The 111,957-nt window shown below is 41.3% G+C and overlaps 5 protein-coding genes across 13 annotated transcripts; 4 read left to right on the forward strand and 1 right to left on the reverse strand.

Moving 5' to 3' along the window:
- Window positions 1–11,613: 11,613 nt before the first annotated feature.
- On the forward strand, window positions 11,614–15,462 carry r3hdml (R3H domain containing-like). 2 transcript variants are annotated; one of them, XM_020459746.2, is made up of 6 exons: window positions 11,818–12,091; window positions 12,791–13,132; window positions 13,491–13,609; window positions 13,770–13,872; window positions 14,097–14,212; window positions 14,450–15,462. In XM_020459746.2, the coding sequence occupies exons 2-6, from the start codon at window positions 12,806–12,808 to the stop codon at window positions 14,589–14,591; spliced, it is 807 nt and encodes a 268-aa protein (XP_020315335.1). In that variant the 5' UTR covers window positions 11,818–12,091; window positions 12,791–12,805; the 3' UTR covers window positions 14,592–15,462. The 2 variants fall into 2 exon arrangements, with proteins under 2 accessions (XP_020315334.1, XP_020315335.1); XM_020459745.2 differs by having other exon boundaries at window positions 11,614–13,132.
- Window positions 15,463–16,842: 1,380 nt separating this feature from the next.
- Window positions 16,843–44,177, forward strand: LOC109869478 (hepatocyte nuclear factor 4-alpha-like). Of its 5 annotated transcripts, none has more exons than XM_031803935.1 (10): window positions 16,843–17,017; window positions 38,338–38,512; window positions 38,757–38,851; window positions 39,528–39,634; window positions 39,959–40,114; window positions 41,485–41,572; window positions 41,756–41,908; window positions 42,106–42,342; window positions 42,582–42,704; window positions 43,195–44,177. In XM_031803935.1, the coding sequence occupies exons 1-10, from the start codon at window positions 16,963–16,965 to the stop codon at window positions 43,335–43,337; spliced, it is 1,332 nt and encodes a 443-aa protein (XP_031659795.1). In that variant the 5' UTR covers window positions 16,843–16,962; the 3' UTR covers window positions 43,338–44,177. The 5 variants fall into 5 exon arrangements, with proteins under 5 accessions (XP_031659795.1, XP_031659793.1, XP_031659791.1 ...); XM_031803933.1 differs by having other exon boundaries at window positions 16,897–17,017; window positions 38,757–38,881; XM_031803931.1 differs by lacking the exon at window positions 16,843–17,017 and adding an exon at window positions 36,540–36,863 and having other exon boundaries at window positions 38,757–38,881.
- Window positions 44,178–45,630: 1,453 nt separating this feature from the next.
- LOC109869751 (alpha-tocopherol transfer protein-like) lies at window positions 45,631–49,818 on the forward strand. 3 transcript variants are annotated; one of them, XM_020460014.2, is made up of 6 exons: window positions 45,631–45,716; window positions 46,262–46,550; window positions 46,823–47,004; window positions 47,619–47,812; window positions 47,994–48,104; window positions 48,553–49,818. In XM_020460014.2, the coding sequence occupies exons 2-6, from the start codon at window positions 46,270–46,272 to the stop codon at window positions 48,835–48,837; spliced, it is 1,053 nt and encodes a 350-aa protein (XP_020315603.1). In that variant the 5' UTR covers window positions 45,631–45,716; window positions 46,262–46,269; the 3' UTR covers window positions 48,838–49,818. The 3 variants fall into 3 exon arrangements, with proteins under 3 accessions (XP_020315603.1, XP_020315602.1, XP_020315601.1); XM_020460013.2 differs by lacking the exon at window positions 45,631–45,716 and adding an exon at window positions 45,797–45,929; XM_020460012.2 differs by lacking the exon at window positions 45,631–45,716 and having other exon boundaries at window positions 45,806–46,550.
- Window positions 49,819–56,874: 7,056 nt separating this feature from the next.
- On the forward strand, window positions 56,875–76,056 carry pkig (protein kinase (cAMP-dependent, catalytic) inhibitor gamma). 2 transcript variants are annotated; one of them, XM_020459807.2, is made up of 4 exons: window positions 56,875–57,154; window positions 73,307–73,370; window positions 74,797–74,981; window positions 75,402–76,056. In XM_020459807.2, the coding sequence occupies exons 3-4, from the start codon at window positions 74,825–74,827 to the stop codon at window positions 75,482–75,484; spliced, it is 240 nt and encodes a 79-aa protein (XP_020315396.1). In that variant the 5' UTR covers window positions 56,875–57,154; window positions 73,307–73,370; window positions 74,797–74,824; the 3' UTR covers window positions 75,485–76,056. The 2 variants fall into 2 exon arrangements, with proteins under 2 accessions (XP_020315396.1, XP_020315395.1); XM_020459806.2 differs by lacking the exons at window positions 56,875–57,154; window positions 73,307–73,370 and adding an exon at window positions 74,056–74,165.
- A 3,368-nt stretch (window positions 76,057–79,424) lies between these two features.
- On the reverse strand, window positions 79,425–111,663 carry LOC109869233 (adenosine deaminase). Its single transcript, XM_020459224.2, has 11 exons — window positions 111,259–111,663; window positions 93,803–93,864; window positions 93,351–93,473; window positions 89,049–89,192; window positions 88,654–88,769; window positions 87,515–87,639; window positions 86,071–86,142; window positions 81,900–82,001; window positions 80,908–80,975; window positions 80,601–80,730; window positions 79,425–80,442 (listed from the first exon to the last, which is right to left on the reverse strand). Exons 1-11 carry the CDS (start codon window positions 111,403–111,405, stop codon window positions 80,335–80,337), a joined length of 1,197 nt encoding a protein of 398 aa, XP_020314813.1. The 5' UTR covers window positions 111,406–111,663; the 3' UTR covers window positions 79,425–80,334.
- Window positions 111,664–111,957: the final 294 nt, after the last annotated feature.

Genomic DNA, 111,957 nt, shown 5'->3' on the forward strand with positions numbered 1-111,957 from the left:
TGCCACCTAGAACCGATGATAAATTAATTTCACACTCTTTGAACTTTTGGGACTATTCTGTTGGTTCCATTGTACGAGGCCAACTAAATCAAGCACAGCTCAATTATTTGATGTATTTTACATAATGTATTTGACCCAGGTCTGGTACACATTATAGCCTAAAATTATGCTGATTATTTCAAGTCCATTAACATAGTTTACTCTCTACAATGTTTGTAACATCCATTTACATTTTTGTGGCCAGTTTTAACATACACACGACCACACTGTTTTCTACTTGCGGTGTTGGGAATAACAGTGTCTTGTCTTTCTAAAGGTTACTGACGTAGGTAAAACGTAGACAAACGTTCCAGAGGGAGGCCTCATTGTGTGCAATGTTCTATAACATTGTCATTTTTGGACCTTCTTAACACCTGTTAAACCATTCATTGTGGCTAAATGCCTGGCTGAAAGTTTATGTTAGAAAGCAGAGTTTTCAATTCCTTCAATTCCTGTAAATTCCGTCAGGAATGATGTTCCAATTGTCACTGTCTCCCTCAGTCCCTCTATGTATCACCGGTCGGTCCGGGAAAAGCTCACTGCTACATCACTGGGTAAATTTGTTTTCTGGCTGCCAAAACAAAGTTTGGACAAAGTTTGCTGACATGAAAAACCAAACGGCTCATTACATGGCAGCAGCAGGAGTAGCGAGAGCAGGCCTATCTTGTATTTATGCTAAATGACGAGCTTCAAGTAGAGACTGCTCATATGTACTGACTGAGGGAATAAGTTTATTGTCTGAGAAGGACTTTTTTCCATAAGCTTGTAGCCTACATTATACACAAACACACCAATAACACCATCCCCCAACATTTCTACTTCCATAGGCTACTACTGCGCAGGTTTGAAGGATCCACTTTATATTGCTTCTCAACATTTTTCCTCTCCTTTGATGTGTGATGAGAGAACTGGTAACTAAACTCAGCAAAAAAAAATAAGCGTCCCTTTTTCAGGACCCTGTCCTTCAAAGATAATTCTTAAAAATCCAAATAACTTCACAGATCTTCATTGTAAAGGGTTTAAACTCTGTTTTCCATGCTTGTTCAATGAACCATAAACAATTAATGAACATGCACCTGTGGAATGGTCGTTAGACACTAACAGCTTACAGACAGTAGGCAATTAAGGTCAGTTATGAAAACTTAGGACACTAAAGAGGCCTTTCTACTGACTCTGAAAAACACCAAAGAATAGATGCACAGGGTCCCTGCTCATCTGCGTGAACGTGCCTTAGGCATGCTGCAAGGAGGCATGAGGACTGCAGATGTGGCCACGGCAATAAATTGCAATGTCCGTACTGTCAGACGCCTAAGACAGAGCTACAGGGAGACAGGACGGACAGCTGATCTTCCTCGCAGTGGCAGACCATGTGTAACAACACCTGCACAGGATCGGTACATCCGAACATCACACCTGCGGGACAGGTACAGGATGGAAACAATAACTGCTCGAGTTACACCAGGAACGCACAATCCCTCCATCAGTGCTCAGACTGTCCGCAATAGCATGAGAGAGGCAGGATTGAGGGCTTGTAGGCCTGTTGTAATGGGCACAAACCCACCGTCGCTGGACCACAGGACTGGCAAAAAGTGCTCTTCACTGAGGAGTTGCGGTTTTGTCTCAACAGGGGTGATGGTCAGATTTGCGTTTATCGTCAAAGGAATGAGCATTACACTGAGGCCTGTACTCTGGAGCGGGGTCAATTTGGAGGTGGAGGGTTCGTCATGGTCTGGGGCTGTGTCACAGCATCATCGGACTGAGCTTGTTGTCATTTCAGGCGATCTCAATGCTGTGCCTTACAGGGAAGACATCCTCCTTCCTCATGTGGTACCTTCCTACAGGCTCATCCTGACATGACCCTCCAGCATGACAACGCCACCAGCCATACTGCTCGTTCTGTGCGTGATTTCCTGCAAGACAGGAATGTCCGTGTTCTGCCATGGCCAGCGAAGAGCCCGGATCTCAATCCCATTGAGCACGCCTGGGATTTCCCAGAAATGTCCGGGAACTTGCAGGTGCCTTGGTGGAAGAGTAGGGTAACATCTCACAGCAAGAACTGGCAAATCTGGAGCAGTCCATGAGGAGGAGATGCACTGCAGTACTTAATGCAGCTGGTGGCCACACCAGATACTGACTGTTACTTTGACCCCCCTTTGTTCAGGGACACATTATTCAATTTCTGTTAGTCACATGTCTGTGGAACTTGTTCAGTTTATGTCTTATTTGTTGAATCTTGTTAGGTTCATACAAATATTTACACATACTTACACATGAAAATAAATGCAGTTGGCAGGGAGAGGACGTTTCTTTTTCTGCTGAGTTTATGTGGTAGAACTAACATGGGTGTGCTTGTTGCTATATATAAATGCTGTCAATTGTAGACCTGGCACTCCTGTGTACTCATGGTCATCCATCATTCTACCATAACCAACACCAAAAAAGACCATTGATGGAACTCTAAAGAGTTGTGCTGTGTAAATGGAAAAAGACAATAGTGTAAAAATGGTGTGCAGCAGTAACTGTATCTTTGTTACACAGCACTGAGGTCCCTGTCTGTTATTTAATTATGCTGCTGTTTGGAACTAAATTAAATTTAGTTTTTCATTGCAAGCCATTCAAATAAGCAAGGACGTTTTGTAACCACAAAACCACAAAAAAATGTCAATTGAAAAAAGGTAAAACAAAGTGCAGCTAGCTTGCAGTCTTTCCGGCTTCAGTTTGAAGTGATTATGTTAGCTGTGTTGTTTGCTAGCTCCTCTGAACAACTGTCCTGAGGAGAGAGCACATTTATATGCCAGGAGTAATCATGCATCATTAGCTCATTGTTAAGGATGTATCCAAATAAATGTCACTAGAAAACAGATTAAACTAGTTTTCAGGAGAAGACCCAGATGCAGACAGTGTCATTGTAACAAAAGTGTATTACTAGAACAGGGGGCAGGCAAAATGACTGGTCAAGGGCAAGCAGAGGTCAGTAATCCAGATCAGAGTCCATAAGGTACAGAACAGCAGGCAGGGGTCAATAATCCAAGGTGATGTGACAAGGTACAGAATGGCAGGCAGGCTCAGGGCAGGCAGAATGGTCAACACCGGGAAAACAGGAACTAGAAAAAATACAGGCGCACTGGTAGGCTTGATGAACAAAACGAACTGGCAACAGACAAACAGAGTACACAGATATAAATACACTGGGAATAATGGAGAAGATGGGCGACACCTGGAGGGGGGTGGAGACAAGCGCAAAGACAGGTGAAACAGATCAGGGTGAGACATAAACAAATGCAAATACAGCTACTTTGCTGTTATTCTGGCAGGACTTTTTGACGTGACTGTAAGTTATCCGTAGTCTAGCTAGCAAGCATGGGATAAGCACAGTTGCCAGCCAGTATTGCAATGGGACATTTAGAACGAACGATTGGGTCGCGTCCATAGATACAAAACCAAAAGACTGAATGACGGGGTCGGGTCTCTAGCAAACGGACCGATCAGCCAGCTTGGGTAGCAACTCTAGATTTGTGTCAGGACTATATCTTGTGGAAGGATGAAATATGTATGAATAAATTCATCAATATAACATTTTTAAAGAAAAATATGTCAATCATTTGAACATGTTCGTAACCAATTGGTAACCCAGGATGTTGAACACATTTCTCCCTGTAAATTAAAACATTTCATAGCGGCAAACGTGTTAAATTATAGCCATGGTATTTAAGTGGTAATGCCGGTGTTGTGCCAGAATCCCCCGCTTTCTTCATTGCTGCGACTTGCTTGCTAGTTGAGATTGCTGCTCTTCGCTCAATTGTCAGTTTAGCCTACATTTCACTGATTTTAGTAGCAGAAAGCATTTTTTGTCAGCAGTTTTCGGTTTGGCTATTTGTTTCAAGTGTATGTGGCGGTTCTAACTTGTAAGGCGTCCCCCTTCAGCGCCCGCGCCCGCACCCGGGGCGGCAAGATACCCATACCTAAATCCGCTATTGATTTTTGTATGTCTATAAATAATAATCTCTCCCATGTCTTATTCTACTAGTATTTTTGAAAGTGTAAGGATAATAATTCTGCCATAGTTGTTCTGAAATGTTTATTTGCTTGCCAACATTTTACTCCCTCCTTTATGTTTAATATAACACACACACATTAATTATTAATTTTGGTTGCCTATCCTGACGTGAAGTTTGTTCTATAGAAAGTATTTGACTCTGATGTGTGTCACAGAAAGTATTTGACTCTAGCCACAAAATTAAGGAAATTAGAGGGGGAGGGGGGAGATTTTCAGCACAATTCCTGTTCTCCACTTCATCTCGGGCCTAACAACACCGTGCCAATAGATCCTCCAAACACTGGCTTCTCGGGCATTATCACTTAAATACCATGGATATAATTTAACACGTTTGCAACTATGAAATGTGTTAATTTACAGGGAGAAATGTGTCGTCTTCCTTTCCTTCTCTTCACCTTTCCACCTCACTCTTCTACACCCTCCTTGCTTCACTCTTTTTGCTCCCTTAATTTTCCCTTCTCCTTCCTCCTCAATCTGTATTAATAAATAGCATACGATTAGATAAAATACTTTGGTTAACAGCTTCCCATCGCTTGCTAATTTCTGTATTTTATCTCAAAAACATTGTTTGGAAAAATAAATTGGCAGGCTCTGTAATCATATCTTTACCTTTCCTCCTCTGTCTCCTTCACTCTTCTTCCTATCCAGTCTTCCTCCTCTCCTTCCTCTCCACTGCTAAATGTTATCCATGAACATTTCTAACTATTTTTCACACTACTTATTATCATGCCAAACCATTAAAATGTTAATCTACAAAAATATTCTCAGAATGAATTGTTCATTCATTTAATACAATCATATTTTCAAAATAGCCCGTCCACTGCATGTTTACATGGAAACGTTTTTTAACCTAGCTATAACAGTAGCTAGCTAACTTAGTCTACATAGCTAACGTTCGCTAGCATAACATATTTAAAACCTTATAGAGCAGATCATCTATCTATATAATAAATTGTGACATTATAACATCACTAGCTAGTATCTCAAACGATTGTAACTTACCTGGCTTGAAAAGACGTTTGTGGTGATGTTGTGGATTCACCTGACAAATGCTAGCTTCTGGCCGAGTTTTCCACAGCAGTTTTCTCTAAAACTATCGCGAGCAAGTAATTAGTAGAAGAAGAAGAGTGAATGAAGCTATAGCGAGCAGCCTCCTCTGCTGGACAAAACAAGCACAACGCGATTGAGACGTCAACAGGTAGGCTCTTCTGCCCGGTCTTGCCAAGTAAAATATTCCACTTTGCGGTCTGTTTTTAACGCACAGCCGGGGACAGGCCACCAAAAACGGGGACGCCTGGTCACCCTACTCCATATAGCTCCACATTGACATGAGTGGGTTGACGGTAGAGGGTCCTGTATAAATACAAACTCACTTGACAACTTCCTTCATAACAGTGCTGCTCAACAGCTATGCGCTGCTATGCAAAGCGCAAGACGTATGAATGCCCTGCCTTCTGCAGAGGCCGTATTGCAGTAAATGCTGTATTCTGTAGGTCACTACAGACGTCAGACTGACCATGCAAAACCTTTTACTTGACTCACAAGTAGTTCATATATTGGCCACTAGGGGCTGGCACAATAGCAACACATAAATCACATGTTTTATAAGAAAAAAAGAGAGTAGAAAATAAACGATTTACAATGCTTACACAGGACAAATAGATTTTAACGTAGGAAAATGGAATAGTGGAAATTCTCATTAAACAACCTATCTATTATGAAACATACGGACAATATACTAAACATTTCTTCACACGCATTATCCAAAATTAGAGACATCTATATAGTGCTTCAAAAGGAGAAACAACTATTTTGGGACTAGGGTTTGAGGTGAACCTTGACCCAGATGTGGGCTAATAGCTCTTTGGTGAACTCCTATGCCTTCTTGAGTTTACACTGACTCTTCGAAGGAGCGCACTGAATAAGAGTCTGACAACACTTTACTAGACCGTGATGAGGTATTTCTGAAGGCTTTGAAATTGGGACGTAGGTTATATCTGAGTAATCCGGTTCTAAACACATGAAATGTTTTGCATGTATTTGACCATGGCTGGGGAAAAAAAGAGGAGGAAAATGTAATGAATCAACAGGCAGGGAAATGAATGCACCTTGCTTTTCATAACCTACATACAAACATAAAGGTAAATACAAAAATAAAGGAATCAGCAACATAAAGGGTCTTAATAGGGCCGACACCATTCTTCCAGTGGAAATTCCATAATTTGGTGTTTTGTTGATGGTGGTGGAAAATGTTGTCTCAGGAGCTGCTCCAGAGTCTCCCATAAGTGTTCAATTAGGGTGAGATCTGGTGACTGTGAGACACACACACACACACACACACACACACACACACACACACACACACACACACACACACACACACACACACACACACACACACACACACTTTAAACCCCTCTTTCAAAGTCACTGAGATCTCTTCTAGCCATGGTAACCAAAGTAATGGGCAACTGGGCATTTTTATACATGACCCTCAGCATGATGGTATGTTAAGTAATTGCTTAATTAACTCAGGAATCACACCTGTTCGGAAGCACCTACTTTCAGTATACTTTGTATCCCTCATTTGCTCAAGTGTTTCCTTTATTTTGGCAGTTACAGTACCTGCAGATCACAAAAGCATGTAAGATGTAACTCAAAAGAGCAAAAATGCTTGTGTTTCCACTCAGGTGCGCACAGAGCAGAGTTCTGGAAATCTCTGCAACCTTATCCAGAACCTAATCAGTCACCATGCTGATCCAACTGGTCTAAATCAACCTGGAGTTAAGTCTTGATTTACAGAATAAAACATGTAAAAACCTCTGAAGTCAATCGGACTCACAACAAGTCAATGTGTGATGAGAACACTGAATCCAGAATGCTGATTCTGCTTCATACCCTGTGTTTTCATCATCTCACATCTACTACTAACGCCAAAGTTAACAGACATTTAAACTGTCACTTAATTATATAAGCTTTTCATGAGTGACGGCTGTACAATTTAGTGTTTAGATAGTGACCTCAAGTATCTGAAACTTCACCTGGCAGGTTCCAAACATCTTTTGCACATCTGAGGTAGAGAGGTCACAGATGTTCCACAACAGCTTTTCTAAACACCAAAGCTTTGTTTAATAGAAAGGAATTACATGCATACAGTGAATTTGGAAAGTATTCAGACACATTCACTTTTTCCACACTTTGTTACCTTACAGCCTTATTCTAAAATTGATGAAATAAAAAATAATTGTGATATTTCAGTTTACATTTTTTTAAATAAAATTGCAAACATTTCTAAAAACCTGTTTTTGCTTTGTCATTATGGGTTATTGTGTGTAGATGGATGAGGGGGGGGGGAAACGATTTAATGCATTTTAGAATAAGGCTGTAATGTAACAGAATCTGGAAAAAGTGAAGGGGTCTGAATGCTTTCTGAATGCACTGTATATTCGCAGTCTGTGCTGTCGTGCTCCTGTGCAGACGGAGTACCTATTTTTATAATACCAAGAATCTTCTTTCTCAAGCTTGCTTTATTGAATTTGACGTCCCATGGACACACACTACTCTCACACTGTCTGGCCTATTCTTTTTGCCAGGTCATTATTTGGGTATATATCTTCTCACTGACTCTGGGGCCGACGAGAGTTTTTGGATGCTACCCTGGCGTCTGAGCTGAACGTCCCCACTCAGCCCCTCTCCATTCTCATGGACGTTAGAGCCCTGGACTGGAGCTCTACATGCCGAGTCACTCACAACACCACTCCCATTCACTTACGGATGTCAGGGAAACCCTTCGAGACGATCCAGTTCCTGCTCATCAAGTCCCCTCTGATTCCCGTGGTATTGGGATTCTCCTGGCTCCAACGACACAATCCCCTCATTAACTGGTCTATTGGTGTCATCATGGGCTCTCCTCTCCGCCATTCCCGCGGAGTACCATAACATCCGGGAGGTGTTTAACAAGGCCTGGGCCACATCGTTTCCGCTGCACCGACCCTATGACTGCGGGATTGACTTTCTCCCTAGCACCACACCGCACCGGGGACGTCTGTACTCTCTGTCGGGACCGGAGACCAAGGCTATGGTACCTACATTGGGAACTCCCTAGCTGCTGGATTTATCCGTCCCTCTTCCTCTCCCGCCGGAGCAGGCATCTTCTTCGTGGAGAAAAAGGACAAAACCCTGTGCCCATGCATTGACAATTTTTTATTTATTTTTTTATTTCACCTTTATTTAACCAGGTAGGCTAGTTGAGAACAAGTTCTCATTTGCAACTGCGACCTGGCCAAGATAAAGCATAGCAGTGTGAGCATACAACAAAGAGTTACACATGGAGTAAACAATTAACAAGTCAATAACACAGTAGAAAACGAAGGGGGGGTCTATATACAATGTGTGCAAAAGGCATGAGGAGGTAGGCAAATAATTACAATTTTGCAGATTAACACTGGAGTGATAAAAGATCAGATGGTCATGTACAGGTAGAGATATTGGTGTGCAGAAGAGCAGAAAAGTAAATAAATAAAAACAGTACGGGGATGAGGTAGGTGAAAAGGGTGGGCTATTTACCAATAGACTATGTACAGCTGCAGCGATCGGTTAGCTGCTCAGATAGCTGATGTTTGAAGTTGGTGAGGGAGATGAAAGTCTCCAACTTCAGCGATTTTTGCAATTCTGGGGACTCAATGACATTACGGTTAAAAACCGTTACCCTCTACCACTCATCTCCGGCCCTGATAACCGGATGTTCGTTCCCGACACTGTCCATTCCGCAGTCCTGGAGTGGGCCAACTCCTCCAGGCTGGCCTGCCACCCAGGCGCCCGTCAGATCTTGGCCTTTGTGCAACAGCGCTTTTGGTGGCCTACCAAGGTCCCTGACATGTCCACATTTGTCACAGCTTGCACAGTTGTGCACAGAATAAGACTCCTCGGCAAACTCCGGCTGGTCTCCTCTAACCTCTGCCTGTCCCCCACCGTCTCTGATCTCACAACTCCCTTGACTTTGTCACAGGTCTTCCCCCATCTGATGGCACCACCGCCATCCTGACTGGTGGATTGGTTCTCCAAAGCCGCTCACTTCATTCCTCTCCCCAAACTACCCTCTGCCAAAGAGACGGTCCAGCTCATGGTGCAGCACGTCTTCCAGATCCATGGACTGCCCATGGACATGGTCTCCGACCGGGGTCCTCAGTTCTCATCCCAGTTATGGAAGGCGTTCTGCACCCTCATTTGGTCATCGGCCAGCCTGTCCTCCGGGTTCCACCCCCAGTCCAACAGCCTGTCGGAGTGAGCCAACCAGGACCTTGAGACCACCCTGTGCTGCCTGGTCTCTGCCAACCCCACCACCTGGAGCCAGCTGTTTGTGTGGGTCGAATATGCTTGCAACACCCTTCCCTGCTCTGCCACGGGCCTATCTCCCTTCGAGTGTTCCCTGGGATATCAGCCCCTGATCTTCCCTGAGCAGGAAGAGGAGGTCGGCATACCTTCTGTCCAGATGTTTGTCCGCCTACTGGCCCGGTCGGCCCTCCTCAAGACCACCTCCATGTATCAATGACAAGCGGATCGCCATCGGACCCCGGCTACCCGGTATCATCTCGGACAGAAGGTATGGTTCTCCACCCGGGATCTGCCTGTCCGGATGGAGTTTCGCAAACTGTCCCCCCGGTTTATCAGCCCTTTCCCCATCTCCAAGGTCATTAGCCCCTCTACTGTTCGTCTTCTGTTGCCCCTTACCCTTCGTATATACCCCACCTTTCATGTGTCCCGTATCAAGTCCGTGTCTCACAGTCCCTTGTCTTCCATTTCCAGGCCCACCCCTCCTCCCCAGGTCGTCAATGGCCGTCCGGCGTACACGGTACTGTCACACCCTGATCTGTTTCAGCTGTTTCTCCACCCCACCCCAGCTGTCGTCCATCTTCCCCATTATCCTGTGTACTTGTACCTCTGTTTTCTGTTTGTCTGTTGCCAATTAGTCTTGTTTGTCAAGCTTACCAGTGGTTGTCCGGCCAGCTCCTGTCTTTTCTCAGCCTCTCTTTTTCTCGCCCTCCTGGTTTTTGAACCTTGCCTGTCCTGACCTTGAACCCGTCCGCCTGACCACTCTGCCTGACCCTGAACCTGCCTGCTGTCCGGTACCATTTCCTCTGTTGCTGTTGCTGTAATAAACATTGTTACTTCGACACAGTCTGCTTCTGGGTCTTACCTTATCCTGATAAATATGATGTCAAGATGAGCCAATGCGGCCAAAGTTTAGGGAGAGTCAATAATGTCACCACACAGTTCACTGGAATATGTCTGGTTATAGTACCTATAGCAGGCATCAGTATGGTTGTACCTGAATGATTTTGTCGAAAGGGGATGTTTATGATACTATAGTGAGTATATAAGCTTTTCAGGAAGTACATTATATTTCCTTGAGATAATTGGGTGACTGACAAAATGATGGGGTTTTATTTGGATTAAAAATCTAAACCTATTTCAGTTTGCATTTAGGCCAATTTGACCGAAATCCTGTGCTTTCCCCATCCACTCAAAGTGAGAGAAAGACTCAATGGAATGCCTTAGTTAAAGAGTGCGGGTCATTCTGTACACAGAACATCTTTTTCGTTGGGCATGGCATGGGGGTAGAGGGTGGATGAATCTTCACCAAAGTAAAGACTTTTCCATACGATTCCATGGCATACATCCAAGGTATTTCCCAACTGTGACATTCATTATTCATCGCATACATTCAGAGGTTTGGGTGGTTAATGGTTAGACTGTGATGGTGTTTGAAACTGAAGTATTGAAACTAAAGTTATTGAAACGAAAGTACAGTATAGTGATTCTTGTAAGCAAGCAATTCCATCACACACAATATAATACTTCATGTACTATATGTGTCTCATAGAAAGAAATGTAATATGCAAGTGTAACCATTTGACATGCCAACTGTATGTGTAACTATATATGGTATGAAAACCTTTTGATTTAATGCCTAAATACCCCTGATTTAATCAGAGTGCTCCCACTGGACAGTTACTGTACCTCTCTTTTGACCTTATATATTTGCTCCACTGAGGAGGCAAGTGTCTTGGCGATCTCTTTGACCCCACACTGCTGGTAGAGTTTTGACAGTTGGTGCTGTGTACCTTGGCAGTGCCATGGTAGTCGAGAGGTACAGTATATTACAAATGGCAGAGGTTCTAGGAACCTTCATGCCTGGAATCCACTGGGACAGCTGGAGATGAATGCTGACTCCACAGTGTCAGGCACTTTCAAAATAGGACCTTTTAATGCTTAATATGCATTCTTCTTCTCCTTTCATTCCCTGGAAGCATGCTTCTTATTTATTGAAATGTTTTATTGTGTTTTATTAAAACAACTTGGGGATAACTGTGGAGATAGAGGGGCAGCCAAAGCATGTGCTCTACGATTACAAACAGTTCTTTAGGCAGACCTAAGCACTCAAATGAAATATCACTCAAATGTCCCAACCCACAAATTATTTTGATGGAAAACTCTCATTGTATAGTTGATTTAAAGAAAAATCTTTATTATTCAGGGATTTAAAAAAATCCAAGTAATATTAGCCATCAAGAAAATACAAGAGAAGAAGAGAAATTCATGTGCAATGAATTCTATAGAAACAGAATATATAAATACATATACAGTATTTCAATGATTACTAGAAAATTTTTCTTGTGTTTTTTTTACAGGGCTTGGAAGCCAGTGAAGTGAGTTTTCATAATGAGCGTATTAACATATATCAAATTGTTTTCTGGCCCCTGGGTAGAAACCCTCTGTGAGAGAAAAAAAAGGAAGAGGGAGAAAAGACAGGAGGGCTTGTGAGTGCGTCAGATACCCTGTGAGAGAGTTGGCCCAGTTAAAGTTCCCTGCCACATATGTCAAACGGTCTTGTTTGCAAAGGCTAGTGTTTAAGTGTGGATCTGCTGAGCTTCTCATCTCCTAGCTGGCTGCTTTACTCTGCTCTACTCTGCTGGGCTTGAATAACTGATAAAGGTATGTACTGTCTGGGTCAGGGGCATTGCTGCTTTGTGTGCATGGCATTTGTATTTATTAAATATAGTAGAGACTGTGATGAATGTGAGATTAATTAAGCAATAAGAATGGTAATTCTACATTTTCATTGATGCTAGTAGAGAATATTACATTTATAACTTTCCATTGTGAATTAGAATGTCAAATTAAATAATTATATTGATAACAGATACTTGTGTAAAAACATTGTTTCAGCTATAGGCTTCCTATAATTTTTCACAGTTTAGGTATGACTATGTGTGTTAAAATGAACAAGTTTCATGACAACATTCTGACTGTACAATTTACATATTAATTAAATATTGATAGTGATTTGCATATATTATATTGTCACTGTATAAGGTTCTTGCTATCAGTATCTACTGTATATTTTTTGCCCAACTACAAACAAACTACAGTTAAGAATGTAGCATTTGTATTCTCTTGACCTCCTCTGTAAACTTGATTCTGACTTATAATCATGAATTAATTCATTATACATTGATAAGTATGTTCATAGAGTTCAGACAACACTTTGCACGGGAATTAGAAAGATTACTTAATAGAAGCTTTCTCCCCAATAATTGTTGCTCTTTTGACTCCTAATATTGTAGCTTATGATAGTTTCTAAAAACATATATATTTATTCATCATGTTTTCCCTCCTTTCCCCACTCAACAGAAGTATACTAGAACCATGTGCTATCAAAACCCCATCCAGAGGGTAGAGATGGGTGCTGCTTGTGCTCAGCTCCTCTTCGCTGCCATCTTCTGGTCAATGCCTTACACTGGAGCTGCTGCTGTGCTGTCTCTGTCCAAATCCAACCAGACAGACCTTCTCCAACTAACTAGGTCTGCCTTCGAGGCAGAGTCTGACTGGAGTAATCGGAATCTTACTAGCATCGACATGCCTCGTAGCCGAAGGAGGAGAGCCATCTCCTCCAGAGAAATGAATGCCTTGTTGGATTATCACAACCGTGTCCGCTCCCAGGTCTTCCCTCAAGCTGCCAACATGGAGATCATGGTGAGGCCCCGACATCTACTGTACCGGGGCAGGAAAACAAGGGACTGACGCATGACTGACCGACAAATTAGAAAAAAATCTGGAAAAAAATCTGAAACATAACTTTGGAGTTTTTGCTCTACACTAGAGTTAGATTTGACATTTTAGAAATATATTTTGTCGATGTTTAATCACGTATATTTATTGAGTAAGTCAAGTGTCGCGTAGGTATGTACACACAAGTAAAACAATGTGGCGAGGAGACGCTAGATAGATAGGACCAGCGGACATCTGTAAAGCCTTCCTCATGCTAGGGGCAGGGTTAATGAGTTTTTATCTTTGAGAGGTGTTGAACTGCTGGTCTCTCTCCATGCTTTAGGTGTGGGATGGGAAACTGGCAAAATCAGCAGATTCCTGGGCTTCCCGCTGCATATGGGATCATGGACCCTCACAGACCATGAGATATATGGGCCAAAACCTGTCCATCAACTCTGGCAGGTACTTTTGAACTGAACTGTCCCTCTTCTTTCCATGTTGCTTATGTGAATGTTTGGTTCAACAATGGCTGCCTAAAGAACACTGTCTTATTGTATATATGGTCAAATATGAAGTAGGTTGGTATTTTTTGAAAATCCAAAATGTGTCTTTCTTCTCCTAGATACCGATCAGTCATTGAGCTGGTGAGGTCCTGGCAGGATGAGAAAAACTCATTCTCCTACCCCAACACATGCAGTGGACCAGTTTGTTCCCACTATACACAGGTGTGTGGCTTAGATATTGCACTAAATGGGAATGTATTGACTGGGATGTGTTCTATCCATAGTCTTCTATTTACAGAAGATAAGTACTGTACTGGTATAGTTGATATTTGTATTGGTAAGAAATTGGGTGACTGTGTGTGAGAACTTGTCTGCAATTAATCATGTTGACTATGAGAACTACACATTGCATCAACAAATTGATACATTGCATCTTTCTGTTTCAGATGGTATGGGCCAATACCAATAGGATGGGATGTGCCATCAACAAGTGCTCAAACATGAACGTGTATGGGAGCTCTTGGAGAACAGCAGTGTTCCTGGTTTGCAACTACTCTATCAAGTAAGTAATGTACACACAAATCCTTCTCTGTTCATAGAAAAAGTAAGCTGTCTTGTTATGATGAACACAAAAAAAGCCAATCTATAGAATATACCCACTAGAGATTAATAAGTCTCTTTTTCAATGTATAAGCTGTCTTCATCAGAACCTTACATTGAAGTGAATATGCTCTAATCATAAAAGGAAACAAACAAACACACAAGATCAGTAGTTAACCACGTTGTATTGCTCTTCCAGAGGGAACTGGGTTGGAGAGGCTCCCTACAAGAGTGGCAAACCATGCTCTGCTTGTCCATCAAAATATGGAGGTTCGTGTAACAGAAACCAGTGTTCCTCCGCTGGTTCAAAAGTCAAAGCCAAGAAACGAAAAAGATATTAAAACAAGTTGGACGTCAGTCACATTTTCCCTGTTTTAATGGAAGACTTTAAATGATTAACTGTTTCCTGTTGAACCATTCCATTGATCTCATAAAAAAAAAAAAATGCCAGAGAAGATGTGTGAGATGCGAAGAATTTCTAAATAATCATAGTAATTTAAAAAAACAATAACTGGTTTTGCAAAGTTGGAAGTAACTAAAAATGACAAAAAAAGTTTCTGTGATTAAATTACAGTACCACTATTTTTGTGTTTATTATTAACAAGTTGTTTGATGCACCACCCACCACCCACTGGATGTTTAGGCAAGCCCCCCCCCCCCCCCCGGTCATGATGATGTCAATTCTCTCCTCTGCATGGAAATAAGCCTAATTATAAGCCTAAGGAACTTAAACTCTTGGGTTGCAAAGCTCCATTTGGGGCCAGGACATACAGAACCCAGCTACCTAAAACCACAAGGGAATTATGTTGCATTCATCTGATTATGTCCTCTATTGAAAATGTTGAGAAGATGAGTTCAATATATTTGTAGGTCTATGCCAACGTGTTTGATAAGTCCACAAACTGTTTGCACTGTTTTTGGTTGATTATTCGGATTATTCGAGTGACATTTTGCGAAGCTATATGTATTGAAAATGAAGCACTTTTATAGTTCACTGTTTTCTATTTGTTTTTTTAGTTTTTTTATTGTATAATACATATGTTTACTGTAAATTTAGAGACATAGATCATTTTTATGAATTGTTCTGTTGTAGACCAATTATCTTTTATAACATTGTAATTCACTTATTAGAGGTCATGATTGGCCTGAAAATGACAACACTGTCAAGCATTCTTTGAATAAAAAAAAAGGAGTAGTGGGTGTTTTAATGAACCTTACAGTTCCAGGGTGCTTTTTTTCACCTCTGTCTGTCTTAAAAGGAGGACTTCAAGAGACTTTTAATAGATTTTCTTCTAATTATCTTTGCATGGCCGTTTGTTACTAGCAACAGCCAATCAATCCCATTTTACATTTACAGTTGTATGATGTCAATTCATGTAGTCTATTCATGTACGCATGAGAATGTAGATATTATCAAATGGACACAGTGACAGGCTTTTATTGTGCATATTCTCTCAAATGGCTCCCGGCCTGCATCTGTGCTTATTTAACTAGGAGGCCAAGGGAGGCTAGGGGATCTGCTCTGCTGTCATGTTTTTCCACCTCATTGATTCTCCATATTCATCCGGAGAGAGTGTCCGTCTCTGCTATAAAACTGGACTAATGAGGCTTTTATGGTCAGAATCATTGGGATATCTGTGCAATGGACACACCGGAACTATACAATTCAATTGGTTCATATCCATTAACAATGAGAGACTGGGAGTCAAATATAAAGTGATTTGTCTCTTTTATTTCATGGCCACAATGGTTCGTATTAATACTAAATATTCTACCTTGTAGTATGTGTCACAAATGTAAGTTTGATGAATCTGCACTGCATGCGTCATTCCTCTTTACATGTTCATGCTCGTAAAATATTTTGGAGTGAAACTTTATGACACCTAATCAATCAATAAATATTTCGATGTTTTCAGAGGACATCTGATTCCGTGGGAAAACTCCTTTTCAGGAAAAGCAATATGGGAAACTCCTTTTCGGGACAGCAACTGACCCATACATGCGACCAAAAGTGAAAGTCCCCACAAGGAAAACAAATGTGCTATTTTGTAATGATATCAGTGTGAGACCTGTATATGTGGTCACCTTGCTGCCACCCACAGGGATATTTGTATCAAACTGTATTTGTCCAGTGTTTGTCTGTGCATTGCATAACCTGGACGGACTATATGTTTTTTCAACCAAAACGTTAACTTCATTCACACTCAGCGTCTGAAGGTGGGGAGGTATCACCCTCTGTCCATGCTCCAATCCAGCTTTCTCTTTCATGTCCCTCTCTCCGCCTTCCCCCTTTCTCGCCGTGGTTGAACAAATGCAGCCTCCCATTCGTCCTTCCTTCCTTTTTACTCAATGCACACTAATAAAATGTTTGGATATTGAATATAGAAAGAAATACATGACTTGTCTACAGACCGTATTTGAGCTTCTATCATCTAGTTGCTATAGCGACAGCTGCCTGTCATATAGATCTGGTCTCTATACGAGCCTGGTTACTGTTTAACCTCTCCACCCACATTTGCCCAGATTAGGAAAATCAATAAGATAACAGCTAGGAGTACCTACCTACCTACGGCTGGGGCCTTACCTTGCATCAACACTACCTTTCTCACTATAACGCAGGCGGGCGCTAACTTCCATATTTGAAACCCTAGAACTTTAGGAATACAGGAGAAAAAGAAAGACACATTTGAAAGAAACAGGGGGAGGAGAGAGATGGTCAATGTAAACTCACAAGTCAGTACAAGCATGGAGATTCCATTCGCTGATGGTGAGTACACAGTTTAGTTTATCATCTCACGGTTTCGGTGCGTTATGGTGGAGCTCACACCAGCTGTTGACTTTGTTTAAACTGTGGTTGGCAAATACACACTGCAGAGGGCTTCTCTTCTGGCAGGCAGGTCCATTCAATGTAGAAAATATCGTTGTCATTTTTGTCTGTGTTTTTGACACGACCGCAATCAAGGAGGTGTGGAGACGATGGGAAGGTTGTTAAAAAGGGCCCCACAATAAGCTGAGACTGACGGATGAGACTCCATTCAGACTGATATGAACCTGGGAAGTCAAAGCTTTGAAGAGTAGAATAATACGATTTAAGGTCCAATATAGACAGTGGGTAGTATTTGATGAATGGAAAAGACCGAGTCAGAGTGAATCAGGATGGAATCATAGCCAGGATAGTAGAAAGGTGTGACGAAGTGAGGCCTGAAACGCTGGGCTTTTTCACCTGAAAAACACATGGGAACCACCTGGGTAAAACTGGAAAAGCATCCAACCACATCAGCAACCTCTGATCCAATTACACTAAAGTTGCCAAAACATGCCTTTTCAGGAGTGTACTGTGTAAATAGCTTGGGGTTGGTTTTCATTATGTCATTCACCACACATGGTATGATTTACATATGTGTCTGGGAGATGTAAAACTCCCCAACCAAACTAGGGATATTAGTCGTCCTAAGAAGGGCACACTAGAGTAGCGTCATTGTTTATTCAAAACTGTTGGGTTCTTTCTGGTTTTATTATACTGTTATATATATTATATCTTTATACTATGTTTCTTTGTGCAGACATACAAATGCTGCAAATCACAATGTCACAAGGCCACTCCTCCTAATTTGAGGTAGTGCTGTCTCATGCATCAGGAGACTTAATAATACTGACATTAGTACGTCACAGCCATGACCTGCAGTTATGAGTTCTTGTCCCTGGTGGACATTACCTGGGCTGCACCTTATTCCCTTACAGTAGTGTCTTAAACTCCCATCATGTTTGCAAAACATGTTGTTTAAAAAAAATATTGTCTTATCATCCGATGAATTATAATGGCAAGGACAAGTAAATCAACATTTCAAAATGAATAGATTTGGTAGATAGTTTTTCATGGTTTTGACCTCCCCACATTCTAATTGGAAGAAGTGTAAACTCTAAGATCGCCTATACTAGAAAGGTAACGTGAAACTAGGGCTGTGACAATAATGGAATTTGGGGTAATGATGAATTGTCATGCAAATGAACAGTTTTTTTTGGCATAATTGTCTTCTTTTTAAAAATATTTTGAGCTTGTAATGCATCATAATGCATATTTGAAAGACATACCTACTGAATACAACAACGACATACAGTACTTAATTAATACAACACAGCTTTGGTTACACCCGTCTCAAAAAAGAATAGTTTTGACCACTTAGAACTTTTGGAAAGGAGGCTTCTCCTCCCAACCGTGCCATTCTGCTCGTAAAATGATTACCAACTTCATGTAAAAATGAAAAACTGCTATTGGTTAAACTATAAATACTTTAATATAAAGTTTAAACCCCCCCCTTCTCCTAAAATGAATGTATTAAGACGATTACGATGACTATTATACAATAATTGCGCCAGCCCTACTACAAACACGTTCGCATATAGCAGCTGTTTAGCTGGTTAAACAATGGTTAGCAATATGTTGGCAAAAATGTATGTCCAAGTCAAGAGGTACTGCATCATGAAGGGGCCTCGGCCTACAGTCTGGATTCAGACCTACAGTACCAGTCACAAGTTTGGACACACTTTCTCATTCAAGGGTTTTTCTTTATTTTTACTATTTTCTACATTGTAGAATATTAGTGACGACATCAAAACTATGACATAACACATATGGAATCAAGTAGTAACCAAAAAAAGTGTACAACGTATGAAAATACACTACCGTTCAAAAGTTCGGGGCCACTTGTCCTTGTTTTTGAAAGAAAAGCACATTTTTTGTCCATTAAAATAAAATCAAACTGATCCGGAATACAGTGTAGACATTGTTAAAGTTGTAAATGACTATTAATGACTACTAATAAATCACTGACAGTGTCACCAGCAAAGCACCCCCACACCATCACACCTCCTCATCCATGCTTCATGGTGGGAAACACACATGCAGAGATCATCTGTTCACCTACTCTGTATCTCACAAAGACAAGGCGGTTGGAATCAAACACTTCAAATTTGGACTCATCAGACCAAAGGACAGATTCCCACTGGCCTAATGTCCATTGCTCATGTTTACTGGCCCAAGCAAGTCTCTTCTTCTTATTGGTGTCCTTTAATAGTGGTTTCTTTGCAGCAATTCAACCTGATTCACAGTCTCCTCTGAATAGTTGATGTTGAGATGCATCTGTTACTTGAACTCCACAAATAAGTTATTTGGGCTTCAATTTCTGAGGCTGGAACTTCTAATGAACTTATCCTCCTTTAGTTAACTAAGGAAGTCAGTTAAGAACAAATTTCTATTTACAATGACGGCCTACCCCGGCCAAACCCAGATGATGCTGGGCCAATGGTGCGCCGCCCTATGGGATACCCAATCATGGACAGATATGATTACGCCTGGATTCAAACCAGGGACTGTAGTGATGCCTTTTGCACTGAGATGCAGTGCCTTAGACTGCTGCGCCACTCGGGAGTCCAGTTGTTATGACTGCACTTGAAGAGCGCACTTGAAGAAACGTTTAAATGTCTTGAACTGTTTCACATTGACTGAACTTCATGTCTTAAGGTAATGATGAACTGTCGTTTCTCTTTGCTTATTTGGTCTTTTACCAAATACGGCTATCTTCTGTATACCACCCGTACCATGTCACAACACAACTGATTGGCTCAAATGCATTAAGAAGGAAATTACACAAATTCACTTTTATCAAGGCACACCTGTTAATTGAAATGGACTCAAGGTGACTACCTCATGAAGCTGGTTGAGAGAATGCCAAGAGTGTGCAAAGGTGTCGTCAAGGCAAAGAGTGGCTACTTTGAATAATTTTGTTTGAACACTTTTGGTTACTACATGATTCCATGTGTGTTATTTCATAGTTTTGATGTCTTCACTATTATTTTACAATGTAGAAAATAGTAAAAATAAAAACCCTTCAATGAGTAGGTGTGTCCAAACCTTTGACTGGTACTGTATATATACATTGTCGTCTGAAAGTATTCATACCCCTTGACTTATTTCACATTTTGTTGTGCTACAGCCTGAATTCAAAATGAATTCAATATATTTATTTTGTGACCTATCAACACACAATAAAATTACAAATTAAATCTTATTTAACTAGGCAAGCCAGTTAAGAACAAATTATTATTTACAATGACAGGCTACCGGGGAACAGTGAATTAACTGCCTTGCTCAGGGGCAGAAGGACAGATTTTTACCTTGTCAGCTTGGCGATTCAATCCAGCAACCTTTTGGTTACTGGCCCAACACTCTAACCGCTAGGTCAACTGCCACCCTGACATGTTTATAGAAACGTTAGCACATTTTTTGCAAATGAAATACCAAAATATCTCAATAACATAAGTATTCAAACCCCTGAGTCAATACATGTGAGAATAACCTTTGGCAGCGATTATAGCTTTGAGTCTTTCTGGATGAATCTCTAAAATCTTTACATACCTGGACTGTAAAATATTTAGCAACATTCAATGTCATCTTGGTAAGCAACTCCAGTATATATTTGGTGTTGTCTTTAAGGTTATTCTCCTGCTGAAATGTTCATTTGTCTTCCAGTGTCTGTTGGAAAGCAGACTGAACCAGGTTTCCTCTAGAATTTTGCCTGTGCTTAGCTCTATTCCGTTTCTTTTTATCCTAAAAAAAAACTCTGTAGTCCTTGCCAATGACAAGTATACTCATAACATGATGCAACCACCACCATGCTTGAAACTATGAAGAGTAGTACTCAGTGATGTGTTGGGTTGGATTTGCCCCAAACATAATGCTTTGTATTCAGGACATAAAGTATATTTCTTTGCCAAATGTTTTGCATTTTTACTTTAGTGCCTTATTGTAAACAGGATGCGTGTTTTGGAATATTTTTATTCTGCGCAGACTTCCTTCTTTTCACTCTGTCATTTATGTTAGTATTATTGAGTACCTACAATGTTGTTGATCCATCCTCAGTTTTCTCCTATCACAGCCATTAAACTCTGTAACTGTTTTAAAGTCACCAATGGCCTCATGGTGAAATCCCTGAGTGGTGACTCCTGTGGCAGGCGGGGTGCGGTTGCCAGGTGTACAGTGTTTCCTCCAACACATTGGTGCAGCTGGTTTTCAGGTTAAGCGGGCATCATGTCAAGAAGCTGTGCAGCTTGGCTGGGTTGTGTTTTGGAGAACTACGTCTCTCGACCTTCACCTCTCCTGAGTCTGTACGGGAGTTGCAGCAATGAGACAAGACTTTAACTACCAATGAACCGTGAAATTGGGGCAAAAAAAATGTTTCAATAAAAAAATAAAAATAAAGCGTTAAATCCTATTATGGCACAGAGTGAGTCCATGCAACTTATTATGTGACTTGTTAAGCAAATGTTTCATGCAGCACGATACATCTCCATCGCATAGAGTTAATCAAACTGTTGATTGTGGCCTGTGGAATGTTGTTCCTCTCCTCTGCAATGGCTGTACGAAGTTACTGGATATTGGCAGGAACTGGAACACACTGTCCTAAACGTCAACCCAGAGCATCCCAAACATGCTCAATGGGTGACATGTCTGGTGAGAATGCAAGCCATGGAAGAACTAGGACATTTTTAGCTTCCATGAATTGTGTACATATCCTTGCGACATGGGGTTGTGCATGATCACGCTGAAACATGAGTTGATGGAGGTGGATGAATGGCACAACAAATTGCCATCGACAAAAATTTAATTTTGTTCATTGTCCGTAACTTATGCCTGCCCATACCATAACCCCACTTCCACAATGGGGCACTCTGTTCACAACGTTGACATCAGCAAAACGCTCACCCATACGCCTGTCTGATACAGATGAAACCGGTTCATCTGTGAAGAGCACCATTCTCTAGCGTGACAGTGGCCATCGAAGGTGAGCATTTGCCCACTGAAGTCGGTTGCGACGCCAAACTGCAGTCAGCTCAAGACCCTGGTCAGAATGATGAGCACGCAGATGAGCTTCCCTGAGACAGTTTCAGACAGTTTGTGCAGAAATGTTTCAGTTGTGCAAACCCACAGTTTCATCAGCTGCCCGGCTGGCTGGTCTCAGACGATCCCACAGGTGAAGAAGCCAGATGTGGAGGTCCTGGGCTGGCATGGTTACACGTGGTCTGCGGTTGTGAGGCCGATTGGACGTACTGTCAAATGATCTAAAATGACAATGACTGCTTATGGTAGAGAAATTAACATTCAATTATCTGGAAAGAGCTCTGGTGGACATTCCTGCAATCAGCATGCCAATTGCACACCTCAAAACTTGAGACATCTGTGGCATTATGTTGTGTGACAAAACTGCACATTTATAGTGGCCTTTTATTTTCCCCAGCACAAGGCTCATCTGTGTAATGAGCATGCTGTTTAATCAACTTCTTGATATGCCACACCTGTCAGGTGGAAGGGTTACCTTGGCAATGAAGAAATGCTCACTAACAAGGATATAAACTAATTTGTGCACCACATTTGAGAGGATTAAGCTTTTTGTGCATATGGAACAATTCTGGGATCTTTTATTTCAGCACATGAAACACGGGACCAACACTTTACATGTTGCATTTATATTTTTATTCAGTATATTTAGGCTTGCCATAACAAAGGGGTTGAATTCTTTTTGACTCAAGACATTTCAGCTTTTCATTTTTAATGAATTTGTAAAAATGTCAACAAACAATTCTACTTTGACATTATGGGGTATTGTGTGAAGGCCAATGATACAAAATCTACATTTAATCCATTTTAAATTCAGGCTGTAACAAAATGTGGAAAAAGTCAATAATAATATATACTGTATAGATTCACGGACCCCCACCAGTACCTCGACCCCTGGTTGAATACCCCTACCTTACAGTATACAGTTCATTACTTTTGACCAGAGTTAGTGCACTATATAGGGAATAGGGTGCCAAATCAGAAGCACTATCAGCAATCCTGGGATGTGACTTTTGACAATAAATCCGTTTTTCTGGACTTGGACAGGAGAGATCTGCCATTTGAGATGGAAGGCTATGCCATTATTTATTAACAGTTTATTACACACATAGAGTAAATACAACAATGCTAAAACCAGTGCAATGATCAAACCAAGAAGTGAATCTACATAGATGTTCCTGTTATCGAACTGAGTTAAGGAGATATGTCTGTAATATCTGCGATATGTCTGCATCTCTATGGGGTTGGACAGAGCTAGTCCCTCCTCAACAGTAATATCAACACTATAAACAATTATCAACAGCCACATAACAATAATAAACAGCTAAGATGGAGGGTTTGTACTGATTGTACTGCTGCCTGAGGCAACAAGCCACCATACGTTCAGTGTAAAATTCAAATGTATATTTCACTTAGCTTCAGGTCATATATTGAGATGAATTGCTCAACCGTCATAACTTGGACAAACTACTACTGGCGCTCTGATGCTTGCAGAATCAGTTGGCAAATGTAAACACAACAAAAGCCATAGAACAGCCCTTCAGCGAACAGATCTGTTTACCCAAAATGCTGAATGACTTTGTGTTTGGCTCTGATTGGCTGAACCAGTCAACTTCCTGCCCTATCAGTGACAGGACAAGAATGAACTAAAGCAACTCAAGTAACCCCAAACAGGCCAGCCCTCTCATTTGTTAACATATAATTAAAGTTAGTGGAATGCAATTTAATTCAACTTTCTATTGCTTAGGACTGGGTGCAATCGGCAATTTCTGTATGTTTACTGTCAGTCAGAATGTAATTTTAAAAAATATACGTATTTAACCTTTATTTAATAAGGTTTGGTGTACGGGCCATATATACAGTACGACCCATATACACCTTGTTGTCTGCTAGGAGGCAGTGCTTGTGAATGCTGATAGTGTCAATCACTTCAGTTTACAGTAGTACATACTGTCATCAATCAAAATGAAAACAAATCCTTCTAACGAGAATGACAGGATGTGAATGAAGGGTTTTTGGAAAGAGACACTGGGCACAACACAGTTCTAAAGTGGAGAGAGTTTTCTCATCTGGAGCAGTAGACCTATGCTTTAGGTCACAGACAGACACATCCTGTTTCTCTCTATTCATCATCTCAAAACCATCTCATTCGTCATTCTTCAGCTATTTCATGACAGCTCTCTATGCTTGGACAGGCTACATGCTTGAACTTTTCCTCGTCATATACACTACCGTTCAAAAGTTCGGGGTCACTTTGAAATGTCCTTGTTTTTGAAAGAAAAGCACATTTCTTGTCCATTAAAATAACATCAAATTGATCAGAAATACAGTGTAGATATTGTTAATGTTGTAAACGACTATTGTAGCTGGAAACGGCAGATTTTTTTATGGAATATCTACATTGGCCTATAGACCATTATCAGCAACCATCACTCCTGTGTTCTAATGGCACGTTGTGTTAGTTAATCCAATTTTCTAATTTCAAAAGGCTAATTGACCATTAGGAAACTATTTTGCAATTAAGTTAGCACAGCTGTAAACTGTTGTGCTGTTAAAGAAGCAATAAAACTGGCCTTCTTTAGACTATTTGAGTCTAAAGCATCAGCATTTGTGGGTTCGATTACAGGCTCAAAATGGCCAGAAGCAAATAACTTTCTTCTGAAACTCACCAGTCTATTTTTGTTCTGAGAAATGAAGGCTATTATGAGAGAAGTTGCCAAGAAACTGAAGATCTCATACAATGCTGTGTACTACTCCCTTCACAGAACAGCGCAAACTGGCTCTAATCAGAATAGAAAGAGGAGTGGGAGGCCCTGGTGCACAACTGAGCAAGAGGACAAGTACATTAGAGTGTCTAGTTTGAGAAACAGATGCCTCACAAGTTCTCAACTGGCAGATTCATTAAATAGTACCCGCAAAACACCAGTCTCAACGTCAACAGTGAAGAAGCGACTCCAGGATGCTGGCCTTCGAGACAGAGTTGCAAAGAAAAAGTCATATCTCAGACTGGCCAATAAATATAAAAGATTAAGATGGACAAAAGAACACAGACACTGGTGTCAAGTGTCAGTTGTGCAGGTGTGAGGACGGAGTCAGGAGCAGGACACAGAACTGAGTAAAATAACGTACTTTACTTTAAAATAATCAGCCAATAAATCCACGCAGGGATAACAAACCCTAACACAAAAGACTAACACAAAACCAGGAACAATCACGCACAAAACATAATGAGAACCAGAGGGTTAAATAGGGAAATAATAATAATGTAATGAGAACCAGGTAAGTACAATCAAGACATAACAAATGGAAAAAGAAACGTGGATCGGTGGCAGCTAGAAAGCCGGTGACGACGACAGCCGAACGCCGCCTAAACAAGGAGAGGCACCAACTTCGGCGGAAGTCGTGACAACTGGACAGAGGAACTCTGACTAGAAGGCCAGCATCCCAGTCGCCTCTTCACTGTTGACGTTGAGACTGATGTTATTTCAAAGGACAAAAAAAAGGACATTTCTAAGTGACCCCAAACTTTTGAACAGTGGTGCGTGCATTAGTTTTATTTATCTTTTATTTTTAACCATAGAAGTCAAATTGAGACTGGCATTTCTTTTTCAAGATCTGGGCTCAACTCATATACTAAGTTAACATGGTCTAGATGTTTTTATTTCTTTCTGTTATTTTACCTTGATTTTATGAGTCTCATTGAGATTAACAATCTCTTTCACAAGAGAGACCTAGCCAAAATAGCAGCACACAAAATCACAGACACATCTACATTTAGATGTGTGTGTGTGTTAGTGTTAAAGCCAGGTAAGCAGATCTCCCCATTAGCAGTGTGCATGGATGGGGGTATTACACTCCAATCAAATCTCATTGTGCCAGGCATTATAAGATTACCCCCCCCCCTCCCCACACACACACACACACCCACACACACACACACACACACACACAGACTTTTTAAAAAAGTTTTAAAAAAAAGTTTATTTCCTTGTCAGGACATTTGGGTGAATTGTTAGGACACTGGGGTCCTGATATGGTAGAAAAACAAGTACACACACACGCACGCGCACACACACACACACGCACACACACACACACACACACACACACTGGGTAAGTGGCTTAGCTTATGGCCCTACATCCCCACCGGCTACAGTCCCATAGCTTCCGTCCCTCACAAACAAACTCCCCCACACACTCTTTCACCCTCACTCTGCTCGTGTAGGGCCGGGCAGGGCCTGGGTGAGCACTGTAGTGTGCTCCCAGTGAGAGGGGAGAGAGAGGCTGATTGGTCTACGGTCTCGTCACTGGGCCTGGTCACTGTCAGGGCTCAGCTATCCACAGTCAGGAGGATGTATGGAGAGAAGCATGGAACACTACATGGTCACCTCACCACTCCAGGTACAGTCAGGAACACATGTAACAGACAAGTATTCTGTAGTTCTAGAACTGTTGTGCTATGACTGTAGTACTGTAGCACTATAACTGTCTGACTACAACCGCTCAACAGATATTGACCATATGACCTGTTACACATACTTTTACATAGCTGATGGCTACAGAGAGAGGAATTTAATTAGTGTGTACGGTAGATTAACTCCACCACACAACAAGCAACTAGGCTGTTTGTTTACGTTTCAAACCATGGGACTGTGTTCCAAGAGCAGTCGAAGTAAAGCTGCGGATGGATTGCTCACAGAACGAAGATTCGTGTCGTTCGTTAAGTTGAATTAACACATTCTGACTTGATCATTTTTGCTGTGTATGAAAATGGACACATTATTATAGGTCAGTAGTTATTGATGTGGTGATACCATATTGGTCATGTAAAAGGTAAAGTTATACAGTGTATTGTTGTTTTTGTGTATCATTTTACCTTCTATGTTGAGATTATTCATAAAAAAATTGGGAAAACTGCCGATTAACTAATTTGCTCTAAAAGCTGAACGTCCCCCGCAAAGTTGTCTTCTTGGGCAACTTATCACCTACAAAAATAATGGGTTACTGAATCCTTTGTCCACAAGGTGGCACTGCAACCCAGTGATTCCATTCTCTATTATACAGGTCAGTCTGTGACATCTACCTCATCATTAGGCCTACATTAGGCCTTCTCATCATTAGGCCTCCTCTTTCAACTCCCAATAGAGTTGAACTGTTCATCAAGCTCAGTCAGTAGAATATAGGTGAAAGGGTGATGAACTGTCATAATGGAGCCAATTAGTTTGTTTGAATGTTGAGTTTCTGAAAGAGGCACCAATGTCAGTTGCTGTCTAGCTTCTGATGCTACTTAGGTATTTGTTCATTTTAAAACAATTCTTGTGAAGATGAAGGATAAGGTTGAAATCCTTCTCTTATAGTATCTTGTGTTTTCTTCCTGATCATGAGGTCAAATGACTATTGATTGGTTGATGACAGAAGAAAGAACCTATTACAGCAGACAGAGATAACCGGTCATGGCAGCCGTGTGCTGACAGATAGGATTGGGCTAGGAAGAGGCAAAATGAATTCTCAGCAAAACAGTGGTTAATGATTAAAGGGCTTTATCAAGACACTGCAATTGATTTACGTGGAGCATCGCGCTAAATGTTTATTGATGCAATTGTTTACTTATTTAGTGTACAGACATGGGGCTACTTGAGTTTTCCTCTCGCATGGTGGAAAAAACAACTAGTGGTGGATGTGTAAGAATATATTCCAATGGTGGTCTGTTTTAGTTTCGAATGTTTTGCATTTAGACGGTACATTTTACATGTCAAATCCTTGACTGTTGAAAGTTATCTACAAACAGAGTGAAGAAGTTTCATAACTTCACCTTTAATGTTTTATTTTGTAGAGAATCTTGCTTTAACAAATGATTTATGATTATCTAGTGGAAGTCTAAACCTTACTTTTACAATAATATGAGTCTCTTGTATTGTTTAGAGATTTCCAGTGACAAACAAATAGGATTTCTCTGTGGGAAATTGGAGTGTGGGACTGTGAGCAAGGAATAATCTTCCTCAATTTCTAGCTCTATTTGCAAATGTGTTTATTGCCCAATACTATTGGGGTTATGGGGGCTGAGCAAAATTAGATCCTAGTAGTTTATCATTACCCTAAGAACAAACAGTCATGGGTCAGGACTATGACAACTTTTCAGTTGTTTCAGATAACTATTTGAACAATCTCAGTTGTTTCAGATAACTATTTGAACAATCTCAGTTGTTTTTCGTATGAAGATGTATGCATTTTCATTTTCCTTGCTGTTTCCTCCTCTGTACTTGAATCAATGATAAAGCTCTGAGCCAAATTATACACGTTCAAATCTCTGAAGTTGACCATTGGTGCCACAATCCTAACACCGTGGTTCTCTGCTCCAACCTGAGGTGGCAGACTAAAAATAAAGGCACATTGAAAAGAGTAACATGTTCCTACTGTGTAGGCCTCTGGGAGTCTACTACCACTGCAAGTTTGAGCTTCAGTGTTGCTCAAGGCATTTGCACAAAATGGTTTTGAGTCAAAAACAAATGTATTTCACCTCAGCATATCTGGAAAAATGAAATGTTACTTTTCTGATGTACGTTTTAACAAACAAGTCACAAGAGGTATAAGTGTTGGTCAGTGCTAGCTAAAACAGAGGGGAGGAGAATCAAGTCAACAATGTCACCTTCACTTGTAAACACAACATTTCAATTGTATCATCAACACTAAAGCAACCACTAAAACACCAAATATAAGAATAATTTCAACCCATGTCAATATGAAGACATGCAATCAACTATGTTCCAACAGTACAGACACAGTGATAATCCCACTGGTCAGCCGATGGGGCTTGTAGTTGCACAAGATGTGTGATTTGCAGATAGTTATCATCTGTTGACAAGGTCTTCGCCTGCCATGACACTACTACTACTCACATGGTATCTCCTACATCTAACAGACAGACAGACAGAGGCAGCGCAGGCTCAACACTGGCCTAAAATATGCTGCAACGAGCACATTGCCTCCTTGTTCTCGCTTCCACTCTTCTTATCAATATCTACAGCACTGTATCGTACACACATCAAAAACACTTACATTTTCCCTGCGCTTGAAGCTCTCCTAAAAATAATATGTTCCCATATAGAGTATATTCCAAATATCATTGACTCTTGGTTTCCCCCCGGCTGTTACCTCCAGTTATTTGTTTTTTATCCTCACTAGCTCTTTCCATTGGGATCGGACGTGTGGAATGAAAAAGAGTCATTCAGTGGAAGGTACAAATAGGCAGTGGTTAACAAATGGAGTTTGGTCAGTGGTCGGACTATTCAGATTCCTATTCAGAAGACAGACAGGACTTTGTTCACAAACTGGAGTTTGAAGTTAGTTTCAAAGGGGAGAATTACACTGGTGTTACATCAGGTCTCTCCGGCAGTCAGTCCTTTGACTTTTAGCCCCCGGGCTGTTTGGGCGACTGATTATAAGACTGAGCGACTGATTATAAGACTGACAGGACAGGACTTCCATACACACGTCATAGACATATGAACATGGCTACTTCATATGCGTGTGACGAGGACTGCCTGTGTCAAAAGGGAGCGTGCGGGAACACGTTATGTCATGTTAACCCTTCATAACATTAAAAAAAAAAATGGAATAACCTCATTGAAAAAAAATGCCTGTGTGTTTCACAGGAATAAATGACTTGTCTAGAAGAAATTTCACTTTGAGCGTTTATATGGACTGCATGTTACTGCTAAAGATCTAGTCTCCTGACTTTTGTGTTAGGGTCGTTGCCGGTGCAGGTTAAAACAGGTTAAAGTGAACTGGTTAAATCAGCAGGCTTCTCTGATTACTCTGTGATAAGATACTCACAGGAGGCTCCTTCGGCTGCTCTATGATAACCTCTGCCCATCCCATCGTTGCCGTTTCTGTGCCGTGGGAATGTACGACATACAGGTTAACAGGAACTAATGTTAAACATACGACCTCATATAATAGCACTCTCCATATTTGAAAAAGCATGACAGATCATATAGTTACTAAGATGATAAATTATATTTAGCGTACTATGACATGGAATCGTGTTAGTAGCATGTGAATGACATGAAAATGACATTTCCAGAACTCCCAACATTTAGTTAAAAATCTCCCATTTGCACAACATGAGATAAATGATCATTAGTAAAATACTGAAAGTTACTAAAACGTCAGTTTAAGGTGAGGATCCAAAAAGTAGCTATCAGTATCTTTCTATACCCGAAGAGTCTGTCACTGCCTGAGTGTGAATAAGAAAACCTTAACCTTGCAGATTACACTTTATAGAGCAGTATATGACTGTTCTTGGACGAGTTCACAGAAAATTAAGATGGGAGCTGGTGATAATAAAGACATTTAATGGCTAAGGAGATAAGATTTCTTCTAAGTGACTCATTCCCCTCATTCCGTCACACAGATTTCCCTCTCGCTACCTTCTGGTTCTTCACGATCATTACTGCCGTGGTGATTGAGCAAATATGGCCACTTGAGGGGCGTTCTAACAGTCTTTTGTATGTGGCCCAAATGGCACCCTATTCCCTTGTGCACTACTTTTGACTAGAGCTCTATGGGCCTTGGCCAAGAGTAGTGCACTGTATAGGGAATAGAGTGCTGCTTGGGAACACTGCCGAAGTGCTTCATGATCATTACTGCCGTGGTACTCAAGCAAACATGAACAAATATGGGCACTTGAGGGGTGTTCCACTAGAGTCTGTGTCTACCAAAGATGTGGGGATGTAATCAATTGTAATGACCTCTGTTCAGACTTACTTGTATGATATACACCTAGCAGCTCTGGCGAGGCCCTAGATTAGTCGCATGTTCTATTTGACCACCTCGTGTCATCCGTTGATAAAACAATTTGTGGCAGGCTACACATCTTCCTATCTCAAGCTCGAAGAAGTGTGAAGATTCTTCAGTGACATTTTCTTTGTGATTCTAAATCGGTGTTCATCCATCTGACCGGTTGTAGTGGACAATCAAATTCTAACATTTTCACTTGATCTTCTCTACACTCTCAGGCGAATCACTGTGACCGACTTAACCACAGGAATGTTTTGATTCGGGAGGAGATTTTATTTGCTGAATCCTATATATGCTCTGGGTGGGTAGTTATCAACTTCACCAGCCTGCGTTTTACTGCTCTGAGGTCTCGGCGAACCCAAGATCATTGACCTATCGCTTTGTCCTGGCACCTTCCTTCTTCAAATACAACACTGCTGTTTACCATGTCACATTTACTTACACAGTGGGGCCAGCTTATTTGCGTATTCTGCAACATTTCATTTTTCTAAAATCAGTTGCTTTATATAATTGTCGACTGTATTAGACCTTTAAAGATGATGTCTTATGAACTTATGATACACTTTCTAGTATTATAATACTTTTCTCGCAGCGCATTCTGTTCTCAAATTCTTGTTAAGCCACTTTAGTTTGGTAAATCCTGCTGAAAGCTTTCTAATACGGTGCTTGCTTTCCCCAAAATGAACCCGTTATGGCTTGAGACTCGTATCCCAATCCCAATGTGGTCCTAAAAACATAGGCTCCTACCAAATCAAATCAAATGTTATTGGTCACATACACATGTTCAGCAGATGTTATTGCGGGTGTAGCGAAATGCTTGTGTTGCAAGCTCCAAAAGTGCAGTAATATCTAACAATACACACAACTCTAAAAGGTAAAATAGTGGAATTAAGAAATATTGAAATATTAGGAGTCCAGAGTATAATATCCACGTATTCTTCAGATATACTATATATTCTATCCACATACTGTCCATAATTTCAATACATCCCATCACACACATACAGTGCATTCAGAAAGTATTCAGACCCTTTGACTTTTTCCACATTTTGTTATGCTACAGCCTGATTCAAAAATGTATTAAATAACCATTTTTCCTCATCAATCTACACACAATAACCCATAATGACAAAGCAAAAACAGGTTTTCTGGAAATGTTTGCAAATGTATTAAATAGAAAAACAAAAATACATTATTTACGTACAATACCAGTCAAAGGTTTGGGCACACCTATTCATTCCAGGGTTTTTCTTTAGTTTGACTATTTTCTACATTGTAGAATAATAGTGAAGACATCAAAACAATGAAATAACACATATGGAATCATGTAGTAACCAAAAAAGTATTAAACAAATCAAAATTGAGATTCTTCAAAGTAGCCACCCTTTGCCTTGATGACAGCTTTTCACACTCTTGGGATTCTCTCAACCTACTCAAAATGAGTAGGTGTGTCCAAACGTTTGACTGATACTGTGAGTATTCAGACCCTTTGCTATGAGCCTAGAAATTGAGCTCAGGTGCATCCTGTTTCCATTGACCATTCTTGAGATGTTTCCACAACTTGATTGGAGTCCACCTGTGGTAAATTTAGTTGATTGGACATGATTTGGAAAGGCACACACCTGTCCATATACGTTCTCACAGTTGATAGTGCATGTCAGAGCAAAAAGCAAGCCATGAGTTCGAAGGAATTGTCCGTAGAGCTCCGAGACAGGATTGTGTCGAGGCACAGATCTGGGGAAGGGTACCAAAAAATGTCTGCTGCATTGAAGGTCCCCAAGAACACAGTGGCTTCCATAATTTTTAAATGGAAGAAGTTTGGAAACACCAAGACTCTTCCTAGAGCTGGTCACCCTGCCAAACTCAGCAATCGGGGGAGAAGGGCCTTTGTCAGGGAGGTGATCAAGAACCCATGATCACTCTGACAGAACTCCAGAGCTCCCCTGTGGCAATGGGAGAACCTTCCAGAAGGACAACCATCTCTGCAGCACTTCACAAATCAGGCCTTTATGGTAGAGTGGCCAGACCAAAGCCACTCCTCAGTAAAAGGCACATGACAGCCCGCTTGGAGTTTGCCAAGAGGCATCTAAAGGACTCTCAGACCATGAGAAACAAGATTCTCTGGCCTGATGAAACCAAGACTGAACTCTTTGGCCTGAATGCCAAGTGTTACGTCTGGAGGAAACCTGGCACCATCCCTACGGTGAAGCATGGTGGTGGTAGCATCATGTTGTGGTGATGTTTTTCAGCGGCAGGGACGGGGAGACTAGTCAGGATCGAGGGAAAGATGAACGGAGCAAAATACAGAGAGATCCTTGATGAAAACTTGCTCCAGAGTGCTCAGGACCTCAGACTGGGGTGACGATTCACCTTCCAACAGGACAACGACCCTAAGCACACAGCCAAGACAACGCAGGCGTGGCTTCGGGACAAGTCTCTGAATGTCCTTGAGTGGCCCAGCTAGAGGCCAGAGTTGAACCCGATCGAACATCTCTGAAGAGACCTGAAAATAGCGGTGCAGCGACACTCCCCGTCCAACCTGACAGAGCTTGAGAGGATCCGCAGAGAAGAATTGGAGAAACTCACCAAATACAGGTGTGCCAAGCTTGTAGCGTCATACCCAAGAAGACTCGAGGCTGTAATCGCTTCCAAAGGTGCTTCAACAATGTACTGAGTAAAGGGTCTGAATACTTATGTAAATGTGTTATTTCAGTTTCTTATTTAGAATACATTTGACATTTTTATAAAAACCTGTTTTTGCTTTTTCATTATGGGGTTATTGTGTGTAGATTGATGAGCGGAAAAAATCATTTCATCTATTTTAGAATTAGGCTGTAACATAACAAAATGTGGAAAAAGTCAAGGGGTATGAATACTTTCCGAATGCACTGTATATATATGTATGTGTGTGTGTGTGTGTGTGTGTGTGTGTGTGTGTGTGTGTGTGTGTGTGTGTGTGTGTGTGTGTGTGTGTGTGTGTGTGATGGGATGTGTAGACATGATGGACAATATGTGGATAGAATATGTAGTATATCTGAAGAATACGTGGATAGAATACTATATGTACAGCAATAGTTGAATAGGATGGCCTTGACTAGAATACAGTATATACAAATGAAATGGGTACAACAGTATGTAAACATTATTGAAAGTGACCAGTGTTCTATTATTAAAGTGACCAGAGTTCCATGTCTATGTACATAGGCAGCAGCCTCTAAGGTGCAGGGTTGAGTAACCGGGTGGTAGCCGGCTAGTGACCATGACTGAAGTTCAGGGCAGGGTACTGGGCGGATGCCGGATAGTGGTGACAAACCAATGACATTAGTGACCAAACAGCGCTCTAAAAAGCATTACATTTGACCATTAGTTTCTTTGAACAAAAAAAGTTTCGGAAGAGTTGGGTCACACTACTTTGTTATGTGCGTACAGAATTTTGTGAAACAATTAACTCTTTTACATAAAGGCAACAAAATAAATTCCAGCAATAGTTATTTATCTGGTTTAATATGCAAGAATGAAGTGAGATTTACCAGAGACATATTACATGTGGACGTACAGTGCCAGTCAAAAGTTTGGACACACCAACTCATTCAAGGGGTTTTCTTTATTTTTTACAATTTTCTACATTGTTGAATAAAAAAAAGTGATAAACAAATCAAAATATATTTCATATTTGAGATTCTTCAAAGTAGACACACTTTTCCTTGATGACAGCTTGGCACACTCTTGGCATTCTCTCATTCAGCTTCATGAGGCACCTGGAATGCATTTCAATTAACAGGTGTGAATGTTAAAAATTAATTTGTGAAATTTCTTTCCTTCTTAATGCGTTTGAGCCAATCAGTTGTGTTGTGACAGGGTAGGGGTGGTATACAGAAGAAGGTATTTGGTAAAAGACCAAGTTCATATCATGGAAAGAACAGCTCAAATAAGCTAATAGAAACAACAGTCCATCATTACTTTAAGACATGAAGGTCAGTCAATACGGAAAATTTCAAGAACTTTGAACGTTTCTTCAAGTGCAGTTGCAAAAACCATCAAGCGCTATGATGAAAATGTCTCTCATGAGGAATGACACAGGAAAGGAAAAATCAGAGTTACCTCTGATGCAGAGGATAAGTTCATTAGAGTTACCAGCCTCCGAAATAAGCCAGCCCAAATAAATGCTTCACAGAGTTCAAGTAACAGACACATCTCAACATCAACTGTTCAGAGGACACTGCGTGAATCAGGCCTTCATGGTCAAATTGCTACAAAGAAACTTCTACTAAAGGACACCAATTATAATAAGACACTTGCTTGGGCCAAGAAACACGAGCAATGGACATTAGACCGGTGGAAATCTGTCCTTTGGTCTGATGAGTCCAAATTTGAGATTTTTGGTTCCAACCGCTGTGTCTTTGTGAGACGCAGAGTTGGTGAACGGATGATCTCTGCATGTGTGGTCCCAACGTGAAGCATGGAGGAGGTGTGATGGTGTTGGGGTTCTTGGCTGGTGACACTGTTAGTGATTTATTTAGAATTCAAGGCACACTTAACCAACATGGCTACCACAGCATTCTGCAGTGATATGCCATCCCATCTGGTTTGCGCTTAGTGGGACTATCATTTGTTTTTTCAACAGGACAATGACCCAACACACCCAACACTCCAAGCTGTGTAAGGACTATTTGACCAAGAAGGAGAGTGATGGAGTGCTGCATCAGATGACCTGGCCTCCACAATCCACTGACCTCTACCCAATTGAGATGGTTTGGGATGAGTTGGACTGCAGAGTGAAGGAAATGCAGGCAACAAGTACTCAGCATATATGGGAACTGCTTCAAGACTGTTGGAAAAATATTTCAGGTGAAGCTGGTTGAGAGAATGCCAAGAGTGTGAAACGCTGTCATCAAGGCAAAGGGTGGCTACTTTCAAGAATTGAAAATATAAAATATATTTTGATTTGTTTAACACTTTTTTTTAGTTACTACATGATTGCATATGTGTTATTTCATAGTTTTGATTTCTTCTACAATGTAGGAAATAGGTCTGTAGGTCTGAATCCAGACTGTAGGCCGAGTCCTCCTCATGATGCAGTACTTCCAGTTGAGCTGCACTTCTCTTCACTTTGAGTATAGATTTGATTAAAACATCTAGCTAAAAGGCAAAATAATCTGTATGCTCTCAGATTGCAATAAGAATTCATATGAAAATATGCTCTTTGGTGCCCTGATGAAGGAGTTGGCTAAAAGGGCTTTGGCCTACAATTTGAGCTTCCAATTCTTTATCTGATGGTTTTAAATGGCAGGAAACAACAAGAGGTGATTTCAAGCAAGTAAAGCACAATGATTTGGCTGAGATTCAACATTCATTTTATGTCTCTCATGATATAATTGTTGATCCATTACTGACAGCAACGTGGAAAGAGAAAGAGGGAAAGAGAGATAGAGCGAGAGAAAGAGAGAGAGATGTGGAAAAGAGTGAGAGATCCAATTTATGTTTGAGAGAAAAACAACCATGATTCTCCAATAGAGAAGGAGTCTAGTTAAACATCAACCAGACTTCCACCCCACCCCTCCTGGGAGCCTGGGAGGAAGCTCCTCCTGTCAGTCTGACCCAGGCTTCTCATGGCCTCCTCCTCCAGAGCTCTGGAGGAGAGACTGTCCCCATAGCATAGGGGTATCTCTTTTTACTTTTAGGAGGAGGAGCCTGGCCAAATAATCGGGGGGGGGGGGGGGGGAGGGGTGGGGGGGGAGTGAGGAGGGAAGGCACTTAGCTTCATGGACAAGTCTTTTTGATCAACTGTCAGGTAGCTGAGAGGGAATTTGTTTGTCCAAAGCACTGGTAGACATGGACATGGCAGACTATAGTGACGCCCTGGACCCAGCCTACACCACATTGGAATTTGAAAACATGCAAGTGCTCTCCATGGGCACAGGTGAGTCAGAGTCATATGTTGCCTGGTGGAACTTTGAGACTTTTGGCTACTAAACATTTGAACAGAGGGTTTAAGTTGATGTCATCAAAAGTAACGGTCATTTGTCCAATCTTGTATTGGATGCAAAAGGATGAGAATGTGCTTTTCTGATAATATGATCACCTTTTGTTGCAATAGTAAAACATTCAGGGGTTTTGCACAATACACCCAATGCATCTGGATGATTTGGTGGTGAAACAACTGTTTGGTAGAGAATGGCCTTATCCTGTTGTAACTTGTAGACTGTATATTTGACCTAAAATATAGTTACAACGAATAGATATTCATTATATGATTTATGTTCCCACGCATTTCAAGGTCCATACAATAAGAAAAAGCATTTCTCAGAGTTCTTTGACAGCATGATAGCTTTTTTGAAAGTGAAACATTGGCCTTTCTAGTCTCCCATGACATTCGGCTGTGAACTTGATTCTGAAATGAAACAATTTCGTCTGAGGAAAAGGCAATGACACTTGAAAGACAATCGAATTGCATGGCCAATATCATCTTTGTTATTCCTTACTCATTGTACTGGCTTATACACATAAATATTCCGATTTTTAATGATACGTAAACAGCATACAGTACATGGTATTTAGTTTATTTCAACAATAAATGTTTTTACTAGTATAATTACAGCTTTACTACACAGGTATAACTGTGAGTAACTCAATGTAAAGTGTTGGCAGAAACCTTCCATACTGTATGATTGATTGAACCAGTCATCTCATTGATGACTTTGAGGGAGGGTGAGACTGCCTGTCTCCACTGATTGCCTTTCCAGAGGTAATCAAGCCTGGATCAGTTACTGTTTACCTTGACTGGGATTTCAGCTATTACTCAGATAGATAGTAAATACTACTGTAATAGACCGTAGCTTGATGATAGTCGTATTAGCCCATTTGATCAACAAGCAATGACACTGACCGTAATGCAATCACTTGATGCCGGTTGTTCTCACCTTTTAAATTAAACTAATCAAAGTATCTGTTTGCTTTGAAAATATGTTAAGTTAATGACTGAATATAATATTCTGTCATTATATTGACCAATTACTGAGAGAGAGCTAAGAGTCGAAACATGACTTTTTCACATTTAGGGCAAACATTCTGCTAAAAGTAACAAATATTTCAGCATCACATAACATTTCCTTTCTAACTCTTTTCAACTAGTCACTCCACACCATCCATCCCTATACTCACAGGCTAACTTCCAAAAAGTTCCAAGCTGCGAATGATTTCATTCAGTCATCAAAAATGTCTAGTAACTACTTATCCCACTGCACACATACATATCCTCTTCCCTAAGTCAAACATTGATGACCCAAAGACCTCCTGACCCGAAGAGGAAGACTGGATTGATATAGCACTTTTCCACAGCTCAAAATGCTTTACATAGTCTAGCACCCACAATATCGCTCTGTCTGTTGTTTCAGACTCCTCACCGGCTGAGAGTGCCAACATGAACACAGCCAACCACCTCGGTGTGGTCGCCCTGTGTGCCATATGTGGGGACAGGGCCACGGGAAAGCACTACGGGGCCTCCAGCTGTGACGGCTGCAAAGGTTTTTTCCGCCGGAGTGTTCGCAAAAACCACATGTACTCATGCAGGTGAGGATCAGGCTTATAGTACATTATACGCAAGGGCAAACAACAGAACCACCGTACTCCGGTCCATTTGGCAAGAATAATGACAATGTTGCAATTGCTGATTTATGCCTCTAGAGCCCGAGATAACAACGAAAGAATGACTAAAAAAGACGGTTGCAATAATGATGCTGGCATATTCAACAACAGCGCTCTCTCTACTGCAACACAATCAATCTAAAGCGTACTTTCTAACTTCCTTCTCTAGGTTCAACAGACAGTGCATTGTGGACAAAGACAAAAGGAATCAATGCAGATACTGTCGATTGAAGAAATGCTTTCGAGCTGGCATGAAAAAAGAAGGTATACAATTCATTCAACTTCATTCAAATGGTAATTTACAAGAGTGAAAGAGTGAAAAAATGATTGAGATGATTGAGGCCTATGTGGTCATATTGTGGTAGTACATATTATGCTCAGTCTCTACTTTTTGTACAAGAACGTGATGAAACTAGCAGTTATTATTTCAAAATCTCTGGTAAAGGATATCCTAGAACTAGAACGTCCCATTTTTATCAGCCAGTCCCTATCGTAGCATTGTAGAGCCAAGCAGAGCCATTGGGACTGAGGTATGAGGTATGTTGCAAGAGCCAGGAGACCAGCACTTTGTTAATGTTGACTCCATGATGCACTAAAGTCTATGACCAGCTTATGCTGAGCAAACAGTTCTGTGGGGGAATTATAGCCACACATACTGATAAACATGTCAACCTTGGGAGACTTTTGTCTCCCTCGAAAGTCAATGCTAATATGAGTCAATGATAATATCCCCAAAAGAATTGTTAATGAGTGTCAGATAATATTGTATGCACCGTTTATTATGAAAAGAATGGCATATTTGAGTTGTATGACTTTGAAGGTTTGTCAAGTTGAGTCAGAATGACAGTATGGGGAGTGCTTTGACTGAACAGTTTCTGGTGAATAATAGACAATCAAGGATCTATTCTCTCCTGATAGCTACGGTTTGTTTGTTTCTCAGCTGTACAGAACGAAAGAGACAGAATCAGCACCAGAAGATCTAGCTATGAAGACAGCAGTTTACCATCTATCAATGCACTCATCCAGGCAGATGTACTCTCAAGACAGGTAAGGCCCATGGATATGGCTATTTCAATCGAAATCATTGTAAGCATTTTAAAGTCATTTTAAATTGCCCCAGAATGGGTAAAAAAAAAAATAGTGTTGAAAGGAATGGAATTGAATTTATTTTGGTTAAATAAGTGGTGTTGATAACTTGTCTATGAATAGGTGCACACATGTATTTATTATTGTTTGTGTGTTTGTGTGTGTGTGTGTGTGTGTGTGTGTGTGTGTGTGTGTGTGTGTGTGTGTGTGTGTGTGTGTGTGTGTGTGTGTGTGTGTGTGTGTGTGTGTGTGTGTGTGTGTGTGTGTGTGTGTGTGTGTGTGTAGATATCCTCACCTGGGCCCATACTGAATGGTGACATCAGGACGAAAAAGATAGCGACCATCACAGATGTGTGTGAATCAATGAAACAGCAGCTGCTGGTGCTGGTAGAATGGGCCAAGTACATCCCTGCCTTCTGTGATCTTCCTCTGGATGACCAGGTAAGACATTGCACTAGACTTTACAGTGTCTGGTGGACTGGACTAAACTAGGTTGGACTAAACCATACTACTCTTATTCTGGGGTTTTGCATTTTATGGGCCATTTTGTCTTGGACTAAAAAGCCTGCAATATAGGGCAGGAAACCAGTCTGATAGATAATTCAAGTATTTTATTAAACTTATATTTAACCAGGCAAGTCAATTAAGCACAACAGTTATATTTACAATGGAGGCTTAGCAAGAAGTAAAAGGCCTCCTGTGGGGACGGGGGCTGGGATTTTTTTTTTTTATGATGTTGGAGTATTATTGTCATTCCTAAAAAGAACAACTTAAAGCTATGTGTCCAGGGAATATACATCTCTCCAATCAGCATCTTGAGGAGGGAGTGCTGCTGCTGTTTTTAAAGACCTCCGAATCCAAAGAAGGGGTTAATGTATTTGAATCACCAGTTAGAATATGATGAGCTGGTTTGAAAGTTCTATCCGTGCTCAGAACCATTCCAGAATCATTAACACTGTGATGACCAGGGCTTGGTAACTGATTTGCTGAAATTGAATTAGTGAGGGATCCAACAGGTGTATCTTCACACACTTACTTGACTCTGGTCAGCTCTTCAGTGACCTAAAAGGTGGTGGGAAAGATTCTTTGTTTAATGGTTAGGTATAAGTGGCATAAGAGGTATAATATTTCCAGGGTTGGGTAGGTTACTTTCTAAATGTAATCCTTTACAAGTACTAGTTATGTGTCCAAAATTGTAATCAGCAATGTCATCTGATTACTTTTAGTTACTTTTGTTTACTTTCCCCTTAAGAGGCATTAGAAGAAGACAAAAAGGATCCATCAAACTGTGAAAATATTCTTCCTAAACATAATTACAGGGCTTTTCTGTAAAAGAGACCTTGTTCTCAGCATGACTCCCTGCTGGTAAAGGTTCAATAAAAAATCTCAAATAAATCAAATGCATTTGGTGTGTCTTCATAGTGGACTCGCTCAGGTGGAACAAACTAAAACTTTTTTCAATGCTGAATTCAATGTAATTGAGAAAACATAATGTATTTTGTTCCACAAACATCCTTTCTGAATTTAAAAGTAATCCAAGAAGTAATCATCTAGTTTTTAAAAAGTATTTGTCATCTGATTACAATATTTTTGCTGGTAACAAGTGATTACAGTAAGCTATTTTGTAATCAGATGACATGTAATAAGTTACTCCCCCCCAACCCTGAATATTTCCCATGTCTTATCAAATACATGGTTTCATAGAAAAGACAGTTAACATGGAGACTAGCATGTATGCTGGTAAGAGGTGTTTTGCTGCAAGACAGTTTCAAGTTTAAAGCTAATAATGAAATGACTTTACTTTGTTTCAGGTGGCATTGCTACGAGCTCATGCTGGAGAGCATCTTCTGCTTGGAGTTGCAAAGAGGTCTATGTTGTACAAGGACCTCCTGCTATTAGGTAAAGTCAAGATAACATCTTAGCTACAGTACATCACATATGTCATATAACAGACTAGTTATAATTGTCAGAATAGTTTATGATAGCAATAATATGATACTTGTTTGGGGGAGGGGGGGGGGGGTCATCAAACACAGAGTGATCCTACCCTACAAGACAGTTATTTTTTTCTGTTCTTTATAGGAAATGACCACATTATTCCCCGGAACTGCCCCGAGTTGGAAGTGATCCGGGTAGCAGTTAGGATTCTGGACGAGCTAGTGCTGTCCTTCCAGGAGCACCAGATAGACGACAATGAATACGCTTGTTTGAAAGCCATTGTTTTCTTCGATCCAGGTACTACATGAAACACAACATCACTTTTAAAATAAACAGACTATCCTTCGAGGGCAGTAACTTTTGTGTTTAAAAATAAAAATGATTTTACCCGTGAGTAACAAAACTATTGACTAGAAATGGTTGTTCTATGAGCAATATGACCAGGCAGTGAGTGACCAAGCTATTGACCAAACACCTACTCTCTCCTGCTCCAGATGCCAAAGGTCTGAGTGACCCCAGTAAGATCAAGCGGATGCGTTACCAGATTCAGGTCAGCCTAGAGGACTACATCAACGACCGGCAGTATGACTCCCGGGGGCGCTTTGGAGAACTGCTCCTGCTGCTGCCCACACTACAGAGCATCACCTGGCAGATGATCGAACAGATACAGTTTGTCAAGCTATTTGGGATGGCCAAGATTGACAACCTGCTCCAAGAGATGCTCTTAGGAGGTTAGCCTTCTTGATATTGTTACTGAGAAACAACAATTCTAAATCTATGGCCAAAAGTAATGCCAAAAAAATGGAGTACAAACAAGTTTCCAGGAGTTCTATTGTCTAAAGAAGTGTACACTCTTCAATAGGATAACATGCTAGTTAGTTATCATACTGTACTACCAATGGACAGTGTCACAGTGAATGAGGAAACTAACTGTTTGCGTGATTTTTGCATGTTTTGTGGTTTCCCTCAGGTTCTGCTAACGAGACAACTCACACACCTCACTCTCTGCATCCACATCTGGTTCAGGAACACCTCAGCAACAATGTCATTGTGGCCAGCAACATGGCTACTCCCATCCATAACGTCCAAATCTGTGAGTATCAATAACTACATATGCCCGACTTTAAATGTCCAACTCTGAGGGCAGGTTCCCCAAAAACAGATTAAGCCTAGTCCTGGATTCAAAAGCACTGAAAGTTGTGTCTGGGACACCGACCACAAAATGTACCTAAAAATGCCTGTGATTCTCAACCAACGATGGGCTCAGTGGCATCAATCCACTTCCATTTGCAACAGTCAGGTAGTTGGAAGGACAAACAAGCTTGGCAGAATAATCCACTAAATTCTTCAGAGAGACTAATCAGGCTTACTTTGTCAAAGAAAACGTCTGTTATTTTTTTCTTAACATTTTTAATGCCCTCAGAAATGTCACAAAAGTGCTTATTCCTTGTCTGGAAAAAAAGAAGTTTTCTTTCCAAGTAATGTCATGCCACAAGGTAAATATGCTGCTTTGCTGTGTACCTAACCGACTACGTAGTTCAGTGTTATTCCTCCACTAACTGATTCTTTCTGGTTTGTTGCAGCCACTCCTGAAACTCCAATTCCCTCTCCTCCCACAGCCTCCAGTTCAGAACACTATAAGATGGCTCAAGGGGTTATAGCCACCGTACCCAAGCAAACTAGCTCCGTCCCGCAGCCAACCATCACCAAACAAGAAGCCATCTAACACAGAACTGGACCCCACAAACCCCTTCCAAACAAAGCATTCACAATTTCATAATCTTCGCTTAGTATCTCTATTTCTTTATACATACTCAGTATATAGATGAAAAACAATTCATAAGTGAGAAACACTTATTCTCAACAAATCTCAGGAGTGTACTGTACAGTTGGGATACATTAGTCAACTGACCCCCACCAGAGGTACATAAGCCCAATAATATTATTACATGTACAATGTAGTATCAAGCAGACAAGAGATGAGAAATGACATTGTCATGTTTTTAAATAATGTAATAATGTGACAGACAGAGCTATATAATAGGTAGTCAATTGGTTCAGAATTATTATTCTTTTTTACTTTTTCAAGTTCTATTCAACTTGCTGTATGACCGTTTTGTGTTTCATTGAAATATGTCCCTGTCTAATATGGTTTAATATGTCCCTGTCTATATGTTCTAAAAAATCGCTATTTAGTTCTGTAAGTAACGTGCATAAATGTTTGAATTAAAACAGCTCAGTCCATTTAATGCTGTATACTTTCTGTGGAGCCACTTCATAAAAGCTTAATACAATCACAGGTTGAGGAACTCACAATGTTTTCCCATTTGAAATAAATGCATAGCATTGGTGTTTAGATATAACAAATATTTGCAGTTTTACTGTAAAGACATGTTAGTGTATTTTGTTTGACTATAGAATCCTTTTGTGTCATGGTATTATAACTACTAAATTACAGAATAAACTGTGCCTTTCATTCAATACTGCCTTACACTGGAAAGATGGGCAATATCGTTCGCCTTACAATGTGAAGATGAATAAAATGTCAATGTTTATTTTTAAATCACTTTGCACTGCCTCTTATTTAAATTACACAATACAAGTACTTCATGGAACCTTAACTTATATGGTATGAGACCAATAACATCTCAATTAAAAATGTAGAAGGCATAGCCTATCCACTGTTAATAAACCCTGATTTTATGTCAGAAGGAAAAATATAATTTGCTACATTATTTCAGAGGTCTCCTCCTGTCACCCTATATATATCACACATTTGTCTGGCAAAGTCAATATTGTACAACAAGTTAAGTGAATGAGAAAACTAGATGATTTGTTATCTTCATTTTACTGTTCTTAGTTATTACTAAGCTATGGTATTGAAGATAGCCTACAATCCTCAAGATGTGTATTTCTCAATTATTATTAGCATGGTATTATGATATGGATAAGGGTCAATGACCACAATGATATTCAATGTTTCTTTATCGAGGACGGGTTAACCCTGGCTAAAGAATTAAAGTGACATTTCAAAACCAGCTTGAATTGATTGTCGGCTGTTTTAGTCTCTGACGAATGAAAAGCCGTGGCCTACGTGGCAGTGCATGGTCAGGATAAATAGTACAAGGGGTGTTTCTTCAGGCTGATAACATGTCATAAAGTAATTGCAGATAGCTGTGAAATAAAGCTTCTCATAGATTATTTTTCTAGTTGAGTAAGCCAAAGAAAAAGTCAGTAATATCTTCATCGATAGGTTCAAGACAAGGCATTTACATTTTTGTGTTTGTTGGTGCACCCATTTCTTCCAGGCCCTATTGGTTATCTCTGTCACCTTCCCTCCATTTCTCGTTACAGTAATAGGCCAACATCGAGTTTTGTTTTGTGTAGTGTAGTGAAATAAAATATTTTACCAGTTCATTGCGGTCCAGTGTGTGGAGTAGTGTGGTCTTACAGGCATGTTTAGGAGCGTGTAGCAGCGACAGTGCAATATAAAAGGCTATTGTCTATTTAGAATTTCTATGACCTGTCAATTGAAGCCAAAATGGGACAACTGTAACGCAAACGTTCAATCCAATTTGCTCAGTCTCTAGGCCTATCAACCACCGTTTGTGGTGCAATTGCGCCATCTATCGGATCCAATGACCGCAGAAAACCTGCCCATTATCAGGTGCATATCACGCGCATGGACTTTACTTCACATTATAGAAGGCCTAGGTTAACCATTTTATTCTGAAGATTATTAAATATAAAGTGTGTATCATACATTTATTTTAATTTCCTCTGTATAAATATGCATCCGAATAAAAAAACAAAAGCCAACACAATTCATAATAGCCTATTTAGGGGGTGATGTATAATTTTGATGATGATTTGTTGTTACAATGTACTATAGCAAGTACTGAATGACGCAGCTCATCACATGCTTTCAGAGTAACCAAAGAGAGAAAGAATCTCGCGCCACCCGGAACTCGCCGCGGATTGCGCCAGAAAGAAGGTCGTCACAAGTTATTACAGCCACAAAGTGGTAAACCCCGCCCATTTCTACAATTTACCTTCTCAAAATGTGATTTTAAACCTTACCCTAACAGTAACCACACTGATAACGGTATGCCTAACTCTGACCTTAAGTTAAGACCAAATTGCAAATTTTGTTTTAATAAATTTTTACGATATAGCCTATTTTGTCTGTGGCTGTGGTAACTAGTGGAAACCCAGAAATGTTGGTTTGTTGTGGGCAGCTTCTGTTTTGATTTACTAAGCATTCGTCTGGAGAACACTTTTGACTCTGAAAATACAAAAAAAAACTATCGTCATACTGGTTGGTATTCAGAATCCGCAGTGGCTTGCAAGCACAGATTCTCGATTGCAGCGCGGTCAAAAGCAGAATGTATGGGAAATACAGGATAGTGTTTACAATACAGTTGTTTAGGCCACTGCTGTAGGCTAGACTAGAGAATACACACAATTTTGTCGCTACCGTGTATGACTAATTGCTGATAACAACCTTAGAGATGTCCTGTGGTAATTGTGGTATTTCTCATGTGGTTCTACTGTCTTGTAATGCTCTCCAGTCCAGGTTTTCTTGTACCACGACTATTTCTGCTGTGTTGTTTTATCCAGACATGTATTTAGTATTTGTTTATATTTTAGTGGCCAAAATGATGTCTGAAGAAAGTGCACCTATGAGGCACATTGATCTTGGGTCTCCTCCTGCTCTGGAACCACCAGCGGCTGGTTACAGGTTCCCCGGCCCTCCGCCACCCATCTACTCCTGCACTCTGACCCCTGAGCTGGTAGCCAAAGCCCGGGAGGAGCTACAGGAGAAGCCCGAGTGGAGGCTGAGAGACGTGCAGGCCCTGAGGGACATGGTGCTGAAGGAGCAGCCTAACCTCCGGACCAGGCTGGACGATGCCTTCCTCCTGCGCTTCCTACGGGCCAGGTATGTCATGATGTATTACAGTACCTACCCACAATTCTCTGGGTAACTGTCCCTAAGCGTCTCAGAGTAGGAGTTCTGATCTAGGATCAGGCCCCCGGTCCATATAATTATGTAATTATGATTTGAAAGTCAAAACTGATCCTAGATCAGCACTCATACTCTAATACTGTTTATGAATATGGGCCCTGGTTTCTTCTTATTGAAGATGTTCTATCTTGAAGCTAACATAATGGTGTCCTGTCACCTGTCCCATGTCCTTGTCCAACCACCAGGAAGTTTGACTATGACCGTGCCATGCAGCTTCTCCTTAACTACCATACCAGTCGGCGGGCCTGGCCTGAGGTCTTTCAGGATCTGAAACCTTCCACTATCAAACATGTGTTAGACCTGGGCTTCCTCACTGTCCTGCCCCATCCAGACCCTAATGGACGCTACATCCTCTGTCTCAGACCTGGTCAGTGTGTTAGCTCGCACTATCTAATGTATTTCCATGTCCAAGAAGGGCTCAAACTTTTTTTTTCATCTTTATTTGGTAACACTTCATATGGACATACTCATCGTAGAAGAATAGAACAATATAATCTAATTTTATTTAATCCATAGGGGATGGAAATGGATAATTTACAATGCCCTATGGGCTATGTATAATGAAACAATAAGGCACGGGGGGGTGTGGTATATGGCCAATATACCACAGCTAAGGGCTGTTCTTAGGCACAACGCAAAGCGGAGTGGCTGTATACCACAAACCCCCGAGGTGCCTTATTGCTATTATAAACTGGTTACCAACGTAATTAGTAGTAAAAAATAAATGTTTTGTAATACCATTGGTATCCTGTCTGATATACGACGGCTGTCAGCCCATCAGCATTCAGGGCTCGAACCACCCAGTTTATAATACACTATAATGCATGACATAGGAGCTAATAGCTGCTCATAAACATATACAGCAAAAACAAAAATTGGAATTTTGAAAACATGTCTGCCAATAGCCTTGATATAACAGATTAAAATTGTCCTATGCTTGACCTTCTTCGGTGTTACTAAATACAAATTATTTTACAACAGGAAAATGGAAAGCGAATGATTATCCATTTGAGGACAACATCCGGGCAATTTACCTGACTCTGGAGAAGCTGATTCAGCCAGAGGAGACTCAGGTTAATGGGATCGTCATCTTAGCAGACTACACTGGGGTGGGCTTGTCTCAGGCATCCAATCCGGGCCCATTCCTGGCCAAGAAGGTTGTCAGCATCCTTCAGGTAACCTTATTACTGTTCTGATATTTATGTTTTGATATTATCATCCATAACAACATGATCAAAGTACACTCAAATCAGATCTCAAATATTTATCTTATCAAACACCCTAAAGGAAGATACTCTTGGCTTGTGTATTTTGTAAATAATATTAATAGATTTGAATTTCAATGTTACATTTCAGGATAGCTTCCCAATAAGAATCAAGGCTGTTAACATCATAAATGAGCCCCGGATTTTCAAAGGGATCTTTGCAATAATTAAGCCTTTTTTGAAGGAGAAGATGGCAGAGAGGGTGAGTCTTATCTTCCTTTTTTTCTGTACACAGTAGCCTTTTGAATTTTGATCACTGCATTCAGATTTAATTGAATAAAATCACATTTTATTTGTCTTATGTGCCGAATACAACAGGTGTAAACCTTACTGTGAAATGCTTACTTCAAGCCCTTAACCATCATTGCAGTTTTAAGAAAATAGAGTTAAGAAAATATTTACTAAATAAACTAAAGTAAAAAATGTAATACAAATGAAAAAGTAACACAATAAAAGACAATAACGAGGCTATATATACAGGGGTTATACCCTGATGAAGACAGCTTGTTACCAGTGATATGATTTGAAGTGAATTCAAATGTATTAAAAGCCATTATGAATGAACTTAATCAAGTGAACAGGAGTACTTGAAGTACTTTATGCTCCTTTTGTGATTCTGTGACACATAATTCCCTTTATTTTTCATACAGTACGTTCTCCATGGGTCAGACCTGCGCTCTCTGCACCGCAACATCCCTCGATCCGTCCTGCCAGATGAGTATGGTGGGGTAGCCGGCCACCTCGACATGTCAGCCTGGTCGAAGACATTACTGGACTCGGAGGAGGAGTTTATAGTGGAGTTCTGCCAGCCAGATCCTCTAGAGGGCGTAGTTCTCCCAAACTCCATGCTGTTTGAAGGGCAGCAGCCCGGTGGTGCTGCCCAGGATGATGACACCTTCAGGGGTCTACGCTCTCAGCTCTACTACTGTTACTGATAGTGACCATCATCTCTCTCTCGTTTAACTACTGTGAGGACACTAGCCTGGTCCCAGATGTGTTTGTGCTGTCTTGCCAACGCCTATAGTCATTTATGTGACAATGTCCATAGGAGTTGGTTAAACAGCACAACTGGATCTGGGACTAGGCTATGAGAACACTACTGTTTCTTTTGAAACATTTATCTATGTTTTATCATGGTCCCATGGGGCAAGTTTTCAATGTTATTTAGTAGAAATCACTACAGGAGGAGCTAAATAGTCATCTGGGCCCATATTCAAAAAGCGTCTCAGAGTAGGAGTGTTGATTATAGGATTGGTTTTTACCTTTGAGATCATAATTAATACAGTTATATGGACATGGGAGACGCTTTACGAGTTCAGGGCCTGCTACATGGCCAAGCATAAGGCAGCTTCAGGTTTTGGCAAAGAGGCTTAATAGGAGCTGCCTCTCGGTTTCAAACCATTTCCAGTGTTACATTTATTTCTTATAAAGGAAGACGATTAACTGTGCCCATTTAAAATGCCGCTCACTTCCGCTTTCTCCTTAATTTCTCAGAATACATGTACTGAGGCTGTTCCTGTTAGACTTCCTCTGCGTGGTCATATTCAAACACAATGTTGTAGCCTTACCGGATCCATACTTTGCCTTAATCTATTTTCGATAATGATTGATGTGCAAGGGGTTATGAATGGGATTGAATTTGTAACCATGCAAGGTTGCCACTTTTATCCAAAGCAACTTACAGTGCAATGAGTGGATAGCCTACAATTTTAGCATGTGTATGTGATCCCTGCAGGAATTGAAACCAGTGATGCACTTGCCATCGGTGGTGTCACGCTCTTACTAACTGAGCCACTCAAGACCTGTAATGTCTGAGTTACTGAGAGCCCTAGCCTACAGTATCACATGTGCATTTGTTCTTATTAAGACACATTTTACTAGTCCTGATCAGTTAATACAACCTGGCTTCAAGGACGTAACATAGTAAACATAAATCTGTGACACTCAAATTACAGTAGTATGATATGTTACATTTGGTATGGTTACATAAGACAGAAGGTTACTTAAGCCAAAAACTAAAGTGGGCGTATAACGCAAACATCTAGCAACCCAAAGGTCATGTGTATTGAACCACATCACAGACAACTTTAGCAACTTTGCAACTACTTAGCATGTTAGCTAGCTAACCCTTCCCCTAAACTTAACCCTAACCTCTAGCCTAGCTAACGTTAGCCACAAAAAAATTGGAATTCGTAACATATCATACGTATCGCCAACTTGTAAGACATTGCACGAATTGCAATTTGTAACATATAAGAAATGGATTGTGGACATCCACAAATTAATACATACCATACATATTTTGTAATTGTTTTTATTTAACTAGGCAAGTCAATTAAGAACAAATTCTTATTTTACAATGACGGCCAAACCCTCCCCTAACCCGGACGACGCTGGACTCACGATCACGGCCGGTTGTGATACAGCCCAGGATTGAACCAGGGTCTGTAGTAACACCTCTAGCACTGAGATGCAGTGCCTTAGACCGCTGCACCACTTGGGAGCCAATATATTAAATGGAGGGAGACAGATTTGAGTCCAGGTTGGTTATTTCTCGTTCATCTTGATTTGATTTCGCCCACTAGCATTGTAGATAGTGGATAGTTCAAAAATAGTAACTACAATATTACATATTAACGTCAACATAGCTGACATTTATCTACATGAAACGGCCTACTTAATGCATTGTTCTAGACAAGTTTGAATCCACAGACAGATCATTATTTTCATATTTACAGACAGATACCTGCTTTATGTTTTCTTTGCATTATACCAATAGTGACAACACTTCGGGCTGGTTTCCTGCACACAGATTAAGCCTAGTCCTAGACTAAAAAGAATGTTCAATGGAAATTCTCCATTAGTACAGAACTAGGCCTAATATGTGATTGGAAAACCAGCCCATAATGTTTTGTTTTAATTGCAAACCCAGGGTACAGAGGCCAGTTCTATAGAGGACCCCACCCAGCAACACTGGAGCTATATATCAGTTTTTGCCAAATATTTTATTATTACCACAGGTCATTTAGAGATTAGGTTATATTGCCACCAAGAATGTGCAAAGCTGTCATCAAGGCAAAGGGTGGCTACTTTGAAGAATCTCAAATATAAAATATATTTTGTTTTGTTTAACAATTTTTGGTTACTACATGATTCCATATGTGTTATTTCATTGTTTTGATGTCTTCACTATTATTCTACAATGTAGAAAATAGTACAAATAAAGGAAAACCCTTAAATGAGTAGGTGTGTCCAAACTTTTGACTGGTACTGGATATATATATATATATATATATATATATTAGGCCTATTATTCATTATTTTATGAAAGGCCAAAGTGTTTTTTAAATATTTTATTTTGTCATTGTTACATTGCACAATGTTATATTGTAATTAGCTAAAACATGTATTTTTCTAAGCATGTCTGCAATGCAATGCAGATGTCCTCCCTCATATTGCAGAGTAAACATATATCGATCAAAAGATGAATCAACTAATTTCAAATGCAGATGTTATGTATTCTGCAAAACCCTTACATGTCCATTAGGCCTAGAGGATGGTTTGCACATAGAGATCTTAGGGCAGTGTTCCCCAACTAGCGGCCCACAGGACGAATTTGGCCCAAAGGTGATTTTATTTGGCCCCCCAAGTTTTCTGAGCAAAAAAAGTGTTTATTTTATTGTTGGACATAAAAGACTAAAAACACCAGCAAATCGGCTCCAAGTGATTTTAATTTTGGAAATCGGTTCCAAAGTATTCCCACACATAATATGTGATTATATACAAACGTAAGCAAGGTCTGAAATGATTATGTTTTAGTCAAATGTTATATATGCTTGGGCTTCCTGCGGTCAATTTTCAGTCTAGAAATGATTTGTAATTATGTTCTGGCCCCCTGACCATCCACTTAAGTAAAAATTGTCCTGGAGCTGAATTTAGTTGATGATCCATGTCCTAGGGTATGCATATGAAGACTAGAACATGGACCGGCCTCCCAAATGCATATTAAAACCTCTACGGGATCGGTGTCCCCACGTGGGACGGTTGAGCTAACATGAGGTTGTAAGTAACAAGAAAATTTCCCAGGACATAGACATATCTGATATGGACAGAAAGCTTAAAGTCTTGTTAATCGAACTGCACTGCCCAGTTAACAGTATCTATTACAGTGAAAGAATACCATGCTATTGTTTGAGGAGAGTGCACAGTTCTGAACTTGAAAATGTATTAATAAACCAATTAGGCACATTTGGGCAGTCTTAATACAACATTTTGAACAGAAATGCAATGGTTCAATGAATCAGCCTAAAACTTTGCACATACACTGCTGCCATCTAATGGCCAAAAGCTAAATTGTGCATAACCTGGAAAAGTACATTATGGCCCTTCTCTCATCAAAGATGATGCAAAGACAAAAACAGTATTTTCTTCGTATTATCTTTAACCAGATCTAATGTGTTATATTCTCTTACATTAGCTTCACATTTCCACAAACTTCAAATTTTTTCCTTTCAAATGGCATCAAGAATATGCATACCCTTGCTTCATAATCTAATGAAAACCGAGATGACTGTGTTAAAATATAAACAGTAGACTATAGGCATATTTCAATCATATTGAAATACATTGCATTTTGAATTGACTTCTATTTTAAGTTTCTCATTTAATGTCAGGTGCACAAGGAGGCCACACTGAAATGTCTTTCTTTCTACTTTAAGGCTACTGTCTGTCATTTGTCTCAATAGATGTATTGATGTCAAATCAAATTTCATTTGTCACATACACATGGTTAGCAGATGTTAATGCGAGTGTAGCGAAATGCTTGTGCTTCTAGTTCCGACAATGCAGTAATAACGAACAAGTAATCTAACTAACAATTCCAAAAAACTACTGTCTTATACACAGTGTAAGGGGATAAAGAATATGTACATAAGGATATATGAATGAGTGATGGTACAGAGCAGCATAGGCAAGATACAGTAGATGATATCGAGTACAGTATAACATATGAGATGAGTATGTAAACAAAGTGGCATAGTTAAAGTGGCTAGTGATACATGTATTACATAAGGATGCAGTCGATGATATAGAGTACAGTATATACGTATGCATATGAGATGAATAATGTAGGGTAAGTAACATTATATAAGGTAGCATTGTTTAAAGTGGCTAGTGATATATTTACATCATTTCCCATCAATTCCCATTATTAAAGTGGCTGGAGTTGAGTCAGTGTCATTGACAGTGTGTTGGCAGCAGCCACTCAATGTTAGTGGTGGCTGTTTAACAGTCTGATGGCCTTGAGATAGAAGCTGTTTTTCAGTCTCTCGGTCCCAGCTTTGATGCACATGTACTGACCTCGCCTTCTGGATGACAGCGGGGTGAACAGGCAGTGGCTCGGGTGGTTGATGTCCTTGATGATCTTTATGGCCTTCCTGTAGCATCGGGTGGTGTAGGTGTCCTGGAGGGCAGGTAGTTTGCCCCCGGTGATGCGTTGTGCAGACCTCACTACCCTCTGGAGAGCCTTACGGTTGAGGGCGGTGCAGTTGCCATACCAGGCGGTGATACAGCCCGCCAGGATGCTCTCGATTGTGCATCTGTAGAAGTTTGTGAGTGCTTTTGGTGAGCAGGCCGAATTTCTTCAGCCTCCTGAGGTTGAAGAGGCGCTGCTGCGCCTTCTTCACGATGCTGTCTGTGTGAGTGGACCAATTCAGTTTGTCTGTGATGTGTATGCCGAGGAACTTAAAACTTGCTACCCTCTCCACTACTGTTCCATCGATGTGGATAGGGGGGTGTTCCCTCTGCTGTTTCCTGAAGTCCACAATCATCTCCTTAGTTTTGTTGACGTTGAGTGTGAGGTTATTTTCCTGACACCACACTCCGAGGGCCCTCACCTCCTCCCTGTAGGCCGTCTCGTCGTTGTTGGTAATCAAGCCTACCACTGTTGTGTCGTCTGCAAACTTGATGATTGAGTTGGAGGCGTGCGTGGCCACGCAGTCGTGGGTGAACAGGGAGTACAGGAGAGGGCTCAGAACGCACCCTTGTGGGGCCCCAGTGTTGAGGATCAGCGGGGAGGAGATGTTGTTGCCTACCCTCACCACCTGGGGGCGGCCCGTCAGGAAGTCCAGTACCCAGTTGCACAGGGCGGGGTCGAGACCCAGGGTCTCGAGCTTGATGACGAGCTTGGAGGGTACTATGGTGTTGAATGCCGAGCTGTAGTCGATGAACAGCATTCTCACATAGGTATTCCTCTTGTCCAGATGGGTTAGGGCAGTGTGCAGTGTGGTTGAGATTGCATCGTCTGTGGACCTATTTGGGCGGTAAGCAAATTGGAGTGGGTCTAGGGTGTCAGGTAGGGTGGAGGTGATATGGTCCTTGACTAGTCTCTCAAAGCACTTCATGATGACGGATGTGAGTGCTACGGGGCGGTAGTCGTTTAGCTCAGTTACCTTAGCTTTCTTGGGAACAGGAACAATGGTGGCCCTCTTGAAGCATGTGGGAACAGCAGACTGGTATAGGGATTGATTGAATATGTCCGTAAACACACCGGCCAGCTGGTCTGCGCATGCTCTGAGGGTGCGGCTGGGGATGCCGTCTGGGCCTGCAGCCTTACGAGGGTTAACACGTTTAAATGTGTTACTCACCTCGGCTGCAGTGAAGGAGAGACCGCATGTTTTCGTTGCAGGCCGTGTCAGTGGCACTGTATTGTCCTCAAAGCGGGCAAAAAAGTTATTTAGTCTGCCTGGGAGCAAGACATCCTGGTCCGTGACTGGGCTGGATTTCTTCCTGTAGTCCGTGATTGACTGTAGACCCTGCCACATACCTCTTGTGTCTGAGCCGTTGAATTGAGATTCTACTTTGTCTCTGTACTGGCGCTTAGCTTGTTTGATAGCCTTGCGGAGGGAATAGCTGCACTGTTTGTATTCGGTCATGTTACCAGACACCTTGCCCTGATTAAAAGCAGTGGTTCGCGCTTTCAGTTTCACACGAATGCTGCCATCAATCCACGGTTTCTGGTTAGGGAATGTTTTAATCGTTGCTATGGGAACGACATCTTCAACGCACGTTCTAATGAACTCGCACACCGAATCAGCGTATTCGTCAATGTTGTTATCTGACGCAATACGAAACATCTCCCAGTCCACGTGATGGAAGCAGTCTTGGAGTGTGGAGTCAGCTTGGTCGGACCAGCGTTGGACAGACCTCAGCGTGGGAGCCTCTTGTTTTAGTTTCTGTCTGTAGGCAGGGATCAACAAAATGGAGTCGTGGTCAGCTTTTCCGAAAGGGGGGCGGGGCAGGGCCTTATATGCGTCGCGGAAGTTAGAGTAACAATGATCCAAGGTCTTTCCACCCCTGGTTGCGCAATCGATATGCTGATAAAATTTAGGGAGTCTTGTTTTCAGATTAGCCTTGTTAAAATCCCCAGCTACAATGAATGCAGCCTCCGGATAAATCGTTTCCAGTTTGCAGAGAGTTAAATAAAGTTCGTTCAGAGCCATCGATGTGTCTGCTTGGGGGGGGGATATATACGGCTGTGATTATAATCGAAGAGAATTCTCTTGGTAGATAATGCGGTCTACATTTGATTGTGAGGAATTCTAAATCAGGTGAACAGAAGGATTTGAGTTCCTGTATGTTTCTTTCATCACACCATGTCCCGTTGGCCATAAGGCATACGCCCCCGCCCCTCTTCTTACCAGAAAGATGTTTGTTTCTGTCGGCGCGATGCGTGGAGAAACCCGTTGGCTGCACCGCTTCGGATAGCGTCTCTCCGGTGAGCCATGTTTCCGTGAAGCAGAGAACGTTACAGTCTCTGATGTCCCTCTGGAATGCTACCCTTGCTCGGATTTCATCAACCTTGTTGTCAAGAGACTGGACATTGGCAAGAAGAATGCTAGGGAGTGGTGCACGGTGTGCCCGTCTCCGGAGTCTGACCAGAAGACCGCCTCGTTTCACTCTCTTTCGGAGTCGTTTTTTTGGGTCGCTGCATGGAATGCACTCCGTTGTCCTGTTTGTAAGGCAGAACACAGGATCCTGGTCGCGAAAAACATATTCTTGGTCGTACTGATGGTACGACCAAGAATATGGTCGTACCATCATGTGTAGCCTAACGCACGCAATGATGTGCCAAATTGGTAATTTAGTGCATTTGTATTGGGTAAGCATTTGATGATATCCTTGCAGAAAAATGTAATATTAATGTGAATGTCTCCTTCACGATTTGTCCAAATGTACCTGGGGACTTCACACTAAAAGTCTTGAGGTTCAGTCACACTTCAAGTTATCCATCTGAAACGTTGCACATGCACTGCTGCCATCTTGTGGACACTAAGATGCCATCTTGTGGACACTTGTGGACAATTACAACCACTATTACTGTGACCTTTCTCTTGCATTTCAAAGATGGTGGTAAAAAGACACTGGTTGTTTTTTTCTTTGTATTTTCTTCTACCAGATCTATTGTGTTATATTCTCCTACATTCACATTTCCACAAACTTCAAAGTGTTTCCTTTCAAATGGTACCAAGAATACGCATATCCTTGCTTCAGGGCCTGAGCTACAGGCAGTTAGATTTGGGTATGTCATTTAGGCGAAAATTGAAAAAAGGGGGCTATTAAAAAAAAGCTACTTTTGGTAAGATTTAGATATGTGCATACTGGCTATCCTTAGGCAACAACATTTTGAAGGGAAAAAAGTGGACAATTTACATTGTTATTTGCGCCACTATAAGGGCAAAACGCCCTTGTCTATGGGGCAAAATGCCCCCTAAAGATTCGTGTGTAAAATCAATTTCAAACGTTTTATATGTTAAGGAAATATTTTAATCTGAGAGCAGCACTCCATTTATTTCGATCCTGTCAGTATTGACACATGGTCCAACAACGACCATTTTCTCTGCCTACATCTTTCGGTCGTTGTAGGAAAGATCACTAAAAGCATAAATTCCACCGATATCGGGAAACCGGGCCCAGAACAGAACACAATACAATAATACGCCTGAAACACAAGACGGTGTTTGATTGGCTGTGGGGTGGCTAACTCCATTTTGGAAACAGCTGTTTGAGAAGTACCCTTCCCTCATTGTTTCCCTGAGGTTCCCAGAGAAACATCCCGCTTTCGGATACTTTTTTATCACTAATCCAGACCAACGTCCTTATAAGATTTACACTACGTGTTGCAGATGATCCCGGAAACTTAATTGGTGTTTGATCCGATTGTAACAAGTAGATAAGAAAGGCTTGCGAATCAAGGTTAGTAATGTGTATTTTGGTTACAGTATAACACATTGTTGTGAAAATGATTGTAGCTGCACGACCTCGACCGATGTGCTTTTAGACTAAGAGCAATTAGCCTACAATTCTTATGTTGATGCAGGCCGTGTGTTCGTCAAAGTGGCCGGCATTTGGGGATTTGAGGGACGTTTTATTTGTTTCTTTGCTCATTGGAGTTCCTATCTATAGCGGCTATATTATCTGACCCGAAAGTACTGTCGTCTGGTGAAATAGCCTATCAATGCCTATTATTCTCTCAGTATTCTGGGCGATTTATGTACTCGTCCAATATTTCAACATTCGATTCAGTTTTGCGTATTGCGCACCATAATCAGGTAAACACATAAATAAGTTCAGCTTTCAGCACCGATAAACTGATCCTGTACAATGACAGTTTCAAAAGAATGGGCGTTTTCACACTTGGCCCCTATCAGCCAATTTGTTTGAAGTCAGTGCAGTTCGAGTCATGTTTTGTGTGCAGTGTGAACATTCCAAAGGCACTTCGAAAAAAACGTGTACTGTTTTGGGATTTTGGTTGGCGACTGTCAAGGATGCACAGAAATTCCGAAATATATGTGTCGTTTTGATACATTAATACATTCAGATGATTAGTTTGCACTGTGTTCTATATGTTAAGCGAGCTTCATAAACTGTTTATGCGATTGTGGGGTTTGAATAGTGTGAGAAGACGACCACATTATTGGTGAGAGTCACAAAATAGCGTACAAAATAAAGGTAATTGCTATCTGGAATTCCTGGGACCCCATTGAAGTTGACAGTTGAAATGGTTAAGGTAAAGGAACCTAGGAAGAAACCTAGAGGAACCAGGCTCTGAGGGGTGGCCAGTCCTCTTCTGGCTGTGCCGGGTGGAGATTTAGTACATGGGCATTACGGCCAGATTGTTCTTCGAGATGTTCAAACTTTCATACATGGCCAGCAGGGTCAAATAATAAGCGCCATCTATTAGCTTCCAAAATGTAAGTAGGTATATCTAGTTGTCCAATAACACGTTCTGATTTCTGACGGAATGGCCTGTCCTGCATTGAGTGAATGTTGGAAAAAAATATTGGTTCCTTTCAAAGGGGACTCAGACCACAAAATGATGAAGTAAACTGGGAAAAGAGTTGAGTCCTCTTTCAAAGGCAAGGGCAGCATCAATGCAAAGAGAACTGAGTTTTTATTATTTTATTATTATTTTTGTTTACCCCAGAGTTCACTTTAAAGAGGATTGCTATTGGTGTTTTCACATAGTCCTCTTTAAAATAACCATTCTCAACAAATACCCTCTGTTAAGATCATGATCATCACATTTGCATATGCAGTTTACAATTTGCCTTGACAGGGGGATTTCTTGTGAACAGGTACTGCTGTATCTGGTTATCTGTATGAACACATGATTATCATTTGGGTGTGTTGGTGTAAATGGAGATGTTGCCTATTGACCCAGTAGTAGATGAAGGGGGGCCCCAGTAGACCTGGGGTGTATTAATTAGTGCAAACTGTAACCAAAAACAATAATTTCTTAGTGGACAAGTTCACTTCTCGTTTGGTTTCTAGTGGATACACCCTCTGCATGTTTCTTTCTGGTAGAAAAATATAGCCCTCTTGCTTTGGTCAATGTTCCCTCTTGGTCCTGTAGGGATGCCATGTGTATTTGCAGGGTTTTTGTTCCAAGGCCAGCAGCACAATCACTTGATAAACAAGACCATTAGCTGAATCAGATGATATGAACTTGGACAAAAGCCTGCACACACCTTTAAGACCAGGGGTGAAAAGCATGAGTCATTTTCTATCTTTCAGATGAAGTTAAGGCTTCATGGATCAACAATAATGCTAATGTACCTTAAGCCTGTACTGTGTATCTGCAGTAGCACCAGCAGAACCACTCTCTTTCTTTTACAACTCCCACTTCAGCTAATGGATGTCATATCTGTGTGTATGTTGATAGCTGCCAAGGTAACAATAACATTATTAGCCAGGAAAAATTCAGATTGAATCCACTGTAGAGTAGGCCTACTCTGGGCGAGTGTAAAGTACTGTGTGTGTGTTGTGTATGGTTGTTTATCGTTTTGGGTGTGGTGGCCATCACTTTCTTCCCTCAGGAAGTACATTATTTTAGTCTCTGGTGTAAATCTGGTTACGTGGGCGATCTCACGCCAGGATAGGCTTATTTTTGGTGTCTCTGGTTGTTCTGGCAATTCTCACAGAGAAACCTAATTGGGAGGAAGGATGTGTTATGTACTTTTTACATTTGTGTCACAGTGTTTGATAAAATCATGATGAAAGTGGCCATTTTAGACCCTTTTCGAGCTATACATGCAAGACCCTATGATCTGTGAACTGTACATGATATAGACAACATCTTGGTGTCATTATATTCCTTATCGTGTGCTCTCAAATATGGAGTATGTCCAGATTCTTAAATAACATTTTTTCAACATTAAACATTCATATTACTATCTGGAAAAGTACCTTTTTTACAAAATAATCTTTAGACGTGTTACATTTCCATAGTGGGCTCTCAGGTACTATTAAAGATATTCTATGTATAAAATATGTCATACACCACCGGTCAAAAGGTTTTAGAACACCTACTCATTCAAGGGTTTTCCTTAATTTGTACTATTTTCTACATTGTAGAATAATAGTCAAGACATCAAAACTATGAAACAACACATATGAAATCATGTCGTAACCAAAAAAGTGTTAAACAAATCTAAATATATTTGAGATTCTTCAAATAGCCACCCTTTGCCTTGATGACAGCTTTGCACACTTGGCATTCTCTCAACCAGCTTCACCTGGAATGCTTTTCCAACAGTCTAGGAGTTCCCACATATGCTGAGCACTTCTTGGCTGCTTTTCCTTTCCACTTTGCGGTCCGACTCATCCCAAACTATCTCAATTTGGTTGGTCGGGGGATTGTGGAGGCCAGGTCATTTGATGCTGTACTCCATCACTCTCCTTCTTGGACAAATAGCCCTTACATAGCCTGGAGGTGTGTTGGGTCATTGTCCTGTTGAAAAACAAATGATAGTCCCACTAAGCCCAATCCAGTTGGGATGGCGTATTGCTGCAGAATGCTGTGGTGTGCCTTGAATTCAAAAGAAATCACAGACAGTGTCACCAGCAAAGCACCCACACAAAGACATGGCTGGCACCAAAAATCTTCCATTTGGACTCCAGAAAAAAGGACAAATTTCAACCGGTCTAACATCCATTGTTCTTGTTTCTTGGCCCAAGCAAGTCTCTTCTTCTTATTGGTGTCCTTTAGTAGTGGTTTCTTTGCAGCAATTCTACCATGAACGCCTGACTCACATAGTCTCCTCTGAACAGTTGATGTTGAGATGTCTGTTACTTGAACTCTGAAGCATTTCTTTGGGCTGCAATTTCTGAGGCTGGTAACTCTCTAATTAACTTATCGTTTGCTGCAGAGGTAACTCTGGATCCTCCATTCCTGTGGCGATCCTCATGAGAGCGATTGATGGTTTTTGCGACTGCACTTGAAGAAGCTTTCGAAGTCCTTAAAATGTTCCATATTGACTGACCTTCATGTCTTAAAGTAATGATGGACTCTTGTTTCTCTTTGCTTATTTGATCTGTTCTTGCCATAATATGTACTTGGTCTTTTACCATATAGGGCTATCTTCTGTATACCCCCCTACCTTGTCACAACTAGAGGTCGACTTCAAGCTTTCATAACAAATTGGAAATCTGTATGTATATATATATATATATATATATTTTTTTTTACACCTTTATTTAACTAGGCAAGTCAGTTAAGAACACATTCTTATTTTCAATGACGGCCTAGGAACGGTGGGTTAACTGCCTTGTTCAGGGGCAGAACGACAGATTTTTACCTTGTCAGCTCGGGGATTCAATCTTGCAACCTTAGTTAACTAGTCCAACGCTTATAACCACCTGCCTCTCGTTGCACTCCATGAGGAGCCTGCCTGTTACGCGAATGCAGTAAGCCAAGGTAAGTTGCTAGCCAGCATTAAACTTATCTTATAAAAAAACAATCAATCAATCAATCATAATTCATGCCTTTTGCACACATTGTATATAGACCCCCCCTTTGTTTTCTACTGTGTTATTGACTTGTTAATTGTTTACTCCATGTGTAACTCTTTGTTGTATGCTCACACTGCTATGCTTTATCTTGGCCAGGTCACAGTTGCAAATGAGAACTTGTTCTCAACTAGCCTACCTGGTTAAATAAAGGTGAAATAAAAAAAATAAAAAATAATAATCACTAGTTAACTACACATGGTTGATGGTATTACTAGTTTATCTAGCTTGTCCTGTGTTGCATATAATCGATGCGGTGCGTATTCGTGAAAAAGGACTGTCGTTGCTCCAATGTGTACCTAACCATAAACATCAATGCCTTTCTTAAAATCAATACACAAGTATATATTTTTAAACCTGCATATTTAGCTAAAAGAAATCCAGTTTAGCAGGCAATAATTAACAAGGTGAAATTGTGTCACTTCTCTTGCGTTCATTTCATGCAGAGTCAGGGTATATGCAACAGTTTGGGCTGCCTAATTTGCCAGAATATTACGGAATTATGACATAACATTGAAGTTTGTGCAATGTAACAGGAATATTTAGACTTATGGATGCCACCCGTTAGATAAAATATATTAATATAATATATTAATATAATTAATATAATATTTCACTGAAAGAATAAACGTCTTGTTTTCGAGATGATAGTTTCCGGATTTGACCATATTAATGACCTAAGGCTCGTATTTCTGTGTGTTATTATGTTATAATTAAGTCTATGATTTGATAGAGCAGTCTGACAGCGGTGGTAGGCCGCAGCAGGCTCGTAAGCATTCATTCAAACAGCACTTTTGTGTGTTTTGCCAGCAGGTCTTTGCTGTGCTTCAAGCATTGCGCTGTTTGACTTCAAGCCTATCAACTCCTGAGATGAGGCTGGTGTAACCGATGTAAAATGGCTAGCTAGTTAGCGGGGTGCGCGCTAATAGCGTTTCAAACGTCACTTGCTCTGAGACTTGGAGTGGTTGTTCCCCATGCTCTGCATGGGTAACGCTGCTTCGAGGGTGGCTGTTGTCGATGTGTTCCTGGTTCGAGCCCAGGTAGGAGCGAGGAGAGGGATGGAAGCTATACTGTTACACTGGCAATACTAAAGTGCCTATAAGAACATCCAATAGTCAAAGGTTAATGAAATACAAATGGTATAGAGAGAAATAGTCTTATAATAACTACAACCTAAAACTTTTTACCTGGGAATATTGACGACTCATGTTAAAAGGAACCACCAGCTTTCATATGTTCTCATGTTCTGAGCAAGGAACTTAAACGTTAGCTTTCTGACATGGTACATATTGCACTTTTTCTTTCTTCTCCAACACTTTGTTTATGCATTATTTAAACAAAATTGAACATGTTTCATTATTTATTTGAGGCTAAACTTATTTTATTGATGTGTTATATTAAGTTAAAATAAGTGGTCATTCAGTATTGTTGTAATTGTCATTATTACAAATAAAAAATAAATACAAATCGGCCAATTTAATCGGTATCAGCTTTTTTTGGTCCTCCAATAATCGGTATTGGCGTTGAAAAATCATAATCGGTCAACCTCTAGTCAGAACACAACCGATTGGCTCAAACGCATTAAGAAGGAAATAAATTCCACAAATTAACTTTTAACAAGGCCGACCTGTTAATTGAAATGCATTCCAGAAAGACTACCTCATGAAGCTGGTTGAGAGAATACCAAGAGTGTGGAAAGCAGTCAATCAAGGCAAAGGGTGGCTATTTGAAGAATCTCAAATATATTTTGTTTTAACACTTTCTTTTGGTTTCTACATGATTCCATATGTTATCTCATAGTTTTGATGTCTTCACTATTATTCTACAATGTAGGAAATAGTACAAATAAAGAAAAACCCTTGAATGAGTAGGTGTTCTAAAACTTTTGACCGGTAGTGTATGTCATTAACCAATCGCAGCCCTCCTTTTAGTAGTGTACATTCAGCAAATCACCAGCAGAGTTCTCTTTGAATCCATTTTCCCATTCACTGTGTTGGTGGTGCTCATAATTTATTTTACCTTCAAAATGACTAGTGAGCCCTCTCTGAAAATTTGATGGACTTGTAGAGCATATGCTCTGTAGTTAGACCAGGCTGGAGGACATTTGGATGGGTGTCTGTTTTTAGCTCCTTCACTTTCTCATGACCAAATGACTGGCAGGAAGATGAATGTATTTTACTGCACAAAGACATCATAGATACGCGTACACACACCTCGTCTGTAGACCAGACTTAAGATTTGTCAGAATGTGCTTGTTTGCTGCTTCTTAAGTCTCTAACGTAATCGTGGCATTACTTTAGTTAAGTTGAGTCATGATTTTCATATTACACATCACTTTGTGTTTTCAAACTTTTTCAGGAAGTCTAGATGCTAATTGGTTTAGCAAAATAACTACGTAGGCTTAGTCATTAAGAACATGTAAAGGGTTGGTTAGTTAGTGCTAAGCGGGTATGATTGAGGCCCTCTTAGAATAATGCTAATGATTGACTTTTTAAAAACTCATTAACATGACTGGGTAACCTGAGTAAATAACTAGCAACTAAGATTACATTTCTCAATAATCTTCATGTACTACATTAGTAGTTATTATAGTGAAGAGCTGGTTTGATTACTTTTAACAAACTATAATGGTGACCCAAGTTTGCTGGTTCAAGGCTTGCTGCTTACGGGGAATGTTGTGCCTTCACTTCCACCCTCCTCATTCTTTACAAAGCAAATCGAATCACTGGACATCCACATCCTGTTAGATTTGTTGGAGAGGACAAGGCTGCGAGACCTGGTGCAGCTGTGGATATGTTTTAGCCCTGGTAAGTGATTGAGATGTGTTCAGTTTGGTTGGGGAGGACCTTTACTGTAACAGGTGTAGAAAAAAAGCTGCACCCTACTAGTTGTTTTGTGTAGATACCAGTTCAGTCGCTATACACATACATGCATAACAGGGTGTTTTCCAGTATGATCCAATAACAGATTGCCTTATTTGGCCACAACCACAATAATAAACATGCATTCTTTCCTCTCCTCTCTTCCCTCCCCTTGTTTATTCTAAGAAGTAAAGCATGGTGGTCCTGTTCAGTCCCATCCTCTTTTTACTTTTAAGTCTGACGGGGTGGTTTGGAGAAGCCAGGCCATAAACAACTCTAGCAGAGTTGTATGTTAAATATGGGAGCAGAAATATACTTAGTCTGTCACCATGATCCCTTTCTACCACCGTGATAGTGAACAGAGCTAAAGAGACGTCTAAATATTCCCACTCTCTTGACTCCTTCTCAGAGTTATCTGCTTGTCTCGTCTTTGCAATGTCGCCTGTGTTCGGTTTCCCCCAAAAAAACATCTTACGGCTAACATGCTGACCAGACCGCGTGCGCATTTAGATTTTGTCCACCCACACCGGACGCAATCAGGACATACGGGTTGAAATATCAAAACAAACTCTGAACCAATTATATTAATTTGGGGACGGGTCGAAAAGCATTAAGAATATATGGCAATTTAGCTAGCTAGCTTGCTATCGCTAGCTCATTTGTCCTGGGATATTAACATGGGGTTGTTATTTTACCTAAAATGCACAAGGTCCTCTACTCCGACAATTAATCCACAGATAAAACGGCTTCCAGTTGTCTCTCCTTCCTTTAGGCTTCTTCATATTTTGGACTTTATATGGCGGTTGGCCACCAACTTTCGGTGCGTTACCACAACCGACTGGAGTGTGGACCTCCAGGTGTTTTTTTTTTAACCTTTTATTTAACTAGGCAAGTCAGTTAAGAAGAATTTCTTATTTACAATGACGGCCTACACCGGCCAAACCCGAATGACGCGGGGCCAATTGTGCGCCGCCCTATTGGACTCCCAATCACGGCCGGTTATGATACAGCCTGGATTCAAACCAGGGTGTCTGTAGTGAAGTCTCTAGCACTAAGATGCAGTGCCTTAGACCGCTGCGCCACTCGGGAACCTCAGTTCATCTTTCAATTACCCACGTGTGTATGTGCTACTAACAACCAATGAGGAGATGGGAGACGCCGGACTTTTATCGCATTGTGCGTCACAAATAGAAGCAAATTCTATTTTAGTGCCTGGCCATGCAGACGCTCGTGAGCAGTGTGGGTGCAATGATTAAATAATATGTATGTGTGCATTTTATTTTGCAACGCGAGTGGTGTGGTCAGCATGTAAGTTGACCGTTAGAACCTTTCATAGGAGCATCATTAAATCTCAGAGCTGTTTCCCAAAATCATCGGTATTAAAGGGAAATGTCAAAGTGTTTCAACTTCATCTCCAGCATCACCCCGACATCAACATATGTGAAAATGGAGCGTTCCTATGTTTTGTAGTAAAAAAGTGTTTCCAATGACATCGGTCTGCATCCTGTAATTTTAATCAATTATGAGTAGGTATCGCCTGTTAATTGCATACTAATTGCACTACAAAACATAGATGTGCCATTTTCACATACAGTATGTTGATATTCAGGTAGTGCTGGTAATTATGAATATGAAGTTGACAATTTTTTAAAATTTCCCCTTATCGTTTCACTTGAAAATACTCGTAATCTTACGCCTGCCTCAGGCCACTCATAGAACAGCTGTGCGTCATTAGATGCCACTTCATACACAGAAGATCTCTGCTAAACATAGAATCACATTTAGCCTTCTCTCTGTGACCTCTGATAACTTTAGAACGAAGTTGACTACAAACACTCAGTAGCCAATGTCTTTGCAATTTATACAAACAAGCGGCATTTAAAGAGAAGCTTCAAATGAAATCCGATATGACTGCATTAAAATAAACGGTATTGGCCTTTTTCAATCATATTGAAATATATTTCATGTTCAATCACTATTTTGCTACTTGTAGGCTACTGTGTAATTTGTCTCTATATTTTTCATGATGTGTGTAGCCTAACGTGCGCAATGATGTGCCAAATCGGTGATTTTTGTGCATTTTTATTGAGTAAGCATTAGAATAAACCACCTCAATATTTGCAGCCGAAGGTGGCAATATCTCTCTAGGAGCTGATCCGTCATTAGTATTGTGAAATAATTATAATGTTAGGGTAAGTTTTGAATAGAGAAAGCTGATCAGAGAGCAGCACTCTCTTTTCTTTCTGTCCTATCAGTAAGGTAACTTGGGGGAAACTGTCCCCCTGAAGGGAAATGTCTGTTTTCTGACAGAAAAGACATTGCACATGTCACTATTAATATAGTTTGACATTGTTTTTGTCCAAATCATCCTAAAATATCTGTTGATTGTGTAACTCAATGTTACTTAGATGATTTGTACATGATTTGGAAAACACCTATACATGTGCATTCAGCTTAAAGTAACAAATGGGATTATTGGTAAATGTTCGTAAAAAAAAAAAAATGTCATTCTCAACTTTACTCTTGCACATGTTCAGCATTGTTAGGTAGGCCATATCATATTTCATTTGGTGGAAACAGATCTGTGTTTGTTTAGCTGGCTTAGAAAGATAGCACGATGACATTTACTCTAAAGAAAAGCAGCACAAATTGTACTTTGTCACGGTTGTTTTAGTCACTGTTGTTTTTAGGAACATTTCTTCAGGAGAACTTCAGAGCTTTTTTTCTATTTCATATCAGAAACATTATCTTCTCCAGTGAGTTTCTGACCGCATCCAAAATGGCACCCTATTTCCCATATAGTGCACTACTACACGACCAGAGCCGTATGTGGAATAGATTGCCATTTCAGAAGCACCCCTGTGCCTCACCATATGGGTGTCCTAACTCGTTAGCTTTTTCCTATAAACTCATTCTGCAACAGAAAAGAGGAGAGTGTAAGTGATTGTGCCTTTGCTTATCCTCCCAGTCTGTCTCAAAAGTACATTAAAAATGTTTTAATCCCCATTAAACATTTTGATTTACGATGGTAAATCGATGGTGATTTAGCAGCATGGGGAGGGAGACCAGTTCCAATATGTATGCGGCTTTTCTATGACGTCCAGAGATGAGTGAGTTCTTTGGACTGTTAACATCAGCAGTCTTCTTCTAAAGCTGTTAACACCTGCTTCTGACTCAGCCTCAGCTGTGATTTGTGGCTGTCCTCCACACGCACACTCGGACTGGGGAAGCCCCTTGCCCTATAGGTCTGGCAGGCCATGTTGCTACAGTACACTTAATAGAGCTCGCCAGCTTGTAGTCCTAAAAAAACTGAAGTAAGTTAGTATTTTCTACCTCTGGTTCGTTGGCTATTCCTGTGGGGGAAATTAATGGGGAAAAGAATAGTGTTTTGGGATATACGCCGAAAATAAGGTCTGAGTCTTAGATCAGGCTTAGATCAGGCTTAGATCTTGTATGTTTTGTTCTATGAGATATCAGTCAGTTAACATGAACTTTTTATGAATTATGAAGCCTTTATGTGCTCAAGCTATTTACTAATTAGTCGCTAACGGCCAGAGATATGGAACAAAAACATTAGTCGCGTAATTTTTCACGTAACAACGCGGACCACGCAAACTAGTCTACGCTACACTAGTCTGACAAAAAGCTAGTTAGTTTAGTTAGCTTTCTGCTTACCAGCTTGAACGAAAACGCAACGATAGTATGTTGATTTACTCCAGGCTGCAACCATATCTCTTCAGGGGGAAGGTGCTCGTTTTTATCGCTTCCTGAACAATGTTGTCCAGAGGAGACATTGGGTCCGTCTGATAAGGCAAGCGACGCCTGTTAGCTAGACGTGAAAGGCATGCAACCAGAATTATAGTTTTATTGTTTAAATGTTAGCACATCGTTAGCGTTTTAATTGTTTGGCTGACGTTAGCCGATAAAGATTATTTTATAGAACACAACTTATAAGATCTCCTCAGCCTGTGTTTACCACAGGCTTTATTTTAGTCATTTAACCAAAACACCCATTCATTTCCCCATAGGCTTTGGACACTGAGCCAGGGTGGAGTTAGCCTCGGTTAGTGCCTACAAAAATACGCCATTACTATTGTTCTCTGATCTGACGTGTCTGGCTGACAGAGTGGAGCAGGGTTATAGGGTAATCTACACACGTATCCCTCTAATGTATTCTGGAGAAGAGAATAGAAAAGCTTATTTAATTGTACAGCTCCTTTCTCCTCTATTTCCACTCAAGGACGACATTCATTCACCAGAGGTACTATACACTTTCTGCTTTTGTGCTGCTTTGCCCTCAAGATGGAAGTCACTTTATTCCATTGTGGTCATGTGGTGTGGTTGCATTGTGAGAAGACCAACCATTATGTATCTCCACGGGCCCTACATTGTTATAATGCATTAAGCCTGTGGTCCACAGGCACTGATATTGACCTAGCTTTCGGTAGTCTGTAACACACTGAACTAGGCCAACATAGAGAACAGAATGGCCTACTGTAAAGAATGTATTCTACCTGTATTGTGAGACTATTTTATTCTTGTTCATGACCTTATCTTTGCCTTCTGGTTTTGGGCATCAAGGAGGATTCTGAAATGCCTTGAAGAACCTATGAAGCAAGATTAATATTACACTTTGTGTTAGTTTGACATCCTCAGGATCTTTGGCCTACTAGGATTTTAAAAGATTCAAAAGGCTGTTTAGATGTTAATTAATGTATGAGTTTCCAGGTAGTCAAAATTCCATAACGCGAGTGGATGTCAGGCCTGCCATTGGTGTGTTACAGTAGATTATATTGATTTTTATTCAGTGGGCCTGGGAGCAGCAAGTTTTTCTGGGAAGCTGTGTTAGTTGATTAGGCGCCTTGAGAATATGTGGAAGTTATGAAGGACTTCCTGAGATGTGGTGAGTCATGTGAGGGACGACGGGTGAAGCCCCAGTGATGTCATCCTCCAGCTGAAGTACCTAAAGCATAATGGTTGTGTTGTTTCAAACAGTCCCTTTGAAACAGTAAATTACCAGCGGAACTTGTCCAATAAGATCAAAGATTTTGTTTACTGTTGCAAAATGTTTTGCTACAGCATGCGCTACTGAACACGAACCAGGCTGCCCACTAGGACTCCACATCCCCTGGGTCTCCTTGTCACTGTTACTCCCTCAGAGCAATGCTCAGCTCACCCCACCACTTATTGCCAACACACAATGATCCAAATGATCGTTCAAGAAATGCTAATTGGATATTTCCAATCAACATGGTTTCTTCAGCATCAAAAGAGGGAGAAAACAGATTGCATTAAGTAGTGTGTTATCCCTTAATGATAGGCTAGGTCTGTAGCTATGGGAACGATTTGGCTAGATTTACATAGGGATTTACATAGTGCGCCACAGGGAGCAATGAGGGCAACTGCAGTTGTGAGGTTCTGAAAAAGCCCTTAGTTACTCTTCTAAATTAAACTTGGCAAAGATGTTGGAGCCTAAGCCTCCCTGTGTCAGTCAGGGAATTTGTTACTTCACAAACGCAAACTGCTGCAAGTTCTCCCTCAACTCACACCAGGCTATCTTTCTGATTTAACTTTTATACTTCTCACTACTACCAGGGGAAATTAAGTACTCACACCAAAGTCCGGCGGCCTCATAAAAAGAGGAAGGATATACAGAGCACATACTCGCCACCAGTTTTCAATAGACACTGTTTTATTGATTTGATTTATTTAAGAAACGGAAGCGCTGTGTAGAACAACAATGATAACCCTGTTGCTGGAGGAAATACTACAACTCCGTGTTGTGGAATGTGCTGGTAGTCAACACAGGCAGGCAGTAGCTGCTGACGGAATGAGAACAGCCAGCACCCAGACTCCCAGTGTCTCGGTGAAGCCCTGGCTCCGAGGAGGGGAAGGAGAGAGCCTCGATGGACTGCTGTCGGCTTTACACACACTGAGTTTGGAGTTCTAAAACTGGAGTTTGTGGTGCAGTGGTTAAGGGCGCTGTACTGCAGCGCCAGCTGTGCCACCAGAGACTCTGGGTTCACGCCCAGGCTCTGTCGTAACCGGCCGTGACCGGGAGGTCCGTGGGGGTTATGGAGGGCATGGCCGGTAGGGATATCCTTGTCTCATCACGCACCAGCGACTCCTGTGGCGGGCCGGGCGCAGTGCGCGCTAACCAAGGTTGCCAGGTACACAGTGTTTCCTCCGACACATTGGTGCGGCTGGCTTCCGGGTTGGATGCGCGCTGTGTTAAGAAGCAGTGTGGCTTGTTTGGGTTGTGTATCGGAGGACTCATGACTTTCAACCTTTGTCTCTCCCGAGCCTGTACGGGAGTTGTAGCGAGGAGGCAAGATAGTAGCTACTAAAAACAATTGGATACCATGAAATTGGGGAGAATAAGGGGTCAAATTCAAAAAATTGTTTAAATAAATCAGATTATTTTTGGTAAATTGTAGAACTTTACTATCTTTTTCTGTCTGAAAATTCTGAATGAATGTGGCATATGGGTTGATTATAAAGGCTTTTTGGTGTTTGGCTGGACTTGGCATTCCTGTTTTAACAGGAATATTAGGGAAGTTGAGTGTCCTACTCAGGTTTCCTATGGTTTCTCATCCCAATATCAGCAAAGCATACCCTTTGTTCTGCTATTTAAAAGTGAAGGGCTCTTGTTTTGATCATTGTTATAGTCTAGCTAACATGTTTAGCCTATAATAACCTTAATTTGTTTTTCTCCATTACTCTAGCTTAAATATAATGAACAGATCCCCAAAGCAACCAGGCAGGAGCTAAGAATAGTCACAGAAGATTAGCTTGTTGCTATGAGAGAGTTGGATTAAGTCATGTGTAGCCTAGGCCTTCTCCCCTCTACTCAATAAATGCAGTGAAATAGTTGCCAGACTTCAAATTGGGCAGGAGACTGCCCTAATGGGGTTTAGAAGACAGCAAGGCGGCTTTCTTTGTGCAGGTTATTGCAGGTAATGTAGAGTTTATTACAGTGATCAGGCTTAAAAGGCTCCGGTGTGATTGGACCAGCATCTCTCCCTAATGGCCAGTGAAAGCACTATGGTCATTCTGCTGACTCATATCCATTCGGTTCCCTGGCTGATCTCACAGGCTACAAAAACATCTGCTAAATATGTGTATGTGACCAATACAATGTCATTTAATTTGTTGATGATTATTGGTGCATGTGTGTGGTGGTGGTCCTATTACATCATGTTGTCTTGTCGGTGATGTTCATATACTGTAAACAAAGCCTTTTATTCAATCAAGAGCCTTCTCTCGCTCCAGCCTGGTTTCAAAGACGTAGCATAGTAAACGTAAACCCAGGCCACTCAGACTGTATGTTACGTTTGGTAAGGGAAAAGGGGAGTACCTAGTCAGTTGTACAACTGAATGCCTTCAACTGAAATGTGTCTTGCGTTTAACCGAATCCCTTTGAATCGGAGAGGTGCAGGGGGCTGCCTTGATCGACATCCACGGCGCCCGGGGAACAGTGGGTTAACTGCCTTGCTCGGGTGCAGAATGACAGATTTTGGCCTTGTCAGCTCGGGGATTCAACTAAGGTTACTTAAGGCCAAAACGAAAGTACGGTTGGTTGGCGGTATAACGCCAACATCTAGCAACCCAAACATTGCGTGTTCAAATCTCGTCACAAACAACTTTAGCATTTTGTCTAATTAGCAACTTTGCAACAACTTCATCTTACTTTTTTAGTTACGTCGCAACTACTTAGCGTGTTAGCTAACTCTTCCCGTAACCTTAACCCTTTTACCTAACTCCTAATCTTAACCCCTAACCCAGCTAATGTTCGCCACCTAGCTAACAGCTTTAGCCACAACAAATCGGAATTCGTAACATATTATACGTTTAGCAAGTTTTGTAACATATTGTACAAATTGCAATTCGTAACAAATACCATACGAAATGAACATCCACAAATTAATATATGCCATGCAAAATGTAACGTATACCAATTAGTCTCTCGGCTTTACGTTTACTATGTTACATCTACCCCTGATTCCAGGTTGCTCTCTCCCCCTCTCTCACAAATTCAACTAGTGATGTATTGTAAATGGAGCCAATGAAAGCTCCGCCTCTTGTTCCGAGAATCATAGCTTCCTCAGAGATTCACAGAACATTGCAAACACACATTAGTGTCTTGCAGTAGAGCGAGCACTGAGCTAAACTAACAGATCACACTGACTGGTACTGCACTCTACAGTAGTCGTTTCCCGTAGAGAGTTGAGGTGTTTTGTCTGGGCTGAAAGCACACATTTGACCTCTGGTAATGTTAAAAGCTGCAGCTGGGTACAGTTTCCTCTCCTCCCCTGCTCTACCCTTTCAGGACATAAAGAGAGCCCTTTAGGCTAATGTATTGAGTTACCATTGACTTTTAAACTGTGGCACTGGGAAAACAAACTTTTAAGCCATAGACTACAGTAAAAGTGAAGTGGCGAACTGAGGTAGAACTTGGTTACAGTAACAAACTGCTTGCCTCAAGCAGACAGTACCATGCATTATAATAACACGTCTATGTATACTCTATGTAGATTATACACACACACACACACACACACACACACACACACACAGTAGTTTCAATGAGATGCTGCAGCCTTCTTAAGCCTCCACAGCAGCGTTGGAACAGAGCAGAGTAAACGTGCTAAAGGGCAGAACATCCCTCCATGGAAACCAGCTTGTTAATGATCGTGTGTGTGTGAGGCTGAAAAGCAGCATGTGTGGGTAAGTCCTCATGAGACCACAAAAATGGCAATTAGATAAGGTCCCAAACACTGTTGCGAGGCAGACAACAACGGAACATCTTTCACCGAGAAAGTGCTGCATTAGCAAGTTTTCTAATGTTGATCTAAGGTACATTTTAAATACAATTTCTGTCTGCAGAGAAAATAGATTAGAGGAGGTATTTAGTTTAATTTTTTGATGTTTTTTGTGAGAAGCATGGTCATGGTACTAGCTGATGGGTAGATGATGAGTGCTCTGGATCAGCCCAGGGAAGCCCTACACTCAGTGACATTTCCTGGGGTGCTGTCCTCTCCTGGAGGGGAGGACAGATAAAACCTTTCAGACCATGACAATTTGACTAATAAGGTCACCGGTCCACCCATCACAGAGTGTTGACTTGAATGCAAATGTCTGTTCTAGTAATCTAATTCTATTCGTCTCTCTCTCTCTCTCTCTCTCTCCCCTGCAGCTCATTCCTCTTTTTTCAAGCAGCAGAGACACAGCTGCCCTTGCCCCATACCGACGGACACTGGGTAATTATAATATTTATAATATCTGTAGAGAGGAAGCCGTTCTGAATGAGTTCCTCTGAGTGATACTAAAGGAATGTGAGTGGAGTGTTTGACAACCACCCGACCCAGGGTTACTGTGTCACTGCTAAAATGGAATGAGAGAAGGCTGTTCCTGACAACTTAGTTTTTCTCCGGGAATTCTTCAGGGTTCAATGTTTTGTTGAATCGTTTGACACGTTGTTGTTGTTTTTTGGCAGGCAAAGTTGCTTATTTGTGGCGACCTGACCTTGACTATCAAACTATGTAGAACTTTGTTATGCTCGAGATTGACATTCAGTTCTCTTATCAACTCTTTGTAATGCTGGTTTGAGTGCCACTACGAGGCTCTTGACCATAGGCCAACCATGGCTGATTCTTAATGGTGGTTGGAGGAGGAGGGAAGTGTGGGAGTAGGATAGGTCCACTCGTCCAGCTGCCTGTAATTGTCCGACACACCGGGCCAACAAATTCATTGCTTGTCGACCACATTTTTTTTGCTACATGTCACAGTTGTTTCAAACAATGGTGAGTGCAGCGTTCAGTCTGGTTTAACCAGCTCATAGATTCAGTCTCCCATCTCTTTTCCAGAGGAAAGGCCCTTACTTTGAAAAGTAGATGATTGTCTTTTCTTTCTGGAGCAGCTTATTTTCTCCTCCACCCTCCTTTTCTCCTAGGAACCACCAGTTGTACAGTGTTGTAGTCCCTGGCAGGATCCATGACCCAATTTAATATGGGCTAAGAAGAAAAAGACCGAGCAGGGAGGAATCGATAGCTAATGTGAGCTAGGCTCAATACGCTCTTTACTTGAACTCATTATTTTCTTTTTTTTCTCTCCCCCGGCCAGCCTCCGCCCTTTTTGAATGGCTTTATAAGCACAGTCAGACACTTTGGTTCATATTGATCACTTCTTGTGTTTTTACTTCAATAAAAGCTCCTTATTTCCTATAAAGAGGAACTTCCTGCAAGCTTGCATTGTTTGTGTGAGTAGTTTTTAGACGGCCGAAGTGAGTGATGGGCTTGAAGGGTTGAGTCCCAGATCAGCACTCCTGTTTTTTTTGTTTTTGTAATTAGGTTGGTGAGTTAACACTGACACCAGCTCCATTAGCCCCTGTGCAGAAATACAAAATGGCAATAATGAACTCCTTCACTGTTGCTACAGAATGGCACAGACCTGTATGGCTCAACATTGACAGAGTCATACCCCTCAGACTAGTGTGTCAACCAGAACCAAACTGTTTATTTTCCGTTTTTACACAGTTCCAGCTGCTATGGTGGATGCATAACCAGGCTACTACCGTGTTTGGTGACGGTATTAGGACTTTGAAAAGCCCAAGTGTGCATTGATGTCCTTTGCATCATCTGTGTTCTCTCTCTCTCATTCCCACTTTCTCCATCCCTCTCTCTGCAGGTGTAATGAGGTTTCTGGTCATGGACAGATGATGGATGTGGAGACAACAACGTCGTACTCTGACTTCATCAATTGTGATCGTACAGGCCGCAGGAACGCAGTACCTGACATCCAGGGACAGGGGGCAGCAGCCAGCACCAGTGAATTAACCAAAGGCATGGAAGGGATGGACCTGAAGGCTGCAGGTGAGCGTATATGCTATATAACCAGGAGGTGTCTTTATGGTTTATGATTTTATTAGGATCCCCGTTAGCCGACGCCAATGGCGACAGCTAGTCTTCCTGGGGTCCAACATATAATGAAAAATACATTAGACAAAAATACTTTACAATTGACATACCTGTAAAACATGGACATAGATATTAGACTTATACAGTGCATTCGGAAAGTATTCAGACCTCTTCCCCTTTTCCACATTTTGTTACGTTACAGCCTTATTCTAAAATTGCAATACCCCATAATGACAAAAACAGTTTTTTTGAATTTTTTGCACATTTATTATGAATAAAAAAAAAACGATACCTTATTTGCTGTTCACTTGCGCCGTATGAAACAGTTTATGTGGAAAAATATCCTTTGTGGACCATGTTTCCTCTGTATTTCAGAAGGAGAGACTGGTGCATCACCAGCCCCTGAGGGTGAAGGGTCAACCAGCCAAGAGGCCCAGGGAGTCAAAGGCCCATCGTAAACCACCTCACAGGAGAGGAGAGAGGGACACAGACAGGAAGGGACAGCAGGAGACACAGAGAGAGGGGATCTACTGGTTGTCCTGCCTGCCTGAATCCTACTCCTCAACAGCGATGACATAATCTCTCACTGTGTAGCTCTGATGGAGCTTTGCTGGTCCAGTTGCATGATACTTCTTCTCCTTTATCAATTGGCATTGTGGGAAATGGAGTTGACAGAACTTGACAGTTGACAAGTAGGACTACATCTGATCCTGGCCTATAGTTGCTGCTGGAATACAGTGGTAAAGGAAATGTTCTCATATCACTATGAGAAAACACAGAACTTTGGACCGAACTCCCATCAAGAAGAAGAGCTATACAGAATCTATAATCATTTGTTACTCCTTTTGTTATGTGTATGTTTGTGGCCCAGTTAAAAATGTTCCTTAGTTTATACTTTCTTTTACAAGAACACATGAAGTTGCAATTACAATGTACTGTAATGGAGGTCATATTTATTTCAAATGGTTCTCTGATATCTTTGTAATTGGAATTTCTTTGTGCAATAAAATGTGTAGTAAGTGCTAGGCTATATGGAATTGTTTGAACAAAAAAAATGTAATTTGTCTTTACTGCTATTAGCCCATACAAACTCATTGAATTACAGATTCACTCCAAGGAACAACAGAACAAACTTCCTTTAGATTTTTTTGGGGGGACTGAAGTGCCTATCCTATATCTGAGAGAAATTAAATATATATTTTTAAATATATTTTTTTACATTGTATTTAACCCCTTATTCTGGGCACTAAACAGTCTCCATATATACTTCCATTCATTTTTTTCAACTGGTACTTAGGGACCTTCAGACAAGTCTTGTGTGCATCCTAGAACAAAACAACCGACATGTTCGTGAGAGTCTCACCTTTTCACAGAGGGGTCATATTGGTGTGTAGCCCAAACAGTTCTGACGCTACAGACAGAAGTTGGCAGATCAGCTGTACTGAATTCAGACGAGTCCCAAGACGCTTGTGGGGGTCGTAGAGCAAAACGGAGAACCCCATCTTGTTCATGAGTCTCATCTTTCCATAGAAGGGTCATAATAGTTTTGCAGCACCGCCACCTTTCACTGCAGATGCGGAAGTGTGACATTGGCGGATGCGGTGGATTGAAACACATCCAATGCAACAAAAAAAAACTGATGTATTACTTGACCAAAAGTATGTGGACACCTACTCCTCGAACATCTCATTCCAAAATCATGGGCATTAATATGGATTTGGTCCCCCCCCTTTGCCGCTATAACAGTCTCCACTTTTATGGGGAGGCTTTCCACTAGATGTTGGAAAATTGCTGCGAGGACTTGCTTCCACTCAGTCACGAGTATTAGTGAGGTTGGGTGATTAAGCCTGGCTCGCAGTCAGCCTTCCAATTCATCCCAAAGGTGTTCGATGGGGTTGAGGTCAGGCCTCTGTGCAGGCCAGTCAAGTTCTTCAACACCGATCTCGACAAAGCATTTCTGTTGGAACCTCGTTGTGCACGGGGAAATTGTCATGCTGAAACAGGAAATTGCCATCCCCAAACTTTTACCACAGAATGCTGTAGCATTAAAATGTCCCTTCACGGGAACTAAGGGGCCGAGCCTGAACCATGAAAAAGCCCCAGGCCATTATTCCTCCTACACCTAACTTTACAGTTGGCACTATGCATTGGAGCAGGTAGCGTTCTCCTGGCATCCGCCAAACCCAGATTTCTCCGTCGGACAGATGGTGAAGCGTGATTCATCACTCCAGAGAATGCGTTTCCTACTGCTACAGAGTCCAATGGCGGCAAGCTTTACACCACTGCAGCCGACGTTTGGCATTGCGCATGAGGATCTTAGGCTTGGGTGCGGCTGCTCGGCCATGGAAACCCATTTCATGGAGCTCCCAACGAAAAGTTATTGTGCTGACATTGCTTGCAGCGGCAGTTTGGAACTCCGTAGTAAGTGTTGCAACTGAGGACAGAAGATTTTTTACACGCTAAGCAATTCAGCACTCGGAGGTTCCGATCTGTGAGCTTGTGTGGGGTACCACTTCAGGCTGAGCCGTTGTTGCTCCTAGATGTTTCCACTTCACAACAACAGCACTTAAAGCTGACCGAGGCCGCTCTAGCAGGGCAGAAATTTGACAAACTGACATGATGGAAAGGTCGCATCCTATGACGGTGCCATGTTGAAAGTCACTGAGCTCTTCAGTAAGGCCATTCTATTGCCAATGTTTGAGCAGTGAGATTGCATGGCTGTGTGCTCGATTTTATACACCTTTCAGCAACTGGTGTGGCTGAAATAGCTGAATCCACTAATTTGAAGGGGTCTCCACATCTCTCTTAAATGGACAGATTTTTATGGGGACTTTTGTTTTATGCTAATTATACTGATCAAAAATATAAACAACAATTGAAGACTTTAATGAGTTAGTTCATATAAGGGAATCAGCCAATTTAAGTTGTCATTAGGCCCTAAACTATGGATTTCACATGACTGGGAATACAGAAATGCATTTGTTTTTGAGATACCTTTAAAATAAATGGTAGGGGCTTGGATCAGAAAACCAGTCAGTATCTGGTGTGACCACCATTTTCCTCATGCAGCGCAACACATCTCATTCACATAGAGTTGATCAGGCTGTAGGTTGTGGCTTGTGGAATGTTGTCCCACTCTTCAATGGCTGTGCAAAGTTGCTTGATTATTGGAGGGAGCTGGAACACGCTATCGTACACGTCGATCCACAGCATCCCAAACATGCCCCATGGGTGAAATGTCTGGGGGGGGTATGCAGGCCATGGAAAAAACTGGGACATTTTCAGCTTCCAGGAATTGTGTACAGATCCTTGCTACATGGGGCAGTACATCATCATGCTGAAACATGAGGTGATGGCAGTAGATGAATTGTACGACAATGGGCCCCCGGATCTCATGGTATCTCTGTACTATGCATGGTGTTCATTGTCTGTAGCTTATGCCTGCCTGCCCATACCATAACCCCACCGTCACCATGGGGCACTCTGTTCACAAAGTTGACATCAGCAAACCACTTGCCCACACAACGCCATCCGCTTTGTCTGAGGTTGTGAGGGTGGTTGGACGTACTGCCAAGTTCTCTAAAACAACGTTCGGAGCAGTTTATCGAAGGGAAATGGAAATTAAATGATCTTGCAACCGCTCTGGTGGACATTCCTGCAGTCAGCATTCCAATTGCACGCTCCCTCAAAATGCGAAAACAAAATTTGAGTGGCCTTTTATTGTCCCCAGCACAAGGTGCACCAGTGTTATGAGCACGCTCTTTAATCAGCTTCTTGATATGCCACACCTGTCAGATGGAGGGATTATCTTGGCAAAGGAAAAAGGCTCAGTAAGAGGGATGTAAACACATTTGTGCACAGAATGAGAGAGATGTTTTAATTATGGAACATTTCTGGGTTCTTTTATATCAGCTCATGGATCATGGGAACAACACTTTACATGTTGCGTTTATATTTTTGATTAGTGTATATTTAGGGGGTTCCACTGTTCTTCTTATTTTAAACAATGGCGTTAGCCCCTTCAAAGAAACACATGACTGGTGGAAGTTTAATATTTGCACTTATAATTATGACCATAAACAGCTTTGTGTGCATTCGAATGGTCACAGGAAGCCAATGTTTCTATTTCGGCCAATAGGAAGGAGCACCTAAACTTCCATTTACAGTAAGTCTTTATTCGATAAAGGAGACGAAGCACGTTTTAGTGAAGTGTTACTCATCAGGAAGCTCTCTAAGTGCCTGGGTCCTGCTGATTCTCCATATGTGTGCATTTCCAGTAAGAGATTCAATACGGAGGTTGCCATGAAATGTGGTTTTACATTTGAACTACATTGTGTATAGCGCGGTGATGTCCATCTTGTAGTTTTATTCTGATACGTTTCAAGAATGAAAAGACCATTTGATGCAAAAGTGTTTAATTGTAGACATTGCTCGTATTTTAACGTCATTGTCCTCCACAGAAGAGATGTATAATACATTGATTTACTTTCAAATTAGTAAAAATGTATAAAATGTGTTACGCTATAAAAATCTGAGAAAAACATATTACACAAGTTATTCTTAAAACAGTAAGACCACTTTAGTAGGCGGTCTTACAATGAGATGGCTAGTAGATAGTTATAGTTGACCACTAGGTGGCGAACTACAACAACATTAAATGTTTAGAAAATATTTGGTATAGAGCTGGTAAACCCGATGCATCCCCACATTTTTTTTTTTTAAGTAAGTTGTGGGCATAGTGATTCAAACGGTCTATTGGCCTATCTCACTTGACCTAGGCACAACTCATATATAGTACACAATAGCTTTCCTTTACCACCAGTAGATGAAAAGTACTTACCTTTAAGCATAAATGGATAGTACACATCTATTACATTCAATTAATGATATATGATATATACCGGATGCAAAAAGTACTGAGAATTGACTGAGGCATATAAAGTGCTTGTTGTTTGATGAGGCAAGGTAAGTTGTTAGTTTCACTTTGAGAAAGACCAAACAGATTGTACTGTTTACCATCAGGTTGAAATAAATCATTTAAGACCATCTTTATATCTCTGCACCAATTCCACAGTAGGCTAAACAACTGCTTTATCAGTGGGATCCACAGTTAGATGGAATACTAATTAACCGTTTTTTTTCTCCATTGCAATGAGAGCGTTTAAGCTATGTACAGCAGTACAATAACATATTGCTAGTTCAATGTATGTACACATAGGAGCATAGACATTCCAGAGTGGAAGTAAGAGTTTAAAGTGGTTGGTTCCTGGTTTGTTGTGTTGCCATTTAAGCGGATCTGATCAGCGCTTCATTTCAAAAGACTGTTCTCCACCATCCCATAGGCTTCATACAACTCGTTAACAAGATCCTTCTTCTCCTTCTCAGGCAAGAAGCTGGAGTTAGCGGAGTTTATGTTCTGGAAAACAAGGTGAGCGAGAGAGAAACATTCAACCATCCAAAGGTGAGTATACTGTAGTATTTGACACACATGGTATCATCAACAGTGGTAGATTGTATTTCACAGTATTAAACCACAATGCCAAATTGCAATAAGAGTTCAAATTAGCTTTGTACCAGTCTCTTGAATTCCTCCTCAGTGAAACCCATGTACTTCTGGGCAGTGCTGTAGTCTAAGTGCAGGTTGGAGTTGAAAATCAAAGGGTCATCTGTGTTCAGGGAGTAGTTGGCCTTATCCTTCCTGAATCTACACACACACACACCACACACACACAAACACAGACGTCATTCCGAGGCGATGAAGTAAACCTTAACGAAAATGAAACAAGCTGAGCCTGTACAAACTGCGATCTTCATGAATTGGTGAAAACTTGATCCAAAAGACGTATCATTCAAATAATATAGGGAGTCAAAGACAGTTTACGTGATGACAGGATGCTCGGTGAAGTCTGGATGACAGGCTCCAGTCAGTCTGCTGGATATGGGACACACCTGAAATCACACAGCATTCCTTCATGTACCTATAGTCGCCAACCTTTTCCAGAAGTGTGCCCTTGCACACTCCCACTCATTGGTAAAAAAAAACAACAACATATGATTGGTGTAAGTTTCCACCATTGTTAAATCCATGCCAGAAAGTGTAGAAGTGCACACTTCAAAATAAGGAGTGGGTGAATCGGGACGTAGTCAGATGTACTGCTAGCGGATGAGATGTGTGATGTCTCTCCGTGACCACCAGAGGTCCCTGTGCACTAGCTTGACATACAGGCCTCCATGGTAGGATATACACAATTAGGAACATGACTGCTCTTTCCATGACAGACTGAGCAAGTGAATCCAGGTGAAAGCTATGATCCCTTATTGATGTCACTTGTTAATCCACTTCAATCAGTGTAGATGAGACAGTTTAAAGAAGGATGTTTAAGCCATGAGAAAATTGAGACATGAATTGTGTGTGTGTGTGTGTGTGTGTGTGTGTGTGCCATTCAGAGGTATCATGGGCAAGACAAAAGATTTAAGTGCCTTTGAACAGGGTGTGGTAGTAAGTCCCAGGCGCACCGGTTTGAGTGTCAAGAACTGCAACCCTGCTGGGTTTGTCACTCTCAACAGTTTCCTGTGTGTATCAACAATGGTCCACCACCCAAAGGACATCTTGACAACTGTGGGAAGCATGGGAGTCAACATGGGCCAGCATACCTACGGAACACTTTCAACACCTTGTAGAGTCCACGCCCCGACGAATTGAGGCAAAAGGGGGTGCAACTCAATATTAAGGAAGGTGTTTCTAATGTTTTGTACACAGTGTGTATGGCTTGTTTTATGAGATAAAGTGAGTGAAACATCATGTAATATACTGTGTCTACAAAGCTCAATGTAACTTTCATTACAGGTGAAAAGTAACGTGCACATTCTTACCTCAAAATGCATGTTCTGCTCCAGGAGCTGTTTGTACAACACTTGATCCTTCAGTGTGTTGTATCCATGTCCTACTCTCTCTGCTTTCAGGACCTCCACAGCCTGAAGAAGACATCAGATATGGGTCACCAAGCAGTTCAAAGGCATGGCAGAGAAATCACGTTAAAGATGTTTTGGGCTGAGGAGGGGTATTTCTCTCCCCGCTCTGCTCTCAAGTACATTGTTATCCGCTCATATGGGAGTAATAAAGACCTAGTGCACAAATTGTGATTATTATATATTTTTTCTATCATAATTTTTTTCATTGTGATATATCAATGGGTGCTGCAGAACCCTCAGCCCCCCTACTTTCCGCGGCTATGCACAAAAAGGTACAAATATTTTCATTTACACGTCAACAGAACTACTGGCTGTTGGGTAAATCCATATGATTTAAACGAAACCTTCCTTCCATACATGTTTGCCCATGGAAGAAGTGGTGAGAAAGGGACTTTTTGGACCTGAATTTCAAAACATAGAAGTGCTTAAAGTTGACCCATTTTTGCATACCCCACCCTACTAGGAGACATCCAAGTCTTCATCACTGGAAAATATCAATGGTTGAGTTTGATACAGTGCCTTCAGAAAGGATTCAAACCCCTCGACTTGTTCCACATTTTGTTGTGTTACAGCCTAAAATTTAAATGGATTAAATAGATTTATTTTTTATTTTATTTATTTTTTGTTCCTGAGGACCTGGTTTTAACCGTGCACGGGGCCTGCCTAGGATCTGAAGGAGGGTGTCAGGCGGGTGGTTACGGTGTTCCGAACAGAGACAGATAAATAGGCTGAGACTGATATTTCTTAGAAGAAAAAAAAATTGAGAGAGAAAGAGAGAAAACGGAGTTCAGAGGGGACTGCCAACTGACGTTAACATCCAAATCTGTGTGTATCGGATGATGACTAGGGTCAGTATGACCAATTAACAATGGCATTCAAACCTGTGGGAGCTGGTTATGATCAAAAGAACGCGAGTATCCAAATCTGTGTGTACCGGATGTATAGCTAGAACCTTGGGGGGGGCGAATGACCATCCAAACCTGTGTGAGCCGGATGGAAACTAGACTTCCAAACTAGATTTCCTATGTGATAATATATTGATTCTGTGAAGATATGAAAAAAAACATGAATGAGAAAAAAAAGTGTGATTCATCGATTAGTAATACTAGGAGTACATTGAGATGCAACTTAAACAACCCATATGTAGAAGTACGTACTGTAGTTTCAAGAGTGGTCTCTTTATGGATCATTTGTTAGAGATCAGGTTAAAGCATTATATGACTGTCTACAGGATCTGGGAGATAGTCTCAGAAAAAGACTGGCATATATTAAAACAGGAGCGGAAATAAATTCATAGAAGAGAGTGACACGAACAAAGCCATAAAAACACTAATAGAAGCGCACAAGCATTCTACCAATTCGGCAGGAGCGGAAATAAATTCATAGAAGAGAGTGACACGAACAAAGCCATAAAAACACTAATAGAAGCGCACAAGCATTCTACCAATTCGGCCCTGGTGAAAGAAAATTCCAATCTTAGAGAATTCAGGGATGTAATTAGAGAATTCAGGGATGTAATTGTGAGTTGGCAGAAGAAGAATCATTAGCTCAATACACCAGTGTATTGATGTTAGAGTTCTATCAGCGTAATCGCATTAGCTGTACTATTTGTGAAGTAATTTGAGTATGGACATTGTTAAATGGGGTACTTGGTAAATTCGCTCTGGCTATTGCTGGTTGAATATAACCGGCATCAGTAAATGTTAGGGAAATAACGTAATTTAAATTATTGCCAGCAGCACAGTTAGTCACCAAGGTTTCAAATAAACATGAAAAAAGCCTAACCAGCTCTGCTAGGTGAGTAGAATGGAGAGGGAAGATGTATTCTCTTGTTCGTGTCTGGAAGTAGCGTTAGCTAGCAAGCTAGCCAACATTAGCCAGTTAGCTTAGGTGTGAGGCAAGAAAAGTATTATATTTTGTGAGATCAGAAAGTTTGGATCAAACCTGCTCCTTAGCAGATTTTGGGGTTGAATAATCTTTGTTAGAATCAAGGAAACTCAGCAAAAAAATAAATGTCCTCTCACTATCAACTGCGCTTATTTTCAGCAAACTTAACATGTGTAAATATTTGTATGAACATAACAAGATTCAACAACTGAGACATAAACTGAACAAGTTCCACAGACATGTGACTAACAGAAATGGAATAATGTGTCCCTGAACAAAGGGGGGTCAAAATCCAAAGTAACAGTCAGTATCTGGTGTGGCCACCAGCTGCATTAAGTACTGCTGTGCGTCTTCTCCTCATGGACTGTACCAGATTTGCCAGTTCTTGCTGTGAGATGTTACCCCACTTTTCACCAAGGCACCTGCAAGTTCCCGGACATTTCTGGGGGGGGAATGGCCCTAGCCCTCACCCGCCGATCCAACAGGTCCCAGACGTCCGGGCTCTTCGCTGGCCATGGCAGAACACTGACATTCCTGTCTTACAGGAAACCACACACAGAACAAGCAGTATGGCTGGTGGCATTGTCATGCTGGAGGGTCATGTCAGGATGAGCCTGCAGGAAGGGTACCACATGAGGGAGGAGGATGTCTTCCCTGTAACGGACAGTGTTGAGATTGCCTGCAATGGCAACAAGCTCAGTCCGATGATGCTGTGACACACCGCCCCAGACCATGACGGACCCCCCACCTCCAAATCGATCCCTCTCCAGAGTACAGGCCTCGGTGTAACGCTTATTCCTTCAACAATAAACACGAATCCGACATCACCCCTGGTGAGACAAAACCGCGACTCGTCAGTGAAGAGCACTTTTTGCCAGTCCTGTCTGGTCCAGCAACGGTGGGTTTGTGCCCATAGGCGACGTTGTTGCCGGTGATGTCTGGTGAGGACCTGCCTTACAACAGGCCTACAAGCCCTCAGTCCATCTTCTCTCAGCCTATTGCGGACAGTCTGAGCACTGATGGAGGGATTGTGCATCGCTGGTGTAACTTGGGCAGTTGTTGTTGCCATCCTGTACCTGTCCCACAGGTGTGATGTTCGGATGTACCGATCCTGTGCAGGTGCTGTTACACGTGGTCTGCCACTGCGAGGACGATCAGCTGTCCGTCCTGTCTCCCTGTAGCGCTGTCTTATGCGTCTCACAATATGGACATTGCAATTTATTGCCCTGGCCACATTTGCAGTCCTCATGTCTCCTTGCAGCATGCCTAAGGCACGTTCACGCAGGTGAGCAGGGACCCTGGGCATCTTTCTTTTGGTGTTTTTCAGACTCAGTAGAAAGGCCTCTTTAGTGTCCTAAGTTTTCATAACTGTGACCTTAATTGCCTACCGTCTGTACTCTGTTAGTGTCTTAACGACCATTCCACAGGTGCATGTTCATTAACTGTTTACTGAGCAGCTCATGTTATAGACAGAAGCATGCTACAGGGCAGACCAATCCGAACTTCTCCCGGCAAGTCCAGCCCATCCATTATTTCAGACAATCATGGCAAGAGGGAAGGTTCCTGTCTTTTTCTGTGGCTAAACCAACTAGGCTCATAATTTTACAATTTTATTTTTATTTACAGATTGCATACAAGTTTGTTATTAAGGCACATGTAAGTTAACATGTTCCACAAAATCATTTGACTCTGGGGAAGTAGATAAAGGGCCTCATTGCCAAAATTCCGAAGTAACCCTTTAAGGAAAAAAAAGTAACTTTCTGAGCACTTCTACAATGGGCAAATATGTATGGAAGGCTTCGTTCTAATCAAAAGGGGTGCTCTCAAAAAGGGATTGAATTCAAATGAGTTCACCCTATGCCTGGTAATATGCGGTCTTTGGTTGCAACATTTTAAAAGATGGCTTCCATTGAAAGGAAGTCACATAGGCTAGCGAAGACTTTCCGGGAGACATGAAATTGGATAGTGTGCTGTGTGTACTGAGTTGTTTAGTTGTTTCCATCTGAAATACATATTTAAGTTGTTATAAAAGGTTTTCACAATGCAATCACTTATAACATAATAACGCTGCTGTGTGTTGAGCAGGAGAGGAAGTCTTGGGTCAAGCTGAACAGCCATTAGTCATGTCATTTAAAATGGACATATTTAGTGTTCCCCAAAGACTATAGAGGAAAGGAAAGCTCACCTCTTTCACCACCGAGGCAGGGCCCACCTCTCCTGCATGGACTGTTCTATGGATCCCACATCTCGCTGCTTCCTGTCAACAAGGTCAATCAAGGTCAATGAAAAGCATCAACACCAAGTTAACCAGAGAACTATCTGGGTTTTACATTAGCAATGCAGTTAGTTCCCGACCTAAATACTTTTCATTGTCTTGAAAATATGTAATTATACATGGATGACCTACAGTCACAAGATTGTTCCAAGACCTCAGAGATTCCAAGAGCTTGTGCTATTGTCACGAGTAGGGAGATATTTTTTATTTCATTTTTTTGCCAAGGGCTTGACTGAAAAGGACTACATCTCACCAACAACATTTGAGAAACATCAGATTTTTACAAACCCCAGCATCGCTTCTAAAAAATAAAAATCTAAAGCTTGTTCAGTTATGTTAACAGTCTGTATTAGTGCAGTGCTCTCTTTTAATACTCTCTTAAGGCCAGTTGCCCAGATGCAGATGGAGCTTAGTCCTGGCCTAAAAGGCATCCTTATATTCAATGGAGATTCTCCATTGAAAGTGACATTTAGTCCAGGACTAGGCTTAATCTGGCTCTGAGATACCAGCCCCTAGTATTTTGCCCTGGCATGTCCAAATGTATCACTCCAGCCTCTGGTCAAACTTACCACAGTGTTCCCAGATATCGTCCTGAGGGAATGATTTAACGGTCTCGTATTTATTTACACCACAAACATGGAAAATAGATCTATGCAAAGCAGTACGAACGAAAGTCGTGTTGAAATGACGTATGTCCACTTTTAGTCGGCTTGTTATTACCACATTTATTACCAACTTATAGTATTTCTAAAGTTGGCCCACTTTACCACAGCGCGAATAGTTTTATTGCTGAAAGTCCTTTGTTATTCTTAAGAAAGTTTTTGGGTTTCAAAGAAATGGCTCACAAGAATGATCTCGCCATCAAATGTGTCTCTAAAGTGACCGTCATGCCTCTATGTACTGAATGGGTTCTGCTACAGAGTAACTCCGTTCATTATAATGACAAGAAAGGTGTAAGTAATTGGCCCGTTAGGAAATACATCAACCAATTGCAGGACTTAAATGTCTGCGGTTCTGCAACATGTCCGGATGTTCTGCAACATCGGTTCTGCAACAATCAAATGTGAATAATTCTTAGTGTTTTCAGTACACCTTTGCTCTATGCTTCCACTCCTTTAAGTTTTGAGCAAGTTGGAGTTTGAGCGCTCACCTTTAAGCCATAAAACCTAGCATGGTATGCTGCATGATAGTAGGACAGTGGTTAACCTCATATCCTGCATACGATGTGCTAAAGACAACTCTAGTCCTTTAGCATTTCCGTTAACCATGCATGCTTGTACGACAATGATAAAACAGTTGACTAGAGCACATACAGTATTTATTGGATAGGAGGGGTTCAAAGTTAGGCAGTTACCTCATAGGCCATCCTGTGTCCTGGGAAGGCCTCACAGTTGAGTGACTCGTCTCCTGCCAGATCAATAGCCACCACTCCGTTCTTCTTATACTTCTTACACAACTCCACCACGTCCATGGACCAGCCTGTGCAACGCAACACACACGTTTATTAGCAGTAGCAACCCAGGCAAGGTCAAACAGATGAGATTATTTTTTTTTACGCATAATGTTTGATTTCTGGGGATGTTTCTGAAATGTTTTCATGCTAGATTTATGACCTAATGGTTATCTAAATGGTCTGCTGCAGTCCACGAATGTGTAATATGCCAAGCATCTCAGTAAAAGCTAAAAGTAATAGTTGAAAAGGTCAAATTGTCCAGTTAAAAAAAACTTAAAAGCAGAATCAAAATCCCCAAAACTGACTACAGAGCACTGTTCACTGGAATGTCTGCCTAAAATAGCTACTGACATTTTGTTACATGTAATTACAAATACAGATACTATGCTCTGGTAAGTCAGAAAGTTACATCAATCCAAATGACTTAACTAATACCTGCAGCGTTTCCCAAACTCGGTCTTCTGGACCCCAAGGGGTGCCCGTTTTGGTTATTGCCCAAACACTACACAGCTAATTCAAGTAATAAACTAACCAGCAGGCTTTGGTCTTTTGAATCAGCTGTGTAGTGTTAGGGCCCAAACCAAAACGGGCACCCCTTGGGGTCCCGAGGACCGAGTTTGGGAAGCCCTGAAAGGGGATCTTTTGTATGGGAGACAATGCTAGCTCCATTCTGTACTGTAACATAGGAGATGAGACTTGCAATTGTTCATTCAGTGATACAATACACAAACAAGAGCCCCTTTTTCACTGTCTGCAAATGGTAACATCAGCTAAGGAGAAAAATAAATAAATGTGCACAGCATCACAACCATCGTCAAGTATAGACCAACACAGTTGAGTGGGGATGGAATGAAACGAGAGACAGTCGGAAAATGATCACAACAGGAAGTGTGGGAGGTGTTTTTAAATGTGAGCTGTTTTGGCTTGCAACCTCCTACAGTGTGATAAGGATCACAGACATTAACTACAGACAACGAGGAGGGGATGAGTCGTGCCAGACAGACAGGACAGGAGCATGAACAGGACAGTGAGGGCATTACTTGGCATGTGGCGCATGCAGCACAGAATGGACCTGGCTTTGATCTTGTACGCCTTCTCTCCCTCGGCCAGTCCCTGGTTCACCAAGTGAACCACCTCATCTGGGCTCAGGTCACCTCTGGGAGAAGAGAGCGAGTGAAATCAAGACCGCGAGAATCCTTGAATGCATTTCTATGTTGAATGTTATACGTTTTGAGCTCTGAGGACAAGAACAGATACCTACAAATGATATGAACAATACAAAACTCTGCCATTGGAGAGCACGAGGAACTCAAAGAAGTACTGTATTGCACATGTCCATATATTCAAGTGTGACAATAGCTAATGCGGTATGTTTCAAATTCACACTTTTCTGCCAGCTACCTTACCAACTCAGAAACATATCATATCCACTTACTCTTCTTGGTTCCATGGAATGGGTTCCACGTCAGTGTTAGCCAGCAAGTGTGGGCTGTATCTAACTTCAACGTAGATGACCCCTTCTTTGGCTTTGTCCTCCACAAACTCGTAAGCTATCCTCTTGATCGCCTCTCTGTCGCCACTGGAAAGGTAATACAAAATCAGTGGAAGGCCAAGAGAAACAACACGAATATCTACTCAACGATGGCGGGTAAAATGCTAATTGTTAGTCAGCAACAAAAGGCCCTACATTGTTGGGGGATTTCCTCAAATTATGCTCATCCAGATACAAATACATTTTTAAAACAACTTGATTTAAGACACACATAAAACAAAGGAAATGTTCTAGGAACGGCCAATTATTCTTTGCGTCTTTTCCCTCTTTGCCTGAAGGGTTAGTAAAAGGGTAGTAGTGTGTCTCTGAATGACAGAAGGGTAATCTGATCGTAGATCCTCAGCACACCACAGCAGGAGGACTATTACTGTCACAGAGTCAGAGCATAGCGAGCCGCTGAACCAACCCTCCACGTGACCTCTGAACTGCACTTGAACTTACACTGAGCAATTAACTGCTACTGCCAATAGGACTGACTGTCTGGAGGAGAAAATGACTTATCATTATCATTATCCCTGTAATTATCATTATCCCTGCAATGACGATAAAGGAAGATCAAGATCAGCCTGTGTACAGTATTTGAAGAATGACATAGGGGATAATAGAATATTATAGTCATTTGTAATAGTAGTTTCATTGGATTTTGAGTGCATATCATTCCGTTATATTGTGCACATTTCTGCAAAAGTCCCTGTGGAGTAATGGGTATTTTGGAGTGGGGGGAAATGTCTGCAAACTCACTCAGATGTTCCTAGCGTCGTTTCCCTCTCTGTTGCTTTTTGACTTCACAACACGGATTCTGTTTCACATCACATGATTGGTCTGAATGCGTGTTGTTCCCCCACCCCCATGCTTATCCATCCACCTACACACACAAAACTCCTGCATGAGCCAAACGCAGCTAGCAAGTTCCCCCATTTTGTTGTTGTCGTGTAGGGGGGGGGGGGGGGGGGGGTCGCACCAGACGGAACAACAAAGAACAAAGTTTTCAAGCGAAGGACTTGATAAAGAATGCTTTATTCAGCATAACCGCTAGCTAGCAGCTGCTCTGTCCTGGCTAGAGGCTACAACTACAAACCATTATTGTTTCTTTTGATAGTTGTGGGAGGTTGTTGGTTAGCCTGGCAGAGAATTAAAACATCACGTTAGTCTGAGCAGTGGGTGAGGTTTGAGGTTAGATTTTTATTAGGATTGTTGCTTTTTTTCAAAAATACCATCTGGGGCCCAAAATGTGAAATATGTTGGTACTGTAGATTTTGGGTTAAATATAAGGTAGTGTTGTAATGGGAATGGAATACATAACAACCTTGACTCTGTCTGAGTTCAGTTGGTTGCCAAAGAAACACCTGCTGGCATCATGATGTGCTCCTCTGTGCTGCATGATCTGCATTTCAACTAACTGACCCCCTAGTCTGGCCACCAGAGGAAACATTGAATAATACTGTCTCTGTCTGCATTACATTCACTCACTAACCAGGAAGACCTATCAAGCACTGGTCTTAAAGTGAAGGTACCCCAATTGGGCTGCTATTTAACTCACACAATTCACAATCATTACAAATGACAGTCCCAATACAAAGCTCCCCCTCACTTTCATATTTTAGCCGTAATTTAACAAATTAGGTGATCACGTGTTCTTTAAAAGCTTGTTGATTGCATTGCGTGTCATGCAAATACATTTAAACTCTTGACTCCTAACACACCGTATAGCAGTTATGATTCTTGTTGAAATGAAACAGGGAAGTAACAGTACATACAGTACATGTCATCTCCCTGTCATGGCTCTCTACAGATTGAACTTTCATCTCCATCTAAGAGCCATCTGCAATAATAAAGCTGATTAAAGAGCTTGGTGGAGCAAAAAAAAGTATGTAAGTAAAATTACATTAAAGTAGTACTTAAGTGGATTTTTTGGGGGGTATCTGTACTTTGATTTACTATTTATATTTCTGCAACAGTCCCTGTGGAGTAATGGGTATGTTGGGAGTGGTGGGAAATGTCTGCAAACTCACTCAGATGTTCCTAGCGTCGTTTCCCTCTCTGTTGCTTTTTGACTTCACAACACAGATTCTGTTTCACATCACATGATTGAAAAAAAAAAGAAAGACTGCTTCTGGCTTTTACACTGGAAGTGAAAACGCGAACGCTTGTTGCTAACTGGCCTGGTCTGAATGCTTTTTGTTCCCCCACCCCCATGCTTATCCATCCATCTAAACACACAAAAATCCTGCATGAGCCAAACGCAGCTATCAAGTTCCCCATTTTGTTGTGTGTGTGTGTGTGTGTGTGTGTGTGTGTGTGGGGTCGCACCAGAGGCAACAAGGTTTTCAAGCCAAGGACTTGATAAATAATGCTTTATTCAGCATAACCGCTAGCTAGCAGCTGCTCTGTCCTGGCTAGAGGCTACGACTACAAACCATTATTGTTTCTTTTCATAGTAGTGGGAGGTTCCTGGTTAGTCTGGCAGAGAATAGAAACATCACGTGTTAAAATCAAATCAAATGTTATTTGTCACATGCGCCGAATACCTTAGTGAAATGTTTACCCACAAGCCCTTAACCAACAATACTTTAAGAAGTTAAGATGTAAAAAAAAAAAAAAAGTGTTCCGGAAGAAGTTGAAAATAAAAGTAGAAATAATTCAACAGCAGCAGCTAAATAACAAGAAAGGCTGTATACAGGGGGTACCGGTACAGAGTCAACCGGTTAGTTGAGGTAATATGTACAGGTAGGTCGAGTTAAAGTGACTATGCATAGATTATAAACAAAGAGTATCAGCAGCGTAAAAGAGGGGTCTGGGTAGCCCTTTGATTAGCTGTTCAGGAGTAGAAGCTGTTAAGAAGCCTTTTGGAACCTCGACTTGGCGCTCCGGTACCACCTGCCGTGAGGTAGCAGAAAGAACAGTCTATGACTAGGGTGGCTGGATTCTATGACAATTTTTAGGGCCTTCCTCTGACACCGCCTGATATAGAGGTCCTGGATGGCAGGAAGTTTGGCCCCAGTGATGTACTGGTTTTGAGGTTAGATTTTTACTAGGATTGTTGCTTTTTTCAAAAGTACCATCTGGGGGGCCAAAATGTGAAATATGTTGGTACTGTAGATTTTGGGTTAAATACAAGGTAGTGTTGTAATGGGAATGGAATACATAACAACCTTGACTCTGTCTGAGTTCAGTTGGTTGCCAAAGAAACACCTGCTGGCATCATGACGTGCTCCTCTGTGCTGCATGATCTGCATTTCAACTAACTGACCCCCTAATCTGGCCACCAGAGGAAACATTGCATAATACTAACCAGGAAGAAGACCTATCAAGCACTGGTCTTAAAAGTGAAGGTACGTTAATTGGGCTGCTATTTAACTCACACAATTCACAATCATTACAAATGACAGTCCCAAATGACAGTCTTTAAAAGCTTGTTGATTGCATTGCGTGTCATGCAAACACATTTAAACTCTTAACTCCTAACACACTGTACAGCAGTTATGATTGGTAGTTTAGCCCCTTGACACCATCTTGTGCTGTAACACGTAAAGTACTTAAGTAAAAACACTTTAAAGTACTACTTAAGTAGTTTTTTTGTTATCTGTACTTTGCTTTACTATTTTTTGATTACTTTTACTACATTCCTAAAGAAAACTCCTAAAGTACTCGTTACATTTTGAATGCTTAGGAAGGACAGGAAAATGGTCCAATTCATGCAATTATCAAGAGAACATTCCTGGTCATCCCTACTGCCTCTGATCTGGCGAACTCACTAAACACAAATAATTTGTTTGTAAATTATGTCTCAGTGTATGGCTATCCATATATTTTAAAACAAGAAAACAGTGCCTTTATATTTGCTAAATATAAAGGATTCAAAATTATTTTGATACTTAAGTATATTTTGGCAATTACATTTACTTTTGATACTTAAGTATATTTAAAACCAAATACTTTTAGACTTGAACTCAATAAGTATTTTACTGGGTAACTTTCACTTTTACTTGAGTCATTTTCCATTATGGTATCTTTACTTTTTCTCAAGTATGACAATTGGGTACTTTTTCCACCACTGCTATTGAGTTTGACATCGCGAGACAACTTCTCCCGGTGATAACAACAGTATGAAACCAAAAGCTCAGGGGATTCGTGCAGTAGTCAGCATCTCATTATCTCAGCCATCTTCATGTTCAGGGTACTTACGCAATAACGTGCATGTACTCTGCGAACTTGCCGAGGAACTCTGTGAGGGTGGCAGGCTGGTGTATCACACAGATTCGTCTCATGTCCTCCACTGTGTATGCAGGTAGGGGGATCCCACGTCGCCTGGTAGACATACAGAAACAGAGGACTTTAAAAGTACAACCAGCAATAGGTAGCCACAGCTGCTCAATGTTCATTTCAATTAATTATATTAATGACTTAAAGGAAATTGCTAGTTTAAAAATAGCCCCATAAATAGGCCTACATGTTCCAAACGAAAGATACTCAAAGAACAATGTGTCACATGAACCTAATAAACCATGTCACTTGAGTCTAATAGCCCTTTTACCAAAGGTAATTGACAGTTAATGTTTAAAGAGAACTTGCAAAACCTGTAATAAAACACACTATTTAAACAAAATACTAAGAATTCAACAGGTTTATAGACTTACTTGGCAACGTCTAGGATGGTCTCCACTCGGAGAGCGCCATCAAGATGCACATGCAGCTCAATCTGAAGATGAGACAAAATTCAAAATGTAATGTACTTTAACCTAATGACCTATAGAGTAATTTAGCCTGAATTGAAGTACAGACAATCAGGATGAACTCAAACAAATCAATAAACTAAACATTGGCAAATGAGAGAGCATGTGTTGTTGTGTGATGTGGTTCAATGCAATGTGTTGGCTGGACCACATCTATAACGAATGCAGTGTGCATGACTGGGCACCGTAGTTGTTGCAGTCGGTGAAAAGGCCAGGGATGCCAGAGAAGGTTCAAAGAAGAGCAACTGAGTGCTCCGCCCTTATTCCATCAGAGCTGACAGAGGAAAGTGCTAAATCTTGCCCAGCTACTCTACACCAGCTGACTACAGGGCAGATTGACTGTGGTCACCCCAAGCCTCAGTTACAACTAATAAAACATGACCAGTGGATTCGATTGTAACTGAGGCACATACTGGATGAGATTGAGAATATAGGTAATGTATTCCTAAGAAATAACAAATCTTCCAAGACGAGCAACAGGAAAGAACCTTGAAAAGTTCTAAGCCATCTTTATCATCTTACAGTTTACAGGTGTAGGATCTTAATTTGATCACTCTGTTATTGCTGGGAATTTTCTCTGCACCATAGGATTTACTGAAAACCTGCACTAACAATTGGTTATTTTTACAGTATTGCACTGTTCATGTAGCTTAAATTTTGGCTAGCTAATAGCCTAACCATTGATCAAGCAACATTGCATTGGCGGAAAGTACGTATGGACTAAACGTAAAAATCCTGTTGATGCAGTACTATTTTGTTACGACAATACTGGTCAAATTAAGATCCTACAACCTCCCGGGTGGCGCAGTGGTTAAGGGCGCTGTACTGCAGCGCCAGCTGTGCCACCAGAGACTCTGGGTTCGCGCCCAGGCTCTGTCGTAACCGGGAGGTCCATGGGGCAACACACAATTGGCCTAGTGTCGTCTGGGTTAGGGAGGGTTTGGCCGGTAGGGATATCCTTGTCTCATCATGCACCAGTGACTCCTTTGGCAGGCTGGGCACAGTGCGTGCTAACCAAGGTTGCCAGGTGCGCACAGTGTTTCCTCTGACACATTGGTGCGGCTGGCTTCTGGGTTGGATGCGCGCTGTGTTAAGAAGCAGTGTGGCTTGGTTGGGTTGTGTATCGGAGGACGCATGACTTTCAACCTTCGTCTCTCCTGAGCCCGTACGGGAGTTGTAGCGATGAGACAAGATAGTAGCTACTAAACAATTGGATACCATGAAATTGGGGAGAAAAAGGGGTAAAATTCAACAATTGTTTTATTTCTTTTATTTTATTAAGATCCTACACCTGTAGGTGTCTGATAGGTTGGCTCTTGAAGGGAATATCATTACGGTTATTACATATTGAGTTTAGTACGAGTGTGATAATTATGGTCTGACATGATCCCGGCCACTAACAATGGTATGACAGGAAACCTACGCCTTGAAATACTAATATGTTTTCTCTAGGAAATGTGAAGGTAGTCTACTTTAGTATAATTTAATGTATGTAATTAACAGTGCGAAAATCACTGTAGGCCCTATGTGTCGTGACTTGACTTTAACATCAATCTGAAGACTGTTATTTATCTAATTAACTAACTATGTTTAATTGTTACCCAATTTTTTATTAATCATGTAACAATTAACTCATTAGGATCTGGGGCACCACGAGAGCGGTTCTATAAAGAGTTACCATCTCCCGAATTAAACTCTAAAAAGGTCTTTACCCATCACATCTATAAACAGTCAACTTATTAATCATAACCTCGTATCATATAATCATTCTGAACAGTCGTAGCCTCCTTGCATCTGCAAAAACCTGAGGCTTAGTTATGATTCAGTATGACACAAATTGGTTTAATTATTTATTTACAATCTAATTAAATGGGAACACAGGATAAACATACACACTCCGCACCGGTTATTGACTGGAGACGTAATACGCTAATAACAGGTCCATAGCGGAATGACAACAACATTGACGCTTGTTAAAGAAGAGATGGAGGGGAAGAGGGACAGAGACACTTAACATTGGTACATTCAGAAACTCCTCTCACCTAAAGTAACCATATACTTTGCACACAAACCGTCGCCCGCTTTGAGTAAGAAATCATGAATGTATATACGTGAAATTCCTGGGTTCGTCAGTGAACAGGGCAATATGAAATATGAAAAATTATTAAAGTGTTTTGGTTAAGAGAGGGATGTTCTTCATCTATACAAACAGTCTTCCCGCCGAAACCCTAACACGTCCTAAAGCGAATACTGGAACAATATTTCTAACAGACGAATGTGGGGAATGGTCAGTGGTGAACTAAAGAATAATCATGTCATATGGGTTGATATTTTGTGATGTCATTAAAAAGGTTATAAAGGAAATACTGTAACTTGAAAAGTATATACACTACATGTATGAAGTCTCCATCCTTAACGTTGTATATGAAATAACAAAAATACTTTCATCATTTGTCATACGTTTTGAATGTGATTTTAGGAGCCATGAGAATTTGTCTCCTATAAACTTTACACATGGTAAGTAGCCACGCCCCGAGTGAGGTCAGAGAGTGTGTCAGCCTGATGGAACCGCCCCCTTCTACCAGAGTGCATAGAAGGATTGGTAAAGTTAACATTAGACCAGAAAAACGTGAAGTGGTAGCTACACATTTGAAATGATTGGAACTTTGAACCTCAACACGAGGTGAAGAAAATAAACTCAACTCCCAGACCAGAAAAGCGTCGAGCTGCAGCTCACGCCAGAGTGGTTTGAACCCTGAATACCAACATGATTTGGAGAAGAAAACCCTCTCAGACAATCACTGGTACAGCTGATTAGCGGTCCTAAAACAAATATCTAGAAAAGCGAATTTAAGTGGGACCATCCTACTACTCTTCAAACCATTCCACCGTACTACTCTTCTCAAATCACTGTAGTACGCTACTTTCATCACCATCGACACGGCTGGCTAGCCTATCTTCCAAGGAGCATCTTCCAGAGTGAACAACATTAGAAGACGGGAAAGGGGGTCCCATTTCGGACAATCAGAGCCTTACAAGCGTGCCGCTGAAAGGCCAACCCAACACCCTTCCTAAGGAGGGCTGGTTCGGACAGAGATAACAAACGAACGAAGGCATTCACATAAATACATTTATCTTACTCCAAACGGGCGGCAATTTGTGTGCAAAGTATATGATTACTGTGAGAATAGTTTCAACGATGTGTCTCTTTTTCCTCCCTCTCCATGTCGTTGTGTAACAAGCTGCCATATGTTGTTGTGTCAGTCCGCTAGGGACACTTTCTAATGTATTAAGTAAGTGTGTATGTTATCCTGTGCTATTATTTAGTTAGCTAGTAAATAAATAATTAAACCAATTTGTGTAGTACTGAATCATTAGTAAGGTTGGGGGTTTTACAAATGCAAGCAGGTTACGACTGTTCAGAATGATGAAATGATAAGAGGTAATGATTAATATGATTAATAAAATAGCTGGCAAGTGACGCTCCCCAGCCAACCTGACAGAGCTTGAGAGGATCTGCAGAGAAGAATGGGAGAAATACCCCAAATACAGGTGTGCCAAGCCTGAAGCGTCATACCCAAGAATACTCAAGGCTGTAATCGCTGCCAAAGGTGCTTCAACAAAGTACTGAGTAAAGGGTCTGAGTACTTATGAAAATGTGATATTTCTGTTTTTTTTATGCATTTACAAAAAAAACATGTTTTTAACTGTTTTTGCTTTGTCATTATGGGTTATTGTTTGTAGATTGATGAGGGGGAAACAATATTTAAACCATTTCAGAATAAGGCTGTAACGTAACAAAATGTGGAAACTGTCAAGGGAAATAAATCAGTTCCTGAGAAACATTTCAATCATGTGACAAACTCTTTCCACGGAGGGCCGAGTGTCTGCGGGTCTTCGCTCCTCCCTTGTACTTGATTGATGAATTAAGGTCACTAATTATTAAGAACTTCCCTCACCTAGTTGTCTAAGTCTTAATTAAAAGGGGGAAAAAAACACAGACACTAGGCCATCCGTGGAATGAGTTTGACACCCCTGATTTACATCCTTAGAAAGAATGTGGAGCCTGTCTGAACACGCTATGACTCGGTAGACGTCACAGTGTACTACACACCCTAGTAAAACTACGTCAGAGTACACCAAAAGACCTTCGTGAATTTACAGCAACAGCTGTAATCTCGCCTCACAGAGCCATTCGGTTTTGTGTTCGGATTGAGACATGAAACCTATCAGTCAATACACATGTATTATTCCAGCACTAGAGTGGCTTAAAATGCAAGACTGAGTATGATGTGGTTATTTACCACCAATGTGCTCCTCAGCTGTACAGAGGTTCCTATAATAAGGTTTTTGTCAACAACCACTTTTCACACTGACAACATGCCCAGGGTGTAAGTCTCCCATGACTGTTACAGTATCCCTATTCAATACACTCCTCCATGCGTGCGAGCATGTGCCTGCGTATGTGTACATGCCTATGCGAGAAAGAAACAGACAAAAGGATGAGGGAATGTGTGCTTAGATAATGTGTCATGTGTATAATTTGAACGACGAGTTATACATTGCGGTTTTGAAGAAGACAGTGTTTCAATAACATTAGTGAGTTTTAAGGAGTACAGATATTCTCCGGTCTCTGTTGTTTAGGCCCATTACAGGTCTATCAAGGCTGGGAGACAAACAATCTCACAGAGACTTTCAAGCAGAGAGCTTCTCTACCTCAACAACAACGTGGGCAATGATGTCAGAGCATCAATCCACTCTAGGCTACATAGACAGATCAGGTTTAAGACAGCTGTTTAAGTCATTTAGAGGTGAGGTCATCTTCTGGCAGTGTAGTAACAACTTATTTCCTCATGGGCTATTCTGTGCTTTCCTACTTTCCTACTAACCATGAGCAAACGTCTCTAATTCTTCAATGTTTGAAGGGTGACCTCCACCAACTGCTGTTTTCAGATCTCGCCATAGGTTATGGATGTGATTCAGATCTGGCCACTCCAGAACCTCTTCTTGAACCATTCATGGGTGGGTTTTTTTATGTGTGTTTGGGGTCATTGTCCTGCTGGGAGACCCACAACCTTCAACGGAGACCCAGTTTTTGGACACTGGGTTGAACATTGGTCTCCAAAACACCTGATAATCTGCTGATTTCATGATGCCTTGCACATTTAAGGTTCCCAGTACCAGAGGCAGAAAAATCAACCAGCACAGCATTAGCAAACCTCCCCCATTTGATTGTAGGGAGGGTATTATTTTCATTGAATGCTACATTTGGTTGTCAGTAAACACAGCGCTGATCTGTATTGCCAAAAAGCTCACATTTTGTTTCACTTGTCCACAGAACATTTCCCCCAGGATTTAGTCTTGTTTGATTGGGTTTTTGAGAAGTACAAGTCTTTTGTCTTCTTCAGCAGTGGGGTCTTCCTATGTTTTTCCAATGACCAAATGAGCCATTCATACATTCTCCCTACAATCAAACACGGGGAGGTTTGATAATGCTGTTTCAAAAGGGAGTACATTATGAAGATTGGAGAAGCAGTTTCTGCCTCTAGTTATCCCCGATCACACTAGGCGATATCCTGGCGACGTTGGCTAGCTAAGCTCACGCGCAGGTACATGTCATCGGTCAAACGGTCATCTCGCGCCAAACTGCACAAGTTTGCAGGCCGTCAAATCAAAGGCACTCCTTCAATATAAAAGTTGTTTTGACTAAAACACTTTCACAAGGTTGAAGCAATAACATGTTCAACTACTTAAGACATTGGCTCCAATCTAGGTTCTGCCTTTAGATTTAGAGAACATGAACAACTTAAGGAAGAATGTTTCACTTCTCAAACCCCAAACCCCGGCCACATCTGCTTAGTCTGCTTCGCAAGCATTTCTGGAAATCTTGCACCTGGTTTTAGAAACCCTGTGGCTGTTGGGTCACATTGCTGCCTCTGTCACTGGAGGCCTTGAACGTGTGCAGGATATCATGAACTCGGCAGATTATCAAGGAGTGCAATGTTCAGGACATTTTTCGGAAAAGTGCAAGGGTGACAATTTATTTGCCCGCGATTGTACATGCAGTGGAAAAGATAGTTATTTATAATCTGTGTTCTTGCCGCTTACATAGATACAGGAACTGAAAGAAAATGTCCATTTCAACTTTATTTTGTTAGCGTGTGTAACAGGCAGGCATGGCAGTAACAGAATACATTATCAAGACTTATCAAACGACGCAACATGTTATGTAATGCACAGTATATGCTTATGTCACATGGATAGTTGACCTGTGGTCGATAAGAGAAAGAGTGAATGTGTCAAGTCATTGTCCTGCCCCTTTCTTACGGTCTACCTCCTTACACAGTCAGTGTAACATAATAAAATGGACATACAGGGTTTCTACACACACACACACACACGCACACGCACACGCACACACATAGGGGTTGTCCTACCTATATCTAATAATGGTATACCGGTGTAAAAAAACTATTGGGTCGCTAAATCTGGCGGAATGAAGGACCATGTAAAAAACTGTTGGTAGCTAAAGCCATCTAGAAGGACCATGTTGAAACGGTTGGCTGGTATGCCCTCACCTTCTGAGCAGTCGGCTATGAATGCCCCCATATTGGTTTAGTTCTGCCCACTATAGTACGGTCTGGTCAGAACATGATGTTGACGCCCATACTGAACACTTGGAAACAGCTATGTGTGTTGGGGACCATTTGAATATGTTTATACACTACAATCACCAAAGGTATGTGGACACCTGCTCATTGAACAGCTCATTCCAAAGTCATGGGCATTAATATGCTGCCCCCTTTGCTGCTATAACACCACAAGTGCATTAGTGAGGTCAGGGCTCTGTGCAGGCCAGTGTAGTTTTCCACAAAGATCTCGACAAACCATTTCTTCATGGACCTCGTTTTGTGTTCGTGGGAATTGTCATGCTGAAACAGGAAAGGGCATTCCCTAAACTGTTGCCACAAAGTTGGAAGCACAGAATCGTCTAGAATGTCATTGTATGCTGTAGCGTTAACATTTCCCTCCACTAGAATTATGGGGCCTAGCCCAAACCATGAAAGACAGTCCCAGACCATGATTACTTCTCCACCTAACTTTACAGTTGGCACTATGCATGAGGGCAGGTAGCATTCTCCTGGCATCCGCCAGACTAAGATTCGTCCGTCAAACTGCCAGATGGTGAAGCGTGATTCATCACTCCAGAGAACGTGTTTCCACTGCTCCATAGCTCAATGGCGGTGAGCTTTACACGACTCCAGCCGACGCTTGGCATTGAGCATGGTGATCTTAGGCTTGTGTGGCTGCTCGGCCATGGAAACCCATTTCATGAAGCTCCCTACAAATGGTTGTACTGCGGATGTTGCTTCCAGAGGCAGTTTGGAACTTGGTAATGAGCGTTGCAACCCGAGGACAGACCATTTTTACATGCTTCAGCACTCGGTGGTCCCATTCTGTGAGCTTGTGTGGCCTACCACTTCGCGGCTGAGCCGTTGTTGCTCGTAGGTAGCATCCTATGACGGTCCCAGGTTGAGTCACTGAGCTCTTCAGTAAGGTCATTCTACTGCCAATGTTTGTCTATGGCGATTGCATGGCTGTGTGCTGGATTTTGATACACCTATCAGCAACGGGTGTGGCTGAAATAGCCGAATCCATCAATTTGAAGGGTTGTCCACATACTTTGGTATATGTATGATTGTAGTAAATCGAATGACTTGGAATATTATTGTTGTGGTTCTAGAAGACAAATATCTGCACACATGTAAACAGTATTAGTTAAGGGTTATAACTATGCAATATACATACAGTACCAGTCAAAAGTTTGGACACACCTACTCATTCATGGGTTTTCTTTATTTTTACTATTTTCTACATTGTAGAATAATACTGAAGACAAACTACGAAATAACACATCTGGAATCATGTACAGTAGTAAGCAAAAGTATTTTATATTTGAGATTCTTTGAAGTAGCCCTCCTTTGACAACTTTGCATACTCTTGGCATTCTCTCAACCAACTTCACCTGGAATGCTTTTCCAACTGTCTTGAAGGAGTTCCCACATATGCTGAGCACTTGTTGGCCGCTTTTCCTTCACTCTGCGGTCCAACTCACCCCAAATCATCTAAATTGGGTTAAGGTCCGGTGATTGTGGAGGCCAGATCTGATGAGGCACTCCATCGCTCTCATTCTTGGTCAATTAGCCCTTACACAGCCTGGAGGTGTGTTGGGTCATTGTCCTGTTGAAAAACAAATGATAGTCCCACTAAGCGCAAACCAGGTGGGATGGCATATCGCTGCAGAATGTGCCATGAATTCGAAATAAATCACTGACAGTGTCACCATCAAAGCACCCACACACCATAACACCTCCATGCTTCACGGTGGGAACCACACATGCGGAGATCATCTGTAAACCTACTATGCGTCTCACGAAGACACAGCGGTTGGAACCAAAAATCTAAAATTTGGACTCATCAGACCAAAGGACAGATTTCCACCGGTCTAATGTCCATTGCTCGTGTTTCTTGGCCCAAGCAAGTCTCTTCTTCTTCTTCTTCTTCTTATCCTTTAGTAGTGTTTTTTTTGCAGCAATTTGACCATGAACGCCCGACTCACACAGTCTCCTCTGAACAATTGATGTTGAGATGTATCTGTTACTTGAACTCCGTGAAGCATTTATTGGGCTGCAATTTCTAAGGCTGGTAACTCTAATGAATTTATCCTCTGCAGCAGAGGTAAATCTGGGTCTTTCTTTCCTGTGGTGGTCCTCATGAGAGCCAGTTTCAACTTTCAAAGTTCTTGAAATGTCCCAGATTGACTGACCTTCATGTCTTAAAGTAACGATGGACTGTCGTTTCTCTTTGCTTATTTGAGCTGTTCTTGCCATAATATGGTCTTTGTATTTTACCAAACAGGGCTATCTTCTGTATACCACCCCTACCATGACACATCACAACTGATTGGCTCAAACACATTAAGGAAATAAATTCCGCAAATTAACTTTTAACAACGCACACCTATTCATTTCAAATGGATTCCGGGTGACTACCTCATGAAGCTGGTTGAGAGAATGCCAAGAGTGTGCAAAGCTGTCATCAAGGCAAAGGGTGTCTACTTTGAAGAATCTCAAATTTAAAATACAATGTAGAAAATAGTAAAAATTAAGAAGAACCCTTGAATGAGTAGGTGCATCCAAACTTTTGACTGGTACTGTACATGTAGATTAATAATTGACAAACAGCATTAAGCTTACAACATGTCTATAAAGGGCTATAAACACAGCATCAACATAAACATTCACTCTTGGAGAGAGAGAAAAACAAATTACTTGGATTGACAACCTCTCTCCAGCCTGGTGCGAGAATCTGCAATTTTATCAGATCTGGCAAGGTGCCACAGGGTCATAAATTACTCAGAGCATGAGCAAGCGCCAAGAACAGTCTGTGATGAATTTATAAGCTCATCCAAGGCAATAAACCTCCTCATTTTTTAAAATTAACTAGGCAAGTCAGATAAGAACAAATTGTTATTTACAATGACAGCCTACGGCGGCCAAACCCGGACGATGCTGGGCCAATTGTGCGCCGCTTTATGGGACGACTCCCAATCATGGCCAGATGTGTTACAGCCTGGATAATAAAAGGCAACTATGGAAAAAGCTGAGATAGCGTGTGCATGCCAAAGACTGTTTATTAGGGGTGAAACGGTTCGTGTATTCTTATCGAAACGTTCGGAACAGGGTCCAGGGTGCACGGTACACACTGCGAACCGAACAATATATTAATCATATAGCTAGGAAAATATATACATATTTAATTGTAAAAAAATAATATTATTGCATAAACCAATGGCGTATTAAATTAACGTGGGAAAAATATCCACATAGTAATAAAGTTGTCTTCACAAAATAAAAAGTTTCGTAGCTGTATGCAGCTCTGCTCATTAGTTATTTCACTCCAGCGGGAACAGAGCTGAGAGACCGTTGTAGCAGCAATTAGCTTACGAAGGAATTAGCAGTTAGCTACATGCAAAGGAGCAACATGGCAAGTATTGACGAGCCAGAACTAGAAGACACCCCAGTATCATTCAGGTCTGCCAACTAGGAACATTTCGGTTTCCCTGTAAACTGTAACAAGGATGGCCAACGAGTGGTGGATTAAACCTCTACAACATGTAAACTCTGTTCATTGCCGATAGCCTATTTAAGTGACAATACGAGTAACATGACTAGTCATCACCCAAAAGTTCCAATCTGTGGGGCTTGGCGAGACACAGCGATAGCAAAATTCATAGCGTCAGATGAGGCCTTCTCTGTGTTAGAGAATACGGGGTTCAGAAACATGTTTAAAGTGGCCGAGCCGCGCTTCATTATTCCTTCCGGTACACATTAATACCTGCCTTATACAAAAAAAAAACTAAAGAACCGCTTGAGAGCGAGTTGTCAGAAACGCGTTCTGTTGTTCTAACAGATAATGGACGTCTAGAGCTACCTTACTGTAAAGGCTAATTTCATTACGACAGAGTGGGAGATATAAATCCATGTCCTTCAGACACGTCGCCTTGACGGGGGGGGGGGGGGGGGTTAGGGAAGTAGTTACAGTGTGGAAGTTGGAGAGGGATAACGTAATGATTCCTGTGACCACTGACAATGCTAGTTATTTTGTAAATGCAGTTGCACTAGCTGGATTGGGGCCACAGATAGGATGCTTTGTTCACGTTATTAATCTAGCATCTCAAAAAGCAATGTCATTGAATCCATTATCTTGCCTTCTAGCAAAGATCAGGAGGGTGGTATCCTTCTTTCATAACAGCACAACTGCTGCACATGTTTTCAAGACATGGCAGGAGATGCTGGAGCTGCCAAACTACAAACTCATTCAAGATGTCCCGACTAGATGGATTTCAAGCCATGACATGGTTGAGAGATACCATGAGCAGAAAGTTGCAGTGTGTTCTTACACTGACTGATCAAGCTGTGAGGAAGAATGTCAAAGATAGTGACTTTGTCTGAAAATGACATAAGACTAGCAGAGTAAGTTATCAAAGTGTGCAAACCTCTCAAAACAGTCATAACACTGATTTGCACCAAGAGCATTTCATCGGTTTCCAGGGTCCTGCCTATGAAAAACAATGATCCTGAACTCAACAGTGGCATCCGATGAAGATGAACCTGCAGTAAGGGATGTCAAGACTGCGATCAGAGTTAACCTGGAGCCTAGATATGCTGACCCTGGTGTCCAAGACTTCTTACACAAGAGCACCGCTTTGGACCCCCGGTTCAAGTCCCTGCTGCACCTGGATGCTGCTGCTCGTCTGAGAGTCGACAATGAACTCACAGCAGAGATTGTGACCAATATACAACAGGTATTGTATTTATTTTGTTCACGTGACATTTATTTGATTAATTAGTGATTTAACAATTCATTACAAAGTAATAATTGTAATTGTCATAATAGTGTCTGATATATATTTCTAACAACAAATAATATTTTTAAAGCAATTTCAAAGATAGATTAAAATTACTAATTTAATTCTACAGGGTCAAGCCACAGATACCACACGAGCCAACCCCTCTCCAGAGAAGGCAGACGTTCTCCTCCAGAAAAGCAGTCTGCCATGGCGGAGCTTTTTGGGGAGTTGTTCACGACCCAGGATCAGGGAACCAAGTCAAAGATCAAGGTCATAGAGGAAGAGGTGACCTCATACAGGGAAGTGGACTGTATTTCCCTGGATGCTGATCCACTTACATGGTGGAAGACCAAAGGGTTAACATGTTGCCATGTTAGCAAGGCGCTACCTGGCTGTGCCTGGGACCGCTGTCCCTAGCGAGAGGGTATTCTCCACAGCCCCTGACATTGTCACAGCAAGCTGATCTGTGCTCACTGCAGATAATGTGGATAGACTAATCTTCTTAAAGAAAATCTTGAAAATCTGATAGAAATGTTGTTATTTTTTCCAAGTAACCAGTCTCAAGTGGTCCTATTTTGTTTAAGACACTGCTATGGGACTTAATTGTGATATATGCTGCTGGACTATGCACTCTTGTTGAAGTTCTGTTTTAAATGACTATTTAATTTCATGTTATAAGACAGGCACTGCTGTTTTATGTTGTCCCTTTGTTTCCATCTGCTCCTGGGAATTCAAGCTACCCGTGTTTACTATTATAATAAATGGAAAATCTAAATACAAATGACATATTTCTCAGGCATTTATTTTGTCGATGTATCGAAACCGTACCGAACCTTGACACCACTGTACCGTATCGTACCGATCCATGAATTTTGAGAACCGTTTTACCCCTAATGTTTTACCAATACAACAATTAAACCACTTCTACAAAAGTACTTGTGCAATCAATGCAATAAAGACACTTATGGCAATACAAAAGAATACTATATTCAATAAACAATACACAAACCAGTATTGGCAACTCTAACATTAAAATACATGTTACAGCCATCCAGTAGAACATATGGTTGAAACTTATCAAAGTAACATTAAGTAATTAGTGGTAATTATTATTATTAGAAAGCATCACCCCCATTAAAACCCCCCTGCAACTTAAATTTCAATGCAAGCACATCATTCAGAGACATTCGTGTCACTGTCGACAATAAAATGTTCTCTGAAACATGAGTCTTCTCCCTTCGGAAGACGATAACACTGACCTGAATGGGCGGGTGCAAGTGTCTAGATGAGCATTTCCAAGCGCTCTAATAGGCTGGGAATGGCAGGGCTAAGATAACTAAGGTAGGCTGAGCAGCAAACCTAACAGGATTTAAGGGAAACTGAAGGGCCTGTGAGGGGAAGTTAGGTAGAGGGGAATTTCTTTACTGGTGTTATATTTTGTTTATGTTATACTCTACATAAACAGTACATATCCTACTGCCTAACACATTAATCAGTCTGATTCCACCAGTAAAGCACATACCAATTCAACCATCCATCACCACAGTGGCATGTTACCTAATACTCATTATAAACTGGGTGGTCGAACCCTGAATGCTCGTTGGCTGAAAGACCTGATATCAGACCATATACCATGGGTATGACAAAAAAAGTGTACTGGTCTAATTACATTGGTAATCTGATAATATTTGTGGAATATAGAAATACTTGCTTGATATATGTTTTACAGTTTCTTTAAATACTTTGAAAATGCAATGTATTTCTATGTGAAAACTGAAATAGTCTGTCTATTCATTATTTTTCCATTTTAGTAGACACTCTTATCCAGAGCAACTTACAGTAGTGAGTGCATCATTTTTCATACTGGTCCCCCATGGGAATCAAACTGTCACGGATCCCTCCGGAACTTTCATTACGCACACCTGTCCCCTATTCACACTGATTAGTACTTGTATAAGTGTGCCATTTGGTTTCCATTGGGTGGTCGATTATTGCTCCAATGTTTGTTGGTGCGTGCGAGTACCTGTTTTTGTGCCATTGAGGATTGCGCAGATGATTACGGGTCTCGTCCCGTGTGTTAATCATTGTGCTCGTGTGTTATTTATTTGAGCATACACAAAACAGCCCTTATTGTAAGTGTTTCTAAAATCCCCGATGGGAGAAATGAATAGTGGAAAAACGATTGGAACCATTTCCCTGTTTGCGCAATGGGTTTTATTGGTACAATGACTCATACTGTGGTACTCTATTGCTTAAGTATACTGCATGCTATGTAAAACCTCAGTAAGTGACTGACAAAATATATCAATAGAAAATGTAGACCATCTAGGCCAGTGGTAGTCATTGCATGGCCCGCAGGCCGAGCAATTCATTTGTGGCTCGCTCTGATTTACCTATTTTCCATTCATAATACATAACAATGACGCAATTTCAATTAAATGTGTTTAATGCAGGCCTGAATCACTTTTGTTGAATATATCTATTGTTCCCTGGACGGCAGATAGATAGCAGTATAGCACAGCTGTTGAACGTAAAGGCCGAAATAGAACACAACTGCTCAGCTACAGCGACTGACACATATCAGTTTGCTACTAGCTCATTTTGCAGTCTGGTCGACATGGATCGATTTATTGTAAAAAAAAGAAACGTAAATCCATTGACAATGAAAATGAGGGGGAAGCTATGAACGAACAACCGCTGGAGAACCAGGAAAATCAGGAAGATGGCGGCGGGGAAATGAAGCTAGCTAATGCAGCTAACGTAGCTAAGAGAAGTATGCGGTCGATTCAAGAAGAACACAGAAAGTTCCAAGAGAAATGGACAGACAAGTATTATTGTACTGCATGATGGGACTAGCTCACTGTCTTATTTGCCAGAAGGCAGTCAATTGTTTTAAACAAGCACATTTAGAGAGTGACATTTCCAGTCACATCATGCCCGCTTTGACAAAACATGTCCACCGGAAATTCTGTGAGTTGCTGGACGAATACGGCGACTTGATATTTCACAATGAGGTGAAATGGCTGTCTCCTGGCAGAATTTTGGATAGATTTCTCTGTGAATTTGTTGCAAGAAAGAGGAGAGGAACTAAAGTGGATGATCCACAGTTGATATTAAAGCTGGCTTTTTTAACTGACATCACCTGCCACCTGAACATGGTGAATCTCCAGCTCCAAGGGAAAGATAAAACTCTGGACAAAATGCTGTGTGCGGTCACAGCATTTCAAAATAAAAATCACCACACTGTTCATACCTGACAGACAGTTTGTTCATTTCCCAAAACTCAGAGCAGTCACCACATCCAACCCAGACATACCGCAACATTTCAGCTATGATGCATTTGTGCGTGTGTTGGAAGAGTTGAAGTTGGAGTTTGAGTCAAGATTCAAGGATATGATGGAGTACAAGGAGTTTTTCAACTTCATTGAGAACCCTTTCCATGCGCCAGTGGCATCTCTGACCCCAGTCATCACAGCCCTCTGTCCTGACCGTGCTGGCATAGAGAGTGAGATAGTGGAGCTGCAGGCAAATGACACATTTCAAAGTGAACTAAGATCAGGTGTTACCCATTTCTGGAGCCTTGTGTAAGACACAGAGTATCCACTTCTGAAGCATCCACTTCTGAAGCAGTGTGTGCAAAAGGTCAAACATTTTGTCAGCACTTATTTATGTGAAGCAAAATTTTCAACAATGTACATTGTGAAACAAAAACAGAGAAACAGACTGACCAATGCACACCTGGATTGCCTCACAAGAATAGCAGCAACAGACTATACATTTAGAATTAATTCAGTCAAGGAGCAGAAGGGACATTTTCACTCATCCAACTACTGAGGTAACCCTTAATATGGGTCTTATACGTGTGATGTAGCCTATTATATATATGTGTGTGTGTGTGTGTGTGTGTGTGTGTGTGTGTGTGTATGTAAAGTCCCTTTATCAGGACCCTGTCTTTCAAAGATAATCCGTAAAAATCCAAATAACTTCACAGATCTTCATTGTAAAGTGTTTAAACACTGTTTCCCATGCTTGTTCAATGAACCATAAACAATTAATGAACATGCACCTGTTGAACAGTCGTTAAGACAATAACAGCGTACAGACGGTAGGCAATTAAGGTTACAGTTAATAAAACTTAGGACACTAAAGAGGCCTTTCTACTGACTGAAAAACACCAAAAGAAAGATGCACAGTGTCCCTGCTCATCTGCATGAACGTGCCGTAGTTATGCTGCAAGGAGGCATGAGGACTGCAGATGTGGCCAAGGCAATAAATTGCAATGTACTGTGAGACGCCTAAGACAGGTAGACAGGACGGACAGCTGATCGTCCTCGCAGTGGCAGACCATGTGTAACAACACCTGCACAGGATCGGTACATCCAAAAATCACACCTGCAGGACAGGTACAGGATGGCAACAACTGCCCGAGTTACACCAGGAACGCACAATCCCTCCATCAGTGCTCAGACAGTCCGCAATAGGCTGAGTGAGGCTGGGCTGAGGGCTTGTAGGCCTGTTGTAAGGCAGGTCCTCACCAGACATCACCGGCAACAACGTCGCCTATGGGCACAAACCCACCATCGCTGGACCAGACAGGACTGGCAAAAAGTGCTCTTCACTGACGAGTCGCGGTTCCAGATTTGCGTTTATCGTCGAAGGAATGAGCGTTACACTGAGGCCTGTACTCTGGAGCGGGATTGATTTGGTCTGGGGCGGTGTGTCACAGCATCATCAGACTGAGCTTGTTGTCATTGCAGGCAATCTGAACGCTCTGCATTACAGTGAAGACATTCTCCTCCCTCACGTGGTACCCTTTCTGCAGGCTTATCCTGACATGACCCTCCAGCATGACAATGCCACTAGCCATACTGCTCATTCTGTGCATGATTTCCAGTAAGAAGAGAATGTCAGTGTTCTGCCATGGCCAGCAAAGAGCCCGGATCTCAATGCCATTGTGCACGTCTGGGACTTGTTAGATCGGAGGTTGAGGGCTAAGGCCATTCCCCCCAGAAATGTCCGGGAACTTGCAGGTGTCTTGGTGGAAGAATGGGGTAACATCTCACAGCAAGAAAATCTGGTGCAGTCCATGAGGAGGAGATGCACTGGAAGTACTTAATGCAGCTGGTGGCCCCACCAGACACTGACTGTTACTTTTGATATGGACCACCCCCCCCTTGTTGAGGGTCACATTCCATTTCTGTTAGTCACACATCTGTTTAACTTGTTCAGTTTATGTCTCAGTTGTTGAATCTTGTTATGTTCATACAAATATTTACACATGTTAGGACTGCTGAAAATAACGCAGTTGACAGTGAGGACGTGTTTTTTTTTACTGAGTTTATATATTTGTGATGTGCTGTAATCAAATCAATTGCATGTGCTCTATTGCTCCGAATTTGCTCTCAATTGATAATATTGGAAGAAAACGTACAACAAATGTAAGTTCTGTGCCGGCCTCTGAATGATTGTCTCAACCCAAAGTGCCCCCTTACAAAAAATAGTGAGTAACACCGATCTAGGCTATGCATTCTCCATTTAACGTGTTGCTCGGCGAGGCTTGTGCACATTAATAGATTAATTGCGCAAGGACGGTAGTTCTGCTGTAGTAGTGGTAGACTGGGACTCCTTAAAAACATGCCACTTTGTCCGAAGTGATTTTCGTAGCAGTGTTAGGAAAGCATTTTCGCTAACCTTAACCTAATTCTCCTAACCTGCTGCGTGATTTCTCCTAACCTGTAGACTACCTTTCGTTTCTTCTAACCATGTGCATCCGGGGTTTTAGAATCAAACAGATGAATTAACCAAGTGAAACCTTACCATATAAACAAAGTAGCTGAGTGAACTGGTATATTTCCTAAATACAAGAACGTGGTTGAGTAATACGAGTGAATCATTTACTGCAAAATTCGCTTTGCCTGATACATTATGTTCTTCATTTGTAACTTACCTTTGGTTTGTTAAATACTATTTGCTCTGTAAAGTGTTCTGCCATTGTGAAAGCTCTCCTGTGACTGCCGATGAATGTGAAACTGCTGATAGCACAGAATGAGTGGCGCGACTTCAAGCTTCTCCCGGTCAGGACTAACGTTCCCATTATATAGGCAGGCCTACATGGCTAGCGCGACACGCCTTGATCCAACCCACCACAACACTGAGCACAGACGTGAATTCAACAGCTATTCCACGTTCCAGTCGGTCGGTATTTGGCATAAGCGCGCTCGTAAATCGAGTTACTCCACCTCTATACATCTATTAAGACCTATGGATACATTTCATGGTTACAATGTTTCCACGATGTAACCAGTAGAATAGTTGTGGTGTGTAGGATTAGCAGCACAGGTTAATCCTATGCTTAGAGGGTTAACAATGACCTGATTAGGCCTATATCCTGTCCAGAGCTACTATAGCCAGGACTGTACTTCTGGTAAGGAAACACATAAAGGCCTAATGATGATGATAAATGTTACATCAAAACCATTACATTTGTATTGGTGGTGCCACACTGTGGTGTAAGGGGATTGGGGACATCCATGGGACCCATGTGTCAGGTCCTCTTACAGGAGCTTGTGGGTCCTGCCCTGGGGCCACTATTGAATGTGCTCTTCTTTGAGTTAAAGATCAGCATGATGAGCATATTATGACAGGT

Source organism: Oncorhynchus kisutch, linkage group LG24 (genome assembly GCF_002021735.2).
Source record: "Oncorhynchus kisutch isolate 150728-3 linkage group LG24, Okis_V2, whole genome shotgun sequence".
Lineage (NCBI taxonomy): Eukaryota > Metazoa > Chordata > Actinopteri > Salmoniformes > Salmonidae > Oncorhynchus > Oncorhynchus kisutch.

Excerpts from the sequence above, each read along its gene's own strand:
- r3hdml (XM_020459745.2), top strand. The coding sequence starts at position 12,806 with ATGTGCTATCAAAACCCCATCCAGAGGGTAGAGATGGGTGCTGCTTGT. Across the intron at positions 13,133-13,490 it reads CTGCCAACATGGAGATCATG|GTGTGGGATGGGAAACTGGC; the intron begins GTGAGGCCCCGA and ends TCCATGCTTTAG. Across the intron at positions 13,873-14,096 it reads TTTGTTCCCACTATACACAG|ATGGTATGGGCCAATACCAA; the intron begins GTGTGTGGCTTA and ends TTTCTGTTTCAG.
- LOC109869478 (XM_031803931.1), top strand. The coding sequence starts at position 36,776 with ATGGACATGGCAGACTATAGTGACGCCCTGGACCCAGCCTACACCACA. Across the intron at positions 39,635-39,958 it reads CAGATGTACTCTCAAGACAG|ATATCCTCACCTGGGCCCAT; the intron begins GTAAGGCCCATG and ends GTGTGTGTGTAG. Across the intron at positions 42,343-42,581 it reads CCAAGAGATGCTCTTAGGAG|GTTCTGCTAACGAGACAACT; the intron begins GTTAGCCTTCTT and ends GGTTTCCCTCAG.
- LOC109869751 (XM_020460012.2), top strand. The coding sequence starts at position 46,123 with ATGTCCTGTGGTAATTGTGGTATTTCTCATGTGGTTCTACTGTCTTGT. Across the intron at positions 46,551-46,822 it reads CTGCGCTTCCTACGGGCCAG|GAAGTTTGACTATGACCGTG; the intron begins GTATGTCATGAT and ends TCCAACCACCAG. Across the intron at positions 47,005-47,618 it reads CATCCTCTGTCTCAGACCTG|GAAAATGGAAAGCGAATGAT; the intron begins GTCAGTGTGTTA and ends ATTTTACAACAG.
- pkig (XM_020459806.2), top strand. Across the intron at positions 74,982-75,401 it reads GATGGACCTGAAGGCTGCAG|AAGGAGAGACTGGTGCATCA; the intron begins GTGAGCGTATAT and ends TCTGTATTTCAG.
- LOC109869233 (XM_020459224.2), bottom strand. The coding sequence starts at position 111,405 with ATGGGAACGTTAGTCCTGACCGGGAGAAGCTTGAAGTCGCGCCACTCA. Across the intron at positions 93,865-111,258 it reads TAGTATTTAACAAACCAAAG|ATTGAGCTGCATGTGCATCT; the intron begins GTAAGTTACAAA and ends TCTCATCTTCAG. Across the intron at positions 88,770-89,048 it reads ATTCCATGGAACCAAGAAGA|AGGTGACCTGAGCCCAGATG; the intron begins GTAAGTGGATAT and ends CTCTTCTCCCAG.